Source organism: Cololabis saira, chromosome 21, assembly GCF_033807715.1.
Source record: "Cololabis saira isolate AMF1-May2022 chromosome 21, fColSai1.1, whole genome shotgun sequence".
Lineage (NCBI taxonomy): Eukaryota > Metazoa > Chordata > Actinopteri > Beloniformes > Belonidae > Cololabis > Cololabis saira.
In genome coordinates, this window is record NC_084607.1 from 13,584,137 (window position 1) to 13,695,584 (window position 111,448).

The window sequence follows — 111,448 nt, forward strand, 5'->3', positions numbered from 1 at the left end:
GAATTGCTGGATAATAATGTGTTTTCCATGTGTTCATGATATCCAAAAATATGCATCTAATTCAATTCAGGTTCAAATCAAACAGTTAAAAAATAGTTTCACTCACAAAAAAGGGGCTAAAAAAAATCACCACGCCAGGAAAAGGTGAAGGCTGCTGATGAGGTGTCCCTTATTTATTTTTCAGGGAGTTGGCAACCCTACCTGACAGATACATTTCAAGGTTCACTCTTGGAGTGGATACTACGGAAGAGTATTAGGGCCAGGCAGGAGAAAAATTAAAATAATATTTGAGAGGGGAAGATTTTTTTTTATTGTGCACTTCGAGAAAAAAGTCGAAATGTCGAGAACAATGTTGAAGTACAATTTCGAGAAAAAAGACGAAATGTTGAGAGAAAAGTCGAAATGTCGAGATTAATGTTGAAGTACAATTTCGAGAAAAAAGACGAAATGTTGAGAAAAAAAGTCGAAATGTCGAGAAAAAAGTCGAAATGTTGAGAAAAAAGTCGAAATGTCGAGAAAAAAGTCGAAATGTCGAGAAAAAAGTCGAAATGTCAAGAATAATGTTGAAGTACAATTTTGAGAAAAAAGTTGAAATGCTGAGAAAAAAGTTGAAATGTTGAGAAAAAAGTCGAAATGTCGAGAAAAAAGTCGAAATGTCAAGAATAATGTTGAAGTACAATTTCGAGAAAAAAGACGAAATGTCGAGAAAAAAGTCGAAATGTTGAGAAAAAAAAGTCGAAATGTCGAGAAAAAAGTCGAAATGTTGAGAAAAAAGTCGAAATGTCGAGAAAAAACTCGAAATGTCGAGAAAAAACTCGAAATGTCGAAAAAAAGGCGAAATGTCGAGAAAAAGGTTGAAATGCTGAGAAAAAAATTGAAGTGCAATTAAAAAAAATTCCTCCTTTAAAATATTATTTTTATTTTTCTCCTACCTAGCCCTAATACTCTTCATACAGACTCAGTAGGGCTCGTTCCCTGCCAGGACCCACATTACCTCGGGATATGCTTTAAGGCTGATTTATGGTTCCGCGTTACACCAACGCAGAGCCTACGCACCGTACGCAGCGTGTCGCCGCGTACCCTACGCCGCGTACCTTCTGCGTCGATTTAACGCAGAACCATAACCTGCACCGGGAGCAGCAGCGCCTCCCTGTGCGCGCATTGATTGGCCGGAGATGTTGCCGGCTCGTCTTCGCTCCAGGGCGGGGCTGCTCCCTCCGCAAGAACTGACTCAGGCTCCAGCCGGCACAGAGGAACTCAGCCCCGGTCGCTTCATGGAGCAGCGTGGGAATGCTCTGCCCTCTCCGACCGGACAACAGCCCCATTTCTCCTCCTCCATCCTCACCCTGTCACCCACCCACATGCCGCTGTGATCGGGAGCGACCCGAGCGACGCACCGCGGCACTGGGATCGGCTGGTGGAAAAACATCTGCTGGCTTGGAAAGAGACGCGCGTTTCAGTGCTGCGCTGCAATCAGGATGATGTGACAAATCTGTTACCTGCTGTCCGTGGAAAAGAGAAAGGAAGACACCCATCTCTGATCATTGCTTTTTACTGCCGGGGAATCCAGTGGGCTGCTTGTTATAAGGGTAAGTTGTGCCATTTTTCTAGCGTGAAGCCTAAATTATGGTTCCGCGTTAAATCGACGCAGAGCCCACGCCGTACGGTGCGCGTCGCCGCGTACCTTACGCCGTAGGCTCTGCGTCGGTGTAACGCGGAACCATAAATCAACCGTGACTGTCCCCTGGTCGCCCATACGGAAGGCAGCAGGAGGAAGAGCCCCGCACGCGTCGTGACAGACGAGGAAACGAGCACGTTCAAGTCCACTGAATTACTGATCAGTTATCTGATCAGCGTGGGAATACTTTACATTGAGGCGTCACGCAATAAACGAGGCGTAATAGTACTGTACACGGCGCCGGGTGGTGGAGTTGTTAGTGTTGAAGTGGGAAATTTAAAGTGCTCATGCTGTAAGTGGGTCTATGTGAAGGCCCAGTCTGCTCTTTAAAAAAGTATGATAAACAGCACGTCCAATAGATGTCCCAATGGAATTAATTGGGTGGTGTAAAGTTTTAAAATGACTTTTATTTTCAACTCAAATTTTGAAAAATAAAAAGGACACGTTTCTCTCCTTAGAGCCAACATGAGCAAAAAGGCCTGATGGTTTTAATAAGAAAATGATTTTTCTGGCTGTTTGGAGGAACCTTGAATTCGCTGTGATCTTTTGAAAGAAAGTACAGAGTGTAAATGGGTATTTATTGAATTATAAAATAGTGTAAGATTGTGAGATTTTTCATGATGCATGAAGTCACATAAAGTCCCTTCATGACTTCACTCATTTTTCTTCCTGCTCCTCCCACTCTCCTTCCTCCTGACCATCAGCAGCTTCAGCCTTACTTATTGTTTAAAGCAATCTTGAATGCTGTGCATGCAGTATAATCAACCACTATCGACATCATTGATGACTAAATGTCATGTACATGAGATATGTTTGCACAAAAAGGAGAAGTTAATGTCTCATCTCATTTTTACTTACATCATTTTATCTTTAGATCCTTGTCTAGAAGTGTAGCTTTCTGTCACGCACTGACTCGGTGTGACTCGTCTTAGGTTGTAGAAGCCGTACACATGCATAGTCCACCTAATTGTCTGAATATGACACGGCAGAAGTCCACTGCTTCAGGTTGGCAGCACAAGCGGCGTACATATTAACAAACTGCAATCTTGTTGACAGGCTACACGCACCGCTGTCCTACAATACCTGGGGAGACTCAAGTGAAACCGTAGACGTACTGTATTAGAAACTGCTGAGTTATTTTGGCAGACAGGACATAGGAGCACATGGCCTGATTTGTGTGCCCAGTGTTCCTGAAACATTATCACATGAAGCGAGTGGGGATCATAGCTGGGGGTGATGTAATCACACCAATAAAGCAAGCCCCCTGATGTGTGATAGTGGCAGTCATGCTCATCCTCTTTATTTGTTCCAACTGGACCCTGGGGAGAATATTCCCAAAGTGTGTGTATGTTTGGATGTTCATTTGAGTATACGATATTTGGAAGGAGTGGGGGGTTGTTATACTGAAGCAGGTACTGTATATCACCCAGGTGGGCCTTTGTTGACGAGTTCTTATGTGTTTTCTGTCATTAATGAGTTGTTCAGAGGTCTGTTGAGGGGGCCACACTACAGTCATGCCTGCATGAGTCATGGTGCAGTATCTGTCTGTCTGTCAGTCTGGCCAAGAGCATTAGAGCCTTCATATTGTTGCCTTCAGATAAACTACAAAGCAGGATTTTACCTTCATCCGTTGCCATTCATCAATAAATATTTTCCAGAATACCAGAATATCTTGCACTGAGCTAAAGCACCTCAGTGGTTTTTTTTCTTCCGCAAATGATCACTTCAAGACGATATCTACAAGCTCAGCATGCTTACTTAGCTCGTAATAAGCACCGTTTGTAGTTTTAGTTTCCGTCTTTGATCAGATGATGCCGTTTTCAAAGCAGCCCTAGGTTTCCTGGAAGAAACCTTCCGAAACCTGCCTCTTCCCATAATTGGGCGTACCCTTTGTGATTGTCGGTCATTTTCTTCAGCTTGTCCGGCCAGAGCTTTATGGGAGTTCATGTGAAATGAGCGTCACTGAGCTGAATAGTTCCATGTGTGGAGAGCACATGCCTCTCTAAATAAACTTAGGCTGTGTAACCCACTAACACATCTGCATCACGAGTTGAGGACAAGCTGACGTGAGGATCCTCTTTTTTTTGTGCATGCAGTTTGAAATCCTCATTTATTTTTGCCCCAGGTGCAAGAGCATCCATTTCAAGAATGCTTGGATCATTATTATTGAAATTAATACATTTTTGAGTAGTATATGGCATGTGTGTGTGTGTATGTGTTTTTCACACATTCAGGTTCTTTGCAACACATCAGTTTCTGTTCATTTTCACTTTGCCACTTAATTCCCTTTCACATACATTGAGGCTTGATTAAAACAGTTTTACAGAGAATAGTTTCTATGATTCTATCATAAAACTACATTCATGTTTCATACGCTTTGGGATTTATTTATTCTTTGCTCAGACAGAAGACTGTTTGTAATGTAAATGTTTAATCAGTCTACTATTGCAGGGGAGAATAATGCATTTCAATAAGAGCGTCCTGTATCTGCCATCTGTGTCTGCGTGGTGTGGAAACAGAAACGGTTTAAATTTGTCTTCTGGGTGTTTTAGTGAATGTGGGGAATGGCAGCAGTAAGTGGTGAAGTCAAACAACTCAACCAACTTGTTCTTCACCTTAAAGAACAATACGAATGCATTCTTGCTTATAACTGATCTCACACTTGAGCTTAAACAGGCGTAACTTTAAATGCATGCCAGGTGTGTTTGATGGCCCGCAGGCAGTGTGTTACCTGGTCCCCAATGGTACTCGCTAAGCTCTTACACGTTTGGCTAAGTTGTGAAAAAGGAAAAATGATGCTTCTGGCATTTCAAGTATATGTGTTGTTTTTGTGAAAAAAAAAAAAATTGTGCTGTGTCCCTTTATGTCTGCAGTGAGTTTTAGTAAACAAAACAGTCCAACATGGGTTGCGATGCATTAATGTAACGCACAGGAAGGTGTTTGCTGCTTGTACAAATCATCGTCCCATGGCAGCTAGGTTACCTGGAAATGCATCACCCAGAGTATTGCACAAGGTCCAAGTGTCCTCCTGTTGGCTTGGCTGTGGTATCCCCTTGTACCTACCGGTACCTTATGACACCTATTGTGGTTACATGATGCAGCTGGAGCAATGACCATGAAGTCAGTTGTGATGTAATGCAGCAGCAGGGCTATTTCAGGTTTACCTCTAAGCTTCCAAGGCCTCCATCTGCCAGCGTGCCAGTCTGCCTTTGTCTCAGTCAGCACCTCATCTGTCATGAGCTGGACAGTCATACACAAACTGGCATTCACAGAAATGTTTGATGCTGCCACGGCCCCCCCCAAAAAAAACCTACTATTTACTATTACTATGAATTGTTCACTGTGAAAATATATTTCAAGGAATGTAGTAGAGATAAAAATGATCCAATTAGGGGTTTCTAGTGCTGGGTGTTTTAGATCTCCATAGGTTGTTGTCGTCTCATTGGCATGGTGTCTGAGACTTTTTAACCTCGGGGCATTGCTCATTCTCACATCTGTGTGTAGTTTACCAGAAAGCTAGTTCTTATGCAGTGCACACACAGCGATCACATCTTGACCTTTGATCTTCCTTTTTGAGTGTGAAGAGCTCACAGAAAGACTGTCTGCAGATAACCAAGCAGTATTCACTTTTACCTGAGAGACAGAGAAAGAAATATGCATGTAAGTGCAAAGTTCTACCTGCAAAATGTCCGGACAGCTTCAAAGTACCAACAGGTTTAAGTTGGTATGAACTTGTCTCCTCATCAGAAAAGAGCTTAGTCTTTCTGTGGATATCGATTGGTGTTATCAATAAAGTTCTGCTCTCTAGCTGGGTATTAAGAGCACTGCTTATAGGTAACAACCTTTTGCATTAGTTTTAACAGATTGTATTTATTTATGAAAGAAGACTTCTTTATTTACCAAATCTGATCTCTCCATTTATTTCTGCTGTCAGTTGTGTACACAACACTTGAAGCAACGAGCAATAATGTGCACTCTCTGGAAGCAGTGAATACACACCTGGAGAAGTGGGTTGCTGCAGTGCCAAGTGAGAAATTTGTAACGGGGGGGGGTTGGCTGCCTTGCTCAACGGCGCGTCAGCCAAGAATATTGGAATGGGACAGCCCTGGTCTTTCATTGCCCCAGCCCACGGTTTCCCTTCCAGTCAGGAAAACAAACCAGAGACCCTCTAATTACTCCTCTAGGCCACAGCCCGCCCCCGCATTTGAAAGAAATTACCATCCAAATGTTGTAATAAATAAATAATCTTGTTAAACCAAAGTTTCAGATGAAGCACGTTTGGAATGGGTTTTGGTTTCTTGATCGTTTCTCTTCACCAATGTTGCAATGGCAGCATTGTATAGTGTGTATTTATTTTCCTTCAACTCATTGTCCGTGCAGAGGGCCAGTCATCGAACACTCAATCTCCCAGCCCTGATACAGCAGCAATGAGAGTGCTGTTTTAAATAGGATAGCCTTCCCCCTAGCCCTCTCCTCTCCACTCCCACCCCTCTATCTTTGGCACAGCCAGTCGTCGTATCCAGAGGCTCCAATCCTCATTGTGTGCTGAATGCCTCAACTTAAGTTGACTGAACTCTGAATGGAAGTGCACGCGTGCAGTTATATCTGGACAGTTTCAGTCTTCCCACCTACATCGCATACCACGCACCAAACTCACTCCAACCGCTTTCCCAGAAATGAGGGTGTGTTTTCAACTCCTCTGACTTGTCTCTTACTGTGCTTTTTACAAAAGAGCTGGGTCTAGGTTTAGAATTAATAGTTTTTTTTTTTTTTTGTTTTAGACTGAAACTGAATATTTTGCATGATGGAAAATCCTCTAAATGTCCAAATGTGCTGGTTTTATATGCATTTCCAGGCAGGGAAAGCAATGTGGCATCGAGCCAGACACTGTTTACATGTTTGAAAGAACCAGATCTTGCTCTGTCTGTGTCTACTTTCTACTTCTTTATTGCATCATTTCCAACTTCAACTTGCCAGCCGACAGAACTTGTAATGCCATGTGCCAGGGAAAATGATGTAAAACCCCTCATTTATGGTGCCCAGATGATCACACCCAGTTTTAGTGAGGGCATCACTTTGGAAACTCGGTACGTGGTGTAACACCCTCATTCAGAAAGTGACCTAAAAGGAAAAAAGACTTTACCACAAACAAACCGCCATACAACATGAGCTTTTGTTTCAGTTCTTTTTTTTTTTTTTTTTTTTTTTAAACAGACATTCTGTCTGTACATCAGGGCAAGCATATTTCCTAATAAATTAATCACAGCATTTGTCACACTAAAAAGAGTGTGGAAACGTTCTTGCATGTGTGCAGTGTGACTTGGTGGGGAAAAGTTGATGTTGGTTCCTCAGACAAAGAGCCTGTGTCTTTTCTCCCATGACATCAGCAGAGAGAAGACCTTCCTCTCACTGCTCTTGTGACCATCCCCAGAGGATCTGCCCCAGTCTTCCCCGTTTTCCTGTGCTTTTGTTAAGAGTTTTCCACAGATGTGTTGTCCCTGATGTATAGCTTCAGTCTTCTTCCTTCCTCCTTCGTCAGCCTTCGTCCTCAACCTATACACATATTTACACTCATGTAGGCATTTAAAGCCCGTAGGGCTTTTGTTGTTTTGCTTTCCACAACAAAAAAACACAATGTTAAAATGATGTTGCCCTGGGTGAAACAGAGTAGTTAAAATATATTTACAGTTAATTTTACTCTTAATCATCAATAGCTAGTCATAAGATTAATTACAACCATTTTAATCACTTTAATACACTAGTCTTTATGAATACTCTTATTTATGTGTGGGTGCTATAAATATTTGTAAAGGTCGCAGTGTTGGAAGTTGCTGCTAATGTAATTTAAGAGAGGAAATGATGATTTAGAGAGCATTTTGATTTATTAGAACCAGATGACAGTTGATACACGCACAACTTTATGTTTCAAAGAGGTTGTTTAAGAAAACACTAAATATGGTAAGTTGTGTGTGCATCCATTTCTCTCTCCTGGTTCATCCACATGTAAATGTGTAAAACTGATCCAGTAGCTGGACCTCTGCACCACAGCACCAAGGTCATCATCCCACTATGATCCAATGAGCTTTTTTGATGTCTTGATTTTAATACCTCTTTCTTTTTTAAATTTACCCAAGCCCCTTTGTACTTTACACTTATACAGTCAATCAGTTCTGTTTTTTTTAATGATTTTATTCACAAGTGTTTGTTCTGTTTGGTATTGTAGAAATGATCTGAACAAATACAAAATACATCCTTTTCCAAGTATCCCAGATTCAAATTTTGTAAAATTGGGCTTTTTTTTTGCTTTTATTTTTGTTATAGCATCTATTAATTTGTGGAGTAGTGATGCATAGGTTAGTATTTAATCATTTTGATTATTTATTTTCCTTTAGTTGTACCCATTCACTTCGTAAAAATTATTTCTTAGGAAATGTGGCTGGTAAACCTCCCATTTCCACTGCTACAGAACGTACTGAACCAACCACAGCAAGGATGTGAATGGGCTTTATGTGATTCAGCGTACAGGACAATCTAAGAGCCAATATTCAAAACAAATAAGATGGGAGCAGAATAGTTAATCGAGTCTTGGGAGAACACGTTTTCAGTGCAGAACGATCAGCAGTCCTTCAATGGCGTTCCTTCTCCACTGTGCACCATTTTGGATGTGTTTTGTTGATACGGGTCATGATTGTCATTCTGCCACACGTCACATGCTTCGTTTCTCTGATGGTTGTATACATATCCCTTGGTTGCATCCATTCACGCTGAACATTGAAGTAGAAATCAGACCTCTGCACATATGTGAAATGATTGTGATTTTTAAATGAGCACTGTACATGCACACAGGTTTTTGAACCTGGTGAAAAGAACATGTATGCACATTTCAGCATTGATATGTTAACATAGTTTGCTATGAAACGAAATTTTTAAACAAATCTGAGTATCTGCAATGGTAAAAAAATGTGTCTTCAACATATTTCCAAACTAAAAAGTATATTATTTATTCTAAAGGTTATATAATAAATACAGCTTAAAATAATATGTATGCTTCAAGTAAAGGGGCCTATATTGTTTGTTGTTACATCATCTTTATGTTGATGGCACATTGGCAGAAAAAAGACTGAACTATTTGTATAAAAGGAGTGGTTAACTTTAATATGCCCTGATAAGATCTATTAATAGGTATTAAAGTGCCAATTGAAGTAATGCAAATTTTGTCGGTGTAGTTGTTTAACTGACAAATATGTAAGCTGTGAGAACTGTTCAAGCACTCATGTACTGTACCACTGTTACCATTGGAGGATTGTCAGTGTTTTGTATTGATCTATTTATTTTTTTAAATCAAATTTCCACACACACTTCCATGTCAGACCCAGATATGTCTCCTGTGGTCTGAAAATGTCGGGAACTACACCAGAAACACACTCTATCTGGTAATTCAGTTCATTTTCCACCTAATAATTTCAGTTTTGGGCATGTTGTGGTGGATGTACATGCGACTGGTTTGTGTGGTCTGACCGCATACAGCAGCCGGACATGCTTGCTGAAACTGTAAGTATGTACTTGATTGTGTCTGTTGGTCCAATCACCAACCCAACCAGAAAAACTTTATAAGTCTCTTTGTCATGATAGCTCGACACCTCTCTCGCCTTTCTTTCATCCTCATGTTTGCCTGTGCAACAGATGGAAGAGATTCAAATCTTAGAACTTTTTTAAATTACCTTGCTGTTGTGTGTGTAAATTGAATGGGTTTTCTCCTCCGCTAATCCAGAGAGGGACCTGAAGATTAAATCGGTCTGTGCTGCTAATATCTCTACAAAATATTATATATAATCCCTCTACCTGCAGTCAACCAAGTTCCAGCTATTGTCTGTAACGGACAGCCGGCATGAGTGACAAATGTGTTTTATATGCTTTGTAACTGACCCTGTTCATAAACACATCTGTATTCTTATAGACACATTTGCACCGCCCACATGTACAGTATCTGCGTGTGCAGATATGCACAGCCAGCAGTGACGATGATAATCAATGTTGGCAATCGATAATTAGTTTTTTAGGCTATTACAAATTACAAATTACGTTAAGGAGGCATTTGATGAAATAACATGTAAAAGTTGCATCCATCTGAAGGTTTTAAGTTATTTTAGCAGGTGTATTGAAAAACCTGAAATGGTAAAATACAGAGTAAAAATCTTAATTAAACTTCACCATGAAAATGATCAAACTATAGGAGCACCAAATAAAATGCAGAGGAGAATAGGTTATTCAAATATTTACATTTATATTGTCATATTTCATTAAATGATAAGCGTCCTGTCCCAATCGTAACGTACGGAGGCTTACATTTACATTTTATATTTAAAATGCATTAGATCCATAGGTTTTCCTCTACCCTGTGTATGTGTGTACATCTGTATTAATGTCTAACTTCTAGTGACATGGCTTTCTCACCACTGCAGGCCACGCTTATTCATCCCTCTTAAGTTCGATGTTCCTTTACACTGAAGTCTCTAGTCATCCTCTGAAGGGGAGGGTTTTACCTATTATTATTGTTGGTGTACAGTGACGTAGCCTTATCATAGCCAGAGATGGGATGTGTGTGTTTATACTCGCGGTGTGGATGTGTTCCTGTGCATGTGAGCAAACGATGTTGTTTCCGCAGTCGTGTGGACCGGACACAGAGAATGCACCCGGTCTGCAGCATGTTTCCTGCCTTCATTCACACATCACCCCCTCCTCTGCTCGGCTTTTCCTTCCCTCCAGTCCAGTTAAACAAGCAGAGTAACGTGACCCCCTTCATGCTGGTGGTCTCCTACAATGGGTGTCACCACTGAGCTGGTGACTGTCCATTTTTTTAAAATATTTTTAGTCCTGTCGATTGGATTAGATAACAGTTGAGAAAGTGGAAACCATTTTTGTTCTGCTGTTTTTTACGTGTTGCAGTCTTTTTCAGCACCGTACACCCTCTTATGATGCCTCTGAAACCGTGATTGAGTTAGCTTGTCTTGTGCCTCACCCAGAGTATTTTTCTCCACTGGGAATTTGCTTAGTTCGCCATTTCCATTGATGGAGGAATGAAAACTTGAGCCTGCTCTTGCTTTTTTTGACTATGATCAGACTGCACAATGACCCTTGTTCAGCCTAGTCCACATCAGGCCATACAATGAAGCCTATTGTAGCCATGATTCAGGCTGATATCATGCTGGAAACTATTTAGATGGGGATCACATGTTGTCAGGGCATGGTCTTTCAGAGATTCTCCTCTTACTCATTTAATAAGAGAATGTCAAACCTCCTGTGGACAATAAGATGCTTGTATGAAGCCTCAAGATATATTTGAGGGTACAGTGATTCGCAATAATTGCATGGTTTATTCCTTTTTGTTGTCTAAAACAATGGCCTCTTTTTAAGCTTTCAATGGCTGAACCCTGGTTTTGAGGTGAAAAGGGAAATAAAATCTTGTTGGGAAGTCGGATGCTGATGATGTTGCTCTCATGATCATAGTAGGATGTTCAAATAGAGATCTTTGGCACTCGTATAGTTGTTGACTTTAATCTGGTTTGACAACTCTTGTCCAATTGGGAAATTTAATATGTTGGCAAGCGCATATTAAATGGTTTGGGTGGCTTTTTAAAATTTATGTGACTGCTGCTGTCTGTAAAATTGTAAAACTGATTTGAAAAACATTTTGAATGCAAGTAGCATTTAATTACTTATAATAAGATGACATTACCTCATGTCTGTTTTACTAAATATAATCGGTATTCAAACTTTTGAAGAGATTTATGTATAATCTGGTAAATATAATAATATTAAAGTATCATATTTTTAGCGAATATCATGAACCGCTTCAGTCTCAACATATAATTTCTTCATAATGGCACATAGTCCTTGTGCCATAGGGTGAAGTTGTGCAGTAGGCCTCATTGGCTGCAGTGATTTTCCACTCTTGTGGGCTACAGCTGAAGATTCACTGAGTTGATGATAAGCTTTTATGGAAAACAAATGGGTTTCAGGTTTTGGCAGCTGCAGCCAAGCCTAAAACTAACTGCTTAATCGCGAAGCCGTGAAGGCTGTTTTACTATGAACTCACTCGCTCAACTGGGCAGTGTTACATCGAACTGAAGTGACCACACACAACAAAACACAATTATTTTGTTGTTGTTCAAAACAGTATGAGCCTTCGCCTGCGTCGTACTGTATATTTAGCCCATGGTGGGATTGTCTTTGCCGTCAGCTGCTTCCTGAAGATTAGACACACAAACTCAGCTCCACTCTGAGACATCATACAGATTCACTAAGTGAGCCTTATTTTTCCACTAAAACCCTTTTTGCTATCTCCTTTAGGGAGATGAAACAGGCTTTAACAGCAGTAGTGAGAACAGAAATGTGCTAGTTAAATGTGCAGCCTTGTATGCACGGAAACCCCAGTAAGATGTGAGCTGTAAATAATTTACCTGTGCAGAATGATTCAATAATTCACGTGCTGATTTAGACACGCGTCTCTTAATGTTTCTCCTTCAATGAAAAAATGAAGAAGACTTAAACGTATGGAGAGCTAACGTTCAGTTGTATGACATTGCTAGTAAACACTGAAATTAAAGTCCTTGTGCTTTCTCAGTTTCTGCGTAGTGGAACATGCGCCGCCACTCCCTCGTATTGATTTCCTGTGAAGGATATTACTTCACTTATGGAGGCTGTTTCTTGTTGCTGATAAAATAATAAGATTTCTGGCTCCACTACCTGGCTGGCAATATTAACGGCTTTGTAGAGGAAAGGAAGAAGGTCCACACAGCACGATGGCAAACACAGATGGCGTTCATTACTTTCACAGAGGTTGGTGGCCACGTCCAGTTCTCTGAAACTGTCTTGATTTGCGCAGGTTTTGAGAAGCGCAGTCTTATTTTTGTCAAAAGGGGAACAGCCTACCACACAGAGATATGGGACATGAGAGATTTTTCTTTCTTTTTTGCTTCCCCCCCCTTCTCTCTCGCTCCCTCCATGATGGCTTCAGTTTCATCCAAATGTAAATTTGCAACAGAAGTCTATAAATAGATCACATGTATGCAAGCTGCTGCTGTTAAGAGGGCATTTATGCTTTTAGAAGCTATTCATATCTCTGGCTCTCAGTAAAACATTGTTATGACTGAAAGGCAGCCTAGTGTTGGAAAGAGTACAAATCTAAGATCTAATGCTGAAATCACTGTAACTGTTATATCGCAGTTTTTTTTGTACGTTTTTTTGTTTTTTTTGTCAAGACAGGCGAGCCAGATTGTTAAAGCTTGTACTAAAAAATAAGGTGGGAAAAGGTATGAGGGTGTTCCACCCTTCCTGGCTGGGCCAGCCTTCTTAGAGCACCATCTACCTTGCCAGACGCAGCAGCCTCGCCTGCCCACCATGCACGCCCCGCGGCTAGCTGTGACACTTGATCTCTGGGTCAGCTGCGACAGATATTTCTGCTGTCTCTGTCTATATTTTTTTTTCTTTTTTATGTCGTAGGAGCTGGTTTGGTGTGACAGACTGTCACATGTCACTAGGGTCGATTCCGATGACTTCAGCTTTTACTGGTCCTCAGTCACATTTCACTTTGTAGCTTGTGACTGCATTTTGAAGTGTTTTTTTTTCTCTCACTCTGCCCATTATAGAAGGAGATGGTGATTTTAAGCTGGAACTATAGCTCAGCTTGTTTTTCACGTGTAAGAGTAGAGAAACACTCCTCTTGGTTTCTGCAGCAGCTCGCAAAGAAGCTATATGATAGTGGCAATATGACATCCACAACCAGTCTCCTGGCATTAATGTGGGCTCTGCATCATAACATGATTATTTTTAGTGCCTGTCGCCGTTCTGTTTCCATCCTCCCCTGAATGAAGTAAAAGCATCTTTGTAGTTTTTTCAGCTTCTTAATTCACTCCCCCCCCCCAATGTGCCATATAAAGATCAAAAATAAAAAAATCAAGGCCTCAGTTGCCTGCAGAAACTGCCTCATTCATTTGAATACATTTACAGTCAAGCACCTCTCCTCATCATTTCATTTAAAAGGAACTACAGGCTACTTGTGTTTTGTGACAGATTCAGCAGTTGTAGATTTATCTGATCTATGACATTTCATTAAAAAAAAACAATCACATGTTAGTGTTTTGTATTGTATAATTTTCTAGCTCTACTTGTAAAACAAAAATGTCGGTACTCCAGTTTCCTTCTATTGTTTCCATTGTAAAGCCTCCGAGAACAACGTTAGAAACAGTGAACAGTAGGAGCTTTTATGGAGAATGACTAACTGTTGGAGTATGTGGAAAACCTATGGTTACCTGTTTTTGCCATGTATTTGTTCACCTAATCTCTTAATCTCTAACCTGCATATTTTGCCACTGTTTGGTTTAAGGTTTATAGGGGAGTTTTTACCTGCCATATATTATGTAATAATTGCTCGGGGGTCATGTTCTGGGTCTCTGGAAAGCACCTAGAGACAGCTTGCGTTGTAATAGACGCTACATAAATAAAATTGAATTGAATATTTTGTCAACTGCTAAAAATTAGCTAATCTGTTTAATAAAAGGAAGGAAAAAAATAGAAATACTAATTGGAAAGTCTGTCTTTTAGCGGTGAAAGAAATGACAGAAACATTGGGGGAGAGAGGGAATGAAAGGAGGAATAAAAGCCTGAAGCCAGGGAGCGCTGCAGCTCATAAGGGTGAGGTCACCTGACTTCTCACTACTCGGATTAACAAGGTCATCCATCCTGCCTGTGTGCTCTAGACAGGCTTTCTTCTTTCCACTGGCCACATTGGCTCAACATCTTCCTCCTCCAGCTCGCAGGGGCCACATTTAGCCACTCACCACTGGCTTGATCAGCCTCAGTGATGCAGCTCTTCCTACCACCATCAGGGCCTCCTGTGGACTAACGCGTAGCAGTGGAGCACACACACGCAGAGCTGGAAACCAACCAGCTCCGGTCCATAATAGTTGGACTACATGTGGTTCCCAGCGGCCCTGCTATTTTAAATTGTTTTTGTTTCATCCTGAGATTTTGTGGAATGTAGGTATGGCACGCGCTATTTAAAAAAGAAAAAAAAAACAAAGGCCTTGCACACAGGCGATTTCAGGAATGTAGAAATACTTTACAAGACTTTCTCAGAAATGCCTTTAATTATCCTTCTACCTGGGTGATATGGTACAGTGAAATGTCCTTGGGCAACTGAACCAAAAATGATGGAGCCAGTGTAAAAGCAGCCACAGCCAGATTACTCTTTTATTTATGATGGAGAAATAAACAAGAGGGCAAGGCTTTTCTTACGAGCTTCTACACTGCATGAAGCATGGGAGCAAAGGGAAGAAAACTGACGACACTGCATGCAATGACTAAGCTGAAAGTAAAGCAGTAGCTAAATTTTTTCCTCTCCAGCTCTAGTCGAGGTGGTACTTAGTGCTCCATCCACAGAGTTTGCCTTCTATTTGGCTTGAAGCTCCACATGTGACAGCTAGAGTGATTGCGTGAAATGGCATGGAAAACCTCACTGGGCTAGACTTTTGTATGCAGAATGTAATTTCATAGGATTGCGCCTCCCCAAAACGGAGACATAATAATGGCTGCGCCTGTCATCCTCGGTCATTATAGCGTAATGGACATTCCAGCACCTGCAGATGTCAGCTTGCCCCGTGAGTTTTGTCCGCCTGTCTGTTCTCTGCCGGCTAATGCGTCCTGGAGACACAGCGTCAGCCTGGGAATGAAAAACAGTCCGTGCAGAGTTTTCGGTGGTCTGATTGTGCAGGATGTGTGAGGTTCTTCCACAGAGCAGGAAGTCCTATCTTACAGGGCCCCCTCTAGATGTCAATCTGGAAGTCAAAACAAATCCTTTTGTGAAAATAGATTTAATCATGGCGGTTAAAAGAATCAGGGACGGGAATGTAAACATTGTGGGAAACGATTACACACTTCAAATTGTTGCTATAAACCACTTCAACCAGAAAAAAGGATAAAAATAAAATGCACAACATCCTTGAGAAAATGATAAGACGTCATGATGTGTATGTAAAGGAATGGGGAAGTTGAATAGTTTGCATAGCATACTCTTGTATGACTAAGCTTTTTTTTCTTTTTCTCTCAAACATAAATCTATATAGCAAGCACTTTCAAAGACGACCTAATATTACAGTCTGGGTATTTGCCAGAGCCCGAGTTAAGCGGTTCTTTCCCCAAGGATATCTGCTTCTGAAGGACTTCCTACCTACAATCTCAGTTTTTTCAGACAAGGACCAGCCTTGACTTCAGTCCTCTCCGTGCTGTAATATGTCATTTTGGCAGTCGGGAAAGAAATGCATGTGGATACCACGGTCATAGCTGACTTCTTTGAGCTGTGACTATTCCAGCTATTCCAGCTCAACTCCTCCTCAGACACGTGCAACAGGCCAGTGCCAGTTCTGCTGCCATGCTGTCTTTGGAAGGGGACATGAGAGAAATACGTTGCAGGACTTCCAAGACGCTTGGCTTTGCTGCCCGTGGACTGTAAGAGGTTTACTTTGGGCTCTGACCAAATAGTCTTTAAAGTACTGCTCAGCAGACTATTGGAAAGCATAACAATGGCTCAGTGGGTGTATAAATATTAAATATCAAGTCCCATTGCCTGCTGGCATTGTCAATGTGTATTTGTCATGATTACGAGACAGTTATGGTTGTTCTGTGAGACACGGACGAGTAAACTATCCTCTCCCCTTCAGCCACTTGATTGCAAATTTTAGGTTTGCGTGTTGCTGCTTTAATTTGACTAGCAATTTGAGCTGGTAACTAGTAATCAAGAAGACCTGATGCAAACAGGGATGAGATGTGAGGGAGCTGTAAACAGGAAAAGGGGAGAAAAATCCCCTAAAGCATGGGGGGTGAAGCTCTGCTAAGACAATAAGAATCAGTTTAGTTTATTTCCACCCAACCTCTTTTATACATTTATACTTTTATCAGCACATCATCTGCAGCAACCTACGACGGAGTATTAGGGCCAAACAAAAAAACAAAAAAAGGAAATTACGAGAATAAAGTCATAATGTAATGAGAATAAAGTCGTAAAATTACGAGAATAAAGTCATAATATTACGAGAATAAAGTCGTAAAATTACGAGAATAAAGTCATAATATTACGAGAATAAAGTCATAATATTACGAGAATAAAGTCGTAATATATTATAAATATATAAATATAACTTCACAAGATGCTCAATAGTCCTCATTTTAACACAGGGAGAAGAAGCTCTTCCTGTTAGAGTTCTCATAAATTATATTCTCATAATATTACGACTTTATTCTCGTAATGTTACGACTTTATTCTCGTAATTTTACGACTTTATTCTTGTAATGTTACGACTTTATTCTCGTAATTTTACGACTTTATTCTCGTAATATTACGACTTTACTCTCATAATATTACGACTTTATTCTATTACGACTTTATTCTCGCAACATTACGACTTTATTCTCGTAATTTTACGACTTTATTCTCGTAATATTACGACTTTATTCTCATAATATTACGACTTTATTCTCGTAATGTTACGACTTTATTCTCGTAATTTTACGACTTTATTCTTGTAATGTTACGACTTTATTCTCATAATATTACGACTTTACTCTCATAATATTACGACTTTATTCTATTACGACTTTATTCTCGCAACATTACGACTTTATTCTCGTAATTTTACGACTTTATTCTCATTATATTATGACTTTATTCTCGTAATTTCCATTTTCTTTTGTCTTAGTTTGGCCCTAATACTCCGTCGTAGCAACCAGAGGTTAATTGGGAGTTTCCCTTGCTAGTGGATGTCAGTCCCATCCTGTTTTTGGAACCAGAATCATCAACTCTCAAGGAGATGCTTCATAATTGCTCTACATCAGGATTCCTGCTGTTTGCATTAATGGCAGAAGTAATTAAACATTAGTAAAATATAAAAGGACTGTTGTTGTAACTGTGAGTCCAGCGTAAACTGAGACACCAGCATCACATGTGCATTCCCCTTGAAGGCAGTAGCTTTAGTCTTTGAGTGGTTAAGCTTGTAGTGTATAATGCAGACAAAGAAGAGGTTAAGAAATATTTAAGTAAGAGGGACTCTTTGCTGTCATCCTCCTTATCTGTTCTCTTCCAAGCTGTAGGAGTCTGCTTTTTGTCTAGTCCAGTTTGCTTTGCTAATGCTGGTATCGCAGTCCAAACAATGTCACTGGAGGTCACGTGAAATTCAAGAAATACTTTACAGATTATGAATGAAAATTAGTTTGCATTGTAACAATTTAACAAATTTTGCGTATTATATAGAGTATATGCAGGTTGTGTTTGACCCACAGTTACCGAGATCATGTTTAATTCTTCACACTCTGGCACACCGCTGATGACCCACGCTGCTCCCAGTGTGAGCTTTTTCCTTCCGTCTCTGGTGAGAGCCACTGACAGCACTTCCCAGCCTCACATGGGCTAAAACAGAACCCTGCGGTGCCTTCAAATGCCAATGTGAAACAGATGTGGTCACAAAATGCCACTGAATTTTTTTTTTTTTTTCTCATTTCCCCCAAGGAGCTTGAGCTGCAACAAGAGAAGTGAGGACATATTGTGACTTGTTAAAACTTCCAGATGTGACAGAGTTAGTGAAATCTATACTCTTGAGGCATTTTAACTTTAAGACGAACTGCGAAAGAATTAACATCAGGGCAGGAAGGAGATTCTTCAAATTCATTTGGTTTTATAATTGCTCCATGTCTGAAAAAAGACGCACTCTTTTGCAAATTTTTACATTCCTGCACTTTTCTTTTGCAGAAAGAAAAACCTTATTTTTTTTTTTAACATTTCTCCTTGTACCGAGTGAAAGAAGGGTTGGTTTAATCAATTGTAAATAATTGCATACAGTTTTAATGGATTCTGTATAGGAGCAAATCTGAACTGTAAAGTTTATTTTTCCGTGGGAATAATTGGAATGCAGAAAATGACGGGAAACATGCCCAGAGAAGTGAGGTTAGTCGGTGGGATGATGAAATGTCGGGCTGTGATAACGAGGCTGCAGCTATAGGCGGACGGCGTGATGCTCGGGTTTATTGCGCGCCTCCTGCCGTCCCAAGGCCCCGTCGTGGGAATCCATACAAAGTCATTAGTCCTTGATAGATGTGTGTTCTCTCGAAGCAGAAGTACTTTCAACCACACAGAGGAATAAAGCTTTTAGGTGAGAGTTAAGAGATTACGGTCCTCACTCTCCAGTGTGTATGCCTCCCCCCAAACAATACTGTGGTGGTTTTTTGGGGGGAGAGGTTTTACTCATCCGTAGACTATTCTCTGTGGTTTTTCTTTACTATCCAAGGAACAGAAACATGTCAACGCCCATGTTTGAACCAAATCAAGGACCTTAGCACCCTCTTGTGAAATTGTTTTGCAGCAAGAAAAAAAATACAACGGTTATACTGTACTGCAGAAACTTACATGTTTAACCTCTCATTTTTATTTCATGGCTTTTAATTAATTTAAAGCAGTTATAACAATGACATTTCTTTCCTTCTTTTCCCATCCGTGCAGCTGGCAGGCCTGGGGTGGGACAGAGAACATGGCTGAACCACGGCGGGAAAGCACCAGCAGCCTGCAGAGGAAGAAACCTCCCTGGCTCCGACTGGACATTCCTACAGCTCAGATGTCATTAGACGAGCCCCCCACTTTTGTTCAGGTGCTTTTATGTCACTGGATGCCTCTTGCCATGTTTACAGCATTTGTGGTTTGCAGCTGAGGATGATTTGTGTTGACACATTATCAATTCATCCTTTTCCTTTGTAGCCGCTGAAGAGGCAGGGGTTCCTGCGCAGCATCAGCATGCCAGGGGAGACGTCCCACCTCCAGTCTCCACCCCGTGACCTATTTGATACCAGACGGCCCGTGTTGCAACGTCAGTCATCCATTACCCAGACCATAAAGAGGTAAAAGGAATAAGAACATCCTTGTATAAGATTTGTGGCTTAAACTGTCAAATGTAAAGACACTTTGTGATTAACATCTTTATGCCATCTATCTGATCTGTCTGGTAATAACTTTTCTATTTCTCAAACCTTCTCAACAACCACATTTGACCTAACTGCCTGCTTTGCTGTCTGCATGATGACTACAACGCTGCATTTTTTTTTTCCCTTTTCACTTCCTGTTGTTTTTCTTCTCTGATTTTTCCCACTCCTTCCCTCTGTCCGTTTTCGCCACCTTCTGGCCCCGTCGCTGCCCGGTCGCAGCAGCAGGAGAGTGCACTTTGAGCGGATTAACACTGTGCCCATTAAGGGGCAGCGGGCTGCACGGCGCAGCATCAGGAAACACCACTCTCTCTCCAGAACTCTCCTCAGGTACGGCGGAAAAGAGCCAGGGTGTAGATGTGTAACTACTTATTCACCATGAGTAAATACGAAAGTCGACCGCACGTCATGCTTGCTTCCCCAAAGTAAAGTTTCGGTCAGATCCTCATCACAAGACTCTGCGGAGTTGTCCCTGTCTGTTTCCTCTTGCTAAATGAGTCATAACAGGACCTGAAAAAAATGCCGTCATTTCTCTCTCAGAAATGTGTCCTCATTCCGTTGGGTGATGACTCAGATGGCAACCGGAGGAGCACTTATTTCCCTAGACCTTTTTGTCGAAAACAATCCCCTCCGAGATGCCGCAGCACCTTACTACTGCGCTACTGTGTAATCAAAGGCAGGTTTTGCAGTTTGCAGTAAATGAAAACTTGCCTGAGCTTTCTGTGGAAGAATGTTTCCACTTCCTGGCCTCAGGGGACAGTAACATTTGTTCTGGCATTTATTAGACTTCTACATCAACAGTATGACTTTAAACACAAAAAGATACTTTAGAACGTCCCAATCTGCAGTTCAGATAAGGACACAAAACATTAATTGTCTGTTAATTGAATTTGCCGTCAGCCGGTGTCATTCAAGATTAAGAAAACGGCTTTATTTATGTATTCCTTATTTTAAGCATCAGAACTTTACTACTCCCTCAACATGTCGGCACAGAGGGTTTTATTGTCTGTATATGCAGACGTTCAGTGCATTTGAATGTCTTTCTCTCTGGCTTTGGACATAAACTTGTCTAGGCTTGTTCTCGCTACTCTGCCCACTTCTTCTTGCACTGCGGAGAGCACATTTTTAACACCCTGGGAAGTGTTGTTATACCAGAGTGTATGCTTCACTTTTCTGTGTGTGGGGGTCTTAAGAAGGTCATCGCTCAGGAGCTCTAAATGTCTTTGGCAAGTAAGATATGTTTACTCTAAAATAAAGCTGCAAGCTGAAGCTCTGATGTCTGTGGTGTTCAGGGGAACAGCGGACTGGTTTGGGGTGAGTAAGGACGGAGACGCCACCCAGAAATGGCAGAGGAAGAGTCTGCGTCACTGCAGCCTGCGCTATGGAAAGCTGAAACCACAGGTGATCCGGGAGATGGATCTGCCCAGCCAGGATAACATCTCCCTGACCAGCACTGAGACCCCACCTCCGCTCTACGTCCCCGCCTCACAACATGGGATGCAAAAGGTAAAAGGATGTAACCCCCCCCCCCAAAAAAAAAGATCAATTTGTCAGCATCACTGTTTACTAGGGCTGGGCATCGATTCAAATGTCAAGAATCGTTTTTTGAGCTGTTGCATGAATTATATGACTGTAGTTATGCAAAATATTACTACTAGTATTATATTGAGATTAAACAGCAAGTATTGCAGTTAATGATGCTGTAAGGACCAATCAGCTCCCAGAATGCTGATAGAACTGATACCAGAAACATCATGTGGGTCAGAATTACCAAACACATCGAGGGAGGAAACAGAAACAGATGAAATCGGTTTTATTTTTTCCCACATTCCGTTTTTATTTGTTCCATTTTCAGGCTATTTTGGTTTTTAATTTTTGAGCATTTGGTTTTTAGCATTTTTTGCAAATGTAACCCCAAGACAGTACGGTATATAAAGTAATGAAATATACACAATTTATGCAATTATAACATAACACTTTAATGTTTTCATACCTTTAAACATATTTAAAGGCAAAAACATGGCAGCAGTTATTCTGGTGTCCAACAAAACATTCCTTTTTTGGGGATAAACAAAAAAATAACCAAAAGTTGTAATGTAATGATGAAAAAAAAAAATACATAAAAAAAATTAATAAAAAATCGATCTTTATGAATCGATTTTTAGGAGTTAATATGAGAATCGATTTAGAATTGGGAAATCGATTTTTTTTTCAACACAGGCCTACTGTTTACATGGTTTTTACATCAAAAAGACTCAAAGTAAACTGAACACAGCACATTTCTTGGTCTGCAGATCGTGGACCCACTGGCGCGTGGAAGAGCTTTTCGAATGGTGGAGGAGGTGGACGGCTTCAGCGTGCCTCAGACTCCCATCACCCCAGGAGCTGCGTCTATCTGCTCCTTCACCAGCTCCCGCTCAGGTCTCAACCGGCTCCCTCGCCGTCGTAAGAGGGAGTCTGTTGCAAAGATGAGCTTCAGGGCCGCAGCTGCACTGGTCAAGGTGGGTGTGTGAGATAAGAAGCACTGAACACATAAAATCTGGACAATATTAAAATATGAGCCTGTTATCTGCATTTGCAAAGCCCTTATTGTAATTTATTGGATTTTATTGATATGTATGCAATGATCTTCTCTTATGGAAAGACTACAGCTGCAAATGCTTGTCGGTTTATCTCTCTCAGGGTCGTTCGTTACGGGAGAGCACGCTAAGACGGGCTCAGAGGCGAAGTTTCACCCCTGCGAGTTTCATGGAGGAAGATGTGGGCGACTTTGGTGATGAACTGGACACATCCTTCTTTGCCAGAGTAAGGTTGACCGGCTGCTGTTGCAACGTTGCAAAATCCAATTACAAAAATCCAACAGAATGTGAATTATTGTACATCTTCTCACTGTTTTTTTTTCTTTTTAAGGATATGCTAATGCATGAAGAGTTGTCCACATACGCAGACGAGGTTTTTGAGTCTCCATCTGAAGCGGCCATCAAAGATGCGGAGCCCAGCAGCAAGCTGGATGAGACGGAGCTGACAGGCAGCGCCCTAGATAAGATGGAGCTGGAGAGAAGTCACCTCATGCTGTGAGTTGCTGTGGGTGCCGTGTTAAGCCCCTTTCAGCACATGTGCCACTTTCCATTAATTTGCTGGCAATGAAAATGCCGGCATCATGCGCAAATTACCCCCCTCTCTGTGCTTTTCTGTAACATTTAGTGACTTATTTGAATAGATGAACTCAGTATCAGGTGAGATCAGATTCACAGTCGCTTTCACCGTCCTGCGAGCCTAAATTCCTGCCATCATCTTTATGTGCAGGTTTGCACAGCGCTGGTGGGTTAATCTGGTTTCTGATCAGCTATTCTGAGAAATCTAAGAGATCATGGTGTAAAGCAAATAATAGCGCTGTCCACACGTTTCTCCTTCCTTTGGTGATGAACTGCAGCGTTAAGCCATTTTTTTTCCTTTTAGGGCATTTCAGAATAACAAAAGAACGCTGTGTAGTTTTACTTTACTATACCGCTCAAAAGGTTAGGGGAAAACTTTATCTTCATGGTATTATATCAGTTTAACTTCTAGGATATCAATAGGATTATGATTATTTTAATTTCTACTGACTGTTGTTAGGGCATTCTGTTTTAAACTAATTGAAGTTACATGAACATCTGTAAAGATTTTCATGTACTGTATATTTAAAAAAAAAAATAAGAGGAATGACGTGATATGAGAAAATTCTGTAATCTTCTGTAACAGAAGTTACGGTGGTTTGTGTGATGCCGCGGCTTCTTGCCTGACAGTCGGCCGTGAAGACGGTGTCAGTAGGTGAAGTAAAAGATCAGGTTGATAACGATGATGATGGCGCTGCAGAGCAAGTCAATCCTCCAGAGTAAGATGCCAATCATTGTTTTTAATAACATCTACTGTTCAGCTAGTTTAAACATGTCAAAAAAGTGATATTTTCAGCTGCTTCCATTCACCGCTGCCATGTTTTCATGCAACCACCTTGTGCTTGGCATGTCAATTTGAGTTCTTATACCTTTAGGACAGCACGATGAGAAAAACAAGAACTTTTTATGATGTACCTCATGTCAGATAGATCGGATAAAGAATCACCTGGTAAAGAATAAGAAGAAATATGTTTTCATTTCTTACTCGGCTGCTAATTTCGCAGTATTCACCCTTTTTTTTTTCTCCTCTGTCATCGCTCCCAGACCTCTGGAGAGAGGGTGGCGGAAAGTCAAAGAAGGAACTCCAGGACCACCAAAGGTGCCCTTGCGTCAGGAAGTCGTGAGTGTCAACGGACAGCGGCGTGGACAGCGCATCATTGTCCCTGTCAAAAAGCTTTTCTACCGTGAGAAGAGGCCGTATGGTTTGGGCATGGTAGGAAAGCTCACAAACCGCACCTACCGCAAGCGCATTGACAGCTATGTCAAGAGGCAGATAGAAGATATGGATGACCACAGGTATTGCACATCTCCTCATGTGTCTCTAACAAGCTCTTACTTTTTGTGTCTGTACGTGACACAGATTTATAATTAGTCTAGCTGTTTTTCAATGCACATTCTCTGTCTCTCGTAGGCCTTTTTTTACATACTGGATCACCGTTGTCCATTTACTCATCACCATTTTGGCTGTATGCATCTATGGTATTGCGCCGGTGGGCTTCTCCCAGCATGAGACGGTTGATTCTGTGAGTCTTGGTTCCGATGGGATGAATATCATTAGAAATCCCGACATCATTTTGCATCGTTTTGTGGTTTATGTTTACATTCATTTTCCTGTTTCTGGTGTGGATGTCATCTGATTTTAGGTTTTAAGAAACAAAGGTGTGTATGAAAATGTCAAGTTTGTACAGCAGGAGAACTTTTGGATCGGGCCCAGTTCAGTAAGTACTTTTGGTTTTGGTTTTTTGTTAAGAAAAAAAAGTTTCAGCGGCTTTAATTTCATCGTTCTTATCTATCTTTTATCCATCCATTTTTAGGAAGCCCTGATCCATTTGGGGGCCAAATATTCTCCATGCATGAGACAAGACAAGCAAGTGCATGATCTTATCACAAAAAAGAGAGCTATCGAAGGCAACTCTGCCTGCTGTGTGCGAAACGATCGCTCTGGCTGTGTTCAAACCTCAGAGGAGGAGTGCTCGGTCTGTAAACGCACCATTTGTTTCTTTTTTTCTCGACACTTTGCCTTTTCTAACTCACCCTTGAAGAGAGACTACAAGTAATTTGGATCCCTCCTCTTTGTGTCTCTGCAGAGTACTCTGGCCGTGTGGGTGAAGTGGCCGAAGCATCCCAGCGCTCCCCAGTTAAACAGTAAAGTCAGGCAGTACGGCTCCGTGTGCCATCAGGATCCCAGGTAAGAGAAGAGCCTGTGGTTGTTTCATTATGAACTTGCATTAGTGATCCATTTGTGTGTTATTGATTCATGTTCTCCTCTTAAAGGATATGTCTGGAGCCCGCCTCAGTGTCGCCTCATGAATGGCCTGATGACATCACCAAGTGGCCAGTGAGTACTTTTAAACCCTGTGTGGGGTTTCCACATGACTTATAGATCGGGTTGTTTCCAATAATAAAATTATTAAACGGCTTCGAAGTTTCCAGAATTTATGCTCCACTGTGTGGTTAAGAAAGCTTGTGACACAGCAAGCCACTGAACCTGGCTATCATCTGGATTAACACTAGGGCTGGGGATCGATTCAAATATCAAGAATCGATTTGATTGCGATTCTTAAGATTCAGAATCGATTATCAAGATTTGATTTGATTCGATTCGATTCCGATATTGATTTGGGTTAGTGAATTAAAACTGTTTTTTGAGCTGTTGCATGAATTATATGACTGTAGTTATGCAACATATTAATACTAGTATTATATTGAGATTAAACAGCAAGTATTGCAGCTAATGATGCTGTAAGGACCAATCAGCTCCCAGAATGCTGATAGAACTGTTTTCAGAAACATCATGTGGGTCAGAATTACCAAACAGATCCAGGGAGGAAACAGACGGATGAAATCGGTTTAATTTTTTCCCACATTCCGTTTTTATTTGTTCCATTTTTGGTCTATTTTGGTTTTTAATTTTTGAGCATTTGGTTTTTAGCATTTTTTGCAAATGTAACCCCAAGACAGTATATAAAGTAATGAAATATAGACAATTTATGCAATTATAACCTAACACTTTAATGTTTTCATACCTTTAAACATATTTTAAGGCAAAAACATGGCACCAGTTATTCTCGTGTCCACAGAACATTCCTTTTTTGGGGATAAACAAAAAAATAACCAAAAGTTGTAATGTAATGATGAAAAAGAAAAATACACAAATAAATAAAAGAAAAAAAAAAACCCCACCCCCCCAAAAAAAAATCGATCTTTAGACATATGAATCGATTTTTAGGAATTAATATGAGAATCGATTTAGAATTGGGAAATCGATTTTTTAAACACAGGTTTAGTTGCTTCCAGTCATAAAATTAGAAGTTTCCAGAATTTATGCTCCACTGTGGTTAAGAAATCTTGTGACACAGCAATCCACTGAACCTGGCTATCATCTGGATTAACACTTTCTTAATTCAAAATGTATTACAAAATCTGCCAGCTGGTTTATATAAAAAGAAAATGGGGATTTTGTAACACTTGGCGCTGCGTTGTGATGTTTCAAACGATACTGATGTGTGTTTGCAGATGAAATGTTTCAAATCACCATCTGACATCATGTTTGGAGTAAACTTAGTGGTTTGGCTGTTCTTTCTCCGCTCTGGCTCTTAGATTTGTACCAGGTACAACACAGGTAACCACACCAACCTGCCTCATATCGACTGCACCATCACGGGCCGACCCTGCTGCATCGGAACCAAAGGGAGGTGAGGACGGCTCAGCAGCTAACACAAACACAAAGATGGATACTACTTTTCTTTACTTACTGCTGCTTCGTTTTCTTCAAGGTGTGAGATCACATCCCGGGAGTATTGTGACTTTATGATGGGCTACTTCCACGAGGAGGCTACTCTTTGCTCACAAGTAAGCAGCTCCGTCTGACGTCCATGTAGATGCTCAGGTTTCCAGGTCGACATGAGACAAAGTGCTCGAATAGAAACCAACAGGCGTCTTGTTTTGGTTCGTGAATAAAGCACTTGGCTCGGCTGAATACACTTGAAAGAAAAATAAGTTATCTAATTATAAAAGTGCACCTTCTTGTCAGCATTACTGTGAAAGAACAGTAGGTGTTTTTTGTGTGTGGTGTGCTGTTTCATCGGTTATTCATTTCATCATGAATAACACAACAGATGAAGAGGTTTAATCTCATCAAACATTTGTGTGAGAATTTAACAGGAGCATGTTAGGGCTTTTTTCTGACATTTCTTTTTTTTAACTGTTTCAAAAGTGTGTTTCATATATTTTCTTTTGCTGAATACATTTAAGCATGATTGAGGGATCCAACTTGACACTGATCTTGATCTGTCCTTTCTCAGGTGCATTGCATGGATGATGTCTGTGGACTGTTGCCTTTCCTCAACCCTGAGATCCCAGATCAGTTTTATAGGCTCTGGCTCTCACTCTTCCTGCATGCTGGGTGAGTCAGCCATTGGCAGCATCTTTCAAAGTATCTTTGGCTTGTTTGCAGAGGAAAACATGAAAAAAAACCAAAGCTAAAACAAGATGTTTGAGATTAAAAATTATTCTTTTTTTCAGGTTTTATCTTATAAAGTTGAAAATAAAATGTAATTCTGCCAAACAAATGTATATTTTAGTTTGAGGCAATTGAAAGAGCAAAATTCTTGCAAGAACTCTGTTTTGACAAAATCATAAGGAAGAAAATGATTTAAATATCAGAATTGGAGTCTAGTTTAATACAGGTAGCACACCAAAGGAAATGGACAATGATAGAAAATTGTGGCCTTATGTATGCAGAGGTGTCAAAAGTATTCACATTCATTACTCAGGTAGAAGTATAGATGCTAGAGTTTAAAAATACTCCTGTAAAAATTTAAGTATCAACTCAAGTTTTTTTACTCAAGTAAAAGTATAAAAGTACTGGTTTCAAAACTACTTAAAGTATAAAAGTAAAAGTAATGTAAGGCGGAAAAAAGCAATTAAGGACAAAAGCCATTGAAAATGAATGCATCTTAGTATAATGCAAATATATTAAAGAACCATATATGTGTACTATTGAGCATTAACATGTGTTTCAGAGAGCAGAAGATATGATGACTAGTTGTCTATAAGTATTGTAATGGTGCAAAAAGTCCAACTTCAGGGGCATGTTATCATTTATCCTAACCTTTATTGGAATGTACATCCAAGTTTAGTTGCAGGAATCTGAGGGAACGGATGTAAGAACAAAACTGGACAAGAACATCTGAAACAACCACAACCAAATTCACTCTATCCGGATGGAGCAATTTAACTGGATAGTTATTTTTTAAAGGCCGAAATGAAATAGAGTAACAAGGCTGTTTTTAAAATGTAAGGAGTAAAAAGTACAGATAATTGTGTGACAGAAACAGAAATTTCTACTTAAGTAAGGTAACGAAGTATTTGTACTTCGTTACTTGACACCTCTGTATGTATGTATATGAAATAATATCAGCGAATGTACCAGAATATGGTTTAGTCTGATGTCAGGTTTAGATTTACTTTATTGCAAATATTTGGCTGCATGCTGATCATGCAGCAGGTCATATAGTCTGTAAGAGCGTCTGACTGACAGGTTTACTTTGGGCCGGTTTGGACCCGTCTGTATGGAGAGCTGGCCTTACACTTAAGAAGAACAGCTCTTCATCTTCACGTCATCTGAAATCTCTCCTGCTTAATCAAACAAAGTGCCCTCACTGCGTGAACTCATTAAGCTTTGGGGAGATAGAGACTTGATTTTATTGCAGTGCAAAGTTATTCCTGCTCAGCGGTTGAGGGGTTTGCTTCTCCTGAACAGAGGGATTATCTTCTCGGCACGTGCAGCTTTGCACCCACATTCGCACGCGTATGCGCACATGAACCCCCGTCTGTGTGTCTGCCCTCCCAGGATCCTTCACTGCCTGGTTTCCGTGGCCTTCCAGATGACCATCCTGAGGGACTTGGAAAAACTGGCGGGCTGGGTGCGCATTTCAATCATTTACATCCTCAGCGGCATCACTGGCAACTTGGCTTCAGCCATCTTCCTGCCCTACAGAGCAGAGGTGATCACCTGTGATATACCCACACTCTGCAAAATATGACACCATTTTATCAATCTTATGCGCTAGGGCTGTGCGATTAATCGATTTTAAATCTAAATCGGATTTATTATTCAAGACGATGTTTAAAAAAAGGAAAATCGGAAAATCGATTTTCCTTTTTTTGCAGCTGGCTGCATTACAGACAGAGCTCGTCTAGTCATCTTTGTTTGGTTAAGAAAATTGTAAATGTTGTCACTTTACTAAACTCAAGGAGGATTTACAGTATCTTTGCACTTCATTCCCAATAGGGAAATTTGTTTGCTATTTTTCTTTAAAAATAAAGATAAAATATTTGAAACAATTTATTCCATTGTCTTTTGTAGTTTTACCAAAAAAATCAAAATCGAAATCGAAAATCGGGTTTTCAGAGAAAAAAAAATCTGGATTTTATTTTTGTCCAAAATCGCCCAGCCCTATTATGCGCTACAGATTTCTCTTAATCTAGTTATGTGGTTTTCTCATCTTTCCGCTGCATTTTCTCAACCTTGCATACCTCCTTTTGTATGTTTTTCCCAGGTGGGGCCAGCAGGCTCTCAGTTTGGGATCCTGGCCTGCCTGTTTGTGGAGTTGTTTCAGAGCTGGCAGATCCTGGCACAACCCTGGAGGGCCTTCACCAAGCTGCTGTGCGTGGTGCTCTTCCTCTTTGCCTTTGGGCTTCTGCCCTGGATTGACAATTTTGCCCACATCTGTGGCTTCATCTCTGGCTTCTTCCTGTCCTTCGCCTTCCTACCCTACATCAGTTTTGGCCGCATGGACCTGTACCGCAAACGCTGTCAGATCATCGTCTTCATGGTGGTGTTTGTCGGTCTCTTCTCAGGCCTCGTGGTGCTCTTTTACGTCTACCCAATCAAGTGTGAATGGTGCGAATTGCTCACTTGCATCCCCTTCACAGACAAATTCTGTGAGAAGTATGACCTCAACGCCCACCTCCACTGAAGTTCGAGCACAGCAGGAAGGCATCAGATAGATAGATGTGGACTGGCAGGGGATGGTTTTCCCCTTCTCTGTGAAATAAAACGATGTGGATGTGTTCTTTTACTCTGTCATTATGAATACCTTCCCCCCTCATCATAAGGACCTCCTTTTCCTTGCTTCCCTGTTCACAAGCGGTCGTATTTACTCCTCAGTGTCCAGTGAAACAAAGCTACGGCACTTCAGAAACTTATCAAAGCGCTCAGCCCTTTACACGAGAGGCAGAAGTTAAGAGAAGCCGGCGCTGGTACAGAGGAAAGGACCATTTTCTACATTCACAATCCAGATAGTTTTTATTGTTATTCAGGCAACCTCATACAGAAGCAGGGACAAGAAATATCAATACCTTTGGTGCCTTGTTGTTAAATGTACCAACTACTGCCATATTTTTGTTACATTATGCTGAGCACTCGAATGTCTCCGTTTATTTGTTTATTGCTTCTCAAGAAGTGATCATTGTTTTGAACACGGTAGTGTTTTAGCTACCTGTCTACACACATGTAACTGAAAACAGTAAAAAGAAAAAAAAATTCTGCAAAATAAAAAAGGTCTCCTACTTTTTTTTTAACTGCAAGAAACTGACTGCTGAACATTGTTCTGTTTTATTTTCATTTTATTTAAATCAAATGATTCAGATACCTGCATCTAACGTTCAAGTCACGTGTAGCTCCTCAAACAACATACAGTATGCAGCGGTAAGCAAGAGATTTATTGCATCATACATGATTTGTTCCCTTTTTAAAAAAAAAAAAAAAAAAAACATCTTTTAACTATTTTCTTAACTCCAAATTGCATTTTTCTTGTAAATGTTATCTAATCAGGCTCTTATTAAGAAAGAGCCACAGAAATGAATGAGGGAAAAATAACATTGAGGTCAAAGCTGATGTTCTACTGGTAATGCAGAGGATGCGATGTGTTGTCTGATAAGCCAGATTATAGACTGCAAAAAAAAGCAAGTGGTAGATTTTGTTCACTGAAGAGCAACCATTCTTAGTCTCTATTGTCTTCACACAGACCTGGCTCCTTATTCACTGGGTTAACAGAGACACAAACACCAGGATGATGAAACCCAGGCCAACGGAGCACAGTGGCCCCTTCATCTGTCTATATTTGATCTTTTCGTGTCCTCTGTCGGAGATGAACAAGTGAAAGGAAGGTGGAGGAGACTAGCAGCCGCTGTTCCGCCTCGCATACGCCTGCCCCCCAAGCGTGTACTCCATCTCTTGGAACTGCATGTTGGATATAGAGATCTGTGATGCCCCTTTCGCCTTGAAGCCGGCCTTGAGATAGAAGGGCACCAGAAAGTCCTCGCAGATCAGCAGAGCTCGGCGGAGACCCGGCATGCAACGGAGGTACTGCAGGTAGCGCCACAAGAGGATGGAGCCCTTACCCTGCTGCCGACAGTGACGGTGCACTGACAGCACATGGATGTGCACAGTGGGAGTGTCTGGGACATGCCGAGTCATGGCCTCCTGCAGGAGGGAGATTAGATGGAGCCATGAATTATATCAAAGCCTAATGAGTCACAAAAATGTCAATTTGTGTGGAATTTCTCATGTTGGGTTTAATACCTGTGAAAGGCTTTCCTTGGCCCAGCCGGACCCGATGATGAAAGCCACCAGCTGTCCCTCTTCGAACCAACCCAGGGACAGCTCAGGACACTGACCCAGGAAATTAAGCACTTCATCCAGAGTAAGGGGACACTCTCCAGACACGGAGACAAAGGCTGGGAGGCATTTCAGGCAGCGTGTCAGTATCAGTCATGATCAAGAGCGGTTATGATGAAAAGATTAATTAAATATGTTCTAAGGGGGACATTTAAAATCCAAAAGCAGGATTTGAATATTTTAAATTTGACACAGTTATGCATTTCTTTATTACAAGATCAAAATTTACAGTTAAGTTTATAAATAGATGTGACTAATCTATAAAAACTTTTTTAAAGATATTCTAACTGAAAAAATTAGACTTACCTTCTCGCTCAATTTCAAAAACACTGATGGCATCCTGTTTTGTGAGGTTCCTGAACTCGCTGGCGGGGAGCGTGTGGCGTCTCTGCTGCAGAGAACTGACCCTCACCGGCGTCTTCAGGAAGAAAGGCTTGAGGAAAGGTGAGCCGCTGATCTGCATTGTCATGATATCACAGTGGACAGAAGGTCTCACACCACTCTTTTTCCTGCCTTTTATGGTAAAAATATAACCGGTGCTAGATGAAGTGGGAGCCAACTAAAGTCCCCCTGACCTGTCTGTCCGTCCCCCAACTCCGTCTGCAGTTGAACTCACTTCAGTAGGTGAGATGCTGATCTTCACAGCTCTCCTGTTGTCTCCTCCTCTTCTTTCTACCCCATCTCATAATGCAAAGTGCTTGTCTCAAAGCAGGTTATCTGCGCACGTGTCTCCAAGGCTCTAAATCCCGTGACTTTAAACCAGACATTTTGTACTTTTATGGGACAGTATTTTGTAAAGAAAGGATTTTTTTTAAAGTCAGGAACAAAGAGTTTCATTCAGATTTCCCCACCTTTTTATGGGAAAAAAGTTGTTAAAATCAGATGACTTATTGGTAGTTGTCTTTAACCCTTGTGCTGTCTTCGAAGGAAGGAAGGAAGGAAGGAAGGAAGGAAGGAAGGAAGGAAGGAAGGAAGGAAGGAAGGAAGGAAGGAAGGAAGGAAGGAAGGAAGGAAGGAAGGAAGGAAGGAAGGAAGGAAGGAAGGAAGGAAGGAAGGAAGGAAGGAAGGAAGGAAGGAAGGAAGGAAGGAAGGAAGGAAGGAAGGAAGGAAGGAAGGAAGGGTGGAAGGAAGGAAGGGTGGAAGGAAGGGTGGAAGGAAGGGTGGAAAGAATGAAGAAAAGAAGGAAGAAAGGAAGGGAGAAAAGAAGGGAGGAGAGAAGGAAGGAAGGGAGAAAAGAAGGAAAGGAGGAAAGAAGGAAGGAGAGAAGGAAGGAAGGGACAAAAGAAGGAAGGGAGGAAAGAAGGAAGGAAGGGAAAAAAGAAGGGAGAAAAGAGGAAGGGGAAAGGAAGGAAGGAAGGAAGGAAGGAAGGGAAAAAGGAGGAAAGAAGGAAGAAAAGAAGGAAGGAAGGGAAAAAGAAGGAAGGAAGGGAGGAAGGGAGGAAAGAAGGAAGGAAGGAAGAAAAGAAGGAAGGCAGGGAGAAAAGAAGGGAGAAAAGAAGGAAGGAAGGAAGGAAGGAAGGGAGGAAAGAAGGAAGGAATGGAGAAAAGAAGGAAGGAAGGGAGGAAAGAAGGAAGGAAGAAAAGAGGGAGGAAGGAAGGAAGGAAGGAAGGAAGGAAGGAAGGAAGGAAGGAAGGAAGGAAGGAAGGAAGGAAGGAAGGAAGGAAGGAAGGAAGGAAGGAAGGAAGGAAGGAAGGAAGGAAGGAAGGGAGGGAGGGAGGGAGGGAGGGAGGGAGGGAGGGAGGGAGGGAGGGAGGGAGGAAGGAAGGAAGGAAGGAAGGAAGGAAGGAAGGAAGGAAGGAAGGAAGGAAGGAAGGAAGGAAGGAAGGAAGGAAGGAAGGAAGGAAGGAAGGAAGGAAGGAAGGAAGGATGGAAGGATGGATGGATGGATGGATGGATGGATGGATGGATGGATGGATGGATGGGAGAAAAGAGAAAGGGAGAAGGAAGGAGAGAGCAGGAGGAAAGAAGGAACAGGAGAATGAGGTCATTTTGACCCAAAGACAATACAAGGGTTAAATGGCACCTGCATATGATATGAGTACATGAGATATACGTTTCTATTCAACTGTGTGGTTTTAAACAAGACAAAGTGTGACTGGAAGAGGATGATACGCATGGCTTTTAGAGATCAAGGGCATGTGGGCTAATGTAACGGTACAAAGTGTGTTGGGAGATTTGTGTGGATTGTTGTTGGGTGAAGAGATTTAGCGCAGACTAATTAGCTGAAAGGGCACTAGCTTTGACTGGCCTGAGGTGAACCTGTTTACACACGTGTTTGAATGTGAACCCAACAGGGTGTCATTTGAAAGGCCTTGTGAAATATTAGGATTTTGCTGTTGTGTACATTTAACAAAAACACACACAAAAGAAACTGTTTTTTAATGCTGAATTGTTTTTTTCTCTGCAGTTGAACAGACTTCACACCCCCGTCTTCTGGCCCGAGGCTTAGCCCTAATCATTTTTAACATAACTCAAAGAGGTCAGACCAAAACAGAAGGATTACCCCATTACTTGTGTGTGTTTGTGCGTGTGTGTGTGTGTGTTGTGTCCAATAATAGTGTTGGAAGGGGAATCTCTTTTATAAGCCATCAACTACGTCAGCTGGATGGGTGTCCAAATCACACACACAAAGAAAGTTCTGCTCATGAGACATGAAGGACAAGCACGGCTGTTGTAAATTGAAATTACTTTTTCTGACCTGGAGGTCCGTACTGCTGTGATTCCAGAGGGACTTTTTTTCTTTCTTTCATTGTGTTGAGTAAATCCTCCCCATCTCTTAAAATAGCCAGCCAATGAAACAAGAGTTTTTGAGAATCCTGGATCCATATTCCAATGTTTCCACACGGGAGTCTTGACACCTTAAAACTCACACAATGACTTCCTCTACCTCATAGTACATATTCTAATCTCAGAGAGTATTTGTGTTTGCATAGTAACTTGCACAGAGGTTTTTTTTTTGTTATTTAGTGTATTATCCTTTACAGGCAATATTTAAGCCACACTGGCATTTGATCCTCATTAAACTTTAAACTGTCTTGTTGCTACTGATTAAACTGAGCATAAGTTAATCAGAACTGCAGGAGGATTGTGTTATTGTAATTGGCATTGTTTGTCCTGTGTGTGGCACAAGTCAGCATCAGTCAACTGTATGCCTGAGGCATCTGCAATAAATATGGATCAGAGGTCAATCTCCATCAAACATTCCTAAACAAAAAGTGAAGTCTGGAGGGAATTTTGAGACGGAATAAAGACTGAATTTAACCCGTCAACCACTATGATGAATTTATCTGTACTGATCAATAAACCAGATAGGAAATCTGAAAATTCAGACAGAAACTCTAGATAAGCACCAGCAGGGGGCCGGAACACTACCACTAACAAAACTGGCTTCTCTGATTTCCATCTCGGGAATTTCAGACTAAGTGTGAGGCTTTCAAATGTATTATAATCGCACTTAGGTTCAGTTTTTGTTTGGAGACTGGAGTTATAAATTGTTGCGACTCCTCCACCTCGGCCCGTGCTTCTAGGAATATGATGATTAAAGTAGCCGGGCGGAGTCGATTCATTCAAACTAATATACTCTTCCTCCTGTAGCCATGTTTCTGTTAAACAGAAAATATCACTCCTACTCTCTGTAATTAGATCATTTACCAACAGAGACTTGGAGCTTAACGATTGTATATTTAGTAGTCCGCCTCTAATTGGTACCAAATGTGCATTGGTTTAAATTTTTACAAGGTTATTTTGATTATTCTTAAAATGAAGAAGCATTTCCGCAAATGCAGGCCCTCATATGCTTCCATAGTGGAGGCGGTACGAGGCGGTACGAGGCGGTACGAGCCGGGGGGCGCTGAGTAGGTCCTAGTCGAAAAGGGCCATAAGAAAACCTTTGCCCCCAAATCACATTAAAACCAACTATTATGATGACATCAACCATCAAACGGAATGCAGAAACCACATATGGTTCTGACTACAGCAGCACAAGGACTGTTGGAAAATTACCTAAAATGGTTAAGCCTGCTAACAAGACCACATACAGTACAATGAATCCTATCAAAGGGGAAACTTTCGGACATTTTGGACAGCACATTTTCAACAAAACTACACCATGTCTCATTCACCTGTAAGCGAGGCTGGTTTTAGGAGGGGCAGGGGTGGGCTGTGCCCACCCAAACGTGCGTCCTGCCCACCCAATCAAAGTTATGGGGATCCTTTATTTTTTTATAATTTTATTTTTTTATAAATATAAAAAAATATCACAGAATATCTGTACCGTTTCTGATTGTGTGGGCACTGCGCATCATTTTTAGACACAACAATGAACGCATACCGCAGAAGTTGTGTCTCAGCGGAGGGACCCGACGTCCCAGCAAAATGAGCACAACACAGAAGTTCAGAACAGCATGGGACAGAGGGGGGCGTAGGCGGGACTTAAAATGAAGGCATCTGATTGGTTCTTTCCCCCCTGCCAAGCCTCTGGTCCTCTGACCAATCCGTTTCATTCGGACCACAAAAAACAGATTGGTCAGAGTTTTTACAGGATTAAAGCGACACTATGTAACTTTTCCACCTTAATATCATATTTCCAGAGTCATTGTGATGGAACATCAACTTCCAACAGGTTTAATGACACCTCTGTCATGGTCTGAGGGGGTCTGTATCGCCTTCACTGGCACTATGTAACTTTGAGGAGCATGGTAGGAACCCTGCCACACTAAAAAACTACAAATCTTTACGGCTTTGACTGCTTTACGGCATACGTCACTTCCCCCTCCTTCCCGATTCGCAGTCGAGACGAAAATGGGCGGGGCGTGGAGCGCAGCTCCGCAGAAGCTGGTAACCCGTTGCTTTGTTGTGGCTGCAGCAGCTCCACACCACAGACGTGGGGAAAAGATTGCTAATGGTTTAACTTTTCACCGGTTTCCTGCTCGGAGGCAGAACCACGCAGGCCAAGTATCTGATATAACAGAGTAAAAGAGTGAAAGAGCCGTCGGCTCGCTTGGATCGCGGCTGTAACGACCAAACACCTTCCACACAGTAAAGCCTGAATTATGGTTCTGCGTTAAATCGACGCAGACATACGGCGTAGGGTACGTGGCGACGCGCAATGTACGGTGCGTGTCACCGCGTACTCTACGCCGTAGGCTCTGCGTCGATTTAACGCAGAACCATAAATCAGCCTTAAACCACAAACACTCACACAGGCGGGCGTCGGATCAAAACACGGGTTTTATTCCCCACTTCGCCAGCTAAACGCAGTTGCTGGCCAGCTCTCTGCGGTGCAATTAACCCCAATCTTCAGATAGGAGGAAAAAATATTAACTCTTATTTGTAGCTGCAGAGGAAAAAAATAATCTCACGAGGAAAACAAAAATATTGCTCACGCCTCGGAGCCTCTTCAAAGCAGTCAAAAAAAAAAAAAAAGAGAAGTAAGAGGGATACAAAACATGTACTGTATGTTGTACTATTATACAAATTTATTGAAACACATGGCGAGTCAAACATTTACCAAAGCAGCTGCCAAACACTCCTAAACAAGGTAGCCTAAGACGTGGGTTGTGCAGAACTGCGGCAGTAAATCCTTTCTAAAGAGTGCAGCTCCGACGAGGAGCTCCATTCTTCAGTAGGGATTTCATATGGATCCAGACCGTTAATAATCATTATTTTCTCCATATACCGCTCCCTGGCTTCCTTGTTTAAGGTATCCCGGTAAATTCCAGTTCCTTTCCAGCAGTTTAACATCTTTTTTTTTTTGCATTCCGTCTGTTCACTTGGTGAAACAGAAAAGCGTCCCGTCTTCTCTCAAAACAAATGCACGCAACGGGACAGGAGTTTTCCGGCAGTATGCGCTGGTGCTCATGGGAAACGTAGTGTTCTTTCTGGTAAAGCACTACCGCTTTTGTCCAAAACATGCCGCCAAACTCAGAAAAGCTGAAAGTTACGTTGTGCTGCTTTAAAGCTGTCAGAGAGGTCAGATTTTTTTCTTTCCTTTTTCTGAACACATTATTCACTGGCTACTCTCAGGATGGAAGGACCATTTCACCCAGTATAACAATAAATGTTTTTGAATACGATCACAGACTATACCTTTAAAACCAATCAGGTTGTAAACGATCAATGGCCATATCATGGACAATTACCCAAAATTGTCTCAGATGGTCCTGACAAAGAAAAAAGCCGCAAGCAATTAAGGCTAGAAAAGAATCATGTGGAAGACACAAATGAAAAAAGTTTTGTCGAATTGATGGAGGAACAAAAAAATCAAAGACAAAACTCTGACGCTGAAATATTAGCCGGAAATAGAAAAGTTGTGGCAAATAATCTGGAAAGAAAATACAAAAAGCGAGCTGCTGAAATTAAACTTGATGACCAAAACATTGAGAAGAAGTTTGCTGAGCAGCAGGCCAAGGAAATGAAGGCAGAAAAAGAGGCAAAAGAAAGAAGACATCTAGAGATCAAATCTGTGAACAATTACAGACAAAAACAGATACAAAAAAAGGTTGAGAAAGAAAACACATATGGTTCTCAAGGACTGTTTTGAAATCACCTACAATTGTTATGACTTTCCCCCCACCTGATAATTCTGAGTGCCTTGACGTACGTGGCCCCCCAGGCCCCCAGCAAATCCCCACTCCTCCACCCCTCCAGAAGTGAACGGGGCTAGTACCTACTAACTCTTTGCACTATTCTGCACATCTGTACATAATATAATTGCGCTGGACTTTTTTACCAACTACCTCCTTGCACTACTGTAAATACTTCCACACTGGGAATGCTGCAATCACCCATACTGTAACTCAAATCTGTTGTAAATCATATAATCACATCTCATCTGTTTATAATATATATTATCACTCATTCATGTCTGACCTGCACCTCATAACAGTATTTATTAATCTGCACTGTGTACATACATACTTGTATATATGTGTATATGCTGAACATTGTGTTTATTGCTGCACAAGCATTTCCGATTAGATGCTAACTGCATTCCGTTGCCTTGTACCTTAACATGTGCAATGATAATAAAGTTGAATCTAATCTAAAACATATATTTGTCTTTTGGGACTTTGTGTTCCCCTATTATATTTATTTTTTTCTCAATTTTCCATCACCTAGTCGTCATTTTCTCCTTGCATTTAAAAAAAACCAAAACATTTTACATGTTACACCAGCTTCTTCCTACAAAGCGTTGCTCTACTTGTTCATAGGCAGTTTGATCTAATTTTAGACAATCATGTCCCTCTGAAGTGTAAAAGACTCTTAAAAAAAGCTTGGTTTCTTAGAAAACAGGAGGCAGTCGAGTAGATTTTACTTTTTTTTTATTGTTATACACATGCTGCTGTATACACAAAGAGAGACAGAGAGCCACTACCCACCTACTGAGGAGTTATCCTGGATACCAGGCTAACAGTGGTCAGAACAGGAAGGCACAGTGTCGAGTTGAAATGGCACAGAAGAGTAGGGAATAAAGACTAAAATAACTGCTGTAACTAAAAGCTCTGGTAGGTATAAGCCTCTATAAATCACATGCAAATGCAAGCCCATGGACTGAAATGCAAAGTTTGTATCTATTGCATTGGATGAGTTCCTTGCAGTAACGCACAGATTACAAGACTGCAGCTGGACTTGGGTACTGTTAAAACATATACCTGATGTTTACCCATGACAAAGTAAATATAGACCGTTTTAGGCAATATTGCTCAATGATAAGAAGAAGATAAATTTTCCAGTAGCGCAACGTTTGCAACAGAAACCTTTGCATAAATCATGTCTATGGGGCTGAAACTCTTGTATACTGTAGCATTTGTAAGAACACTAATGTCAATTGCAACAAGCAGGCAGCCATATCACTTCAAGGCACATCGATCTATATGCGTGGTGTTACACGTACGTACGGGACAAAGGTCAGTAAAGCTGCTGCAGCCGCACAAACGTTACCCCTGTTGTGCAGCTATTTCAGAAACAAAAACTGGCATTGCCATAAAAAACAAAAAAAAAAAAGATCAGCCACGTTAAGGACAAGCTTGCTGTGCCAAACCAAATCCACATGTAGGTGGAGTATCTAAGCTTGTACTAGGCTTTATCTATCTTTGAATTAAGCTGTTAGGATGTGTATATTTAGCTCTTACTGATTATCAAAGTATTAAATAAACTGCATGTTAAAATGGTTCTAGTTTAATTACCATATTTTTTCTTCCTTTCTGTATTATTATGCAAGTATATCATTTTTGAAATAACTACACAGGTTTCTAGCAGATAACATATACAGATACATCTGAAATAATAAAAAGACATGATGTTTAAAACGGCAGACTACTTAAAATCATTTTATAATATAGTTTCGCTGAAAAGGAATGGATAATTGACGATTTTGTTGGAGTGCAAAATAACCACGTATGGACACAGTTAAATAAAAAAAAAATATGGTTTCAAAATTCTGCTCATAACCCAATAAGCCTCACAGGGAAAGATGGGTACCAATATCATAACTACTGAGCTTTACGAATGAAGACAATATCTAAACACAAATGGTAGTTATAAATCTTTTTGTTTTTAGTGTCAAGAAATTAAAACAGTTCATTTAAGGTTAAGTGTGCTTCAAAAGCACCACCGTGACAGGTAGTGAAATTTCTCTGGAATTTACATCACAGGACCACAACTCCGGCCAAGACACACAACTGAACACCGAAAGAGTTGATGAAAATGTTTTCAAAAACTGATGAAACAACATCTTTCTTCACACACCAGTCATAGAATAAGGTACCAAAGACATCTGTGCAGCAGTTACATTTCAATCTGCTTTAAGGTTGGGGCATTGATGGGAACAACCTTGTTCTTCTCCGTCTGCTCTCATCACACGAGCACTGGCTGGGGGGGAGGGAGTATTTGGGACGTGGATGAGAGTAATGAAGGGACTGGTGACCTTTGTGAAGCAAAACTGGGTCTGAGTCAGTGGTTGAGGTGTTCGTCTTCCATATGAAGGCTCCCCGTGGGACACAGAAGAGGCTGGCTGGAGCAGTTTGTGCTCTGACTTTTCAGACTTTCTGTTGACTCCGATGATCCTAAAAAGAAACAACATAACAGAGCTCAAAGTTAAGTTCCCCGTCGAGCTTTCAGAGGGAGGACTAAAGCACAAGAGACAGCTTAACCCTCATCAGTTCGGCTTTGCAGACATTTAAAAGTTTGCTTTGAGTATTAAATTCACTGCTGCAAACTTTTATTTTATTTTCTCTAGAAGAAATAAGACAGCAGTAAATCCCATTCAGATGGGGAAGTAGAACCCATAAAGAGTGAGAGCAGGCAGGAAAGCCTACATACCACAGTTATTCCTCCATGCCAATAGAGCAGGAATCAGGACCTAGAGCTGCAAAAAGTGAGGCAGCACAGACAGAAAGGATGGCGTGGAAGAAAAGAGGAGCATTAGGAAACACACAGAGGCAAGAGCACACAGGTTAGATGCAAAGCACAAGGAATCACAGCCTGACAGTCTTTGATTAAAGAAGAAAAAACTACAATGGAAATGTAACCTCTAACGGAGTCAAAATCAACCAATATGCAGACAGCTTTGTCCGTTTAAAGAGCGGCAGTAGGTTATATAATCTGAGCTGTCAGGTGATCTACACTTTAACAATCAAACTCCCTTTCCTGTGTGAAAGATCTCAAGATCCTCTACGGACAGGTGTTTGTTTTGCCCTCCTGATAGAGGATGTCTCACCAGGCAAGGACAGATCACCCGCTGGGTCACTCTCTGTTTTGGTCAAGCTGCAGTGTTCACTGCTGCAGTCCTGCAGGATGTCTCCTCCAGAATGCATCCTGTCCTCTGGATCACCCAGGACAGCGACAATGTCAAAACACATTACTTACCGACCGCCAACACAGTGCCAAATTAATCAACTCACCGTCATCTGGGGACAGAGATTCCACCACATCCTCGGTCGCTGTGCCCTGGAAGCGGGAAAAAAAAAAAAAAAGGAGTTTGTGATAGAGTCAAAGGTCAAAGGTCAAATGTGAAACAGTGAGGCGGGGGCTGACCTCGGTTGGTGCGGGGCTACTGGAGTGAAGTGCGTGTGGCTGAGCGTCAGACATCTCTGACAGTTTCTCCTCATCCTCCTCCTGGATGGGAGAGGATGGAGATCTGAGGGTGCTGGAGGGGAAGAGGAGGCGCAGCAGTTAAGAATCAGAAAAACACAGGCAGAAACCTGCAATTCAGTTAAAAACAGAAATGTACATGATCAGACCAATTAGATTCACAACCTCGTTCTAGAGTTTTGTTATGACTAATCTTTCCGTTAAGAAGGAATCTGCATCCCACACGCGGAGCAGAGCTCAAAGCCGACAACTGGCCATGAACAGTCTCTTGAATTTCCAGACCTCCAACTGTCTTAGTGCTTAAACTCAATTTTAGGAGCATCGACTTTAATGCAATACTTTTAATGTTTTCCATATTGACCGCATTGATTCGTTGATAAATTATTGATTAAAAGACAGACAGTTTACAAAAATAACCCACTTCTTCCTTTTACTCTAAGATAAACGGTCACACAACAAAGTAAAGCTTTAGGAAGGGAAATAAAACTATATAATACAGTATCAAGTTCTTATTAAACATGGATACCAAATTAAAATAATCACTTCCTTAACCCTTTCCTTTAAAATACAACAGTAGTTTGGCATATCTGTAGATAATTGTCAGTTTATTACCAAATCATTAACAGTTATTCTGATAAATTTGAATGTGCTGCGTTGACGTCAAAGTTAATATCGACTGAATATCTTTTCCAATAAGCTGCACATCTGTACTTGATTCAGTTTCCCTTCGGATGGTTTTTTCCCCTCCCCTAAACACACACACACACACAGTGGTGTGAACCCAGAATGCCCCCCACCCCCAGAGCCTGTGGTCATGACCGACGCTACTGAAGACATTTAACACAAGTGTGGAAAAATGTCTGATGGGAGGTGCGTGCAGAACTTTATTTTCTTTACAGCACCTCAGTGAGCAAAAGAAAAATCACTTGTTGATTCCACATCTTATCCTTTAGACAGTCATGACATGAGGGTGTGAATGATCTTTAAAAAAATGAAATAATGATTTAAGGTGTGAGTGAAGTGACTGGGAGTATTTATGGAGCAGATGCTGGTAAATTACAACCTGTACAGTCAGACTTTGAAATCAATTTAATATTGAAATCTGACTAAATGGTTGCATTCTGCACGTTTATGACCCTCTTTCCTCGTGCATGTAAACAGAAACACGCTCATGCTAAGATCACCTGTCAGGTGACTTGCTGACTTTGCCTTTCTGCAGACCTCCATCACTTAAATGCTCCGGTGAGCTCAGCTGTCGGCTTTCACCTCCCACACCCCCAGAGAAGTTTATGTCATCATACAGGGGGGCGGACGGGATGGCAGGAGACACTGAGCACAGACCGTTCAGGGCCTCCAACAGTGAGATGGGTTCAAACCCAGGAGGAACCGAATCAGAGTTCTGCAAAGAATTAAATACAGACTTTTACATCACAAATAAGATAAAAAACATCTAATGTGACCCCATTAACCATAACTAAGAGGTAGAGCTGAAATAAACAAATCTTAATGTGCAAGATGTGCATGAACCGTACTGAATGCTCGTCGTGGTCCATAGTCTGTGCAAGAACGGGACTGAAGGAAACGGGAGAAAGAGCTCCAGGCTTTTTTCTCACAGCTCTGATCTGCAGCAAGGCTCTAAAAGCTGAGGAGAAACAGAGGTACAACTTAACACGGTAATAATGGGAATTCACCGGGTAGCGATATCAAACCTGCTCAATGAAGTGAAACAATGCTACTCCTCTTACGCAGCCTGCAGATGGGACAGTTGTTGGCCTGGTAACGCAGAGTGTCCGCGCAGGAGTTGCAGAGACACAAATGTCTGCAGGGCAGGATGAGTGTATCTCGCAGGTCGGACAAACAAACAACACACTCATTGCTGTTGTCACTGTTCTCGTCATCAGAAGGCTGCAAAGAAAGACCAAAAAAAAAAAAGATATAAAAGAGCAAAACAAGAAGGCACAAATATCAAACATGGCACACCTTTCATGAGTCAAATATGATAATTGTGTTCTATATAACCTTAGTTTCTTGGTTGTTTTTGTTCTCGATCCCATAGATCTCCTGTAAGAGGTAGCTCACACGGTCCACCTAGAAACATTCATACAAAACTGCAGTTATTATGATGAAGAAACTGAGCTGAGATGCTGTACAAATGTCCCTTGAACCATGATGATTAATCTTCCTCGTTTTTAAAATGCCTAATCAAGTGAGTCAGTATCTCACTGATGCTCAGTCCTCAGCATCCAAAATGACTCCCCACTCTATGAACACCAATATAAAGATATTTTTTGATAACACATTTCCATTCCTAACTTAGATAACTGGCTGTGTAACACATTTAAAGACAGCACTGAAACAAGTGCATTTATACACTTACAATTTGCTTCTGCTTCAGTGGCTTGACGGAGAAACTGCCATCAACATGCTGGAGGTAAAATAAAAAAACAATAATTCAGCTCAAAAAATGCTTCATACACATTTCAGTTATTTACTTATTTTTATCCACTATACTCACTCTTTCAAAGGCTGCCAACAGTACATGAGCATGACCAAGACAATCTGGGATCAAGAGGACAAAAAAATTCAGCAATATTAAGACCATTATTGCGAGATTTAACATAGTTGTTCATATTAACAGTAGATGTATCATCTTGTGTGTTTTGCAGCTCTGGTGACCTACCATCCCCTTCATCAACCACGGCCTGGATTACCATGGGAAACACTCCTCGATCTAGGTCAAAGTTCAGCTTCAAAGAAAATCACACATGTGTTAAATATGTTCCTATGCACTCCTATGCCACTTTAGTGATCTATTAACTAACTCCAAACTTACATCTTCCTCTTTCCACTCGGTGAAATCAATTTTGAAAGATGGCATGGAGAACTGCTGGCTCACACCTCGCTTGTAATGCACCGTTTCAGACACCATGGATGGATCCTTCGGAGTGTACCTACGCGTACAAGAGTCTTGGTCTTGAAACAAGTCCATCACTTCAGTGCAAAAATAAGATTGATTCTCCTCAAGCAAACTTAAAAAGGGGAGTATTTTTTTTCCAGCATACAGTTTCCAAAAGGAGAGGCTGAGATGAAAAGATCAACTTTCTGCATTCCATCAAACAGTATGAAAATAAAACCTGAGAATACAGAACACCAGAAGAAATACACGATCTCAAGTTTCATCATAAAATGGTAACTTCAGTTCAGACTGTTACTTTCATTTAAGTCTCATCTTCAGTATCCATGGTGACAGCTTGTTGCTATGGACCCACTCCATCTATTCTAGATGTTGTGCTCCGAGCTTGAATCTCACCACAGATAACAAATATCTGTGGCACAATTTTTTACACTAAAATTAAGTAGCTCTGAAAAGACATATGATTTAGAGAAAAATCTGATCCATTCAGAGAGAAATTTAATGAATGAAGGATTGGTAGGATTCTCAGTAGTTAAGTTTCAGTTAAAAAAAAAAACAATAGGTACGACATCCATTTCTTACACAGGCATCCCGTTAGAAAACTCCTCAAACGCCTGGCAGTAGAGGGTGATGGCTACCCGAGCATCGGCATCGAAGGTGAACTCCACACTGTACTGAACCTTTGGTTTTCCACCTTCCTCCACCAACGGATCAGATTCATCCTTGTACCTGAAATTACAACAGTTACCAAATATGAAGAAAAACATTTTTTGCATTAAAACGGTTGCATTATACAAGTATCTCAACATCTGTACCTCACTAAGCGCAAAGAGTCCTTCCTGATGTTAACAAGACTCCTCAAGGTTTTCACAGGTTCATGAGGTGCAGGCGTCACATACGGAAACTAAAACAGCAGCAATAAAAGTCATGTTTAATTATAAACAAACTGATGTGGTTTAATAATACTATCATTGACACAATATGTACAACTACTTCACAGTATTGTAATCACTGTGGGAACTATGCAATGCTGAACTTAGAGTTGAAGGAGCTTGAGTTTTACCTGCACTGGCCTATTTCCAAGAAAATTCAGGTCCATGTTTTCCCCAAAGAGGTATCCCTCTGGATGAGGTGTGTCAAATTTCTCTCCCCCCATGAAGAAATGGCTGGCAAAGTAATTCCCTGGAGAGCAGAAAAAGGTGAGTTATTAAGACACTGGGAGCAACATAAAGCCGGTGATGTGGTCACCGGAGAGGCAGGAATATAGCAAACTGAACAAAATATACAGAAATCAATAACTGTCCGATTGGTGGTGAATAATTTTAAAAGAGTAAATAAAATCATATATTTTATATTATATATATATACCGTATTTTCTGGACTATAAGCCGCTACTTTTTTCATAGGTTTTGAACCGTGCGGCTTATACAAAGGTTTTGTGGTTCTGTGGATTTTTCTTCCACGGCTCGGGGCGCTCTAACCGGAATTCAAATCAAAACTAAGACAAAATAAATGCAAAGAAGAATACGCTACTTCTTTAGCAGATAGAAGTAGGTAGAAGCAGATTTCAAACAGATAAATAGATAAATAAATACTGGTTATTTTCTCTTGGTTCTGTCCCGTTTTAGTCAGCAAAAGTTGCTGCCGTGTTAAAAGACACTGTTAGGAAAGAATCTGCTTAGGTACAAACATGTACATCATTTACAGTTCAAAATCCTTCTTTACATGTAGTAAATATCTAATCTAACAACATAAATATCTTGCATATCTTTTTTTTTCCAAATAGAGCGGATGAGACTTATATGCAGGTGCGGCTTATAGTCCAGAAAATATGGTACACACACACACACACACACACAAACACAAACACACACACACACACACACACACACACAGTCAGGGATATAAACGTTAAACTGACAGATTATTAATACCTGAAAATCATTTGGGGTTTGGGGTCAATTTCAACATTTTAGGCAGGTTTTTTTCCCCATCAACTTTCAACAAGGTTGAAAATTTACTGTGTCTGAGTGTCTGATGCATAATGGCAGTTTTGTACAGATCACAACCTTTTCTGATCAACAGTGAGTTGAGATAATAATAATAATTTATTTTTATTTTATTGGTTTAGTTGATATGTTGATATGTTTAGTTGATAAATGCAGTTTAAACATAGTTTCAGTACAATGACAGCAACTGATGTTCTGCACATAGAGTGTATAGCTATTGCTAATTTGCAATAATAATAATAATAATAATAATAATAATAATAATAAATAAAATCTATGTGGCCAATGATCTTTCATAGGAACAACATTGCACTCGACCGACTAAGGCTGATTTATGGTCCCGCGTTACACCAACGCAGAGCCTACGTAGTTACGCCGTACCTTACGGCGTAAACTCTGCGTCGATTTACGCGGAACCATAATTCAGGCTTCAAGCGAGTAAATACCCGAGTAGAGTGTTTGTCTATAAGTTTCGGATATATGATATAACCGAGGGGCCGCCGCTGATTACTTACCAGATTTCGGGGGAAATCGATAGGCCGAGTTGGCCTGGATATCGATATCCTCGACACCAGCGATTCTGCGACTCAGGATGGAGCCCATCTTTCTCGGGAGGAGCAGATATTTAACTACCAGCTAGAAGCAACTCTGACCTCGGCCGAGACCGACACCCAGGCAGCTACAACATCCACCAAAATAATACAAGCTTGCGTCAATTTGACATTTTTCCAGCCTTTGGTTTGTGGCTCGAACAAAGATACAAAGTGAGGGAGATGTTGTTTTGCCAGAGCTGTGCTAATGTAGCGGGGAGTCCACGTGATTGGCTGTCTCCACCGATACGTAAAGACTGATTTATGGTTCCGCGTTACACCAACGCAGAGCCTACGCCGTAAGGTACGCGGCGACACGCACCGTACGGAGCGCGTCGCCGCGAAACTACGCCGTAACCTACGGCGTAGGTTGCGTCGATTTAAGGCAGAACCATAATTCAGGCTGAAGACGCTCGTTCTGTGTCAAGGGATCGGCCGCCGGGGTGAGCGGAGATTCGCCAAGCGGACGGGGTCGGCACAAGGACATAAGGCGAAACAAATACGACATAAATAAATGCCCCTTTTAATTGATAAGGAGTGTGGAGTACTGACTATATTATGAAAATTGCTGGACTTTGAAATTTCCCCGTTTGGGATTGAACATTTTGCACTGGCCTGCTTTTCAGCACAGCACACCATGAACTGTGAAACACACACTGCATATTTTATAAGTTAGTTATACGAAACCGTAGGTGCTACCAGTGTGAACACAATGGGAATAATTCATTTAAAATTTTGTTTGTATTTTGAACTAAATAAGGCGGATTTATTTTCAATGAAAATACCGGAAATCATGTTTAAATGTTTGCATTAACACTACCTTGACCAATTCACATGTTGAAGTTTCTCACTGCGACCACTAGATAGTAGTAGAGATTATTTTTATTTTTTAAATCGTGTTTATATCATTGAAATAATGTTGAGTTCAGTTTCACTTATCCAATAATTCAAAAGCAATTTCATTATTTGAATTACACAACATTATACTGTACATTGCAGCAACACTGTTTTTTCCCCCATTGACACCACAAATTAGATATTGCAGCTGATAATTTGTGAAACGAGATGGCAGTGAATGATTAAATAACCCCAAATATAGTAGTTTATCAGAATCAACTTTTTTCTCCAGGTTTGTGGAAACAAACAAGGGATTTGATTCAGTAGACTTTTTTTTTCAAGGGTCAGTAAAAAAAGAAAGACATTTTTTTTTTCTGTTTCTTATATATGGATCAATAAAATATGGCGAGACTGTCAAGAGGGCTGGTGAAGGAAACACACTCACTAACACCTATGCACACACAAAAAAAAACTCAAAGAACTATTAATATATATATATATATATATATATATATATATATATATATATATATATATATATATATATATATATATATATATATATATATATATATATATATATATATATATATATATATATATATTGTTTTGTTTTTTTTTGTATATATGGCTTTTTGGTTTTGCCAAACTTGGTATTAACCAGAAAAAGGTGGGGTGGATCAAACTCCAGGTGAAAGAAAGAGATACAAAAATAAATTACCTGGAAATAAAAATAAAATTACATTAATATATTAGATAAAAGCTATATCATTAAAAAAAACATGTGCACTATATACAAGTCAGTACCGACAGACACACAAGACAGAGACATTATTTGTATTGTTATTAAACATTTTTAATTAATTTCTCCGGAATTGTGCAACTCTATCTTGCAGTTTTCCATAAAGCCCACTAGAGGGCAACAGTGACATGTCCCACTCATTTCCACTGAACCATTGAGCTTGTTAGGACCATAGACATATATAAAGGCCTTTATATATATCTATGGTTAGGACATTTCGCATGGAATCTTCTATGGATGACTTAGCTCCAAGTTGGTAGACACTCTTCTACCTTCATCAATAAAGGTAAATTATCAATGATTTATATGTGTGTGTTTATCTCCTCTTCAGGGAAAATCAGCAATCGATAACATTATTTTTTGAACACATGTGCCTGTTATCACTGTTGTTACTGTTGTTATATATATATATATATATATATATATATATATATATATATATATATATATATATATATATATATATATATATATAAATACAAAATATACACGTTGTAGTGCTGACGTTGTAGTTCTGACAAAACAATTGTTACTGTTCTGTATGTTTTGTAAGTTTAATCAACTAGTAAGATAACCCTTTCCGGTATGTATTTTCAAAATAAAATCAAATCATATTGCACGATTATTCTATATACCTGTATTGTAATCCAAAACGAAGTCGCGGAAAGAACGTGGAATGTGGCGCATTGACATTATACCCCCGATTCACATAAATAATGTGTTAAATGAGATGACAAAGGTACGTTCAGTTCATTTTGTTGTTGTGGTAAATCATCCAGTACCATTCATCAACTTTTGATAAATTCGTGCGGATGTTGTACGACCTGTAAATATGTATTTTGTGTTTGGGATATGTATTTTGGCCCCGGGGTTTAGCGTGGTGTAATTAAATCTTTGAGCAAAAATCAAAACACCGCGTACTTGACGAGTCGATGACGTCAGTGTCAATCCGTCTCAAAGCTGATTTATGGTTCCGCGTTACACCAACGCAGAGCCTACGGCGTAGGTTACGCAGGGACTGAACCGTACGACGCGCGTCGCCGCGTAACTCACGCCGTACCTTACGGCGTAGGCTCTGCGTCGAATTAAAAAAAAATCAGGCTTCAGGGGGGCTGGCTCTGCTCAGATAAGTTGGAGCAGCTAAAGCAACAACTTCAGCAGCTCTGTGGGCTCAGGACGCTTCCGCCGACACAGGTAAATTGTCCTACTGTATTTTGTAATCTGCTTTTCTCTTGTAAAGCCTCACGTCTACATTTTTTTTGCGTTTTTCTTGCATAAAAACGACGACGCTCGTCAGCTAGCTGCTAGCTGCTGCGCTAAGGACAGCTAGTGTGTGTTGAATATAAACATTAACACTTGTATTTGCCCTCCAGTTTCCTCAACAGCCGAGCACTAACCACTTTGTCATATATATATATATATATATATATATATATATATATATATATATACATACATATACATACATATATATATAATAATATGAGGCACTTGCTGTTGAAAAATGCACCAGTTTAGGGTGAAATCGTTTGCACCTCTGGCATGTTTTGCGTAACTAAATTATTATTGTTCAAGTAGCTTTCAACAGGATTATCTGTAACGGGATTAAAATAACTAATGCTCGCTGGTTGTTGAGCTGTGACATTTTTTCTGAGTTTTTTTTCACTGTTTTCATAAAAAAAAAAAAACGATTTAAAGTCCAGCTCCACTTGCAATCTCATAAGTTTTATTGTTAATAGTTAAAGTTGCATTCATTACATATACATACAGTATATGAATGCAACTTTAAGTATTAACACTAAAACTTATGAGATTGCACGTGGAGCCGGACTTTAAATCGATTTCCAAAAAAATCAGTGTAAATATTGGTTGAAGCAAGTATATTATACTTGCTTCAACCAATAATTACACTGATTTTCTTTTTTGCATATCATAACAATGCATGTTAGGCCAATTGTACAGCATGTGGATGGTTGCCATGCCCCTCAAGGACCTAAACAATCAGAATCTGTTTATTTGGCCAAGTCAGGTCAAACAAGTCAGGGAATTTGACTCCGGTTATTTTGGCTCACTGTACAGTAAATAGACAAATGACAGCTCTTATTAACATACATACAATGTTTTTTTTTTAAGTAAAAGGTGCAGCAGTGTGAGGTAGACATGGTTATTGAAAGGTGAATTGTTACAGCATATGATTGTGGTTATTATTATTGATTACTCTGAGACTCTATGAGTGATGAGAGTTCATCAGAGCAACAGTTTGGGGGAAGAAACTGTCTCTGTGAAACAAGAAATAAACAGAATTAAATTGAATAAACGTAATAGCACGTAATTTAAACTCACTTGTGGGAGGAAAAAGCTTTTGTTTATGTTTGGTGGCTGTCTTGCACAGGTGTTGTGTTCTGTGTTTCATACACAGTATAATGCACACAGTTAACTTGAAGTAAATGTATATCAAACACAAAAGCATTTGGTCCTAAGATTATGTTTTAACCACGTAGTAGTAGTAGTAGTAGTAGTAGTAGTAGTAGTAGTAGTAGTAGTAGTTGAACAGTGATCTATTTTTCAGTTTTCAAAATGCTACCTGCAGTCCTGCTGTCTTTGCAAAGATACTTTCAGAAAAAAAAAACTGTAAAATAAGGTTTAAGCTCACAGGCGAGTTGTGAAACCTTAATTGTGTAAACACACGCCTTCTGAAACAGGATCATGTCAAAACACTTGGTCTGGTTGCAAAATTAAAGGTTGCAGATGTAATATGTGTGCTTGAGCCTTCTTTTATTTTGTTGAAGTTACTTGTCTTTCATTCTAGAAAGCAATGGTTGATTCAGCTATGTTGCTGAAAGATGCTCTGATTATTAGATCAACTTCCAGAGACATTTGTTGCATTCTGCATTCAACCAGCTCTTACATTATCTAGGCAGAGATAAAGACGTAATTCATGTTTATACTTGAGTTCTGAGAAAGAACAGAGAAGTATTCCCACTTTATTTATGTTTTTAACCATATTCCTTCTACACTTTACTGCTGATTTTTGTGTTCTTGCTCCGTTCACGTGATTGCCTTGTCTTCTTTGTTTCCTACCTTTGCCTGCAGCATCTTGTCTGATGACCAGATATCCTTAAATCCAAGGTAAAGTCTTTTGTTGCTCAGGAAGGAGTCTAACTAGGGAAATTATGATTATAACAGTTGTACCGTAATTAATGAAAGGAAATTATATACTACCCTCACTACTCCTTGTGGCTGCAATAGTCTTTATTGTCTAGTCTTTATTTTGCCCAAATTTGTTTTTCTCAATCACACTGATGGGGATTGTGTCATTAATTCTCAGGACGGAAGGGTGAACATTTACAAGATATTTCATGTTTGTGGAAAACCTTTCCCCTTTTCATTTTTTAAATGATTAGTAATAAAGTAACATCATCCTCTGTGAAACAACATCAAGAAAAAAAACCTTAATTTGTAGCAAGAGTAGAAAAAAATATAATTAGTGCAGACTGATGTCAGCAATTACCTTGACTAATTACCTTTTACGATGGTTTTAAGAGTGTATTTAACAGCAGAGTTAAAGACCTCAAATTGTTTTTCCTTTTCTCCCTTAGAAGCAAACACACAGTGATTGCTGCTTGCTTGTCCAACCCATCCACCAGCCCAGACCTCCGGCCAGCATGTCGAGTGATCCTCCCCCTCCGTACCCAGGGGGTCCCAGTGCCCCCCTCATGTTAGAGAAGAATGGACAACCCGGTAAACAACCAAACAGGCAGGATGGTGGTGAATGTTAACAAGTATTCACAGGAAAAGTTCTGCCTATAATTGATTTTTTTGTGAGATATAATTTTGATAGAAAGCACATCTATATGTGCTCAGTTTAAGTTTCTTACATGCTTATCAATAGTATAATGTGTTCATTTCATATCTGAACTGTCAATATTTGCTGCCATCCACTTTGATTTGGAATATAACCTTCATCCCTTTTTGCCATGAGAATCACAATTAAGGCAATGTTTCTAACAAAAGTCGGTACATTTTTATTTTTTTTTGTGTTTGTCTTGTGTCAAAACATTTGAAATTGAAGAGCAACTCCAAATTATAGCTTCAGAAAACTTACCACTGTTGCTTGGTTAAAGGATTATAATGGACAGAAGTCCTACACCTGAGACGCAGTGAAACTGATCTCAGAGAGGAGCTCGGGTGACATGTCACACTTACTGCTGTCATAGGGTAGCTTGAATAACAATAAAATAAAATACATCAAAAGGGCTGCCATCAGTGCAGTGTACTAGGATGCGTGAATTACAAATTCAGACATTTGAACTATGTATCAGATATTTTGTTAGGGACATCATTGAAATATTTAAATTGATACAAAATGTTTTTTGCAGGGACAGAGCTGTATTCACTGTAACTATTTTTTTCCTCTTTTTTTCAGAAGTTGTAAGAACTGGTCCTCCCCAGGGGCATCCACTTCCTCCAGACTATGGTCCTCCACCCTATGAAGGTCCACACCCAGGTTTTCTACCCCCCCATGTCCCTGGAGAAGGACCCATGCCGATGCCCATGCCGATGCCCATGCCTCCAACACAAGGTGATACAGTCTGTCTGCGGATACCAATAGACGTATAAGGTCATCACACTGTCAGCCGATGTCATTAGTTTCTATACAATTTCAGTTGCGTTAAATAACCTTTCCTTATAATAAAACACAGACTAACATAGCCGTATTACTTTTATTTAAAGCTTTCAAGGTTTGAACATTTCTTTTTCAGTGAACAGTTCAGATATGCTGGTTACAGTTATGTCCCAGTACCAGCATTTTCAGCACAGAAACCAGAGACTAAGGAGGCCTCAGTAGGAGAAATGTCTTACACGAAAATTGATCTGATAGGGAGGTAGTACTTTTTGAGTAGTTTTTAGAGCATGTTCTGCACTGTTTAGCATCTCTGGTTGATTTATTCCCGACATTTTTATTATAATCAGAATCAGAGTTTATTGCCAAGTAGTTTAACACACACAAGGAATTTGTTGTGGTGATTGGTGCAATACAAAAGAGCAAATGATATTAAAGGAAAAAATGTACAAGTTGATTCTAAAGTGCCGGAGTAATGAGTCTGTAGGAAAAAAATAAAAATGTTTTCACAGCAATTGCATTCTAAGGCATAGAGTATAAAAACAGACCCACAGAACAAAGAAAACAGTTCAGACTCTGCATCAGAACAGATAAAGCAAATCGGCCAGTTTGACTGGTTTATAGGCTGCTTTGTGACCAGTTCAGGAAGTATAAGGCTTTATTGTCACACTTCACTTATCAGTAAACCAAGGGTTTATCAGGTTGATATGTGATGACGGAATTATGCTGCGATGAAAATGTTCACCGTGTCACGGAAGCATTCCTGTTTGCCGTAAGATATGTTAACAAGGGCCATCATATTGCTAGCAAAGAAATGGTATGTAAAGAAAGGTTCACTGGATGTGCTAACGCTGTCATTGCTTCTGAATGTATTTGCTTCCTGAATATTTTCGTCTTTTGTGCAAGGGGAGACCACATTTGTACAATTTGGTTTCTAATTAGGTTCCTGAATTAATTATTTGCAGGTGGGCCGTACGCAGTGCCGCCCGGCCACTTTCCTCACCCAATGCCGGGGCACATGGGTCCTGGTCCAGGTCCGTGGACACACATGGGAGGACACACAGCAACCGTCCTGGCTCCATCGGGTACAGCCACCACGGTGACGGTACTGCAGGGAGAAATCTTCCAGACATCACCAGTCCAGACCGTGTGTCCGCACTGCTCGCAGGCAATTGTTACCCGAATCTCCCACGATGTCGGTCTCATGAACACTCTCTTCTGCCTCTTCTGCTTCTTTGTTGGGTAAGTATGTCACAGGTTGGAGGTTTATGTTGTCACTTTGAGGCTTTATGAACAAAATCTTTTACTCGACTGAAATGAACAAGGCTCTCTGTCACTATGTTACCATTCAGGCTTATGGTATACAACATTGATGCTTCATCAGTCTGTAAAAGCAGCATCTTTCAGATGTTTGTCATACTGATGTTTGTGATGAAAATGTTGGGAAGAATAACCACTGGGTAGAAGATCAAGGACAGCTTAAAATGATTTATTTGAATAAAATATCATGTGTCTGCCTTTTTAAATGGATCTGGCATGTTTTATTTTATTTTTACAGAAATATTCTCATTCAGGTATGACAACATGCTCAGTTGCAGTTATATTAACAGAAAAGTGAATGTATTAAAGGGGACTTTGTCAGAAAATAGAGCTTATGTTCATATATTTTAACCGTAGTCACACTCTCGTTCTGCACTCAGCACGTGGGTCATATAAATATGAGATGATGCGTTACTACTCATCTCTACACTATTATAACTGTCCTGCTAGCATTTACCAAGGTAGCTGTGAGCAGGTTTTAGATGTGTACACATGTCCTGTTGCCAGGACACGAGTTAGCTAGATGCCATGAAGATTTTGGATCTTTCATAGCCTGATTATTAATAGTACCGTATGTATTTAGATAGTATTTAATTTTTTTATATGAATTTAGATTCACTTAAGTTATGGTCATTGAGCAAGTCTTCTACCACTGTTTCCATTGAAAACATTCAATTCTCTACTTTAGAGATATCTTTTTATATAATTTTTGCACATTGCTCTTATTATCATTTCCAGTTGGGGGATTGTGTACCACACATAGTTGACGAGTATCTAGAGAAAGAGGTATTTCAATCATGCGGGCAGCAAATAAGGTCCTGTACACAGGATTTCCTGTTTACATCCTCTGATATTATCATGATGCAAACCACACAGCCCCATAGTTTTTCACATGTTTGGTTCTTTCTTAAGAACTAGGGAGCTTTAATAACATTAGCCTTTACCAGTCTATAGTTTAAAATCTTGGTGGAAATATTTGATGTCAAAATATTAAGAATGGTTCCATTGATGTTGTCAACAAGATTCCAAATGTGAAGTTTCATCATTTGTCTTTTTTTTTTTTATTACACACCTTTCTGTGCGTCTCATTTTACTACAAAATCCCACATATTCTGCTGTTTATTCTTCTTTCACAGTTGTGATCTCGGCTGCTGCTTGATTCCCTGTCTGATTGATGACCTTAAGGATGTGACACACACTTGCCCGAGCTGTAAGGGCTACATTTACACATACAAGCGTATCTGCTAACCACCGACAGCTGTATGAGCCATGTACATGCACAGATGAACTCACAGCTCCCCCTGCAGATAGTGACACCCCCACATTTTTGCATAGTGTTGTGTAGCCTTCTTATATAGTAAGTGCAGTTTTCTCATTAGTTCACAGGATATTTTCTGTATATATCTTTCAGCATACTTCTGTAATGTATAAAAACTAATTTGAAATGTACAAATCTTTGATGGAACTGCAGAGGATGAAGGATAATAAAGAGGTGGCACACATTGGCTGTAGGCACACATAATTGTGTACCTGCCACCATTCTTGTGACATTTATGCATGTGAATTAGTAAGAAAACAAACAAAAAAAAATGATAGCCTCTTTAAGAGAAAACTGTGAACATTGTCACTTTATCCAAATTCACCTGTGAATTTTGTTCAGAAGTTCATTTAAACAAGTGTTTGATTTTAAATTTCATTTGAGATGTTATTTTAACAACTGAATGTTTTTGTCTGTGTCTAATCATCTTGCTTTAACAGATGTAGCTTTTTTTTCCCTCATCACCTGTGGAATGTGAAAAAAAATCATCCACTTAAACGGATGCATTAGTTACTTTTACTTTTCTGGTTTCCTGTCAGTTTTTTCATGGCTGTGTCCTTAAATCACACCTACTTCCTCTTTAGTGCACTCTACATGGTCGTCATAAAGGGCAGTAAAAAAATGATGCAACAAGTTTATCAGCAGAACAAAACCGTCACACAGTACTGGAACGGTTCACTGCATCATTAAGTAAAGTATTGTGGGATAGTACATTTAATGTACTTTAATGGGGTATAACAACTGCATTGCAAAATGGAAAACACCATGTGAGTAGGTTGGTGGTTTAAAACACAGCCACATGTAAATCACCTTACTGTTTAGCTGTTACTCATCCTTGTCCTCTGTGTATAATTTACTTAATTTTGATCATAATATTTGCACTTTAAGTTGAAATCAATGTTTTTGTTCCTTTGTATCCTAAAGACTTAACCCTGGTCTTATGATTTTGAAGAAAAAAAATCATTTCATGGGTAAAACCAATGCATAATTAGGCTTTTGCTTGTGTTTTTTGTTACTTGATTGAATCAGTCCATAGTTACTCTTTAGAGTGCACGGGACCTACCTGAGGAGATGGTAGTCCGCTTTTTTTGGGTTAGTGAGAGAAAAACTGCATGACATCTCAGTAATGTTTGTGAGTTCTGTGATCTGGGTTGATGCACTGCCCAAAAGGTAGATTATATTTTCACTGGAGGTAGTAAGGGATTTTACTGTTGTTTTTATTTCTTTTTTGCAGCAGAGCCATCATCTCAATCTTCACCTTCTACACTTGCCATTAGTCCTTTTAATACTTGCATTGCTCAAATGCATGTTAGATTACTGATAGAAATGTATTTTGACAATATTGAGCTATCTGCTAAGAGAAAGCTTCAAATAAGTTATTAAATTCAGACTTGCAAAAAGAGATTAATTCCCATGGATATACTGCTAACATTTAACACAGACTGTTAAACCACAGCATGTCCATTCATCAGTCATGCTTACAAGGTGCAGTCTGAACTAGACAAAAAAAAAGTAGTAATTCTCTCTGGATGGCTCCCCGATATGTGAATTTGAATTTATTTTATTTTTTTCCTGGAGGCTGACAGAGCTGGGCAAGAAAATACCTGTTAAACTGAAGGATTGCATTGCGATGATAGTATTGTTGTGGATACTGCTGGTTTGCATTGCTCTAAATGTCCGTGGTAATGTAAGGCGATGTATCTGACTGTTGTATACAGGCACTATTTTATCAATAAACATTATGAAGGAATCTCATTTCAATGTTTAATGTCTGGAAAATGAATACCATTCAAAGAAGGCAAACAGGGCCTGAAGACAAAGCAAAAACCGGAAATCAATCTCATTCAATAGAAGTTCAGAGTATCAATCTCTCCACCGATGTCCACACTGGGCATTGCAGCATTTGTAGAAAGTTGTCATGGGTTCATCTGCTGATCTGGTTTGAATCTGCATGAAATACGCCCGAGGATGCTCACACTTGGGACACTTTTCTGTAAAGAAATAAAACAAAACAAAACAAAACTCTAAATTTGGAATGTCAGATTTTGGAGTTTACAAAACACATCAAAGATTAAGTATATCCAGCCTCTACCTCAAACCTATGTACTTTTTGAGTTTAAGTTGCTGATTATTATTTTTTTTTTTTGGAAAGTAATCAAATACTTTAACAGATGAGAGTGGGATACATACAAGACCACAAACTAGGGCTGGGCGATATGGACCAAAAGTCATATCTCGATATTTTCTAGCTGAATGGCGATACTCGATATATATCTCTTTTTTCTATGCCATAATTGGGGTTTCCCCCAAAGCATTATAGTATAGCATCTCTGTTAGCTTCATTTTTTTCCTGAGGCAAACCCTTAAAAAAAAAGTCAGTTTTAATACAAAGCCTCGTGCCAAATGTCACACAGGTTCCTTTTATTAACAGAGGTCTGCACAATATCAAAATGTATAAAACAAATGAAATAAAAATAAACTGCCTGCATATATAGAATAAAAATGCTTCTTGAATAAAATAAAACAAATATCCCTTTCCATCATAACAATTAAATTAAAATACACTGTACAATTAATACAGTAACAGGCAGACTTCAACTGAGGTTGATAGTTGTGCAAATAAAACATTTGTGCAAATCTCAAATAAAACAGTCAAGTCAATTTGTCACAAAATAAGCACAAAATAAAAAAAAAAAAAAAAAAATTTTAAATCGATAAACGATATTGTCTCGTACCATATCACGTTTCGAAATAAATCGATATATATTAAAATCTAGATATATCGCCCAGCCCTACCACAAACCTTAACTAAACGGTCTTAATTCATAGTTTATAATGGAATTATGCAGAATTATTACAAATGTATCCCATTTTACTAAAGCCACTGAACAAGTGCATATACTAAACTTCCATTTGATCCTCATTTTTCATAAAGATAGCTAAATATGTTTGCAGCCCTTTTGTTTAATTCATTTTAACTGATGTCTATCTTTAATTTCTGCTTTTAAACTTTTACTTTAATTCATTTTTTAAAACCTTTTGTATTTAAAGCACTTTGAATTGTCGTGAACATGAAATGTACTATACAAATAAACTCGCCTTTCCTTTTGAGACGGTTTAAATTAAACTGAAATGATCATGTTAGTGAGTTCAAACATTTATTTTACTTTGGCGGCTTAACAGTGTACAATGCAATTCCTCGAATTATAGCATTATACAGTATTCTGATCAAATGTTACTACAATACAAGCCGTTTAGTCAAAAGTACCAGGGAACTTGACTTTATGCCCCTTAAATATACTTAAAATTGCAAGGTACATTTAAAAAGATATTACAACAGACTGCATGGGGGCAGGCTTGTTTTTAAAACATTTGTGATGTTAATGCTGTTGGAACCTAACATATACTAAACAAAATAATAATAATAAAAAAGGATTACCTTTTTACTTTTTTTCCCTGTCTTTAGTGTATTAGTGAAACTTAAAACGGTAACGGTTCTTACAGTCTAAAGTACTAAAACTCATGGATTTAGTGGCATTTCAATCTGCACAAGTAATGTTTAAAGCAAAAAACCATTCACTACCGGATAACATTCAGAAATTATTTATTGGGAGGGAAGGGGGTTATAATTTAAGGGGTAACCTAAACTTCAAATCTTTACTTGTGCATACAACAAAAATAAGTTTTGCTGTATCAGTTTGTGGAATTAGAATCAGAATTAGAATCAGCTTTATTGGCCAGGTTCGAACATTGTCCAACAAGGAATTTGACTCCGGTAATATCGCTCTTTGGTAGTAAAATAAACAATAAAACAAAAATTTCTATGATACAGAATAAACATTTAAAGTGCAGCAGTTTGAGGTAGAGAAAGAAAAGAAACAGTTCTGTATAAAAATAAAAAATAAAATAAAAATAACCTATTTAAATGTTTTTTAAACTAAACTGTGGAATGGTTTGAATTTGGAGTTAAAAAGATGTACAAACATAAAACAATTTAAGAAGAAATATAAAGAAATGGTTTATTTGAGGTATAAAAGTGAAGACTGTGTTTAAAGATCACCAGCTGTGTGTGTTCTGCTATTTTGTCATGTTGTCTTTGTATGATTATATACAGGACTGCCTCAGAAAATTAGAATATTTTGATAAAGTTCTTTATTGTCTGTAATGCAATTTAAAAAAAAAAGTCATACATTCTGGATTCATTACAAATCAACTGAAATATTGCAAGCCTTTTATTATTTTAATATTGCTGATCATGGTTTACAGTTTAAGATTAAGATTCCCAGAATATTCTAATTTTTTGAGATAGGATATTTGAGTTTTCTTAAGCTGTAAGCCATGATCAGCAATATTAAAATAATAAAAGGCTTGCAATATTTCAGTTGATTAGTAATGAATCCAGAATGTTTGACATTTTCGTTTTTGTAATTGCATTACAGAAAATCACAATATTCAAATTTTCTGAGACAGTCCTGTACTTAGATATACGTATTATATTTATATCATAGTTATATTATATTTATGATAGAGCTTATATCTTGTATTAAACAGGTTATTTTAGTAAAAATGATATATATTTATAAAAATGTGTGTATAGTATAAAATGTGTTTTGATGTTTTTTTTTTTCTTTATGTGGTGGAATGCCCACCTGTATTTGTTTTATCTTTCTTGTTTTTTTTATACATGTTCGAAATAAACAAAAACGAACGAAGGAATAAATTAAAGCCTATAAATGACTCCAGTGCCACTTTACCTGGAGTTGAGTCCACGTTCTCCCAGGCGGCCGCTCCTCCCAGCACATCATCCACCTCCTTCAGCTTGGGATACTTGCGGTTATTTACCTGCAGCAGGAAACAGGGAAGTTTAAACAACGTTAAACAACCAGGGAAAAGACAGGGAAACTGTCCAGACGGCAAGCGGTGTGTATAAATCGTGTTTAGGTTTCACACGGATTTCACCTTTCTTGTGATGTTATGTACATAGGGACAGGTGTTACACGCGAATCTCATGCACTTTTGCCCCTCTTCGACGATTAGAACATTCCCACAAGTCGGACAGAACATCAGCATGTTACCAGATACCCAGATCTTTAAAAGTGCAGTTTTAAACAGGTCGACACAAACGTGAGCAGCGAAACAGCGGAAACCGCTGCTGCAATTTTTAGGTGCCGGTGGGAAACAACGAACGAAGCGATCTCCGGTCCGGTTGAAAAAATATATATAAGCAAAAACATAAATATTTACACAATTAATAGCAAATTATCATGAGTTGGTTCAAAATGTAATTAAATAAATCATATAATAGCGTCTTGTTTTACTTTCTAGAGGAACCTTTGTAATGAGCAACACTATTCCTCCGGTACATGAATTATGATGCACACGCTGATTTTTAGATTTCAATTTGACTTAATTTCAGGTCATTCTAAACTCTATGTTTTAGATGTCCTGCCTTCTGCATTGAAGTAATTAACCACTCCGGGTGTTGGCAAGCACTTTCCCAGTCATTTGCCGTTAGTTTGAAGGGCTTTTAGCGGATACAGTGAGTTGCTGGGTGTGTGCTCGTGGTGATGGAGGCAGAGCAGAGTTCAGCTGGAGGGGCAGGAGGACAAGAAGAGGAGCTGAAACAGGAGCTGAAACAGGAGATCCAAACCCACCACCCATCCCCAGATGCCCCGGATTCCCCGGACGCCCAGGAGGAAGATGAGGAAAATCTTCCACATTCAGAAATCCTGGATATATTCGAGGAAGGACTTGCTCGACTTGTGCAGGACCCTTTACTCTGCGATCTGCCAATCCAGGTGATCTGTTGCCTCTCAGGAGAGGAGCAAAACTAGTTTTTTTTTTTTTTTTTTTTTTTTACTTGAGCTTGAGTTATATTTCCTGTATTTGAAAGCATTAGCAAAGACTTCACCATAACACAACCCTATCATTTTACTTGGTGATATCTTTCAACCGCGGTTGAATTGGTTTGATATTGGATATTGGATATTATGAATTCAACACCCATAAAGCTTGTGATACATACCACTGATTTTGGTCAAACCACTTGTGATGTGTTCATGGTCATCTAGACTATATATCACAAAACAGTAATTATTAAAAAATCATATAAAAAAATCATATGCCATATATATGATTTTTTTATATTATTTTTTTATATGACATATAATATGGGCTGATTTAAAAATCATATATATGGGCTGATTTAATGTGGTTTAATGAATTCAACACCCATAAAACTTGTGATACATACCACTGATTTTGGTCATATTGCTTGTGATGTGTTCATGGTCATCTAGACTATATATCACAAGAGAGTAATTATTATAAAATCATATTATGGGCTGATTTAATGAGGTTTAATGAATTCAACAGCCATAAAACAATCAGTGTTATGTATCACAAGTTTTATTGCGTCGAATATCCAACATCCAATATCAAACCAATTCAACCGCGTTGTCTTTCTTTTAATCCTGTTTTTTCCCTTTAATTATGTGCACAAACATACTATGTGAGCAATGCTAAATAACCCCCTCACTGCTTCCATAGGGATTTTAAAAAGGTAAGTTGCAGTTAATCATCAGCCCTTTATGAACTGAGTATCAGCAGGTGTAGAGTTATTATCTCTAACCAAGACTTAGACTAAAATAATGAAAAAATAATCCACTAAACTGAAATAAAAATGAAAACAAAAGTTTTTCTGAAATGAAAAATAAATAAAAACTGAAATTAACAATGTAAAGATAACAAACTATATTTGTTATTTATAGTTATTTATAACTTTATAGACCTCCATAAAAGTTTGCATTAGCATTTGCATTTGCTGCATGGGATCATTCGGGTCTCTTTAAACACAATGTCAAGAGGGAAAGACAATAGAAATGTCTAAGGGAAGCGTTTGTTGCCACACATCAATGTGGGAGTGTTATTAAACCGAATAAAACCACGTCTGAACAGACCAAAACAATTATGTTTTGGTGTTGTTTTGCAACCTCAGAAACTGGCTTCTCTGCAGTATTTGACTTGATTGTGAACTTTGCTGTATACCAGAGCATTCTTCAGGAAAATGTAAGGCTGTTTGTCTGACAGTTAAACCTTGGTTGAAACTGAGGGATGCAATGACTTGAAGCACACAAAGACTACATCAGAATGGTGGGAAAAAGAGAGCGAACTAAGGTTTTTGAATGGCTTGTAAAGGTCTAGTGCTCAGTCCAGTTGAACTCCTCCTGAAAAAATGCCCCAAAACCTTAATAAACTGAATGAACGTAAAGAAGAATCAACCAAACCTTCCCCACAATGACGTGAGAGACTGAGGAAGTCACACAGGAGTGAACAAATTCATGTTAATTGCTGCTGAAGATGGATCTACAGGCTTCTGAATCCCGCAAGCACTTACCGTAGTATTGCCCTTGTGATTTTCTTTTTTCCTTTTGGCCTCACTGTTGTTTCATTACAAACATGTAAAAAAGTTGTGTTATGTTGTTTGTCCAAGTTTGTATTTATTTACCTTACACTAAGAACTACAACAATGAGATAATATGTATTATGTTTTTACACAAAACACACAGGATCAAAGGGTAAGATACTAACTTTGGTGTATAACTGTGGGTCTGAAAATATGTCATTCTGTCAGCTGCTCAGATTTTCAGGGTTCAGTGACATCACAAAGCCAGATCGTAGAAGAATTATCCAGCTAGTGCTTGCTGTATTTAGAAAGTAGGCTGCATAAAACCATAGGATTGAGTTGAGTTTGACCCCGCCCTCAGAAACTAGCTGCTATGGCAGCAGGGGTGTTTTGTTGCATTTTCCAGAGGGAGAAGATGTGGAAGATGTCAAAGCTCAGTTAAGCTTAAAAAGTCACAAAGGAAACTGCAGTATTTTGACCAAAGCAAGTCACAGACATTTCTGTAAGACCTCAGGAAATAATGCCAACAATCACAAAAGTGAATTTTAAGCACCAGCTAAATTTGAACACATCTGCTGATTCAAAATGAGAAGTCGGTTGCAGTGTTGACACCAGTCCTCACTCACCTTTCCAAAACAGGATTACTCTCAAACGTTGCATAATAAGAACAGTTTTAAAACTGTCAATCATTTCATCTCTTCTGCTCTGAAAACAGTCCTGTTCTTATTCTCTGAATCTGGATCATCGTTTCTTCAGGTGACTCTGGAAGAGGTGAATTCCCAGATTGCGTTGGAGTACGGTCAGGCGATGACCGTGAAGGTTGTACAAGCAGATGGTGAAACAATGCGTAAGTATGGAGATTATTGGGTTTCAAACTAGAATGCATCTACTGTACTTGTTTTTTTTAATGATTTTTTTTAAAAATGTTTCTACACTATAAAAAAGCCATAGTAGTGGTGCAAAACGCTACTGTTCTTGATCTGAAGAAGGCCATTTGCAGATTCACTGAGCTTAAACAGCAGCGAGAAGGTGGAGTGAAACATGTCAGCTGGTAAGAGAATTCACAAACACATCAACATGAATGCAACGTAAACATAATTACAGTGTGGTTTCCCTATTTTCATTCCCAGGAGATATGTTTGGAGAACCTATTATCTGGTATTTCAGGGCGAGAAGCTGGAAGATGACACAATGAGACTTAAAGAGTGAGTTTAAACAATGAGGAATTAATGTAACCGTTTTAACATCACTGCTGATTATTCTGCTTCTCTTTGAATGTTTATATGTTTTCAGTTATGGGATCAGGAACAGAGACGAAGTGACATTCATGAAGAGACTCAGAAAAAAGTGACACAGCCAACATTTGGGAGCCAAACTAAAAGAAAAACACAATTTCCTGGGCAGTTTTGGCAGTATTGAACTACTGCGTGTTGTGGACAGCTTTATTATACTTTTTTTTCTTAAATGTTTTGGCTCATAAAGTGGCTTAATGTAAATAAAATCAAGACTTTTTTTTCAACTCCTTGTATGTAAAGGTCTGTAAATATTAAAAGTATCAGAACTTTGTATTTCATATCCATGTCTCCGTGTTATGGTGTTATGGTGTTATTCTGTTATGGTGCCTCCATGACACCAGGAATGTTTTGTTGCATTTTCCAGTGAAGGAAGTTGTTAGAGAATTTGAATATTCAGTATTATAAAACAAGTGAACACTATTTAGTCTGCATGTATGTTATCTAGAAAGGACGGAGCAGGAGAAGCTGAACCAGCTCCGGGATGCAAAAATTATGCTCTTTAGCGTTAAGTTTTGATGCAGGTTTATTCTGAAGTTTTCCACCAAGGTTTTACAGTAACAAATTCTCAACAGTGCTATTTATTATTTAGTACTTCAGTAGGTGAGTCATGATGAAATCCAAAGAAATTCATGGATAGATTTTCTATGTTTTGTTTTTTGAAGAAAACTGGTGTTCGGTTGGATCTTATGCTTATTTCTACACAACAAACTTGAAGTGAGTGAACAGTTTTTCTCTTTCATTCTTCTGTTTGTCCAACGTGACGTTTGTTTTTATTGCTCATGCAGGAGACAACACAGCAGGTAACGTGACAGGACTTGGTGCTTTTTGGTCTGCTGGTGTCTTTAAATCCTGAAAAGTTGCTGCTGCTTAATTTTCACAGAATCAACAGCAAGAAACAGATATAGTTCTAAGGACTATAACAAACGGACTCCAGTCTGAGCATGTCCCACAGAGGGCATTTGTAGAAACCCAAGGCTCAAGACATTTTAGTGTTCAATGTCTCGTAACTATATCATGAGACATGAGAAACTTTAGCTGCTCATTCAGGTCACATGTCATGAGCCCACTTGGTTTCTGGAGCAATAAAAAGACCATGCAGTGTCAATAAATCTGTAAATATTAGTCCAAATAGTAAATACTTGTTTAAAGTTAAACTTAAGGTGTGTTTGCATACATGTTATACACAGTACTCGAGTTGTAAAAAAAAATCAAGGGGGATGGTGGATTTTATCATATGGGGGACAGATCATTTGTGCTGATTACAAATAATATAAAATATTACAAATAATAGCACTGACCAAAACACCTGCAGAAATACTACAGGAATGACATAGCAGCAGTTAAATGCAGCCTTCTGTAAGCTTTAAATATCCACTGGGCTTACATCAAATACATCAAAACACAACAATAAAAAACAGTTTTCTGAACTTTAAGATTAAGATACACTTTATTGTCCCACGTGTGGGAAATTCGGGTTGGGCTTTAATCCATGCTGCGCCCACAGACAACAAGAATCAACAACAACAAAGGACAGGGACTTCTCAAGGACAAGAACATACACCATATTTACATAGACATAGACCACAGAGTGTGTGTACTAGATGATACCATTTCAATAACACAGTTCAAAGATAACCATCCTCTATATTTCATTTGCTGCTATTAAGTAGCCTTATCAATATGCCTCTGTCCTTCACAGGATAAGTAAAATTGATCACTGCAAAAACTCAAAATAAGAATATTTGTCCTATTTCTAGTTAAAATGTCTCATTTTAGTAAAAACAATCTCATTACACTTAAAACGAGTCATCACTGGAAAAAACAACAATTTTCACCTGTTTCAAGTAGATTTTCACTTGAAATAAGTAGAAAAATCTGCCAATGGAACAAGATTTTTTTGCTTGTAATGAGAAGATAAATCTTGTTCCACTGGTAGATTTTCCTACTTATTTCAAGTGAAAATTTACTTGAAACAGGTGAAAATTCTCAAATAAGTTATTTTTCTGGTGTTATTTTTCTGGTGATGACTCTAAATGTTGAAATAGCAGTAAAACCACATTCATTGATGAAATGACATAATGGATGGAAAGGGGGGATGGCAGTTTTACAGGGGGGATGATTTTGACCGTTTTTATTTCAGGGGGGATGCCATCCCCCCTCATCTCCCCTCAACTCCAGTACTGGTTATACATGCCCGGGAAGCATAAAGATACAGTAAATTAGCATGTGCACTATTAGGAATATAAAAAAAAGATCAAAGCCTTTACTTCACTTATCTTCTTTCTGTCATTTCAGCTGCCGTCATGACGTCTTCAAACACTGAGCTGAACAAAATATCATTAGAGTTGAAAAATCTGTCTCTTAAACGGCATCAACTTGAGGATCGGAGGAAAATTCTGTGCATTTTTCAAGAGTTGAGGAGTCGTGCAGAGTTTGGACAAACAGGTGACACGAAAAAAGAGATTGCTAACGAAACCTAGATTAATGTGATTAGTTATAATGAGCTGTCCTCACTGTCTGACCTCTGTGTACATTCTGCACTTTCATTATTACTTCTAGAGGAAGCAACCGCCACTCGAGAAGAGGTTGAGCTCATCAACAACATTCTCCAAGAACTCAATGAAAGGGCAGCTGAACTGCAAAGAGACTATGACAGTGCTTTAAATGCTAAAAACAGAAACAGTCAGAAAGGTACTGTACATGACAATTTGTCTATTTTTTTATGATTATTCAATCATATTGTCTTCCTCTTTTAATATTTGTCATTCTTTTGTAGATATTTCTGTCTCTTCCAGTCAGGAGGTTCAGCCGGATGTTTCCAGTCAATCCTCAAGTATTTTCTACATTGAAAGTCCACCAACCTTCCCCGGTGAGCCTATAATTCTCATGATCACAGTTCTGTTCATAAAACAAGATATACAGGTATTATTAACTTTTCACAAAATCACATTTATAGCGCCTTATGTGGGCTGGATGTAAATATTTTATTTATTTGTATATGACATCACCTTGTATTCAAATAAAACATTTCAGAAACTAAAATGTAGTTTGAATTTGTTTCAAGAAAGGACTGAACAATAATAATGGTATATTTTGAGAATGTATACTGCAACTCTGCTCATGCACGTCTCCTCCCTGCAGCCCCCTCGGTGATCCTGGATGTGAAGGACCTTCCTCCACATCCAAGCAGGACGCAGTGCCCAGAATGCCTGCAGTTCATCGTGACAGAGACTTTTACTTCTATTAGCAGTGTGACCTGGCTGGCGTGCTTCATAACCGCGTTGATCGGGTAGGAACTCTCCCTGCCCACATGTTGACTGCTGAAATATTTGCCTAGACACACAATCAGGCCTTGTTGTGTCTGTTTCAGTTTGTACAGGCCCCTTTCCAGGTCTGTTGTCATTTTGGTTTCTTCCTCTTTTGCAGGTGCGTGGCTGGTTGTTGCTTCATCCCCTTCTGCAGCGATAGGTTCAAGTCCGTCACTCACAGATGCCCCAAGTGTCGTACATCACTCGTAACTCTCAAAAAGCTCTGAGAGAAAAGCAGTTTGCGAAAGCTCAGAATGACAAGACATTGGACATTTAGTTAATGCTAATGAAATAATTGAGCAAAGAGACTCTTTTGAAGAGTTTATTTGGTCTCCTCCAACCTTTATGTTGCAGAGTACACTGAATATCAGTGACTAAGAATTATTGTCGGTCAATTTACATTTGGATGCTATGATGTTGGTTTTAATCCAGCACATGTCAGCAAAGATGTGGTGTACTTACATATTCAGGATATATCTGTATATATACTTACCCTCCTTTTTATAAAAAAAAAAAAATGTACAACCTTTAAAGTGTTTGTGGTGATGCTTAAAAGCTGGCTGTGATATCCCAAATAATATCTATATTTACAAACTGTTAGATTTATATGAAACATAACATAAACGCAACTGTTCGTAAAAAGCCCACAAACGATGTGTTGTTTTTGGTGTTGAGTTAGACTAGAATAGTAAAGAAAACTTTTCTCATTCCAGCAGTAAACCCATTTTAAAATGACAGAGAAAAAAAAGACATCCATGACTTCAGGCCTCTTTACAACATTTCTCCAACATTCAGTCAAATGTGTCAGTGATATTCCAGAAATAGAAAGTAAACATACTTTTGCAAATACAAGACACGGCCTACAGTGCTGCATCACATTCTTTTCTTTTTCCATTAAAGCTGTTTTCCTCATAAATGTATGAAAGAAAAAAAATTACAGAAAAGTAAATAACTGGTTCAAATCCCGTGCAACCAGCAGATGTCACCAAAGCACAGCAGTGCAGGAAAACAGGGCTCTTCAAACTTCAGAGTTGCTCTGCCGGCTTTTAAAGCAGTAAATTATGGGAAATATTGTGAAACAGAAGATTTTTATGCATCATTAATTTTTGACAAATATGGAATATGTTTCACATGGTGCTTACAGTCATAATTGGTGACAACATTTTTAGAGCGTTTTAAAATATAGGATGGGTTTGGTCCAAGAGGATTTGGCTGCAGGTCAAAACTGAAGCTCAGCTCCACTTCTCCACAGTTTGCATCGTGTTTGGTCAGTGCTGTTTAGCCTCATACTTCTGGGCCTTTCTATAATGATCACATTTACGGTTCAAATTCAAATTCCTCAGAAGTTGCATACAAATCAGGAACACGTGGAAGAGTAAACAACATAATAGCCCTCATCTGCATACAGTGTTTTCTCACGACTAATAAGGAAGAGCACTTTTTTCTGCCTTCTCTGCAGCCGCCGCTGAGAACAATGCTAGGTTCTCTAAGAACAAAGAGAAATCAATAATGTGCGAACAGACTGATGCATGATTTGAAAATAAAATCTTCACAGCGACTTCCCCTTTTAGCTCAGCCTGCAAGCACCTGTACCATTTTATCTCTTTGCTTATACAATCAGAGCATTTACTGTAAAACAGAACCATTCACCATCTTCTAACTGGCATTGCATGATCAGATAATTACTGACTGGATTTATTTGGACAGAAAAGCAGAACAAAGCCACCAAATTCCAAACAGCTCTGATTGCCTCGTAAAAAGAAGAGCAATCTTTCCCTGCATCACGAGTGAAATTGGAATGAAATAAGAGTTCACCTTTACAGCACTCAGTCCCAGTTCAAGTGCAGTTCGTGAGAGTCCAGGAAGTCAGAGGAGAAGACACCCACCGGTACGTCCAAAGGGTTAACTCCCTCTGGTGGCACGGCCAGAGTAAGGTCGAGCCAGTCCATATTGTCCATGCTAGTGTTCTGAAGGTTCGGTGCACAGGATGGTGTGTTTTCAATAAAGTCCACTTCCATGGTGACCTCGGGTGAATTTAACTCCTCCATCAGCTTCAGTTTCTGTGGCTCCATGTCAGTAACTATCAAGGCGTCCATAAAAGTTTCCATTTGGATGTCTGAGGTCAGGGCCGCCAGGCCGGCCGAGGAGCCGTGCGGCGCGGTGGGCAGCTGGGCCACCTGAACCAGAGGTGGAGGCCGGGACAGAACCGTGTTGATGGGAAGGGTGGTTACGCTGGCTGTCACTGGGAGAGGCTTGTCCAGGCTGGGAGAATCATGCCTGATGAAAGGTGAGATCTCTGAAAAAACAAATGCAAAGCACAATGTGAGTAAAAACGTCATCAGTGTTTTAGTTTCCTAGCTCGCAGAGCCAAAATCAAAAGAATCAGAATCAGAATCAGCTTTATTGGCCAGGTTCGAACATTGTCCAACAAGGAATTTGAGTCCGGTAATTTCGCTCTTTGGTAGTAAAATATACAATAAAAATGTGGAATTTCTATGATACAGAATAAACAGAATAAACATTTAAGGTGCAGCAGTTTGAGGTAGAGAAAGAAAAGAAAAGAAAAGAAAAGAAAAGGGACAGTTCTGTATAAAAATAAAAAATAAAATAAAAATAACTTATTTACAATTTTACAAGACAATTATACAAAAAAAATACAAAAAGATTATACAAATTATACAAAGAAATACAAAGTGAGGGGTGCAGCAGAGTGAGGCAGACATGGTTATCAAGGAAGGAGCCATATTTCTCACCTCCACTCTCGATCAATACATCAAACAGGTCATCCATGTGCTGGCTGGCTGCAGTGGGACCCTGCAGAGAAATATTACAACGATAAATGTTTTGGTGACATCACCTCAACATTATTAGATTATTTCAAAATCTAATCTAATTTTCACCTGAACAGTTGTTAACATGTTGCGTGTCTGTTTCACTGCATCCTCGTAGGGAGGCGGGTCTTTACTCTTTGACATGTGGTTTGTGAATTTCGGCTGCTGCAAGATCAAAGGGGATTCAATGGAACGGGGAGCGTGTTTAACAGGAAAAGACAACAGTCTCTTAAACCAAATAAAAACAGGATGCATCCATCATGAAAATGTTCCTCAGGCTATGCAAATATGTAAGTAAACATTTGCAAAACGGTAATTCCAGAGCTCTTTGCAGAATAAGGGTAAACAACAAAGATTTAGTTTTTTCTACCTTTTCTCCAGGTCCTGTTTGGGCAGCTTGGGTGCAGGGGGCCACAGCACATCCTCTTACTGGGAATGTGTTGAATAAGGTTTGCGTCTTAGTATCTGCACTCCATGTCTGCTGAGAGAATGAAAACAAAAATTAGACCCCATTTTTTTTTCTACAGTTCATGCATGGAAAAGCTGTAAAAGCTGTGGAAGTTCCTCTCGTGGAAATGAACAAACAAGAGTGTAAGTAGCTGCTTCTGGCCCTTTTCACCTATGACGGTACAGCTTGCAGGGGTATGCGGTGTAACCCGGGAATGCTGTGTTTAATTCTGGCGAGCAGCGTGAGGCGGTGAGGGCAATTTGGTCACAAAGGAGAAGCATTACTCACAGCGGAAAACACATCCAAACTGTTAACTGTGATATATTAGACGGGGCCATTGAAAACATGGCATCACATTTATGAGGTGAGCCCTGCCTTGTATTTACTGCTCATAAAAGAAAATTTATGATTTCAGGTTTACATTGAACAACAAGGAATCCAAAACTACCGTGAATTGCAGCTGATCATGATGACTAATAAGGAGAGAGACTGAGGAAGTCCAGGCATGCAGCTGCATGTTTACTTACCTTTGTCAGTTGCTGGGTCTGAGCGCTGCGTTGCTGCTGTAATGCTGCTGATGCCTCTATTTTCTGTGGCGCTTGTCCAGAGGTCTGGATAAGTCCTGGGGCTGCACTACTCACAGCAGTGTGTAATTCAATGCTTTTGGCAGGGAATTCGACAGTGACTGCTGAGGTGGGAAGGGATGCAGGCAAGATGATCTGAGCGCCGGCCTGGGCGGACGGCAGGGCTTCAGGCTGTGTGATGGTCTGGTGACCGATGATTAATTGATTTGTACTAGTTGTGTGGTTTTGGTCTGCAGACTCCTCCTGTTTGACCAACACTGGCAGACCAGGAGACCTGCGGGACATTGAGCAGGTTGATGGGGTTCTGTTTTCCTCTTTAACGTGAGTGGGGGCCGAGGGACTGAGTTGAGATGGAGAATCGGCCTGCTGACTTCTTTTCTCCACTTCCAGTTGCATCTTCAGCTCTTCCACCAGCCTCTGCTCCTGCTCCAGCTTCCTCATCAGCTCCTCAATCTGCCGTTCCTTCTCGTGCAGACGCTTATCTTTCTCAGAGTCCTTCTTGATGGACGTTTTCTCTGTGGAACATTCTTCCTGCTGTGCTCCCTGTGCGGGGCTCATGTATGGAGAAGCATGATTTGGAGAATCTGAAAGCAATGTCGCTGCATTATCTGTCATATTAATGTCTTCTATTCCCAGACTGGACACTTTGGAAGCGATCACAGAAACCGGCGGGGTTAACTTTGTGTTTTCGGACTGTGAGGATGCCGTGGTGGCTGCTGTTTCCATGGCAATACCACTGTGGATGGTAGAGTTCTCCTGAAACAACTTTAGCCTCTCTATTAAGTCTGTCTTAGTCCCAGAAACAGGCAAAGATCTGAGTTTTAGCTCCATTTTCAGCTCAGCAACCTGGAAAGATAAGAGATTATATATCACTCCTCAAAATTCTCAATACCTGCTCAGCTCTGCAGCATTCATGTGGTTGATAGCAGAGGTGTCAAGTAACAAAGTACAAATACTTCGTTACCTTACTTAAGTAGAAATTTTGGTTATCTATACTTCACTGGAGTAATTATTTTTCAGACGACTTTTTACTTTTACTCCTTACATTTTCACGCAATTATCTGTACTTTTTACTCCTTACATTTTAAAAACAGCCTCGTTACTCATTCATTTCGGCCTTTAAACAAAACTATCCAGTTAAATTGCGCCACCCGAAAGAGTGAATTTGGTTGTGGCTCAGATGTTCTTGTCCAGTTTTGTTCTTACATCCGTTCCCTCAGATTCCTGCAACTAAACTTGGATGTACATTCCAATAAAGGTTAGGATAAATGATAACATGCCTCTGAAGTTTGACTTTTTGCACCATTACAATACTTATAGGCAACTAGTCATCATATCTTCTGCTCCCTGGAACACACGTTAATGCTCAATAGTACACATATATGCTTCTTTAATATATTTGCATTATACTAAGATGCATTCATTTTCAATGGCTTTTGTCCTTGATGGCTTTTTTTTCCCTTAAATTACTTTTACTTTTGTACTTTAAGTAGTTTTGAAACCAGTACTTTTATACTTTTACTGGAGTAAAAAACTTGAGTTGATACTTCAACTTCTACAGGAGTATTTTTAAACTCTAGTATCTATACTTCTACCTGAGTAATGAATGTGAATACTTTTGACACCTCTGGTTGATAGAAATGAGAACACACGCAGGCTGCAATGTGTCACCTTCATCTCATCCAGATTAGCTGGCAGTTGATCCGGCTTTCGACTCGTCTTTGCTTGGTGGAGTTGCACAGCGGCGGACAGGGCGGTTCCTCTTGGAACAACAGCCAAACAGCTTGTTTGTGCCTCACTTGTTGATCTGTTGTCACAAAAAGAGACAGAGAAAAGGGGAGTAGAAATAAGAGAGAGAGAGAAAGAGAGAGAATCAGTCATGCATCTTTCACAATTAGCTGCGCCTGTGTCGGAAGCTCAGGGCAGGAAATGCAAAGGAACTGAGACACAAAGCAGCTGTGGTCAAGCGGTTATGACGGACGACTTTGTAATCTATGAATCAAAATGTTGTTTGGATTTGAGCCGTATATAGACAGTAATGTCTAGAGAGAATTAGCGCTCTCCCACTAGGGTTGACATAACTATGTGGATGAGAAAAAGAAACGTTTGTGATGAGGGACGGCTTGTGCCGATGACTTGTGTCCGTACTTGTGCGCGGCTGGTCGAACACCCGGGTAGCTGAACTGCTGCTGTTGCTGGCTGAGGATCTGCAGCTGCAGGAACTGCTGCTGCTGCTGCAGGAGACGGGCGTACGAAGCCTCCATCGGTATTTCACTGAGCTCTTGCTTCTGGTCTGGGGGAATGTACTGATGGTACTTTAGCTTTTTCACCCGCGGTTTGGGCTCTTTGGTCTTTTTGCTGCGGCTTTTGTCAGCGGGTAGCTTCGCCAAGCTTTGCTGTGGAGCACAACATAGAAAATTAGCATGTTAAGCTGTAGAGGACCATCTGGAGGATATTCAATCTCTGTGAGTGATCTCAGTCCAGTTTATGAGGGAACTACAGTTTACATTGCCAGTACCAACATTGCAAAGACTTAAAATTGATACTGGCTTTTTATAGCTTGAAGCTTTAAGGTAAAACTTTGGTCTGACACGCGGTGAAAATGACAGGATGAGGAAGCGGGTGGTGGAAATATGACCCTTATTGTTTTACCACCTGCAATTACAGGATGTAGTGTACGCAAAAATGGCTTGGCATGGACGCAACAGGTTTTACTTTAGCTTTGAAACCAAAAACACAGGCTGAGTCAAACAGGCATGCAGGCTTCAGTTTGTCAAAATTCATTCCCCTATCATATTCCAAAAGAGTTCATTTTTTTTGCAGAGAGCATGACAGGATTATGATAAATGCATGTGCTGTTACTTCACTCCCATTGCTCAGCCTGAACGAGGAAGGTCAACTTGATACCTGACCCTCGTGAAAGACAAGCTGGAGCTGGCACCGATTTAAAGTCCCTCGAAGTGTAAAATGACTTTAAACTGCGTTGCTTTTTGACCCGTGTTTGACTTGGCTGAACAATGACTTTTCATTCACCCCTAAACTAATGTGACTTTCATCATGACAAAACACAGACTCTGACACCGTATCTCACATAATATTTCCAAAGGAAAATAAGCAAAGACGCAAAACACACAAGCGATTAATCAGAGAAAAGCTCAGCATCTGAGGACAATGTCATAATAGTTGTTTGTCAACTAAATGAACAAACTTTTAACAAAGACGCTGTTGACTTAGGAACTTTTAAAGCACTTGATGCAGTTGAAAAGCTCACCTTCACAAGAACCGGCCCTGATGAATTGCTGGGGGCAGCGGGGGTGTTGGGCTGACGTGTTTGCTGATTGCTCTGTTGCTCTGTGGTGCAGGCGGGATGGACGGCATCTGATGTCGACTGTGAGCTGAGTGTTGAAGAGTGCTAAGAAAAGCAAAGAGAGGGATCAGAAATCGCATGATCCACGCGGTCAGTACAGTAAAGCTGCTCCGTCTGTTAACTATCATCCCATGAAAGAACAGCATCTCGGCTAAAATAACATAATCCCACACAGCTTGATAAACACTCATCACATTAAAAATGTTTGTATGCTGTTGTCATCTTTAAATGAAGCTTAAATAGATTATAAGATATTTTTCTTCTCTTGTGCAAAACTGAAATCTAAATAAGAAGGAATAGCTTGAGCCTTCGCAACATTCAAGTTTTAATGTTGCCCAGTTGTGTGCTGTCATGAAGGCAGAGGTGGGTAGTAACGAGTTACATTTACTCCGTTACATTTACTTGAGTAAGTTTTGGGAAATTTTGTACTTTTAGGAGTAGTTTTGAATCACTATACTTTTTACTTTTACTTGAGTAGATTTGTGAAGGAGAAACTGTTACTCTTACTCCACTACTTTAGGCCACGTTGAGCTGTTACTTTTCTTTTATCCCTTTTATCCGCATACGCGTCAATCTCATGACATTACTGGGTGATTCTTTGGGAAAAAACTTTGTTTTTGCATGTTTTGTCACATATACACAGACTCAAACACACACAGAGTTTATATGAGTTCATGGGCTTGTTCTAGTTCTGCCTGGTTAAAAAAGAAAAGTACAAAGGCTTGAAATTTTGTGCTACTTGTGCTTAATTTATTTTTTTATTCTTTTATTATTGTATTTATTTTATTATTTATTAAAGTACTTGAATTTACTTTAAGATTATTTTAATTTAGGCATTTCTTTTATTAATTTTAATTTATTTTATTATTTCATTGATTTAATTTGCCTGAAGATGATTATTTTGTACTTTTGTCTGTTTGAATGGTTGTGTTAAAAAAACAAATCAGACGTTACTCAACAGTTACTCAGTACTTGAGTAGTTTTTTCACCAAGTAATTTTTTACTTTTACTCAAGTAATTATTTGGATGACTACTTTTTACTTCTACTTGAGTCATATTATTCTGAAGTAACAGTACTTTTACTTGAGTACAATTTTTGGCTACTCTACCCATCTCTGCATGAAGGTTAGTTTGACTTCTGATGGTAAAAGGTCATGTTTTCACAGTGATTTACTGTCTAATCATGGGCTCAAAGTATGTTTTTACCTGTGTGGAGGTGTTTAAGGTAGAGGAAGTACACGTGGCCTCACTCCCTCCAGATTCTGGTGGAGAGGTCAGCGTTGAGCCGTTGGGCTGTTGGCTGCTCGGCTGCTGTGGTGACAACACGTCACTGCTGTTCTCATCAAAGTTGTAAACATCTGAGACAGGTGGTGTCTGGGAGCCGTCTGCCTTACCACCTGCGGGACGAGTAACGGGTTGAAGAAAACATTAGGAATTTCTAGGACTGTTAAAAGAGGAGAAATGAAGCAACGGAAAGCGTGAAGTCGGACGACAATTAAGGGCGCGATCATACTAGCCAAGTTGTACCGCGCCATCGCAACGGCAACGGCTGACCCTCTCTCCCAATTCGCCACGCTCACATTACAGCAGAGACCGGCACAAAAAATATGACGGCAAAACTGCTGACTGTGTGGCTCTGTGGCCTGAGAGATAGTTATTAGGGATTTGTGGCGTACACGGCTTACATCATTACAAAAAAAGAAACCTTGACTTGTCAGTAACTACACTTAAGTTATGCATCAGTAGGCCTGTTGTGATTTATGGAATCATAATAGTTCTTGGAGATAAACCCATGCACGTGATGACATTTCTAATAAGTAGGTGATAAGCTGATATAAGATGCATGTTCACTAAGCGCTCCATCTTGTGGATGTGAACTGGGTGATGAAGGAGAGGGCGAGGCTGCAGATCAGATGATAGGGGTTTTGCAATCATATTATGTAATCGTTGTTGTAATGTGGTCGGTACCAGTAACGGTGGCACCCTTCAAACCCAGCGGTTGAAACCTGAGGTGAAGTGAGTCATGAAGACGAAGACAGAGTTCTCGGTTAGCTCGCAGGACCCCTGAGGCAGACCGAGTGAAACACTGCTCAGGATGATATAGTCTGACAGTGGAGGTTTTATACATATAATCTTCTCACACCAACTAATACAGCGTCTGTAATGGACACAGAGGCCAAGGAGATCAGAGGGAACTCGCTGAGGTTGCTAAAGTAGTTCAACAGCCCTGCAGTGGCAGGACCCGGGGGGGGGATGAGGTTCACCCTGCGTTCCTTACGGTACTGGATGGATGCACTGGGAATGGTGTCTGCTGCAGGCACACTGGGAAAGTGTCTGGCAAGGTGCTGATGAGAGCAGTCCAGCTAGTCCAGGGGTCAGCAACCCAAAATGTTTAAAGAGCCATATTGGACCAAAAACACAAAAAACAAATATGTCTTGTATAAGCCTTAGAATGAAGACATCTGCTGCATGTTTCTATATTAGTTATAACTGGGGGAAGATGTTTTTTTTTCATTATGCACTTCGAGAAAAAAGTCAAAATGTTGAGAAAAATGTTGAAATTTCGAGAAAAAAGTTGAAATGTCAAAATAAATGTTGAAGTACAATCTTGAGAAAAAAGTCGAAATGTTGAGAAAAAAGTCGAAAATGTCGAGAAAAAGTCAAGATTTCGAGAAAAAGTTCGAAATGTCGAGAAAAAAGTTTAAATGTTGAGGAAATAGTCAAAATTTTGTGAAAAACTCGAAACGTTGAGAAAAAAGTCGAAATGTCGAGAAAAAAGTCGAAATGTCGAGAAAAAAGTCAAAATTTTGAGAAAAAAGTTGAAACTTCGAGATTAAAAAGGAAAGGAAAAAGGAAGAAAAAAAGGAAAGAAAGAAAAAAAGAAGAAAAAAAGAGAAAAAAAAGAAAAAAAGGAGAAAAAAAGAAGAAAAAAAGGAAAAAAAAAGGTCAAACATTTTTGAAAAAGCTCCAGGGAGCCACTAGGGCGGCGCTAAAGAGCCGCATGAGGGTTGCCGACCCCTGAGCTAGTCGATGACGCTTGGATTTAGGAGGAAAAACAAGGCTTATCACCTTATCATGGACTACTGGAGCAACCCTTTATTCACACAAGGATACTGGAAGACCTGCAGGAGATGTAACTAGTCTTGATGTGCTTTGTTGACTTGAAGAAGGCTTAAAATTGTGCCTCTAGTGGTGTCCTGCGGGAGGGTATTTGACCCAGCTCTAGTTCAAACTGCTGATGGGTGTTGGACTGAATTAAGCTTTGATTCTGTTCATTACTTCTTTTGATTTAATTTCTAGGTGCAGCTACATTTCCAGTTGGTTTACTATTGCATCTTTGTTTTCTGGTCCTGCTTGTCTGGCCCGGCTTAAAATGATGATATCAACGGGCCCTCGTATGTGCTCTAATGTTAATCTGTTCATGAAATCAAATGCAGCTGCTTTTGGATCAACACTGTAAGTGTGGAACTAACGAGTAAGCTTGATTAATGTCTTACCCTTCACGAGCTCCTCAACATTAGAGTCAACAGCCAAGATTTTCTTTTCAACCAGCTCCATGGGCCCGGGCCGCTGTGCGAGTTTCTCCTTGAGATCATCGGCCAGTCTGGCCCTCTTCAGCTTCATCTGTGTGGCCTGAAGGGAAGGCTCCACCTGGGTTTCTGATGAAGACAAATCGGATGTTCACCGGTGATCTGGCCGGCATCAGTCAGTCTCTCGGCTGGTTTGTCACTGTGACTCACAACCGGGCTCGGCCAGACTTTTTCAACAGTCTGTCAACCTCAGAGATGTGTGTGGTAATAAGTTTGTTAAACAAACGGTAATAAGTGCAGATAGATGAATAAGCACCTTAATCATTTTGGTTAAAAACATGCTGTGATCTTTTGAGAACATAGAGGGATTACCTCGCAGGATGTGCATCCGGACCAGTTCAGAGCGCTGTGGCCTGCTGCAGAGTTTGTGCTTTAAGAAGTTCCCAGTCTTTGCAAAATAGATAAAAAAAATAAAATAAAGGCTAAATATTCTGAGGGTGCTTGGTGATAGATTAACACATTTAGAGTCACACAGTTTGGTGTCTTACCCTGGCTCTCTCCAGGTTCCGAATCTGCTCATGAAAGGCAGAAGGTGATTTCAGGGCTGCAAAAAAGCAATTGCATTGCAATTAAACAGAGGTGTCAAAAGTATTCACATTCATTACTCAGGTAGAAGTATAGATACTAGAGTTTAAAAATACTCCTGTAGAAGTTTTTTACTCAAGTAAAAGTATAAAAGTACTGGTTTCAAAACTACTTAAAGTATACAAGTAAAAGTAATGTAAGGGGGAAAAAAGCCATAAAGGACAAAAGCCATTGAAAATGAATGCATCTTAGTATAATGCAAATATATTAAAGAACCATATATGTGTACTATTGAGCATTAACATGTGTTTCAGAGAGCAGGAGATATGATGACTAGTTGCCTATAAGTATTGTAATGGTGCAAAAAGTCAAACTTCAGAGGCATGTTATCATTTATCCTAACCTTTATTGGAATGTACATCCAAGTTTAGTTGCAGGAATCTGAGGGAACGGATGTAAGAACAAAACTGGACAAGAACATCTGAAACAACCACAACCAAATTCACTCTATCCGGATGGAGCAATTTAACTGGATAGTTTTTTTTTAAAGGCCGAAATGAAATAGAGTAACAAGGCTGTTTTTAAAATGTAAGGAGTAAAAAGTACAGATAATTGCGTGAAAATGTAAGGAGTAAAAGTAAAAAGTCGTCTGAAAAATAATTACTCCAGTGAAGTATAGATAACCAAAATTTCTACTTAAGTAAGGTAACAAAGTATTTGTACTTCGTTACTTGACACCTCTGCAATTAAAATCAGTAATTTACATTCAGACTCACATTATCTCCATGAAAATTGCTTCAATAATCAGGGACTCAAGATAGTCAAACAGGAAGCATCAGCTCAGCTGAGTCAAACGGAGATTGACCCATGCAGTGAGTTACTCTTTGATCACTCAGAGTAAGCTCATCCTGCTCATCCTGCTCATCCCGCCTCAGGCGAGCTCTGGCTCACCCGCGAGTCACCACTGATAAATGAATGTTTGGTTTAACGGTACGCCGACCCCTGACTGCGCTAAGGAGTGTGTCAGAGGATCGCAGCAAAACATCCATCCATTTTCTATACCCGCTTAATACATTAACTTAACTACATAGCTTTCATGTTGTATATAAGAGCGGCAGAGTACTGTACAGAACATCCCGGAAAATATTTGTGGAGGCTACGCTTGGCTGTTCCACGGGTAAGGGGGGGTAGATGACCTCCACCGAAGGCCCAGTCTCTGACTCATGTGGCCATGTGGAGCCACAGGAGCAGAAAACATGCTTACAGTGGGCTTCTGGGGACAGAGAACTAAAAGAGGAAGAGGTATGTCTTCTTTTCTCACTAGCTTTCCAGATATCAGCAGGCATTTGTCACAGTTTCAGCTTATCCTTTATTAGCTGTACTCTTGGACAAAATGTTCACCCACAGAAACGGACTGGAGGGATTGAGTCTAGACGACTTTTGTCACATCAGAGAATGGTGCTGAAGAAAAGTCTGTATTTTCAAGTTCAGCACCAGAGAACACAATGATGCAACTATCTGTATCAAAAAAGAAAAAGTTGCCATCTCTCCTCACAACACTTTAACACTTAGTCCTGTGTGGTTTTGCATTACCTTGTTACAAATTGCATGGAAAAGATTTAGTGCTGAAGGGACCATATGTTATCTTAAAATCTTCACATACGTTTCTTTATTAATGCTGGCATCACATAAAATAAAATAAAATAAAATATCCATGCCACCACAGACCCAGCTTTTAGACTGGTTGCCAGTAATCGCCTGAATGTTTTTTTTCTGTCCTGAGAACATGGTGACAATTTCTTTACAAACTATGAACAATAGATGTTTCCACTGTGTAATGTTTTTATGCAGGGACTTTTTTAAGTGGCGTTTATGGACTGAGCTCGGCGTTGTGCTGCTTGACAAATGTTTCCCAAAGTAAACCCATATCCATGTGTTTATACCAGCTATTAATGATGCCTCCTGAGGGACCAGCGATCACAGATGTCCAGGTTACACTCGCAGGATTGCAACCCTCCTCTTTACTGGCTGAAATTTCCCCAGATTTTTTTTTTTTTTGTTCAATAATTTTATGCACCTTAGACGAATTATACAAATCCTCTCTGGTCTATTTTGAGGAACATGTTTTTTAAACATTTTCAAGTTGAGATCTTTTGTCTCTGAAGACTTAAAATAATATATTTTTCCTTTCATCTCATTCGTAGCTCATAAATACTTGGTTGACCATATTTATATTGGAATATGTTACAGGATTGAAATGCAGAATAAAAAAAGGATTTATATCATTAAATGAAATGAATTTAATGTGAAAATCACATGAAGTATCTGAATGCATGCTGTCTAAAAAAATTAAATTAATTTAATTTTGTAAGTAAAGCAGTTTGATGTGCAAATAACTCAATGTAATTGGAGGAATGTTTCTTCTCTATTTACCCTTTAACTGTCTGTTTTTAGCAGATAGTTGGTAAAGTCACTAGTGATACCTGCTGGCTGTTTGTTTTTGGACAAGTATTGAATAAAATATTTTTATCAACTGCTGAGAACGTGTACTGGAAAATCAAAGCACATTTTAAACTGCCTAACAGTATAGTTTAACCTGTAAAAGTGCAGCATATTGATCAAATATTTATACTGTATAATAACAATTAACTGTGACAAGTTATTATGACCTATACATGTTAAAATAAATGTATTGGATGAAAAAGCATTTTTAACTCATCCATAAAATAACACTATTCATCTGAAATCAAATTAAAGTTTCTATAAATACAGATACAAGGCTGCAGTCTCAACAATGTGGTGTGATGGGTTTTTCCAAGACAACTGGTTCTGCCTTTGTTTTGCCATTAAAAATATGCTAAAAATGCACAGGAGAAGTTCATGTTGTTGAATGAGATATTAGCAGGAGTAAAATCTCCTTTTGTGTTTTTCTGCTCTCCTGGGAGGAATAAGAATGTAAATAATGAAGGCTCTCTGGATTCTTGGCATGTTCTTTTCTTCCTTATATTGATATCATTTCCACATTGCCATCCAATTAGGAAAAATTATTATGAGAAATGGATAAGTATTGCACTTGTGACAGCAATACTCACGTGGCATGATACCTTGCTCCACGAGCTGCTCCCGAGTCCTCCTCTGCTGCAGACAGAGCTGGAGGACTGAGAGAGAGCAGAAACACAGAAATCAGTGTTGAACATTCACCGTTCAGAACCGGCTCTGCTGAGTCATGTCACAACCATCTCTGGTTTTAGGCTCTGAAACCTGCAGGACTTCAGCTGAAAGCAAAATAATCATTATTTCTCAATCAATACGCTACCCCGAAGGTTTAACCACAAACTCTGCTTGCCACCACAAGCAGTTATGTTCACTTCCTGCACGGTTTCAGCTATGGCGTTGTTGAAGGTACCACAGTTGGCCCTGAGCAGCAGGACTGACCGAGAGCCTTCCTAATCAGAGGGAATATCTCCGAAACAAGAAATACAACTACAAAGCAGAATGCAAACTTGTAAAATTGGACCAATTTCCAGAGGAAGTTGTTCAGACTTACATTTGAGTTTCACATACGACGCTTGGAAGGAACTTTGTGTTATTCTCACCAACATGTAAACTGTAGTAAGATCCTAGTTTAAACATTCATAAACAAGGAAGCGTGGACATATTATTTCTGTAGAATCGCAAAAAAAAAAAATGGGGAGAGGGACAGTGTGGGATGGTTACAAAGAGGTGGCAGTGTGAAGTACAAGAGGCCCTGCATGTAACCCATGAGCCTAGTTTAGCTGGATGCACTGAGTGGCTCGGGGGGAAACAGCTCCCACTTAAACACACAAATGCAGACCCGCTCGAGTCTCCTGGGAAAGACGCTGCGTCTGAACAGGCCTCTGTGACTCACTCGAGCAAAAATAAACTGGGCAGCTGTGAGAACGAGGCCTGGGAACCATGAAATTTTGGGGGTAGTTAAAGGGGTGGGATCTCCAGTCGCATGGAGAGAGCCGAGGGGATGTTCACGGGCTTCGAGTGGTGGGCAAGAGAATGCAGAGTGACAAGAGCTGAGGCAAAAGGGTGGAAGGCCGAGTCAACTCTCACAGCAGCTCATCATCTCCAAAGCAGAGAACATTGTGTGCCTGGTGTGTTTCCTATTTGGAACCCAGACCACGGGGGGTTCTGGTCAGCCTGAGACTGATCATATCAAAAGTTCTGTTGGTTTGTTTCAATACTTATATCCACTGTGACTTTGAAAGAATGCCACAAGCAAGAAAGTTTATTAGTGCATGCTACTACAAATCAATAACATCAAAAGCTGCCTTCCAGCTCCACGGGGAAAAGGCTGCTTTTTTAATTTGAGCATCCCTATTGGGGTACAGCTCATGCCCGGGGTCCTCCTCACCACTTTATGTCATCCTGTATTCACTCTGAACCCTGGCTAACCTTTCTGTGATGCGAACAGGCTCTGTACTCCTGCTCACCAGCAAAGTGTAAACAGAGGTTATGGAGAAACACAGAGAGGGGGCTCTGCAGGAATCCTTGTCTGCTGATGTAATCTCTAATCTCAGACCCATGTTGTTCTCAGCAAATCATCCCTGGAGGTCTCCCATCAGTCCTTTTTATTTGATTTGATTTTCTTCTCTTTTTTTTTCTTTCTTTAAATGAAACAGTCCATATCGCGTGGCGGAGTTGGCCATAGAAAGCTGCATTCAGTTTAGGTACAGAACAATAGTGGATTGAGCTCACTTTTTTGTTCTTAATATCAAAAACTAAACATTTTAAGCAAAGATTCAAGCAGTTATAACCAAAGTTAGAGTAAAGCTTGGATAAAGTGATAATACTTCAAAAATCTGTTATGATACGACAAGTCCACCTGGATTCAGTCTAACTTTTAAACAATTGTTGTATTGTTAAAAACAACAAAAAGACATTAGTTTACGCAGTTAAGGACATGTTAACAGCTTATATATGGCATCTAACTGTTTCTAAACACGGATTTTTAATAAGATAAGTTAAACTGAATAAATATTAACAAATAAAGGGAAGATGGAGAATTCAGTTGTTTAATAAACTGTACATTTTAACTTTATTTGAATAGAAACATATTTTGAAGTGACTGATTACTGAGTATAATGTGTCCTAAAATAGAGCCACATTCAAAGTGATGAGAAACATATTTGTTACCCAATGAAGTGGGTGTGTCTTCCAACTCCGCATTACAATATCACACTTAGACATATTTTGAATATTTATTTCATGACATAAAACCTAAATGTTTCATGTACAGTTCGAGTCGGCATATTTATTCCTGTTCTGACCTCTTTCTTATGTCCAATATTTCACACGGTTACATTTTAAGCTCAACATAACTCGATGTTGGACATTGTCACGAGCACTACTTATCAATGACAGGTGTTATAAAAATGACCACAAAAGCTTGATAAACAAATTTGTGCCTCACAGGCGTTGTATGTTTGACAAAACCTAGTATAGAGCTGAAACACCAGTCACAACGCGGCTCTGTTGGGTTTTATTACTCAAGGCCTAGTTTAAGCTAAATAATTTGCTGCTGTTGAATGCAAACTAGGATGATTAAAATATGAAAATAATGCTTACAATCTTGATCTGCAGCATATCTGACTACCATACGTCAGGGAAGAAAAAACACAGTGTGCACATACATTACAGGAATTAAGTCATGCTTGCATCATGTGACGGAAACACCACGATAGTATTCAAAAGAGTGACAATATAAACATGGGAAATGTAATCAGACCAGTTTTTCTTTCTTAATTCCCACGGTTAAAACTTAAGAATGATGCGTGTCGTGAAGATGCATCTGTGTTACAACAGCCTCCCTCCTTCTTAGATTATGGTGTGTAAGACACATCAGTTGAAGTTATACCGATAGAACTATACAACCAAGAACAAATTGGTAAGTTATAGAAAGATAAAGCACCTGATTTGAATTTACCCCTGCAGATGGAGGGGGTCTCCACGTCAAGGCAGGCCATAGAGGACAGTGGCGGTTTGCTTGGTGGCCAGGTCTGGAGTCCCATGGAGCGATGAGGCCAGTGGAGATCGAAGGAGTCATGGAGAGGGAGAAAAAGCCCAACTCTGAGCAAACGGCAGCCTGTTCGCTCTCTCTGCTGCTCTCTCTCTCTGCTGGCCTCAGCGGGGCAGGTTTGTGTGTGTGTGTGTGTGTGTGTGTGTGTGTGTGTGTGTGTGTGTGTGTGTGTGTGTGTGTGTGTGTGTGTGTATGTGTGTGTGTGTGTGTGTGTGTGTGTGTGTGTGTGTGTGTGCGCGCGTGCGCATGTATTGTATGAGTGCACAGTCAACGTCAGGAGGAGGGAACACAGAGCTGCTCAAATTAACCCTCTCTGGGTCATATCGCTCTACTGGCTGAGGACTGCAGCACACAACCACGTGGAGCTTTTAAATATTTCCAGAATACAATAATAGGCAGCATTTCATGCTGTGAGGAAACTCACTCAGAGGGGGGCGAAATCCATCACCGGTTACCAATAGACTGGTGATCCAAACAAGCTGTTGGAAATTGTTGCTTACGCACATTTATATAAGAAACAGTACAAGTGTCAACATTTTTGTTGCAGTAAATAACCATGACAAGTCCACTCACACGGGGTCCTTGGGGAAAATGAAGCTTATCTTCAGGAATTTTCAAACCATTAATAACATCTTTAGTTTTTTTTTTTACATGTATGATGATTGTTTTCATTGTTGTTTTCGATTGTAACGCCTCTGTTTAATACCAACATCAGTTTGACTTTGGATTTTGTGGTGAATAAAATCATACTTGAATGTCACACTTTATTTAAAAGTGTGATGAGAAAACTGAGAAACTCAGAGGGGATAAAAAAAGAATGAAAAGAAGCAGCGGCTTGTCAGGAAAAAAAAAAAAGAAGCTTAGTTTTGTCCTACAGTGATCCTTAGATTCCATCTGTGACTACAAACACACTAAAAGGAAATGAGATAAAAGAGAAATGCACTAATTGTGGTAAGTTTCCTTTATCTCGGGGATCAAGACGGGCTGGTCTTGATCTCAGTGGAGGGAAGCGAGTGATCCCACCGAGGATCTGATGCCCAGGTGAAGGTGCAGACACACACTTCTGTAGTCCTCCCGCTGCTTCAGTGACGTGCCTGAACAGGACAATATGTGCTTGGGACTTGTAGACTGCTCTGTTTGGAAATAATGACGCTCGCTTTTAGGATCAAGAAAGCATGGAGCTGATAAAAGCGAGTGGGTTGGAGCAGGCACAACATGTTATGACAGCTTTCCGCTGGGACGGAATAATCATGAATATGTCGATGAAAATATGAACGTTGTAGGAGGGAACTGGGAATGTGGTCATAACATTTTCCAGCACGTCACATACTGTAACTCAGATTTTGCAAGTCTGTTGGCAATAATAATAATAATTTAAATTAAATAATTTAAAATGTTAATCCAGATTCATTAAAGCACTACAGCATGTTCACCTTTGACTGATAACTTATATTTAAATACCTTTTGTCCGATAATTATCAGACTCTAATGTGTTTTCAATTGACTAGGCGTATTTATTCATTCATTCATTCATTCATTCATTCATTCATTCATTCATTCATTCATTCATTCATTAGGAATAGCATGAGTTAGCAGCTGTAACTTCTCAGTACAGTTTGATTCATGGTGCAGGATTGTGTTGAAGAAAACTACAACAAACTCTTTGTCCTGAAGAATTCCGTATTTGATGACTGAACCTGAGATTTACCCACAGAACTAACCCCTTTCCTTTTGGTCTGTTTCATGCTCCTTGATTATAGGCTATAAAGAGATCGTGAACACAACTATATACCAGATTATCCGTGGTTGGCTCATTTTGCTGTAAAACTTCAAGGTTTCAACCTTAATAGCTTTTGTTCCCCAAGTATTCAACTTTACAGCCGGTGGAACAACAAACTAAGATGTAAAACTCACAAAACTTCCTTAAAGCTGCAAGCTGTAAGAGTTACACTTTAAAATATTTAAAAATCAAGCAAATAAATACCACACATACCTACAGTTACAGCCAGTAAGGAGTGCAAGAAAATAGCCCAAGAAGAGGGAAGGTTACTGATGTCCACTTTGTTGTGTCATACACCGGAAACAAATATGCACAGTTTCTGTGATATACTGCCCCCTTTTGGTTTGGAGTGGTAACACTGCATAGAGTGGCTTTAAACTGAACCTAATAGATTTGATGGGCAAGGAAACAAAGTACAAAAATCTAAATATATTGTGAATTACTGAGCTTTGTCAAATTTAGTTATCATTGATTATGTGTAGAAATGTGCAGTTTTGGAGGGAAAACTGTAAATTCATGTCTGTGTTTGGGTAAGTCATAACTAAAGAAACGGGGAAGCTGAACTTAATTTGACTGTTTTATATCACAGCACATGTCTGCTGTGTGCCCTTATGTGATAGGTGTTTATTAAAGAGGAGGCCCTGATTTTGACCATCCACAAATTCATATTTTCTGCAATAATACTTTCTTTTCACATCCCATGTTATGTTAATCATACAATATCACTCTATGTGAAACATACGGCATTATATTTCGCTGAAACAGGAGCTGAAAGTCCTTGTTCATGCTTTTTTTTCTATATTGATGAAAGAATTCATTGTGCATGTGACGAATGCCTTTACACAGTGTTTATTAGGGATTTTTTGATGATTATTGTGACTGTGCTGCCACATAATCTCCTCCTGGTGTAAAAGTACACTACAACCCAATCACTGACGTCTCAGCCTTCAATGCTGCATTTTTGATCTTCTTTACTTGAACATCCAATTTTCTAAAAATTTCTTTAACCATCCAAACAGTAAAAGTAATGCCCTTTGCAATGGAAGAATACAGTAAGGATAAAAATACTCAAAAGAGACGAGGCTAATTTTAAACAATGGTCTAAAAAATACTTCTGAATAAATGGGTTCTTTGCTGGTTGTGCTTGCTGATGGCACATTGCTATCAAGTTCTGGTGGGATCGGGTGAGATCACACAGGTATTTCCTAACAAAATGGAGAAAATCTCGAGTGTGTCAAATTCCTTGTGGATTTTAAATGGGGGAGTTACAGGAAGACTCTCGTGGGGGGGGGGGGGGGGGGGGGCTGGATAAGATGTACATTAGAGAGTAAGCCTGGTGCAGGTTCACATCTAGATTACCTCTAATCTTGATTCATATGGAGGGTAGCTCCTTCCAAAACATGGTGCTTATTTTTAGCCCACTCTGAGCCAACTCCTCAGACTTAATAACATTTATTTTCTGAAGAAAACACATGTTTGGCAACTTATGTCTGCACTTCTGCACCAGAGGCAGTTGTTTGGTTTAATAAAAACTATGTATCTATTAATAATACTCTCAAAGTTTCAAGTTTTGGAATGTGGATGACCAATTGCATGGCAATAAAACAGTGTCAGCTCCACTCCTAGAGTTATTTGCCACGATAGTGAATAGTTTTGGTGGTGACCACAGCTTTATATGCAGTAAAGGATAAACACTTTTACAAATTCATTCAGACTGAACACAGCCAAGGCAAATGTGCTTTAAAGTTGGGATACAAGTTATAATGTTGCCGGTTAGTCTCTAAACATTAGCTGTTAAATGGCGGCGGATATGAAAAGGATACACATATTTAATAATGCCAAGGGAGATTTTTCGTGCCGAATAGGCTGCAGGGGAGAATCCACAGAACTCACTAGCATCTAATCCCATGCAGGCCTCTGCAGATGGTGGGAAAGCCAGAAGAAAATCCCTGTAGGCCTCCAGTTTTCTTTGAAGCTGTGCTACAAGCAGCAGCCGCGAGAGGCTAAAAAAAGGCCGGCCTGGGGCCGCGTTGGTCACTTTGAAAGCATCATCAGACATGAGCGACAAAGAATACTGACAGCTGCTTGAAAACTGTACATGGTATAACACATCACCCTCAGTAGCATAACGCAGGTGTAACTAATGGAAAGAAAATATGGATGGGGTCAATTCCATCATGTGTTTTACCAAGATCAATAACCACTCAATAGATGAAGCTAAGACTTCCTAAAACTTTTACTTTTCTATTCCATGTAAATATAGTGGACATTGTTTGGATTTATCTACTTATGATTGATCTCCTAGATTCAGATAAACTAAACTAAATCATAACTGTTAATAACGTATTTAAATTGGATTGCTATGAGTCTATTAAACTGCAAAACTTCGTACTACAGAGGTACTGAGGGAGTGAATGGAGACTTATACTCGAGAATGTTCAAGTTCAAAAGGTTTTAAAAGCCCTGTAATGAGAAGGTCATCTTTTTTTTTCACTGATAAACTCAAAGCTTTTCAGGAGGTGCGGCGCAGACTGTGTTGCTAAAAATATCAGATGGTATAGCAACTGCAAGCTGCTGATGAGGGAAAAATATGTGTGTGTCTGGAGTAAAATGGTATCTCCACAATCTCATAAGTCATGTACGAACAAAAAAAAAAGAAAAGTTACAACAGCCAAGGGTGCGCAACCCCATCACACTTCCCCTTTAACATTCCCTGATTTCAGCAACCATGACTTTCCCGAAAGTGTAATTAACCCTCCAGTTACACGGCGTAGTTACACATGACATGAACATTCCCCCTCCCCTCCACGTTAGACTCAGCCAGAAGTGTGCTTGGCAGGGGGTCGGTTAGGAGTCAACCACAGACAAAAATAACTACTTGTTTGCTCACTGGCATGCTGGAACCCATGGTGTGTTGTTCTGAGAGCCAGACAGGGGCCTTATTTTTGTCTAATATAACAGCAGATCTGCAAAGCCGGTGACACTGATAATGTATGCAGCATGCACTGCAGCTTCCAGAAAACACAAAACAGTCTTGGCTGCTGAAGGCCTGGCATATGTAAGTAAATACATTACATTAAATCGTAAATCATACTCTTGAAATAAAACAAAAACTGAAAGATATCTAAATAATATCTAGGAGATATCTTAAAAATAGAAGGATGCTGAAGATGATACAATAATAAAGGGAAAAAAAGAAAATCCCAGTGTGAAACTTTCCATCCAGCAGAGCGTAATTTTGAACCTTTTCTTCCTGATCTCTCCATCATGTACCCTCCATCAGCACAACTAAGCGGTATGCATACCAAGTTTTTTGTCCCCAAAAAAGGGTCAGGAATAATATTTGTTCATTGGAATAACACGGTAACCATGGCCTTAGCCTCAGACTGACTGACAGTCAAAGCAACAGGGTTTTAAAACACAGTCCAGACCGCTGGGAGGCATTAACTGGTCCATAGATGCCAAAAATATAAAACCGTACAACACAGATTTGAGATGAACAATGTATAAGGTACAACATGCAAGTCCTACAAGCCTAAATGATCATCAAGCAGAAATGTTCAAAACAAAAAAACAAAACAAAAAACCAAAATCAGTTATGATAAATTACAACTGAAAACATCTGAAAACTGAAGGATTATACCGAAAACCTGGAAAGATGCTGAAAAATATCTTTTTCCTTTATTCATCTGCTGTCATCTCCCTGCAACTGATTTACTTCCTGGCTCTGCTATGGGAAACAGTGAAGTTACCCTGATTACAGACATTTCCTTCCTCCACCATTCACAGCAATGCCTGGAATTGCTGCACTATTTACTCAGGCCCGAAGCAGTCGACTGCAGATCCCACACCCACATGGCATATGCATCATGGGTTACAAAGGCCAAGGGTTCCTGGGAGAGTACTTTTTCTTAATCCAAACAGAAAAAAAAAAATGTTTTTCACAAGAGACATGATTCTGTTAGATAATCTGACCAGGTTGGGTGGCATTTGACATGGTTATGTTTTGGCTGAATTCACGGCAGGGCTGTGGGACCTTTGACCAGACCCCAAATGGAATTTAGTGTAGAAAAAACTGTCTGGAAATAGTTTGCATCTCATTTGATTTGGTGCCACCTCAAGCCTTACTCACCCCACCGTCCCTGAAATGGAGACAATATCCCACACTTTTTTGGATTTGTACTCACTTTAAAAGTTGCCAGCGCTCACATTTTTTATGAGTCTTGCCATAAGGGGGCACTAAGAGCTCATGTTTCTTTTTGCATATTTAATAGCTGTCACCCCCCCCCCCCCCCCCCCCCCCAAAAAAAACCAACACACAAAAAACCCCTAGAAAAAGTAACATCCATCCATCCATTATCTATCCTTTTCAGGCTCTATTCCAGCTGTCATCAGGTGAGCGGCATGTTGCGAACTGAGCAGGTTGCTCCATCTCCATCTGAGAGTCACACAGACACACATGAGACAACCAGCCCCATGCACACTCACACACACTCACACACACTAACGCACACTCACACACACTCCTACGGTTGATTCACCAGAGGGATCAATGTATTGCATGTTATATTTCCAACCCACAGAACTAGTAACAATACAATTTGCCTCCTTGGCCCGGGTCCAGATATTTGTCACAAGCTTTTTAAAGCGAATATGCCGCCTTTATACATTAAAAAAATAATCACTCATGCTTCCATTTCTTCTTTAATCCTTTTGATGATTTTTTTTTTACCAAGGTGAGGTCATTTTATGGTGATTGTATGATACAGCTGGAAGGGATGAAAGATGCAAAATGACTACCCCAGCATTGTTGCAGATTTCTATATCCTATGCCTTCAAAATAACACAATACTTCTGAAAAGATCTTACCTTTAAAGATTATTGGAGGGTAATGCTGGATTACATTATATAGGTTTAAACATCCCAACATCAATTGAATTACACTGCCATCTGGTGAGATAAAACTGTGATCGATGACCTTCATCCATCTGTAGTATAAGTTACTTCCTCCTCTTTCATGTCCGGAAGTTGACAGAGATGGACATTATTATATAAAATATCATATTTTTATTAAATGGCTCAAAAAGCAATCCATTTACATCACCTGTAAAGGAAAGCCTATGCAGAAAAGCTATGGACTTTCACCCAAAGGATGGAGGTACGAATGACCATCTGTTGTTTTCTTTTTGTCTGCTTAGCTCCTTTGCTTGCCTAATTTATTTCATGTTTCCGCAATTCGGAATAAATATTTTCAGTTGATCAGACTTATTTTTTTACACCCAGGAACCAACAAATGAAGACTCAAGCGCTGGATTCAGCTTCATGTATTTCTATGCTGCACCTACAGATGCCATGAGGCACCGTGCTATTTAAACAGGTTATTTCTCTGTTGAAAGTGAATGATAGGAGGAAAATGCTCAAGTAGCTGTCTGCATGAAGACACATCACATAACCTAGTCAACACAGACAAATGAGCATCTAGGCTGAATTAAATAATAACCCAAATACAATTTCTCTCTTGATAATAAAGACTAGACTATAGGAACAATGTAATCATTGCCACAAGGGAGCATTGAGTTTATGAAGCTTGTTACTTGGCTCATGTGAATCTAGTAGTTTGAAATGATATCTGAAGTGTTGCTTCAGTACAGCACAGTGATATTTTTAAATGTTTTCTTCACTCTGTATGCCTACCATCAGCTTTACCCAAAATACAGAGCTCTGTAGGATCCTATAAGTGGGTGATAATATTAGCCAGAGATTTTTCTCACCTGGAGGTAAATCTTTGGAGCGAGTCCACGATTATAATTTCGGATGCTTTCTGCTATGAAAATATCCAACCAAAATAACGCAACAGTTGTTACAGTCCGTATGAGCAGGTTTCTTTTTTTCTTTTCTTTTTTGTGGATTCCGTGCACTGCATTCATGTCTGTCAGTCAGTGGACGTTTCAGTTATGAAATTTCATGCAAAAGTTGGCTGAGTAATATTAAATAAAAAAACAAAACAAAAACGGATACTCTATGGCGTAATTTGATTTTTGTCAAAGATAAAAATCTCCACAGCTTATTTTTTAGCAGCTCAATCTTTCATCAAATTTCATTGATTTCAATCAGCTCATTTACTAATCCTTATCTGGATCTTGTTCCAGGAATAACAGCTGAAGACAAAGCTGCCCAGACCTCCTCCTGGTCTTCTTAGGGACACCGAGAATAACCCATCCCATGTTTCACTCAAGTTGTTTGATATATCCTACAAACAGAGATGCATACAAAACAGACCCCCCATCCCCACCCCACCCAAACAAAATCCCCACAAAAACCAAAGCAAAAACCCCACCATCTTTGCAGAACCTGACAAATAAAGATAACTTGAAATATGCTCTCTGTTTGCAGGATTCATCAGGCAACAACAATCCAGATCAAACCAGTAAACTTTTGAATGAATCTAGGCTTATTTTCCTACTTTCTCTCTTGTCTTACAGGGTGAGGCATTTTCCTATTCAAGTTCAGCATTCTTGTTATCTATCTGAGCCAAACATGAGAGACTCAGAAATACTCAGTCTCTCTTAAATATAATTTAACATTCAAATTAACCTCCACTGTAAAACCAATGACAAAAGAGCAGAATAAGTTTCAAAATCCTTTTTTTTAATCATCTCAGTCACTTCAGAGTGTATCGTACGTTTATGCAGTTTTCTAGAAGCAGAAATAGAATAGATGGATGGATGTTGCCTTCTTCCATGGCTACAGTTCTGTTCAGTCTGCAGCAAAAATTAGGGCCTACAAAACTCAACCAACTCTGACTTGACTTTCACTGAGCTGCATGTAAATGTCAGAACTGTTAAAGTGGGCGGATATTAATCAAAGATTTCAGGGGAGTGCTATCGTCTGAAGAAGCACGGCATTTGTTCTAAACCGATAAGAGATGATGGTATAATGAAATCCTCCTGAGTGCGTCTCATTAGTCCTGTTCTTTCTTCTATTTGCAACTTAAACCAGTGCTGACACAAAAGAAGACACACAGGTTCATTTAAAAGCGATCTGACAGACTCAGATCTGCACACTAGAGGTTAACAGCTAATTTGATTCAATTAAAAAAAGTTGTCTAATTAGTATAGCTACCACTTTATAAGGATTGGTCGCACATATTAAACATAACAAAGTGTTTTATAAGAGATATATGAGTCTAGTGAAGAATTTTAATTAGCGTTTCATTTGTGAGTTTATTGAAGAATGTGTATGATGGCGTCTTCAGCTTCAAGCAGACTGCAGAAGGTTCCTACGAGGTGCCTGTCTGCTTTTTTACGTGGGCCAATAATAGTCTCACGAGGACTTTCATGGTGTGTGAGGTGAGTGAAACTGGTCTGTAGTCATTAAGGACAGATGGATGATCAGTTTTGGTACTGGAACAAGGCAAAGCTCTGGAACGTTCTCAGGCTAAGGTTGAAGAGTTGCTGGCCCACACAGGCTGTCAGGACTCTGGGGGTGACACAGTCTGGTCTTGCAGCCAGAATGAGGACAGACTGGTAGGTTCTCTAATTCAGCCTCTAGCTGGAGAAACTGAACAACAACCTGCTTGTCTGTTTCCCTCCTGCAGAAACAGACAGGGGGAGGCAAAAACAATCGGTTAAGATTTACCCCAGAGAAGACTGAAGAGCAGGGTTTTCTTTCTTTTTTTTTTTCTTATTGACAATAAAAATGAGTGAAAAAAAAAGTTATTTCCCCTTTAAACTGGTCAACCATAAGGGGGGCAGAACTGTTATGTTATGCCCCTGGCAACAAAGTAGGAGATGCTGAACCTGATCTCTGCTGCATCTTTGGAAGGCACCTAAAAGAACTTGCAGGATTTTACTCAAGACATACAGTTACTGTTGTTTCCTCTATAATTGTTTTACCAAGTAAATGGTGTTCATTTTTCAATAAAGTAAAGATCAAGCTGTTTTCATTTTCAATACTGTGTGTAGATTGATGACACAAAACAAAATAAGCAAAGCAAAGACAAGTGACCATTGGTTTCCTAATGTGCCTAAGGAATGCCACAACTGCACATTTGATGTATATTTTTCCCTGATAAGTAATTCAATTAGTATAAACTATACAAAGCACGAATACATTTAAAAAACTTCCAGGAGAAACTTCTGAAAACATGAGCTTTGGGCCAAATGTATGACTAAAGGCTAAATTTAAGCAGGAAACTACTCATACTAATTTACAAAGTGTATATTAAAGGGGACCTATTATAAAAAACAAGTTTTCTCTTGCTTTAACATATATAAAGTGGTCTCCCCTCAGCCTGCCAACTCAGAGAAGGAGGAAAGCAACCAAATTCTGCAGTGTCTGTACAGCCGCCCGGATGAGCCGTCCAGTTTGATGTGGATCTACGAGCCGTTCAGATTCTGCTCCCGTCGTTACGTAACCAAAATGTGATTTACATCGGTTGGCCTCCGATGCGTGAAACCACGCCCACAACTAACTCCGCCGGCCGGAGCTTCCACCATTTTTTCGTAGCGGTGTATCGCGTCATTCAGGCAGCCAATCAGCACAGTGCCTCATTATCATAGCCCCGCCCACTCAGAATCCCGCATAGATAATGAGGTTAGAGAATGGGAAGATAAAGACATGGTTTAGAGGCTGAATTTCTAATTTATTTAGCAAAAACAATCAAAAGCTTGTTTTTAAGAAATTCAAGGCCTGTTTAAAATAGGTATTAGATTACATAATAGGTCCCCTTTAACATTTACATCTCATTCAAACACTGTTGGTGTCTAAAAAAAGTCAATATATTAAGATTATGGTCACTGTGGAAGATTAAGAGAGCTAATAATATAGGAGATATTATTTGTAGATTAGGACACAGTGCCAGAGCGGTGCCTTTCCCTCAAAGGTCAAATTTGACCTCAATTTGATTTGAGTAAGTCAACCAAGTGCTGCTCTTTGTGTGTGTGTGTGTGTGTGTGTGTGTGTGTGAGAGAGAGAGAGAGAGAGAGAGAGAGAGAGAGAGAGAGAGAGAGAGAGAGAGAGAGAGAGAGAGAGAGAGAGAGTGCATGTTAGGGGGATCAGCTTTGCTTCAGTAAAATCTGAGGGCTGAAAATAGCCCTAATCGAAGAATAGTGGTTCGTATTACACTGCATGGGAGACCCAAGCAGCTCCCACTGTCACTGTTGTCCTCTTCGCTCTTCCAGACGGAAGTTTCCAAGTCTTCTCAACAGCCCGCAGTGGATTCTATCAGGACTCTAGTCAAGGTCACTTTACCACCACAGTTAACTAACAGAACCCAAATATCTATTCATGTGTTAAATGTGATGTCAAAAAGAGCCCCATATGGATTATTGAAAAACATACCAATAACTAAGTTACTCTTGTTTCAGAAGCCCTCAAAACGTAATGGATTATGTTACAAAATGGTCATTTTAAAGGAACATTGTATATCTTTTTTCACAAATACACACGCATGTCTTGAGGTTTTAGTAAACTGTCTGTGACATGCTGTGGTTAAAATACAGACATCCACATCTCTTTACACATCTCTTCATAGCAGCTGGGTTTTAGGAGGTGAACTGAGCAACTCAACTCCAATCTCGGGTTCGTTGAGTTTGCTTTTTTTGATATTTCTCTACCATCTAATCGGAGGCTCAGTGGACTGATCTGTTTTAATTTTTTCTGTTTCATCAGACAAAACACTTTTAATGACAACGTTTGCCCTGAACCGCTAAGCAACTTTTGTAGAACGATAATGTGATCATTGTGGTGGATTCTGTTCTACTTTCATAGCGGCCATGTTTATCCGTCCTCTTTCTACACACCAACTACATGACATTAGCTTCCAGATCAAGAAGTGAATCATTCCTGCGCAATATTCAGATGTTTGCAGAAATTTCTTTATTTTCTTGCCTGTCTCTTATCCACTGAAGCCACTCAGTGCTTCTCTTAAACACACTTAAGCATCTGTACTGTATGTTGCTCTTTGCACTTGTCCTGCTTTTTCTTGCAGCTGAAGCTGCTCCATTTCTTGTCTGTTGAGTTGTTTTTCTCTTGGAGGACTTTATTCTCCTCCTGCAGCTGAGGTGTTTTCACCAGAGATGCTCTGGAAGAGAGAGGATAAAGACCGAACAAAAGAGATGTTGGGGAGAAGAGTTTGGAGAGGAGGAGGAGAGGAGGTGAAGTCGCTGCGTCGCTCCCAGCAGCCTTCTCTCTGCTGGACGTTTGGAAAATCCAGCTGAGCAAACTTTTCTTCTTCACCACCTTTTCTTTCTTTTTGTTCTCTCTTCTTTCCATTTCTTTAAGATGTTCTTCATCTTTTTCTATGATGTGATTCAATTCTTTCTGTACTTTTTCATCCCTTCTCTCCTCATCTGTTACATGAAGCATGCGTCCGGGCAGAATGCTCACATTAACACAAACCAATATGACTGAAATGTGACTTGTGTGCATTTGGCCACTGATTGTTCATGTTGGCGCGTCTTTTAGGCACAATCCTGCTGTGTGGAGGTCATAGCAGGCATCTGATTGAAGTGTTAACAGGATTAGAAACTTGACTGTTATCAAGGATGCACTTTGAAAATGCTGTAAACAATATATTCATTTGAAAGTCAAATAATATCCATTTGTGTTAGTATTGGAAATATTGTTTTTCTATTTTAACGAAACATTTTGAATGTGACATTGTGTCTTACTCTTGTTCACTGAAACCGTATAAAAATATTTAAAGAAAACACAGGCTTGAATGTAGTAATGAGCCTTTCATGGGCCCACTCACCTGGGAAGGTGTTGGATGGACACCCAGACATTATGCTACACTTGAGCCACAATTTTCTGGGATATGTGCCAAGCCTGGCAGCCCAATTTTCCATATCTCTGCTGTGGCAGGTTCTCTTTTTTTTTCTTTCCCTCTAAGGAGCTAATGTTTCCAGCTCCAAAAAATGATATGGCCCCACCTCCAGCCCTCCTTCCTGCCTCCACAGACCTACATATCTGGGTCTCTCACACATAATGCATCGCATGCAGCAAAAATGTTTTGAAAGGGAAGGTGAATAGCCAGTGTCATCTGAAAATAACAACCTACAGCTGTGATTCTTGAAATGCAGGTTCTCAACAGTAAAGCCTCCAATGTTCCTCTTTTTTTTTCTACTTAACTCTCACTAAACTTGGTGATCTCAAACCCTTGGGTTCCTGCTCTCAATGATTTCATTAAAAAACAAATGTGCTATTCAAAGTCCTAACACATTTGCTAAGTTATCAAAAGTGTGTGTTAAGTTGAAGAGCATCATCCACTTTCTGGAAACTGATATTCATACTCAAGCATCTGGCATTAATACATTTTATGTTTATGTTTTATGGAAAGCACTTTGTGTTACATTTTATTGTATGAAAGGTGCTTTACAAATAAAGTTTGACTTGATTTGATTTGACTTACGAGTGAATTGATCATTTGACCGTTGAATTCAGATGGAAAACTGCCTCTGTGGAGCAGCCAGACAAGCGTTTACTCCCGTGGGTCGGGAGTCTCATCATCCCTCATAAATGGTCATCGTTCTCACTACGTTTCCGCCGCTGATCTACCAACCAAAAATATTTTCTGAGACGGTTGGGTTTGTTTTCCTCCAATCATGGCATCAACCTCTCGATTTTGGTTCCTCACATGTTTTTACTTACATTAACATATTTTTGAAAATATTTACTATTCATAAAGTCATTATTGGATATTCATACTTATAATACAAAGATTTCAAATACAGACAAAAAATGATTGATGGATTACTAATAGAATTTTCAAAGTAGGTATTATCATAAAAATAACAACGCTGTCTAAAAGTCTTTTTCCTTTCTACATTCCTTTTATAGTCAACTTTAAACTCAGAAGGAGTTTGAAGTCTTTGTGGTTTCTATTTTCAGCTGTAGATCAGTCAGATCTGATGAAGTATTCTTCAGCAGCCCTTGCAACGCTCCTGCAGGTCTATCAGGTGCTGAGTTCTTCAGTTATCTCAGACGTCTCTGTCATCATAAATTGAGAAACGGATGATGTCAAAAGCAACATCGTAGCTTATGTCATAGCAGGCTCCCATTGTTGTTAACAACTGTTATGTTCGAATACAACTCCAAACTGGAAAATGATGGGAAAATGCAAAGAAATTACATTGACTTTGATTTTTCCATTTAGTGGTAAACAGTATGAACCCAAGATATTTCATATTTTGTCTCATCAGTGTTTCATTACATTGCCCAAGTGAAATGTTAGGGCTCGAACTGGCCCAGAGTGACAGAACCCATCAGCGCTACGGTCGTCATGGTCGTTATTCACTACAAACACCCCGGCTGTAATGTTAAGATATTGGGATTGGACAAGAGCATCCATTTCAGATTATTTTGCATTTCTTTCTGAGGTATTTGAAGGGGACATTGTCCTGAGCAATACTTCTGAATAACGATAGTGAACATCAACCACTTAGGATGGGACACTGACGACTTTGGTCTAGGTCCTGGAGCTTGATCTGAGACCTCCCGGGGCCTCAAAGGTCAAAAATGCAAGTTTTTTTTAAATTTTTTTAGGAGCTGAAAAATACAATGTTAGGCATGATAAAGGTAAAGTATTAGGTTTACAAAGTTATTTCCAGTTACAGTCAGCCTAACCCTAAGGCTCAGTGTAAAGATACAAGATATTGGCATTTGCTAGCCAATGAAGGTTTTTTTGAGGCACTTCTCAAAGGGATTCTGTGTGAAAATGACACAGCGACTAGTCCGGATCACAAGGGAGCGACAGGATAGAAACCCGAGGTTCTGAATCACCTTGGTAATAGTAAGAATCATTACATTTTCAGAAAATTGCTTGTTATTTGTAGTTCATTGTCCCTATTTTATTGTATTACTGTTTTATTATCTCACACTGTCCTATTTTATTGTTGTGTCCTTTTTGTGTACCTTAAAACTGGTTTTTCCCAAACTTTCATTCCCCATGTATTTTAAACTGTGATGTGACACCTTTGCATAAGAGATCCAAACTATGCAGAGGGATGAAACCACTCTCGTTTGGCTCCAGAAGGGCTTCAAGTTGGCGTCTGTCATTTTCAAATGTCAATCTGATGTCAGATGCTTGTCCACTCTACATATCTTTGATGACCTTGCTGAGATTGCAAAGCATTTCGGGGGCCTAAGAAGGTTGTGGAAAAGGCAAAGAACACCAGTTTTATTTGTTGGGAGCTCCCTTTCACAGCATTCGCCAAAGGCACTCCCAGGTGAAAAAGCCTCTTTCAATGGAGAGTAGTTGCAAGTGAACAAAGGATCCACTTCAAACTCCCCATCATTGCTTACCTTGAATTTGGGGGGTCATTTTAGGGGTCTTAACATAGTTGATGAGCAATTTGTTATAAATAAATGAATTAATATTGATGAAGCATTTTGACCATTTGGCCCCCCTGCAGGGACACAACGACGCCTTGCAGATTGCTCAAGCCCCCCCTTATGCTCAAAGACATGCGGGTTCCAGTTCCTGGGGACCCCTGCCGGGACATTGTCACGCAAGGTCCGGCGTTCTGCATCCCTGCCGAGACTTCCAGCCCCCACAGAGACAAAGAACATATACGGACTTCCTGATCACTCAGGGGTGGTCCCAAAGCTAAAAGTCCCACCTCTCTCACTGGGCTGGTTTATTCCTGTAACTTTTGTATAAAAACCCTTTGGACAAAGCAATTTGTGTCGACACACCAAATACAGACTCGATCTGCGATGGTCATGTCGACCACCGGCTGAACTGAATAAAATCTCTCATACCACAGCGGACTCTTGAACTGGACTTTGTAATATTCTTCAACAATTTGGTGCCGTTGACCCGGATGACAATAGACCTTCGATGGAAACTCCTGTTCCAGAACAACGGCGCAATCAGCGACTCTATCTAAAATTTTAGAGGTTAAGGGATCCACTTACAAAATCCCAAATTATTGTTGCTGAGTTGTTGTCGAAAGTCTGTGAATTGGAGTGCCGGAGAATGGTTGACGTCATCCTGAGATTTTAGGTAAGTCCGCTGTGTGGTTGTGAAGGTTATATTTTTTTATTATTATTTTGTGTTATTGGGAAGGTTATTGTAGAGATGTTTTAGGAATGCTGACAATTTCATAACACTTGAATTTGATTGTGTTGTGAGAATGTTCTGCTTCTCCTGCCTTAAGAATCTGACTCGCTCTTCTAAAAAAAAAAGGTTTAATATCTCGGATAACATTAAAGAGAGAAATGGCGCCATGGTTGGTCTGAGTACCAATAAAAAGATAGTCCAGGGGGACTATTCTTATGCATGCAGGACGTGGGGTCCGTAAGTGTTGGAACACTGATATATTTGTGAGAAATAGACATACTGTATGTAGAGAAACTGTTTTATTTTATAAGTCGGGATGACACGCTCTCCCAAAATGAGGTATATTTCATTTCTGCAAGAATCGACTTGCTCTTCTTGCACCAACAGGAATGATTTGTATGCTCTGTCAAGTGAAGTTTTTCAGTTCTTTAAATACATGTATGGTAATCACGGTACCGATAGTTTTATTTGTTAGTTTTGTTTGTTACTCAGTTAGTATTAAATATTGTTAAAATAACTAAAAAGCACTTCAAACTCCCTCAGATTTTTGGAGGGATGAAGGTAGACGCCGTAATGCAGAATCTCAAATAGCTTCGCTTACTGATCAAAATAAAAAGCTGATGGCTAGAAGGATTTAAAAACACAACGCAGACGAAAAAGAAATTAGAGAACCAGTTAAATGATAAAATCAAAACCTTTATCCGGTGAAACTGATTAAAGAATCAAATGACGATGACACTTCTGATGACGACTGGATTTTACAAAAAAATCCAAGATCTGTTGCCTACAAAATTTGGAGCCAAATAATGGTAAGAGATTTTAAATTAATAAACAAAATGGCTAGAGGAAACAGCGGTTAAACTAACTTTGCCACATGATTTGAAAAGTAAAGTACTTGATGCGCAAAGTACTTGATGCTTGTAGAATTCCCTTTTTAATCCCACAGCTGTTGCCAAAATCACACCAGAGCAAGCTCAGACCTTTTTTTATAATATGTATCGCCTTAACAGTTCAAAGGGAAGTAGATGATAATCCCAGGGAACTTTATGCTAAAATAATGTTGACACCAAAAGAGAATTGTGGTCTGTCACGAGATCAGATTGATGGATTTCCTCCAGGGTACATGCAAAATATATATTTGCTAATTGCCCTCAAACAAAGGGTAGGGCTGGATAATGCAAAAAAAAAAAAAAAAAAAAAAAAGAATCTGAAATGTATGAAAATACTAATGTCTTTTTCAAAAGTGTTGTCTACACAGGTTGAGCGCTGAGAGGAGGTGGAGAGGAGCCAGCCAATGATTATTCACACCAATCCACATGTCACACACGTCTCAAACAAAGAAAATGGGAACGGCTCCCATTGTGGTGAGGCAAATCAGAGCATCCCAATTTACCTAATCTTATCCTGCCTATGGTATCTTCATAATTTAATTGCATGGAAATCTGTCTGTGACCCAACTATAACGTCTCTGAATGCATGTAAAACTAATCTCTAACTAGAGGTGTCAAGTAACGAAGTACAAATACCTCATTACCTTACTTAAGTAGAACTTTTGGTTGTGTATGCTTCACTGGAGTAATTATTTTTCAGACGGTTTTTACTTTTACTCCTTACATTTTCACGCAATTATATTTACTTTTTACTCCTTACGTTTTAAAAAAAAACAGCCTTACTCTATTTCATTTCGGCCTTTAAAAAAACTATCCAGTTAAATTGTGCCATCCGGATAGAGTGAATTTGGTTGTGGTTGGATGAGAAGTATAAACATATTTGGTTTGTACGTGTCTGGTCTCTGAAACACATGTTAATGCTCAATAATGCACATATATGGTTCTTTAATATATTTGCATTATACTAAGATGCATTCATTTTCAATGGCTTTTAGCCTTAATGGTTTTTCCCCGCTTATATTACTTTTACTTTTATACTTTAAGTACTTTTGAAACCAGTACTTTATACTTTTACTAGAAAAAAAAATAAAAAAAAAAAATAATAATTTTTGAGTTGATACTTCAACTTCTACAGGAGTATTTTTGAACTCTAATATCTATACTTCTACCTGAGTAATGAATGTGAATACTTTTGACACCTCTGTCTTTAACACTCGTCCTGACCTTTCCTGTTTTCCTCACTGACGGCTCTGCTTATAAAAATGGAATACCATACGCAGGTTATACAATTTGTGATAATTCTTAATTGTTGAAAGCGCCCTCCTCCTCCAGCTCCACCCAAGTAGATGAAACTATATACTGATCAAAAGGTAAAACTGTTACAATCTATACAGATTCCAGATATGCTTTTGGTTGTGTATATTGTATTTTATAGATTTTATATATTGTGGGCGAACCAAGGATTTATTTCATCCTCGGAGATAAATGTGGTTAATTGATTGGTGAACTGTTACAAGCCTGTCAACTACCTTCATCTATTGCTTTGTTAAATGTGAAGCCCACACCCAGTCCAACCTTGTTTTCACTAGGCAATGCTTCAGCTGACCATGCAGCAAAAGAAACTGCCAAATTTGGCTTACCTGTCTATGTAAAACTTTGCCCTTCTATACCCGCTAACGACCTGGTTTCTCCTAATGATGTAGCTCTCCTACAAGAAGACTACTGAGGTGAAAAAAAAAAAAAAAAACGGATTGTAGCATTCCCATGGTTGTAAAAATGTAAATAATTTGTGGGTCAGCAACGACGGCCGCGTTGTGAAACCCACATCCTTGTACGCGTAAATAGCTGATCACAGTTAGCAATCACAGATGAGAAAAAGGGGGAATGTGTCAGATAGTGTTGAAAGACTGATAAGCTCCAAGATTTGCATCCTATAAAAATATTGCAAACATTATCAACACTTCCCCCCACCGTGATTTTTTTTTTGAAGCTCTGCAAATAGACATTATGTGAGGGATATGAAATTATTCTTGTATGAAAATGTTCATGTATGAAAATGTTTTTGTATGTGCAGAGAATTTTAAACTGGACTTAAATGGACAATGTTGACACCTGTTAACACCCATTAGGAAGCACAAAACTCACGCTTCATGAAAGGATTATGGGTAGACCTATGACCATACCAAGCAATTCAGTTCTGTATATATGAAGAAGATGGACTTCCATGCCATGGATGAATCCATGATATCATTCTGTTGTACTCTAAACTTTTGCTGTCCAGTCAATCCACAGACAAGTAAAAGCTGTCCAGTCTCCTCCTAGTGACAAACCGTGCCATAACCTCCAACCCGGCAACTGGGTCTGTGTCAGGGAGTTCCGACGGAAAAACGCCCTGAAACCTCGCTGGTCTAAACCTCAACACGTCCTGCTCACCACCAACACCGCCGTCAAGTGTGAGGGGCATCTAACCTGGTTCCACGCATCCCACTGCAAGAACACAACTCCTCGACCATGCAGCGGAAACCAGCCGATTCCTTCTTCTTCCTGCCCGGAAGTAGCTGAGCTCCAGCACCTGGGACCTCTGCAGAGGAGCAGGGGAGCAGGGGAGCAGGGGAGCAAAGGAGCAGCACAGGCCAAACTGTGACTCCACATGCTCTCCTTCTGAAGAACCGCTTGTTAAGCCTAAAACAAGCCAAAATCCACTATTATAGCTACCTTGCTACAATGGTTAATCGCTGTTCCATACCTCTACCAAAGGATGTTTACTGGATTTGTGGCGTGAAGGCTTGTGAATATCTTCCAAACGGTTGGTCTGGAATATGTGGTCTGGGCCATGCGGTACCAGCCATGAGAATCGTTCACATTGTTAGAAGAGAATTGTACACACACACACAAACACCATGGACAAGATTTTTTGGTGCCCTCGTTCCAAATTACGGAGTCATGGCAGCTTTGGAACAGATAAGAGATTTATCCCATGCAGTTGAAGATTAGCCAACACCACTGCAAAAGACATGCCTATGCTCTCACAAGAAATGACTGCTTTAGGGATGATGGATTTATTAGCTTCTCAAGGGGGAACTTGTGCTGTCATTAAAACTGAATGTTGTACATTTATACCCGCAATGCCACAGTCCAAGAAATAACGCATCACTTGAAAGATATTGCCAAAATGTTACATACACCTGTCATAAGTAGTTTGTTTCATTGGTTTAAAGAACAGTTAGGACACGTTGGTTACTTGATTTTTGAATTCGCTTTGTTGGCTTGTTGTTATTTGGTTTCCGACCACATGTCTAAGGTTTACTTGCAAACATATGTATCACTCAAACTATTACTAAAATGATGTACTCCACTGTAAAAAAAAAAAAAAAAAAAAAAAAAATTGTGAATTGATGAAGCATTTTGACCATTTGGCCCCCCTGCAGGGACACAACGACGCCTTGCAGATTGCTCAAGCCCCCCCTTATGCTCAAAGACATGCGGGTTCCAGTTCCTGGGGACCCCTGCCGGGACATTGTCACGCAAGGTCCGGCGTTCTGCATCCCTGCCGAGACTTCCAGCCCCCACAGAGACAAAGAACATATACGGACTTCCTGATCACTCAGGGGTGGTCCCAAAGCTAAAAGTCCCACCTCTCTCACTGGGCTGGTTTATTCCTGTAACTTTTGTATAAAAGCCCTTTGGACAAAGCAATTTGTGTCGACACACCAAATACAGACTCGATCTGCGATGGTCATGTCGACCGCCGGCTGAACTGAATAAAATCTCTCATACCACAGCGGACTCTTGAACTGGACTTTGTAATATTCTTCAACAATATGAAATAATAACGTTTTTGTATGATGATTTAATGTTTGTTAAAACTGGCCCAAGCTGATGTCCTCAGTTGACAAGCCGTGACTCACCATTCTGAGAATGAGGAGAGCCCTTTATACGGGACCACTTACAGCACGTGAAACATCTAAAAATGGTTAAATAGTAATCTTCCTAGGCATGTGTAATTTTAAAAGTACATTTTGCCTTATTTTTTAGTGAGCATGACATGTTTTGACAAAATCTCTTTTGATTTCAGACCCACGCAACTGGACGTTTAACTAATGAGATTTCATTCAGCTGGTTTTTGCTTTGAGAAGATGTTTGAAAATAACACTCCACTTTGCATGCTCAGTTTTAATAGTTTATCTCCACCCTACACAGCTATCAGAGATAAATCAGAAAAACAGTCTTTGAACCATTGTGAGCTGCCAGTCATTCTGGTCATTATTTTAGGCTATTTACTCTGCATTTCCTTCTGTCAGAACATTTGAAGAGAGTTTCTGGAGGAAACTATGAAAGCACAGAGATTAAAAGTAACTATTTGGAAAAATTGCCAAGACTCGCACTAATTTCCATGTAGATGGACAAAGCTCTGAATTAAGCTGCTTTGCCAAAAGTAATTTAACAGCTTGAACAAAAACTCAAATTATCAACATCTGACAGGGCAATAATAATAATTTTGGTGCTTTCCAGTGGAATAATGACCTTGAAGTGCATAATCAGGTCTGTCTCACCCATGGTCATTTGGGCCTTTTTTTTGTGGTTGCCATAACAACTTCCCCTGCACTCCTCTGCCTCTTGGTTGAGTGGAAAATGGATAAAAAGAAAAGGAGGAAAATGTCAGGCGCGGAGAAGTAGAGACTGAACACAGACCAACACGGTCCCCTTTGAATAGTGTACTTTGTCCAGAGATGACTCAAAATGTTCAGCTTAATGTTTTTGAGGTTTAGTATAATCTATTCAACATTAGTCTCAGTATAGCAGCATATCTATAGCAATGGTTGCTGTGTTGCATGATCCTTCAATGGGATTGTACAATTATAACACCAGAAACTCAGGTCTGGTTTCAAAGACCTGAGTCTCTATTGTGCGACTTTAGATATCTTTAAGCTTTAGCTTGATTTATTGTGTCCCACATCCATTATTCTCAAGTGCATCTTGTAAGTGGGGGGGACAGGAGTAAAGAAAACTGTTTACAAAAGTCAACTCTAGGTCCAAAAGCCTTAAGGGGAAGCTCACAGAGTTTTGACCTAGCAAGTCTTGATGACCAGTCCTCTCATAAATTACTCACCCCCACGTCATCACCGCCTCAGTGTGGAAAAAAGCTCCACATTTTGTCTGCTACAAGAATGAGGACTTCATCCAGTATAAAGGATGTCTGGGGATGAAAAGAAAGAAGAAGTTCAAATCATCGTGCTCGTGTTTTGGTCGGCTCCGTGTCGGTTTTGTGTTTCGTTTGTGGTTTTTGTTGCAGATTTCTAGTGCTTGACGTATGCCTCCGTTTGTTCTTGCTTCCTTCCTGGATTGGCAGCAATCCCCCCCCCCCCCCCCCCCCCCAAAAAAAATAAAATAAAACTCACTGGGTTTGTATGTGTATATATATATGTATGTGTATGCGTATGTATGCGTATATATATCAAATCAAATCAAATCAGATTTATTTATATAGCACATTTCATATGACAAGCATAAACTCAATGTGCTAACACACATAAAAACACATAAAAAGTACAATAAAACACATAAAACACAAAAACATATGAATATATATATTGAATATAGTAATAATGCACATATATATGCCTTACGTGTTTACCGGCATGGTATCAACCATTAATATGTGTGCAGACAGGGTAAAAAAAAAAAAAAAGAAGAGAAGTTCAAATCATAAGGTCATGTACATTTGTTTGAGTGCCTCTCTTTGAAGTGATGGGTTTCAACCCACACCATCACAAGTAACTCATACAGGTGACAAGAGAGACTGCAAAACAAAAGCCTGTCTCCATGAATGCGCACAGTTTTTGTCAGTCGTACAGCCATTTTCAGAGATACGCTTCTTGTATGATATTACTTATGTGTCATTTCAGACTGTCGGACAATGGACAGGAAGACCTGCCACCAGCTTTTAGAAAAATCTCTCCTTGTGTTTCTACATTCCACTTAATTAAAAGATGCTTGTTGAATACGTTTACATTACATTACAATACTGCTCTTTATTAAAGATCCTGTTAATACAGTGTTAATGCACAATGACTAGGATGAGCCTTATGTTGTAGCCTTTTAGTGGGGAATTGATTGATTTAAAGCAAATAAAAATGACTTATTTAATTGACTGGAGATTTAGGTATTGAATAATACTGTGTAGGACAAAGGGACTGCATCAGTAAGAGCTGCTAACTACATTTCATGTCTCCCACACAATACTTTAACACTACAAGCCACATTCACCCTTCCACACATGCATTTTTGCAGCGTGCTCTTCGTATATGCCTACATTTTCTCTTAAGTCTGGGCAGTGCTTTTTCTATCATACACAATCATTCATCAATGAACACACTGGAGGCATCATGGGTTTCATTGTCTTGCCCAAGGACAGTGGAAATTGAAACACCTTACCTCCTGAACCACAGGTGCCCAAAGGGAAATCATAGTGTTCGAGTACTCAGAGTACAGAAATATCAGAAATGAAACATCTAAATTAGTTAAAAAAAACTTTTGGAAAGTTGGAAGTGGTTGTTATAAACAATTGATGAAATGTCACGCATATAATATAATATTTTAAACATCAGCCTTTAAAAACTCGGATCTGGAGTATCCTCTCCTGGAAGGATTGGCATCTGTCTTGAAGATTATTTACTTGTTCCAAATCATTTGGAAATTGTTTAATAGCCTTTCCAGATTCATATGGAAGTTTGAAGTTTATGTAACTCAGAGTTACATGTAAGTGTTGTCCATTGATAACCAAATGACCATTATGCAACCATTATTAAAAAAAGAAAAGTGACCATTATGTCACTTTACTGTTACAATTTGAAATGAGCTCTGAGAACTATTATGGGCCAAAATACCTGTACATGTATTTCAAATTAAAATTGCCATTTTTCCATCCATTTTCTACCCCTCTTCTGGACATAAATAAGACAAAACGTTATATAATGCCACCTAGATACTTTTTAATCACTGTGTACATCACTTCACTGGTGTGTGTATTTTATACGTACTGCGGTGCACGTACCAGCTGGATCACTCACTTGTGAAAAAATAGGATGGTTGTAAAATTCCCCACTGTGTGAACACTTAATTAGGCTCTGTCCCTGTCTGAGTATAAATACAACCCTCCCGTCTGCCCACCTGCTCCCACCTGCTCCCACCTCAAGCACGGGTTGGAATGATTAACTTTTCTGACAGCAACTCACCTCAGAGATTCATGCAGTCATCTCAAGGCCATGCCAGTGGCGTCCTGCAGAAATAAATCACTTCTTCCTGATTCAAATGCATTCCCTTAACAGATGCAGCTCTTTTATTAACATACATGGTTATTTCTTAATGCAACATGTAATTTATTAAGTATTACCAATATGAGAGCTACAAGGTCCACATTGGACAAAACCATGCAAAACGTTTAGGCGCGATATAACGATCATGAACGCTTCTATAATTATTGCTTTTAATATAAATTCAAATGACAGAAGGAATTGGGAATATATAAAATTCAACTGGTCTTTCACTTTAAAGAGACTCAGAAGTTTAATCCTTGGAGATTTGTGCAAACTATTTATGGTTAGCCTTAAAGATAAGCCTTGTAAATAAAAGTAGCCTCTCATGAGATGATTTCACATCAAACAAGAACAGATAGAGATGTCTTAAGTGGCAGATGGTAAGCCTCCTTTCACGAATCATAATTTTACATAAAACAGTTTGTCTAAAAATAATTTCTCAACCAGTTTTTCATCATATCCAGACTTGTCGGGGCTCTTTAATCCTCTGTTGCTCTTTGTAAATGAGCAGTAATTAATAGCTGAGGTCGCCTTACGGTCTGTTGCATGAAATGAACACTGGAATAAAGTTCTCTGCATATAATTACAGTGCATGTGAGAGGATAATTGAATGGTTACTCAAATTGCTATCTTAGTGATATTCCAGCTCGAATTCAGATTTATAGCCTGTTGACAGATTCACCAGTTAGTGAATTATGTATCATCTGTGTATCTGACCACCAACCACAGAATATACTGCATTTATACTACACTTGACATGTTTTTGTTACCACTGTGGGATTGACATGCATCATTTCTTGAGGAATTCTCTACTGAGAGTATCCTAGATTGTAAATGTGCCCCAGACCTTTATAAACAGTTTCTGTGCATTGTTCTGCAAAAGAAGTGACAGTGACAGAGGTCAATAGATTGAAATAACAATGCAAGATAAAAAGAAAAGTGCGTTCCTCATTTTTCTGGAGAAAATACACACACACTTTACAAGACATGATACCGTACTAACTTGCAGGACGGTCTTTATTTTTCAATAAAACCAATCAGTGGCGTCAATTCAGTCGAAGCTAAGGTATGGCAAGGTTACGAGTCACATTAACTAGAGTATCAATCAACACGTCCAGCAAATATTCATCACAGAAGTCTGCTATGTACAGTAGTTTATCTGTGTGGTTAAGAAAATTGGAATTTTTTCAAATGCAGTCTCGCTCACTGCAAAAACTCAAAATCTTACCAGGAATATTTGTCTTATTTCTAGTTAAAATGTCTAATTTTTAGTCAAAAAATCTCATTACACTTAAAACAAGATTAATCACCACAAAAATAACTTGTTATTTGACCATTTTCACCTGATTCAAGTAAATTTTCACTTGAAATAAATAGGAAAATCTGCCAGTGGGACAAGATGTATCTTCTCATTACAACCAAAAAAATCTTGTTCCACTGGCAGATTTTTCCACTTATTTTAAGTGAAAATCTACTTGAAACAGGTGAAAATGGTTGTTTTTTGAGTCTTGTCTTAAATGTAATGAGATTTTTTTACTAAAAATTAGACATTTTAACTAGAAACCTAAGACAAATATTCTTGTTAAGATTTTGAGTTTTTGAAGTGTATAATAAATAGTGAAATCGATCATCATGTTGTTCTGATTTGCATTTGTAGTTATTCTATAGGCTATGTATTAAGTCATAGAATAATCAATACAAATGGACACAGAGTAATTCCATAAATGGATTTAAAAAAACAAACATTTACATTTCCCCCTGAAGCCGAGGTGTGGCGGCTGCCATACCTTGCCATACCCAATTGACGCCCCAATGACAAAGGTCATCTGATTTTCTTCTGGTAAAATAGTTGTTTTTGCCTTTTTTCTCTTCTTCTTCTTGCTTTTTATTGTCAGTGGCTTGAATAGCTTGACTTCCATGCTGCTTTTGTCGCTGGGAGGGTTTGGATCAT

The 111,448-nt window shown here is 39.5% G+C and overlaps 8 protein-coding genes across 12 annotated transcripts; 4 read left to right on the top strand and 4 right to left on the bottom strand.

Moving 5' to 3' along the window:
* Nucleotides 1-1,223: 1,223 nt before the first annotated feature.
* On the top strand, nucleotides 1,224-30,436 carry rhbdf1a (rhomboid 5 homolog 1a (Drosophila)). The gene is made up of 19 exons (XM_061712419.1): nucleotides 1,224-1,589; nucleotides 19,224-19,368; nucleotides 19,476-19,615; nucleotides 19,919-20,026; nucleotides 20,989-21,202; nucleotides 21,991-22,197; nucleotides 22,379-22,501; nucleotides 22,607-22,770; nucleotides 23,896-24,147; nucleotides 24,263-24,374; nucleotides 24,495-24,569; nucleotides 24,666-24,827; nucleotides 24,939-25,039; nucleotides 25,126-25,189; nucleotides 26,452-26,546; nucleotides 26,628-26,703; nucleotides 27,156-27,256; nucleotides 28,706-28,859; nucleotides 29,415-30,436. Exons 2-19 carry the CDS (start codon nucleotides 19,252-19,254, stop codon nucleotides 29,832-29,834), a joined length of 2,685 nt encoding a protein of 894 aa, XP_061568403.1. The 5' UTR covers nucleotides 1,224-1,589; nucleotides 19,224-19,251; the 3' UTR covers nucleotides 29,835-30,436.
* A 180-nt stretch (nucleotides 30,437-30,616) lies between these two features.
* aanat2 (arylalkylamine N-acetyltransferase 2) lies at nucleotides 30,617-32,194 on the bottom strand. The gene is made up of 3 exons (XM_061712420.1): nucleotides 31,844-32,194; nucleotides 31,442-31,596; nucleotides 30,617-31,342 (listed from the first exon to the last, which is right to left on the bottom strand). The coding sequence occupies exons 1-3, from the start codon at nucleotides 32,004-32,006 to the stop codon at nucleotides 31,037-31,039; spliced, it is 624 nt and encodes a 207-aa protein (XP_061568404.1). The 5' UTR covers nucleotides 32,007-32,194; the 3' UTR covers nucleotides 30,617-31,036.
* Nucleotides 32,195-40,379: 8,185 nt separating this feature from the next.
* On the bottom strand, nucleotides 40,380-47,378 carry mgrn1b (mahogunin, ring finger 1b). Of its 3 annotated transcripts, XM_061711795.1 has the most exons (17): nucleotides 47,069-47,378; nucleotides 45,608-45,726; nucleotides 45,360-45,448; nucleotides 45,127-45,273; nucleotides 44,464-44,581; nucleotides 44,311-44,377; nucleotides 44,146-44,189; nucleotides 44,008-44,055; nucleotides 43,650-43,718; nucleotides 43,376-43,535; nucleotides 43,163-43,272; nucleotides 42,815-43,029; nucleotides 41,574-41,685; nucleotides 41,441-41,486; nucleotides 41,257-41,361; nucleotides 40,860-40,905; nucleotides 40,470-40,603 (listed from the first exon to the last, which is right to left on the bottom strand). In XM_061711795.1, exons 1-16 carry the CDS (start codon nucleotides 47,154-47,156, stop codon nucleotides 40,865-40,867), a joined length of 1,578 nt encoding a protein of 525 aa, XP_061567779.1. In that variant the 5' UTR covers nucleotides 47,157-47,378; the 3' UTR covers nucleotides 40,470-40,603; nucleotides 40,860-40,864. The 3 variants fall into 3 exon arrangements, with proteins under 3 accessions (XP_061567778.1, XP_061567780.1, XP_061567779.1); XM_061711794.1 differs by lacking the exon at nucleotides 40,860-40,905 and having other exon boundaries at nucleotides 40,380-40,603; XM_061711796.1 differs by lacking the exons at nucleotides 40,860-40,905; nucleotides 41,257-41,361 and having other exon boundaries at nucleotides 40,380-40,603.
* Nucleotides 47,379-49,031: 1,653 nt separating this feature from the next.
* On the top strand, nucleotides 49,032-58,007 carry cdip1 (cell death-inducing p53 target 1). Of its 3 annotated transcripts, none has more exons than XM_061711264.1 (6): nucleotides 49,032-49,068; nucleotides 51,876-51,911; nucleotides 52,382-52,523; nucleotides 53,209-53,364; nucleotides 54,372-54,648; nucleotides 55,863-58,004. In XM_061711264.1, exons 3-6 carry the CDS (start codon nucleotides 52,448-52,450, stop codon nucleotides 55,972-55,974), a joined length of 621 nt encoding a protein of 206 aa, XP_061567248.1. In that variant the 5' UTR covers nucleotides 49,032-49,068; nucleotides 51,876-51,911; nucleotides 52,382-52,447; the 3' UTR covers nucleotides 55,975-58,004. The 3 variants fall into 3 exon arrangements, with proteins under 3 accessions (XP_061567248.1, XP_061567249.1, XP_061567247.1); XM_061711265.1 differs by lacking the exon at nucleotides 49,032-49,068 and adding an exon at nucleotides 49,882-49,976 and having other exon boundaries at nucleotides 53,212-53,364; nucleotides 55,863-58,007; XM_061711263.1 differs by lacking the exon at nucleotides 49,032-49,068 and adding an exon at nucleotides 49,882-49,976.
* Nucleotides 57,795-61,212, bottom strand: polr3k (polymerase (RNA) III (DNA directed) polypeptide K). The gene is made up of 3 exons (XM_061711267.1): nucleotides 61,004-61,212; nucleotides 60,799-60,886; nucleotides 57,795-58,035 (listed from the first exon to the last, which is right to left on the bottom strand). The coding sequence occupies exons 1-3, from the start codon at nucleotides 61,112-61,114 to the stop codon at nucleotides 57,908-57,910; spliced, it is 327 nt and encodes a 108-aa protein (XP_061567251.1). The 5' UTR covers nucleotides 61,115-61,212; the 3' UTR covers nucleotides 57,795-57,907.
* Nucleotides 61,014-64,983, top strand: snrnp25 (small nuclear ribonucleoprotein 25). The gene is made up of 5 exons (XM_061711266.1): nucleotides 61,014-61,842; nucleotides 64,206-64,296; nucleotides 64,395-64,500; nucleotides 64,580-64,654; nucleotides 64,743-64,983. Exons 1-5 carry the CDS (start codon nucleotides 61,612-61,614, stop codon nucleotides 64,798-64,800), a joined length of 561 nt encoding a protein of 186 aa, XP_061567250.1. The 5' UTR covers nucleotides 61,014-61,611; the 3' UTR covers nucleotides 64,801-64,983.
* A 362-nt stretch (nucleotides 64,984-65,345) lies between these two features.
* LOC133422108 (uncharacterized) lies at nucleotides 65,346-68,639 on the top strand. Its single transcript, XM_061712010.1, has 6 exons — nucleotides 65,346-65,458; nucleotides 67,040-67,189; nucleotides 67,304-67,435; nucleotides 67,521-67,613; nucleotides 67,886-68,033; nucleotides 68,171-68,639. The coding sequence occupies exons 2-6, from the start codon at nucleotides 67,048-67,050 to the stop codon at nucleotides 68,277-68,279; spliced, it is 624 nt and encodes a 207-aa protein (XP_061567994.1). The 5' UTR covers nucleotides 65,346-65,458; nucleotides 67,040-67,047; the 3' UTR covers nucleotides 68,280-68,639.
* A 368-nt stretch (nucleotides 68,640-69,007) lies between these two features.
* On the bottom strand, nucleotides 69,008-85,522 carry mrtfbb (myocardin related transcription factor Bb). Its single transcript, XM_061712610.1, has 14 exons — nucleotides 85,339-85,522; nucleotides 82,490-82,555; nucleotides 79,361-79,416; nucleotides 79,185-79,260; nucleotides 78,780-78,941; nucleotides 76,489-76,679; nucleotides 75,187-75,327; nucleotides 74,064-74,311; nucleotides 73,587-73,722; nucleotides 71,859-72,761; nucleotides 71,254-71,376; nucleotides 70,953-71,048; nucleotides 70,806-70,866; nucleotides 69,008-70,348 (listed from the first exon to the last, which is right to left on the bottom strand). Exons 1-14 carry the CDS (start codon nucleotides 85,436-85,438, stop codon nucleotides 69,879-69,881), a joined length of 2,829 nt encoding a protein of 942 aa, XP_061568594.1. The 5' UTR covers nucleotides 85,439-85,522; the 3' UTR covers nucleotides 69,008-69,878.
* Between the last annotated feature and the right edge of the window lie 25,926 nt (nucleotides 85,523-111,448).

Coding starts and splice junctions, on each gene's coding strand:
- rhbdf1a (XM_061712419.1), top strand. CDS start 19,252: ATGGCTGAACCACGGCGGGAAAGCACCAGCAGCCTGCAGAGGAAGAAA. Junction 25,190..26,451: donor ATGACATCACCAAGTGGCCA/GTGAGTACTTTT, acceptor TCTGGCTCTTAG/ATTTGTACCAGGTACAACAC. Junction 28,860..29,414: donor TCCTGCCCTACAGAGCAGAG/GTGATCACCTGT, acceptor TGTTTTTCCCAG/GTGGGGCCAGCAGGCTCTCA.
- aanat2 (XM_061712420.1), bottom strand. CDS start 32,006: ATGACAATGCAGATCAGCGGCTCACCTTTCCTCAAGCCTTTCTTCCTG. Junction 31,597..31,843: donor TTTTGAAATTGAGCGAGAAG/GTAAGTCTAATT, acceptor AATGCCTCCCAG/CCTTTGTCTCCGTGTCTGGA. Junction 31,343..31,441: donor CCAAGGAAAGCCTTTCACAG/GTATTAAACCCA, acceptor TCCCTCCTGCAG/GAGGCCATGACTCGGCATGT.
- mgrn1b (XM_061711794.1), bottom strand. CDS start 47,156: ATGGGCTCCATCCTGAGTCGCAGAATCGCTGGTGTCGAGGATATCGAT. Junction 44,056..44,145: donor TGTTGGCAGCCTTTGAAAGA/GTGAGTATAGTG, acceptor TTTTACCTCCAG/CATGTTGATGGCAGTTTCTC. Junction 41,487..41,573: donor GTAGCCCCGCACCAACCGAG/GTCAGCCCCCGC, acceptor TCCCGCTTCCAG/GGCACAGCGACCGAGGATGT.
- cdip1 (XM_061711264.1), top strand. CDS start 52,448: ATGTCGAGTGATCCTCCCCCTCCGTACCCAGGGGGTCCCAGTGCCCCC. Junction 52,524..53,208: donor AGAGAAGAATGGACAACCCG/GTAAACAACCAA, acceptor TCTTTTTTTCAG/AAGTTGTAAGAACTGGTCCT. Junction 53,365..54,371: donor GCCCATGCCTCCAACACAAG/GTGATACAGTCT, acceptor AATTATTTGCAG/GTGGGCCGTACGCAGTGCCG.
- polr3k (XM_061711267.1), bottom strand. CDS start 61,114: ATGCTGATGTTCTGTCCGACTTGTGGGAATGTTCTAATCGTCGAAGAG. Junction 60,887..61,003: donor TACATAACATCACAAGAAAG/GTGAAATCCGTG, acceptor TTCCTGCTGCAG/GTAAATAACCGCAAGTATCC. Junction 58,036..60,798: donor GAACGTGGACTCAACTCCAG/GTAAAGTGGCAC, acceptor ATTTCTTTACAG/AAAAGTGTCCCAAGTGTGAG.
- snrnp25 (XM_061711266.1), top strand. CDS start 61,612: ATGGAGGCAGAGCAGAGTTCAGCTGGAGGGGCAGGAGGACAAGAAGAG. Junction 64,297..64,394: donor AGCAGATGGTGAAACAATGC/GTAAGTATGGAG, acceptor ACTATAAAAAAG/CCATAGTAGTGGTGCAAAAC. Junction 64,655..64,742: donor GACACAATGAGACTTAAAGA/GTGAGTTTAAAC, acceptor ATATGTTTTCAG/TTATGGGATCAGGAACAGAG.
- LOC133422108 (XM_061712010.1), top strand. CDS start 67,048: ATGACGTCTTCAAACACTGAGCTGAACAAAATATCATTAGAGTTGAAA. Junction 67,436..67,520: donor AAACAGAAACAGTCAGAAAG/GTACTGTACATG, acceptor ATTCTTTTGTAG/ATATTTCTGTCTCTTCCAGT. Junction 67,614..67,885: donor AAGTCCACCAACCTTCCCCG/GTGAGCCTATAA, acceptor TCCTCCCTGCAG/CCCCCTCGGTGATCCTGGAT.
- mrtfbb (XM_061712610.1), bottom strand. CDS start 85,438: ATGGGACTCCAGACCTGGCCACCAAGCAAACCGCCACTGTCCTCTATG. Junction 79,417..82,489: donor GGAGCAAGGTATCATGCCAC/GTGAGTATTGCT, acceptor GCTTTTTTGCAG/CCCTGAAATCACCTTCTGCC. Junction 73,723..74,063: donor GTTCGACCAGCCGCGCACAA/GTACGGACACAA, acceptor TTGTGACAACAG/ATCAACAAGTGAGGCACAAA.